Source organism: Stegostoma tigrinum, chromosome 6 (genome assembly GCF_030684315.1).
Source record: "Stegostoma tigrinum isolate sSteTig4 chromosome 6, sSteTig4.hap1, whole genome shotgun sequence".
Taxonomy (NCBI): domain Eukaryota; kingdom Metazoa; phylum Chordata; class Chondrichthyes; order Orectolobiformes; family Stegostomatidae; genus Stegostoma; species Stegostoma tigrinum.
In genome coordinates this window covers 47,933,996-48,078,174 of record NC_081359.1, presented here as the reverse complement: position 1 = coordinate 48,078,174, position 144,179 = coordinate 47,933,996, and the positions used below count along the sequence as shown (strand labels likewise).

The following is a 144,179-nucleotide window of genomic DNA, read 5'->3' as shown; positions in this document are numbered from 1 at the left end:
GGTCAGGAAAAGCAGGGTGTTGGATTAATAGATTTTCTGGAGAAGCTCAAGTTTATATGTGTGTAAAGTGAGGAACTTCTTGGAGTAGCCAAGTGTAATTGTAATGAGCATGAATCAGGATTTAAACAGCAAAATTAATTAAGACAAATTTGAGACAAACAATACAATACATACAGAATAAGGAAGTCTTGCTGATGAAGAGTATATAAAATTGGAAGTTTATTTCCATATCAAGTAGGACACTAAGGTTGCAAAATGATATGATTCAGACTCAGAAATCAGGGAGAGGATTCAGGTTGGCTGTTAAATCCGTGAGAGGAACAGAAGGTTCTGGCTTCAGTATTAGTAACCTTTAGTGGGAGGAAATTTCTACTCATTCAGGGCACATTGGCAGTATAACAATTCAGAAGGCATGCAGGTATCAAAAGAAATTGTAGTGAGGAATAGCTCGGTGAAATCAATAAGCACGTAGAGCCTGGTGGTTCAGATATTGCCACAAGCAAGGAACACACTTATGGGAAATGAAAAGTGATCAAGTATAGGTCTTACGGGAAACTCCAGAAGTATTGGTGCAAGAATGGGCAAATGAATCATCACAGGTGTTTTTGTGGCTACAACTGCACAGAAAGGAATGCCTAGGTAATGCAGTTCCATCCAACAGGAAATGAAGGAGGCACTTTGGAGGAAGATTTTGCGCTCAACCATTTCAAAAGCTGCAGATAGGTATCAAAAAAGCAGAAGAAAGATGATTTTATCAATCACGGTCATATAAGATGTCATTTCTACTTTCATAAGAACCATTTCACTGCTGAGCTGAGTCAAAGATTAAAGGTGGAATATTGGGAAAAATAAGCATGGAGTTAGGAATTGATGGTATCTTCAACAATTTTGGGGAGGAAAGGAAAGAAGGACTATCTTCAGGGTTTCAGTGGCTGGAGAATTGATATAATGTTGTAGACTAGTTTCTGACCTATACACCATTGGAGTTCCCTCCTAAGAAAATGAGATTTTATTCTCCAGTTTTCAAGGTCATATTTGAGTACTGGAGGCAGTTTCTTCTTTTGCTGTGCAATGGTGCCCTAGGTTCATTTGATGTAAATTATTGGGCAGATGTTTAAATGGATGAGTTGCTTTATATTCAGATATACTATGCATAAGACTATTATACATAATACAAAATATTGACATTTGTTCAAATAAAAGGGCTGCATTAGTGCACAAGAATGTAGACAAGCCAACTCTACCACTATTTTTCAACGATGCATCTGTGAAAATTGTTACTTGAGAAACTATCCATCATGGGTGGTGCACAAGTTGAAGGAACAATATATTTTGCTTCTTCACATGATGAAAGATAAGTATTATCTGTGTGTTCAGCAGAGATATAAGATATCCAGTTAATTTAGATCTTCGTGCAAAATCTTCCAGTTACCGTTTTCTAAAGAAATCAACTAATTTTGTGCATTAGGCATTTTTTCTTTGCCGTGGGTTTACTAAAACTCCTAAGAATTGTAGTCAGCCTCATCTGTATTCAGGAATTCATCAGCCTACAGGGTCATTTGCTGGAGGAATTTACTTATTTAAATGTGAAAGCTGATAGTTAACCAATCTCAAGGAAGGAAGAAGCAAAAGTGGCAGCGCATAAAGGACAAGTTGCTGCTTACTGGAAACCTAACAGCACCATCAACCTTGGTGAATCAGGAGAATTAATAACACATCAAATATCTGCTTGCAGAGTACAATGCAAACAATTCGATGTTGTTGCATAGTGTAGCCCAAGAAGAGTTCGGTGTCTACCCCTGTTTTTGAGCAGGATGCCATTTAGAACAACAAAGATACAGACACAAAGTTTTATCAGAGTACTTTATGGATCTCTTAATTGTTGGACATTTCAAAAATTCTCTCAGCTTCTTCTAATGATTTGATTTAATTTGATTTATTGAAGTCACATGCACCCAGGTACAGTGAAAAGCTTTGTTTTGTGAGCAGTACAGGCAGATCATAGCAAACAAGGGCATGCAGATCATAGGGTGCTTAGACAGAGCAAGGCATATAGTTCCACAGGAGGTGCAAAATGCAAGATCAACATTAGCAGGGTCAACATTATTTGAAGTTAAAGAGTCCATTCAGCAGTCTAATAATGGCAGGGAAGAAGCTGTTCTTGAGCATTTTAATATGTAAATTGAAACTTCCGTATGCATCCTGATGTTAATTTTAATATGCTTGCCAAAGTGCTAAAGTAAGACACCCGTGATCTGAATAATTAATGAACTATAAACTGACTAGTCTCTATAGTCATTGCTGCAAGGAGGCTACAGTAAAAAGATTAAACGGCTTCTCATCAATAGATTTGCTGTTACTGATAATGCTTTGGAATAAATTTATGACTTCCTGGGCGACAAATAATCTATCTATGCATTAAGTATGGTTGAGTCACCCTGCCCAGTGTCCTGCTCCTCCGTCCTTATTCTTGACCCTTCTTTCCTGTTCCTTCAGCTACATTCAATATAGTAAGATCCATGGAGCTGCTCTGTTTTTCAAAAAAAAAGTGACAATTTGCCATCTTTCTCTCTTTGCTCCATGCTAGAATTCTACCAAGTTGTATGTTGGTTATTGTCATGTCCATTGGCAACATTATTAACATAATCTTGGCTGAAAGGCAAGCATGAGCAATTTGGTTCATTTACTGTTAATTGATTATAAGCCATAACTGTTTTAAGCTGGTTCAGTCCCTGGAGTTATTTTAGGAACATGGTGAGAAATGCACAAGTGTGAGCATTGCAAATTAATTCAAATTTAGCAGATGTAGTATTTATAAACATTCAATTATTATTCCATGCAAACATTATGTGCTGCACAAAATTATAATTTCTGCGCTTCATTACCTAGAATTCTTACTCTATTTGGCTATTTTTACCACAATGTAATTACCTTTTACACTTTGTGCTCTCCTTTTCATTTTATACAGTTCCACACTTTGATTGCAAATCCATAGAAAGAACATTAGGAGAATAGATATTGCAAAAAGAACTGTGGTGACAACAACCACGAAATACAAGTCCTTATAAACTGGTTCTGCGGAAATACAAATATTAGAATAAACATATTTTCATCTAGAATAAATCTTTAAATGATGGACGTTGCATTGCCAGTGATGTATTTTTATAATTTTCTGATTTTGATCTGATTACTTGTTAGGAAATATAATACAATATTCATGTGATTGCAGTTATAAGTTTGAAGAAAACGTTCAATAAGCAATAAACCATTAGCAATCTCTACATGCATCACTGATGGCTGAGGCTACCTGCAAAAAGAAGGAAAATAAAGTAAATGAAGATAATACTTTATTCTACAATATCATTAACATATTTTACACGACACTAGCTTATATTCTCTTGACATTTCTCTACCCATTGTAATTTACAATGTTTGAAATTGTGAATTAATGATAATCAAATACAGTTCATTGATACACATCAGGAAGAACAGTGGTCTTCATACTTCCCCTTGTGGGATCTCAATCTATCCCTTCTTCCAGTTAAAAAAAATACACCCAAATAGTGGAATACTGCAGATTCTAGAAATGAGAAATAAAAATAGAAAATTCTTGCAAAGATTAGCAGGTTAGGCAGTGTCTGTGGGGCAGGAAGCAGTTAACATTTCAAATCAATAACCTTTCATCACAACACAAAAATTAGAGTGTAGCATTTGGGGTGGGATAAGAAAAAGGAAGATCTATGATAAGATGGAATTTAAGAGTGATTGTATGGCAGCTGAGCTTGGCTTGTAAGGCCAAAGGTGTTGGCGCAAGAAAAAAAGCGAATAAACAAAATGTGTCCACAGCGGGTATGCCTCATCTGAAAACAAAAACAAGAGAAAAACAGAAGCATGCAAAGAGAGTGAAACTATATGGAGAAACATAGTTTACCATTTGAAATTGTTGAATTTAACATTGATTCCAAAAAGCCATGTCATGCCTAATTGAAAACTGCGGTGCTGTTTACAAACCTGTATTGAGATTCATTAGAAGAGTACAACAGGCCAAGTGATGCCAGTGTGAGAGCAAGGTGGAGAATTGAAATGTTAGGTAACTAGAAGCTTGGGGCTATGTTTGTGGACTGTGCAGAGATGTTCCACAAAGTGGTTAGCCTGTGATAATATTGGCTTCATAACTTTAATGACTAATTATGGACTGAATAAATCAACAAATGTTAAGCTATTACACACAGGAATAACTGTCTGGAATAAGCTGTTAAGAAACAAAGACAAGCTGTTATACAGACTCAAGCAATTAGCCATGTCTTGCTGACATTATATAAACAAAACTGTTTTGACAACTGTTTGATAAACTACATGCTTTATGCTCTCAAGGACAACTGATTGTCCTGCAGAAGAATTTAAGGAGTTGACTACAGAAAAGCTGTGTCTTCAAACAGACAGTCGATGTCAACTATAACAAGAAACAAAAAAATACTTTTGATAAGGAAGCCAGCTGTAGTTTTGTAGTAACTCAGATGAAGGACTCAAAGGAGTTTATTCATGGATCATCTCAGAGACTAAAGGGCAAAAATCTGTATTAGAATTGAACACCAGAACTCTACCTAAGCAGAACTTGAAAGAACAACACTGCAGAAGTACTGAACCCTGGAAACGTTCATAGACAGATCACTGTTGAGTTGAAGTTCTGGCAAGATTTCACCAGTAATCATGTAATAGCTAAGTTGGATCACAGGCTTATATTTGCTTACATGAGGGATTTTATATTAGATGCTACATGCAATAAAGTTTAAACTATAGTTTCAGTACTTGATTGTCTGTGATCTTTCTTAATAAGTAGCTGAATTAAAGGTAATTTGTGGTACTTACAACAACCCAATCTATGTTTGGTCTCCCATGTGTGAAAGAGAGAAAAGTGAACAATGAATATAGTGTTCAAGACTGAAAGAAGTACATGCAAATTGCTGCTTCACCCGGATGATAAGGACATATTGAAAAGGCAGGAGTTAGCATGGAAATATGCTTTTGGAAGCAAATGCGGTGTTGGGACTGATTGAGGAATTGACCAAAATACGATGGCGGAAAGGTTTCCTATGTAAGATTGAAGTGGGGGGGATGGAAGAAGAAGTGTTGTTCTTGCACAACACCAGAAGTGATGGAAATGTCAGCAAATGATCCATTGAATACAAAGGCTAGTTGAGATAGAAGCTGAACAGAGATTATCTTCCACCCTATTGCAGACATTACCTTGTTCTGGTTGATATAACCCTATGTTTAAAACCTACTGCATCTTGACCTGAAACATTAACTTTGTTTCTCTTTTCACAGATGTTGTCTGACCTGTTGAGTATTTCCAGCATTTTCTATTTCTATTTAACATTAACAACTGCATTTTGTTTCACTTTTGGCACTTTCTCTTTAATTTTGGGGATTTCAACTTATCCTATTTTGTGGAATGTTTTTGGAAGTACAAATGCTCTGTATTATCTTCATTGATGATCTCATCAAAAAACTTATTCATGTTAATTAAAAACAGTTTGGGTTTAACATATTGTGCTGACCTTCCACAATTAATACACGCTTGTCCAATGATCTGTTGATTTTGTCCCTGATCAACCGCTAATGAATTTCCACCTACCCCAGAGCAGTGTCATAATACATGTGAGCAAGTGTGGCATGGTGGCTCAGTGGTTAGCACTGCTGCCGCACAGCACCAGGAACTTAGGTTCAATTCCACTCTCATACAACTATCTGTGAGGAGTTGCACATTCTCTCTGTGTCAGTGTGGGTTTCCTCCTACAGTCTAAAGATGTGTAGGTTAGGTGGATTGGCCATGTTAAATTGCCTGTAGCATCCAGGAGTGTGTGGATTAGATATGGGAAATGCTGGGTTACAGGAAATGGGTACATGTGGGATGGTCTTCAGAGGGGTGGTATAAATTTGTTGGGCCAAATGGCCCGTTTACACACTGTATGGATTCTAAATTCACTGGGTTTTTGCTTGTAGCATTAAGTTTTGGACGAGTGTAAGAATTCCCCACGTATCTTTGGAACATTGGAAGGATAAAGGTCAGTAATTGAGCAATTTCCAACCTTGCTTCCTGAAGCATCCACAGATGTATCCTATCCACTCATGGTGACCAAGCACCTTTAAGTGCATTCACTTTTTTTTAATATCTCATCTTAATTAATGTTTAGCCCATCCAGTTGTTTATGCACTGTTTCCTTTGCTGTGACATGGTCAGCAAATTCATCCCCTCTTTCCTGTACTATTTTCTTTTTCACTTCCTCTCTGAAAATTCTATTTTCATCCTGTATCACAGTTGCATTATTAACTTGAGATTTATTTTCTTATTTTCTGCTGCATTTTATATTCTATTTCTTTCATCCTTTGATTATTAATTGGAAGCAGAATTCTTCTAAAGCTACTCTGCTGTTCAACGAGATCACAGCTGATCTAATTGCTCCACATTCCTGTCAACACCATAGCCTTTACCTTCTTGCTTACGAATAACGCATCGACCTCTGCCTTAAAAATATTCAAATACTTTACTTCCACTGCTTTTTGAGGTAGTGGTTTCCAAAGATTTGCAAATTCTTGAGAGAAGAAAATTCCCTTGAACTCTGCCTTAAAACAGTGACCCCTTATTTTTAAACAGTGACCCTTAGTTCTAGATATTCCCACAAGAGGAGACAGGTTTTTCAAATTCACCCAGTGAATGCCCCTCAGGATTGTATGTTTCTATCTAGTAACCTCTTGCTCTTTTATAATACAAGTCAGGCCTGACCAAATTGTCCTCATCAACAATCTGCTTATTCCAGGGACTAGTTTAGTAGACTTTCTGAACAGATTCCCAAAGGACTTGTGTTCGTTCTAAAATGAGGAAACCAAACTGTATACAGTACACCACACCACCTGTGGTATCACCAGTGCCCTACATAATGTGGGGTGATGAAGGGTCTAGGCCCGAAACGTCAGCTTTTGTGCTCCTGAGATGCTGCCTGGCCTGCTGTGTTCATCCAGCTCCACACTTTTTTACCCTACATAATGTCCCTGTTTTTATATTCAGTAACATTGTATTAGCTTTTCTAACTGTTTGCTGTACTTGTGCATCAAATCTTTTATAATCACAGACAAAGGGACCTACAATCTTCTGCACGACAACAAAATGTGAGGCTGGATGAACACAGCAGGCCAAGCAGCATCTCAGGAGCACAAAAGCTGACGTTTCGGGCCTAGACCCTTCATCAGAGAGGGGGATGGGTGGAGGGAACTGGAATAAATAGGGAGAGAGGGGGAGGCGGACCGAAGATGGAGAGTAAAGAAGATAGGTGGAGAAGGTGTGGGTGGGGAGGTAGGGAGGGGATAGGTCAGTCCAGGGAAGACGGACAGGTCAAGGAGGTGGGATGAGGTTAGTAGGTAGCTGGGGGTGCGGCTTGGGGTGGGAGGAAGGGATGGGTGAGAGGAAGAACCGGTTAGGGAGGCAGAGACAGGTTGGACTGGTTTTGGGATGCAGTGGGTAGGGGGGAAGAGCTGGGCTGGTTGTGTAGTGCAGTGGGGGGAGGGGATGAACTGGGCTGGTTTAGGGATGCAGTGGGGGAAGGGGAGATTTTGAAGCTGGTGGAGTCCACATTGATACCATATGGCTGCAGGGTTCCCAGGCGGAATATGAGTTGCTGTTCCTGCAACCTTCGGGTGGCATCATTGTGGCAGTGCAGGAGGCCCATGATGGACATGTCATCAAGAGAATGGGAGGGGGAGTGGAAATGGTTTGCGACTGGGAGGTGCAGTTGTTTGTTGCGAACTGAGCGGAGGTGTTCTGCAAAGCGGTCCCCAAGCCTCCGCTTGGTTTCCCCAATGTAGAGAAAGCCACACCGGGTACAGTGGATGCAGTATACCACATTGGCAGATGTGCAGGTGAACCTCTGCTTAATGTGGAATGTCATCTTGGGGCCTGGGATGGGGGTGAGGGAGGAGGTGTGGGGACAAGTGTAGCATTTCCTGCGGTTGCAGGGGAAGGTGCCGGGTGTGGTGGGGTTGGAGGGCAGTGTGGAGCGAACAAGGGAGTCACGGAGAGAGTGGTCTCTCCGGAAAGCAGACAGGGGTGGGGATGGAAAAATGTCTTGGGTGGTGGGGTCGGATTGTAAATGGCGGAAGTGTCGGAGGATAATGCGTTGTATCCGGAGGTTGGTAGGGTGGTGTGTGAGAATGAGGGGGATCCTCTTGGGGCGGTTGTGGCGGGGGCGGGGTGTGAGGGATGTGTCGCGGGAAATGCGGGAAACGCGGTCAAGGGCGTTCTCAATCACCGTGGGGGGGAAGTTGCGGTCCTTAAAGAACTTGGACATCTGGGATGTGCGGGAGTGGAATGTCTTATCGTGGGAGCAGATGCGGCGGAGGCGGAGGAATTGTGAATAGGGGATGGAATTTTTGCAGGAGGGTGGGTGGGAGGAGGTGTATTCTAGGTAGCTGTGGGAGTCGGTGGGCTTGAAATGGACATCAGTTACAAGCTGGTTGCCTGAGATGGAGACTGAGAGGTCCAGGAAGGTGAGGGATGTGCTGGAGATGGCCCAGGTGAACTGAAGGTTGGGGTGGAAGGTGTTGGTGAAGTGGATGAACTGTTCGAGCTCCTCTGGGGAGCAAGAGGCGGCGCCGATACAGTCATCAATGTACTGGAGGAAGAGGTGGGGTTTGGGGCCTGTGTAGGTGCGGAAGATGGACTGTTCCGCGTAACCTACAAAGAGGCAGGCATAGCTGGGGCCCATGCGGGTGCCCATGGCCACCCCCTTGTCACGGACATAGGTGGGGAGTTCCTGGACCAAAGGGGAGAAAATGGAGTCCAGATAGGTGGAGATGAGTTCGGTGGGGCAGGAGCAGGCTGAGACGATGGGTCGACCAGGGCAGGCAGGTTTGTGGATTTTGGGAAGGAGATAGAAACGGGCCGTGCGGGGTTGGGGAACAATGAGGTTGGAGGCTGTGGGTGGGAGGTCCCCTGAGGTGATGAGGTCATGAATGGTGTTGGAGATGATGGTTTGGTGCTCGGGTGTGGGGTCATGATCGAGGAGGCGGTAGGAGGTGGTGTCGGAGAGTTGGCGTCTGGCCTCGGCGATGTAGAGGTCAGTACGCCATACTACCACTGCGCCACCCTTGTCTGCGGGTTTAAGGCCCTCCGCTTCTTCCTGTCCCGCAGGCCCGACCAGGCCCCCTCCACCGACACTCTCATCCGCCTAGCGGAACTCGTCCTCACACTCAACAACTTCTCTTTTGACTCCTCCCACTTCCTACAGACTAAGGGGGTGGCCATGGGCACCCGCATGGGCCCCAGCTATGCCTGCCTCTTTGTAGGTTACGCGGAACAGTCCATCTTCCGCACCTACACAGGCCCCAAACCCCACCTCTTCCTCCGGTACATTGATGACTGTATCGGCGCCGCCTCTTGCTCCCCAGAGGAGCTCGAACAGTTCATCCACTTCACCAACACCTTCCACCCCAACCTTCAGTTCACCTGGGCCATCTCCAGCACATCCCTCACCTTCCTGGACCTCTCAGTCTCCATCTCAGGCAACCAGCTTGTAACTGATGTCCATTTCAAGCCCACCGACTCCCACAGCTACCTAGAATACACCTCCTCCCACCCACCCTCCTGCAAAAATTCCATCCCCTATTCCCAATTCCTCCGCCTCCGCCGCATCTGCTCCCACGATAAGACATTCCACTCCCGCACATCCCAGATGTCCAAGTTCTTTAAGGACTGCAACTTCCCCCCCACGGTGATTGAGAACGCCCTTGACCGCGTTTCCCGCATTTCCCGCGACACATCCCTCACACCCCGCCCCCGCCACAACCGCCCCAAGAGGATCCCCCTCGTTCTCACACACCACCCTACCAACCTCCGGATACAACGCATTATCCTCCGACACTTCCGCCATTTACAATCCGACCCCACCACCCAAGACATTTTTCCATCCCCACCCCTGTCTGCTTTCCGGAGAGACCACTCTCTCCGTGACTCCCTTGTTCGCTCCACACTGCCCTCCAACCCCACCACACCCGGCACCTTCCCCTGCAACCGCAGGAAATGCTACACTTGTCCCCACACCTCCTCCCTCACCCCCATCCCAGGCCCCAAGATGACATTCCACATTAAGCAGAGGTTCACCTGCACATCTGCCAATGTGGTATACTGCATCCACTGTACCCGGTGCGGCTTTCTCTACATTGGGGAAACCAAGCGGAGGCTTGGGGACCGCTTTGCAGAACACCTCCGCTCAGTTCGCAACAAACAACTGCACCTCCCAGTCGCAAACCATTTCCACTCCCCCTCCCATTCTCTTGATAACATGTCCATCATGGGCCTCCTGCACTGCCACAATGATGCCACCCGAAGGTTGCAGGAACAGCAACTCATATTCCGCCTGGGAACCCTGCAGCCATATGGTATCAATGTGGACTTCACCAGCTTCAAAATCTCCCCTTCCCCCACTGCATCCCTAAACCAGCCCAGTTCATCCCCTCCCCCCACTGCACTACACAACCAGCCCAGCTCTTCCCCCCCACCCACTGCATCCCAAAACCAGTCCAACCTGTCTCTGCCTCCCTAACCGGTTCTTCCTCTCACCCATCCCTTCCTCCCACCCCAAGCCGCACCCCCAGCTACCTACTAACCTCATCCCACCTCCTTGACCTGTCCGTCTTCCCTGGACTGACCTATCCCCTCCCTACCTCCCCACCCACACCTTCTCCACCTATCTTCTTTACTCTCCATCTTCGGTCCGCCTCCCCCTCTCTCCCTATTTATTCCAGTTCCCTCCCCCCATCCCCCTCTCTGATGAAGGGTCTAGGCCCGAAACGTCAGCTTTTGTGCTCCTGAGATGCTGCTTGGCCTGCTGTGTTCATCCAGCCTCACATTTTGTTGTCTTGGAGTCTCCAGCATCTGCGGTTCCCATTATCTACAATCTTCTGCACCTGGTTCTCTGTAATGTCACCATTTATGCAATATACTTATTCATTATTCTCCTTGTCAAAAGGGGAACTTTCACACTTTTGCACATGTACTCTATTGCCAGACATTTTTACAAACACTTAACCCACCTATATCACTTTCTAGCCTCCTTATATTATCTTCATAACTTACTAACCTACAGAAATGAAAGAATAGCCAGGATGAATGCATGGCTTGAGAGATGGTGTAGGAGAGAGGGGTTCAGATTTTTGGGACATTGGAACCGGTTCTGGGGAAGGTGGGACTATTACAAATTGGACGGTCTACGCCTGAGCCGGACTGGAACCAATGTCCTTGAGGGTGCTTTTGCTAATGCTGTGGGGGAGGGTTTAAACTAATGTGGCAGGGGGTTGGGAACCAAATATTGGACAGAAAAGAGGTAGTAACAATAGCCTGTAGGGAACTAGATAATGGAGTCAGTGTGACTAAAGGGAATAGTAGTCGGGGAGCAGGTGTTGAACACAAAGGGACAGGTGGTCTGAGGTGCATTTGTTTTAATGCGAGAAGTGTAGTAGATAAGGCAGATGAGCTTAGGGCTTGAATCGGTACCTGGAAGAATGATGTTATTGCTATTACTGAGACTTGGTTGAGGGAAGGGCATGTTTGGCAACTAGTTGTCCCAGGATATCGATGCTTCAGGAGGGATAGAGAGGGAGGTAAAAGTACTGGTCAAAGACGATATCACAGCCGTACTGAAGGAGGGCCACATGGAGGACTCAAGCAGTGAGTCAATATGGGTAGAACTCAGAAATAGGAAGGATGCAGTATCAATGCTGGGGCTGTACTACAGGCCTCCCAACAGCGAGCGTGAGATAGAGGTACAAATATGTGAACAGATAATGGAAAGGTATAGGAGAAACAGGGTGGTGGTGATGGGAGATTTTAATTTTCCCAACATTGACTGGGATTCACTCAGTGTTAGGGGTCAAGATGGAGCAGAATATGTAAGATGTGTCCAGGAGGGTTTTCTAGAGCAGTATGTACGTAGTCCAACTCAGGAAGGGGCCATACTGGACCTGGTGTTGAGGAATGAACCCGACCAGGTGGTTGATATTACAGTAGGGGACTACTTTGGAAATAGCAACCATAATTCCGTAAGTTTTATTATACTCATGGACAAGGATGGGAGTGGTCCTAAAGGAAGAGTACTAAACTGGGCTAAGGCCGAATATACCAAGGTTCGGCAGGATCTGGGGAATGTAGATTGGGAGAAACTGTTTGAAGGTAAATCCACATTTGATATGTGGGAGGCTTTTAAGGAGAGGTTGATTAGTGTGCAGGAGAGACATGTTACTATGAAAATGAGGAATAGAAATGGCAAGATTAAGGAACCATTGATGACAGGTGAAATTGTGAGACTAGCCAAGAGGAAAAAGGAAGCATACATGAGGTCTAGGCGACTGAAGACAGATGAAGTTTTGCAAGAATATCAGGAATGTAGAGCGAATCTGAAATGAGGGATTAAGAGGGCTAAGAGAGGACATGAGATATTGCTGGCAAACATGGTTAAGGAAAATCCCAAAGCCTTTTTTTCATATATAAAGAGCAAGAGGGTAACTAGAGAAAGGATTGACCCACTTAAGGACAAAGAAGTAGCTAACATGGGTGACATTCTTAACGAGTACTTTGCATCGGTATTCACCAAGGAGAGGGACATGACAGATGTTGAGGTTAGGGATAGATGTTTGCTTACTCTAGGTCAAGTTGACATAAGGAAGGAGGAAGTGTTGGGTATCCTAAAAGACATTAAGGTGGACAAGTCCCCAGGTCCGGATGGGATCTATCCCAGTGTACTGAGGAAAGCAAGAGAGGAAATAGCGAGGGCCTTAACAGATATCTTTGCAGCATCCTTAGACACGGGTGAGGTCCCAGAGGACTGGAGACTAGCCAATGTTCTCCCCTTGTTTAAAAAGGGCAGCAAGGATAATCCAGGTAATTATCGACTGGTGAGCCTGACGTCGCTGGTAGGGAAGCTACTGGATAAGATATTGAGGGATAGGATCCATTCCCATTTGGAAGAAAATGGGCTTATCAGTGATAGGCAACATGGTTTTGTGCAGGGAAGGTCATGTCTTACCAACTTAATACAATTCTTTGAGGACGTGACAAAGTTGATTGATGAGGGAAAGGCTGTAGATGTCATATACATGGACTTCAGTAAGGCATTTGATAAGGTTCCCCATGGCAGGCTGATGGAGAAAGTGAAATCACATGGGGTCCAGGATGTGCTAGCTAGATGGATAAAAAACTGGCTAGGCAACAGGAGACAGAGAGTAGTAGTAGAAGGGAGTTTCTCAAATTGGAGACCTGTGACCAGTAGTGTTCCATAGGGATCTGTGCTGGGACCACTGTTGTTTGTGATATATGTAAATGATTTGGAGGAAGGTGTAGGTGGTCTGATCAGCAAGTTTGCAGATGACACTAAGATTGGTGGAGTAGCAGATAGGGAAGGGGACTGTCAGAGATTACAGCAGAATGTAGATAGACTGGAGAGTTGGGCAGATAAATGGCAGATGGAGTTCAATCTGGGCAAATGCGAGGTGATGCATTTTGGACGATCAAATTCAAGGACAAACTGTACAGTAAATGGAAAAGTCTCAGGGAAAATTGATGAACAGAGAGATCTGAGTGTTCAGGTCCATTGTTTCCTGAAGGTGACAACGCAGGTCAATAGAGTGGTCAAGAAGGCATATGGCATGCTTTCCTTCATTGGACGGGGTATTGAGTACAAGAGTTGGCAGGTCATGTTGCAGTTGTACAGGACTTTGGTTCGGCCACATTTGGAGTACTGCATACAGTTCTGGTTGCCACATTACCAAAAGGATGTGGATGCTTTGGAGAGGGTGCAGAGGAGGTTCACCAGGATGTTGCCTGGTATGGAGGGTGCTAGCTATGAAGAGAGGTTGAGTAGATTAGGATTATTTTCATTAGGAAGACGGAGATTGATTGGGGACCTCATTGAGGTCTACAAAATCACGAGGAGTATAGACAGGGTGGATAGCAAAAAGATTTTTCCCAGAGTGGGGGACTCAATTACTAGGGGTCATGAGTTCAAAGTGAGAGGAGGAAAGTTTAAGGGAGATATGCGTGAAAAGTTCTTTACACAGAGAGTGGTGGGTGCCTGGAATGCGTTGCCAGTGGAGGTGGTAGATGCAGACACGTTAACGTCTTTTAAGATATATTTGGACAGGTACTTGGATGGTTCTTTGTATATTTAAGCCATCAGCAAGTTTAGCTACCGTGCCTTCAGTCCCTTCATCCAAGTCATTTAATAAATAGTAAAAAGTTGTTGCTCTAGAACTGATCCCCATGGTACACGACTTCTTATATCTTGCCAACCAGAAAAAGACCCATTTACACCTATTCTCTACTTCCTGTCAGCTACTCAATCTTCTGTCCATGCCAATATATTATCCCCTACACCATATGCAATTGTTTCCCTCCCTTTACCCCTCATGGCAATGTAGCTTGGCCGCTCCCAAATGATCTATTCTTTAGACATATTCCAGGGTTCAATTACAGTTTTGCCTGCCACTGTTTAATTCCAATTTACCCAGGCCAGGTCCATCTCAGTCTATTGTTTCAGACTATCTCCATTTAGTTCTTTTAATCTAGAATTCTTCTTCATCTTTTGCCTGCTAATTTAAACTTTGAGCCCTGACCCCATTCCATACTGAAACTTGATCCATTTGATCTTCATCATTGTCAGCAATCTATCAAGCAATACCTCATTTCTCATTAAGTTAGAAATAAACCGAAGAAGAAAATTCTACCCAAAACATTTCAGAAACTATTTATTTCTGAGCTCCCTTCCCCATTTCTGAAGAAGGGTCCTGGCCAGTAGTGTCAACTTTCCTGCTCCTCTGATGCTGTCTGGCCTGCTGTGCTTCACCAGCTCCACACTGTGTTATCTCTGTCTCCAGCAACTGCAGTTCTTACTATCTCAGAAAATTTAACATCCTTTACGGTCTGCTCGTGGTCCATACAGAAACTTGAAAATGAAAATAAAACCAAATATTTAGCTCTCTTGTTGGCAGTATTGAGTTTTCAGCATATTGGGAGCAAGGTTAGTGCTCCCACTGCCTCCTCACACAGTTTAGTCCTTGTGGTTAAGGTAGCTAATTTGGTCCTGATTATATCATTAATTGATAGCATCAATATCAGTTCATATTAATTGATTTGTTTATTGAAGACAGAATACTATTTCCTCCCTTTGGGGTGTTGCTCATCTGGCCGAAAGAACAGGTTTGTATGGATTATGCGGAGGAAGGGAGCAAGATCTGTCTAGGACAACTCCAGGTATTTTCACTATCTCTCTGCCTGTTTTCCATTAGTTGGAGCAGTTAGGCTTGGGCTACTGTTTCTATTTGAGACAAGAGGAAATCTTGAATGTTGAAAGCCAGATGTGCAGAAACATAAACAAGAAGAAGTAAATTGTTAACCATAACTTACCATTTATATTCAATATAATAATACCATCCTTGCTGCTTCCTACTTTATCTGTCACTGTCACAACATAGCAGCCAGCATCATATAACTGAACATTGGAAAGCTGGATGGACCCATTTCTGTATTCCTGAATCCGGTCTTGATAGCTCTCTGAAATGTTTTGATAATTGCCTGGTTCCCAGGTGATGATACTTTTCATTCCCTGTGGCGATAGCTGGCTCCATCTAATTGTAGGCACTCCAGTGCATCTATATTCCACTGATAGAATAGCACTTCCATCCACCGAAGCACTGACAAAATGCTGAGGTATTAGTACCATTATTCCATTAGCTGCAAAATGACAGATTCAGATGTATTGATTATGATTATATGATTATATAATTTTACTTCTCAAGTAACAAATATTTTTAATCAACCTCTTTAGACAACCTTCAGCACATAGGATTTGAAACCAGATTTTCTGGCTAAAAAGTAGGAACACTTACTGCTGCACCATGAGTGCCTCTATTCCTTAGGTTACTTGATGAGGCAGAAAAAGTTGAGAATAGCCGTAGAAGTGTTTATTGGTGTCATACAATCAGCACTAAGGGAATACCTTAATTGTCCACATTGGTGGTCAGATATTGAGTACTAACTGTGACATCTCTTTATAGTAGGAGACAGAGAATTGAACAGGTAGGTTATGCCTGGATTAAATAATACAGTGTGGAGCTGGAGGAACACAGCAGCCCAGGCAGCATCAGAGGAGCAGAAAAGCTGACATTGCGAGTTGGGACCCTTCTTCAGAAAATTTTTAGCTCCACACTGTGTTATCTCGGACTCCAGCATCACCAGTTCTTACTATACCTGAATTAAAACTGCTTTTGAGATAAAAATACAAATCTGTCAATTGTAGTTTTAGGGATGAAGAATTCCTTTACATACATCTGGAAATTAGAGTCAAATTGTACCCAAGCACCTTTTTTTGCCAGACAACTTGAACTGAGCTGCGTTTATTAAAATACAATCAAATAAACAATGAAGATAAATGTAAGTATTTGACAATGAGGTTCAAATTAGAATTAGACAAAGCTGAATCAGAACTAATGGAGCTGTAGGATTCTAGGGTGGTATGTTGTGTCAACTGGTGCACCCAGAAAGCTCCCATTGTCTAAAGGTTATCCAGACTTGGTTAATTTGATAGCCACAGTCAGTGCTGTCCATGCCTGGTTTGGAACTTGAGTTGTGCCTGCAACTAGGAATTTTGTGTCCTGGCAGCATTCTTGCTGAAACAAAGACATGCCATAATTATATTTCTGAAAAGTTCCTCTCGAAAAAAATGAGAAGCTGAATTCACATTGAGTGTATGCTCTCTTGCCTAGTACCCACCTCCTTCAGTGCATCATTAGCAAAATCTACTCAGGGAACAGAATTCAAGTTCAAGTTAAATAAAAGGCCAAAAGAGAAAACACCCAATTATTAACTAGTAGCCTAAAATAACAAATGAGTAACTACCATGAATGTACTAAGCGCCTCTTCAAATGCAAGACAGCAAGGATGCTGGCTGGGTGATTTTAATACAGGACTCAGTGCTGAGATACAATAGTATCAAAATAGGTTCTTTCAACAAAACAGGACTTTAATTCAAATACATCTTTCAGCGTTATGTATTTCTACAGTGAACCATTGACATAGTTGAGTGCAAGTGAAGCCTCAATAAGTCATGGCAGGCAAGACATTGCCATCTTATAAAATAGCCCACACTTGTTTGATGCATGATATGCTGAGAGATTAAAAGAATGGATGTGTGCTGTCATATTTCTAAGCCACAGCCTCTTTACACTAAATCAAATTAAATTAATTGTCTCAAGAGTTGCAATGAACTTTATCTATGGTGCCTGTTTGTCTTAAGCAATCATATTTGCTACGTAAACTTGCATAACAATGCATTGACTTATTCTTTATTCTAGATAGGCTATTTAAATCTGTCCTTTCTATTAGCAGAGAATTACAATGTAAATAAAATTCTAAAGCATTTGGCTAAGGTCTTATGTTAAATATTGGATAAGTGTGAAAGGGTTTGTTACTCAATATTGGTACGTAATGTTAGAATAGTGAGTTAGCAAAGTTAGTCACAGATATCACAGATTTGGTGTAAAATCAACAGTTTGTACCCCAGCATTTGCAGAAAGGGTTTAATAACCAAAAAAATTGTGGATGAATGTCAAATGGTAGTATTACCTTTTCTCAAGCAAGTTTATGAAAATAATGAACATGAACATAATTTCTCCTTATGCTTTGCCCTATGTTAACTAGGTATTTATAAATTCAGCTTAAAGTTGATTTTTTAAATATGTTGACTTTATCCTACAATGGTGGTGCTTTCTAATGCACTAATAAGTAGTTGAGATGAGTCATTTATTTTTAAGGAAAAAAATACACTTGGAATCCCAATTATTTACTGAAAAAGTGAGGCCATAGATTCCATAGTATAAAACAAATTAATTTTTACTACATAAAAATCAACCAAAGCAAACATTACTGCTATCTTAGGTAACTCCCTATAGTTTAATATCAAGAATCAACATAAGTTAAACATGAATTACAGGCAAATTGTAGTTGATTATAAACTATTAATTACATGTTGAATGGCAAATACAATGAAAAGAAATTCTATGAATTAGCTCATTAGCTCAGTCAGCACATATGTCATCAGTCATACTGATTGTCAATGCTCAGACTTCTCCACGAAGAATTTCAGCTTCTCTTTTTCTAGAATTTAGCCTGACCCTCAGACGACAACAGATATAGTCAACCCAAGTTCCATAGTCACATTAACTATAGATGGTATGTTTCTGCTTTAACTTCTCAATTCCACATATGATGGTCCAGATTGTGTATCTTAGCTTGTTCTCAGCTTCTGATTCTATCCTTTATCTTCTTCAACCTGCTGTACTACACCATTGGGCTCCTCATCTACTGAGCTCTGATGACCTATTATATGCTTTCAACCAGTTCCATACTCCTCAGATGCTTATAATTTACAAATCATTTGCAGTCATTAGCAGTGATGTGTTCAGTGGTAGGACCTGAATTTAATGACTCTTAAGGCAGGATGGTCAAACAAATAGGCCTACATGTGAGGAGCAGGATGAATCATGTGGCTGAGTCTGGCAGGAAGTTGGCAGCCCTGCTGCTATCTCATGTAGTGTAATGCCTATCAATACACTGTATGCAAAGGGCACCCAGATTGGCACTAGTTTCCTGAAAGCCAGGAACATCACTTTGGCTCTCTGCTTGGGCACCAAGAACTAATATTCCAAGAATGTATAACATACTCGTGGATCTTAACCCCCACATCCTCACTTACCCTACCGCCCAACAGTATCTCATTGCAGGTTTATTTTGAGAATGTAGGGGAAAAGTGGAAGATCCAGTGTCACAGAAATGACAGTAGGAGGCCCGTATCAGAAGCCGTAGCCTGGATGGACGTCACTGTGCAGGTCAGCACCAGTGATGACAACAGAAAAACCTGGGTCAGTGCCAATAAAGGATAGATGACTTGCTGTGCTCTGCCAGAGTATTTGGGAAAAATTTTGGCATAGTATTATTCTCATGAGATGAGTGTCCAGAGTCCGAGATGTTTTAGGGAGATGAGTCTGGATTCCATCTTAGCGGATGGTGAAAGTTGAAATTCAATAAAAAAACTTTATTAAAAAATTCATCTCATGACAACTGTATAACCATGTTAATTGTCATAAAAACACTTCTGGTTCATGAATGTCCTTTAGGAAAGAAAGTCTGTGGCATGGTGGTTCAGTGGTTAGTACTGCTGCCTCACAGCACCAGTGAACTGGGTTCAATTCCACCCTTGGGCGACTGTCTGTGTGGAGTTTAAACATTCTCCCTGTGTCTGTCTGGGTTCTATGGTTTCCTCCTACAGTTCAAAAATGTGGAGGCTAGGTGAATTGGCCATGCTAAATGGCCCATAGTGTTCAGGCATGTGTAGATTAGGTGGGTTTATAGGGGAATGGGACTTGGTGGGACGCTGTGGGTTGGTGTGAACTTGTTGGGCCAAAGGGCCTGTTTCCACACTGTAGAGACCTACAATCTTTACCTGATTTGACATAAATGTGACTGCAGACCCAAAGCAATATGGTTGACTCTGAAATAGCCCAGCCAACAATTTAGATTAAGGTCAATAAGGGATGGGCAATTGGATGACCCCTCCCATGGACTTTTGTTTTAAAAATATTGAGACTGTGTTACCAAGGGCTGCCGGGTAGGTGAGTTAATCTTTTAAAAGCTTACCTTGTGGGAGGAGCGGCCTTCAGTTTCATGGCGGCAGTTGCGGAGCGAGGGCCAAGGACTGCCAGGTAGGTGAGTAAATCTTTTTTTTGGTTTGGGCAGCAGGAAGAACGGGAGCAGAGAATGGAAGAAGTGGAGCTTGCTGGGAAGGTAAGTGATTGTTTTTAAGTGGGTGTGTTCTCCCGGAAGGTATGTTGCCTCCCAGGTGCCAGGGTCCGGGATGTCGCTGATCGGGTCTACAAGATTCTGAAGGGGGAGGGTGAGCAGCCAGAAATCGTGGTACATATTGGCACCAATGACATAGCCAGGAAAGGGACTGAGGATCTGGAAAGGGACTACAGAGAGCTACTTTGGAAGCTGAAGAGCAGGACGAGTAGAGTAGTGTTCTCAGGTTTGCTACCGGTGCCACGAGATAGTGAGGTGAGGAACAGTCAGCAAGTGCAGCTTAACATGTGGCTGCACAGCTGGTGCAGAAGGGAGGACTTCAGATACTTAGACCATTGGGATGCCTTCTGGGGAAGGTGGGACTTGTACGTGAAGGATGGGTTGCATCTGAACTGGAGGGGCACAAATGCCCTGGGTGGGAGATTTGCTCGAGTAGTTCAGGAGGGTTTAAATTAGTTTGGCAGGGGTGTGGGAGCCAGAGCTACACATCTGAGGGGGGAGGGGGCATAGTAGTAGATGAGGCAGTGGCAGGATGCAGTGAATCTACCGGGAAGGTTTTCATGTCTTGGAATGAAGGGATCGGTTAAAATGTGTCTGCTTTAACGCAAGGAGTGTCAGAAATAACAGTGATTAACTTAGAGCATGGATCAGTACTCAGGACTATGATGTTGTGGCCATAACGGAGACGTGGGTTTCACAGGGGCAGGAATGGTTGCTAGATGTTCCAGGGTTTAGAACATTTAAAAAGAACAGGGAGGGGGGAGAAAGAGGAGGGTGTAGTGTTGCAAATCAGAGAGTGCATCACAGCAAGAGAAATGGTTGCCGAGGAAGGTTTGTCGACTGAGTCAGTATGGGTGGAAGTTAGGAACAACACGGGAGCAGTCACCTCACAGGGAATTTTCTACAGACCCCCAAATAGCAGTAGGGAGACCGAAGAACTCATAGGCCGGCAGATTGTTGAAAAGTGCAAACGTAGCAGAGTTGTTCTTATGGGTGACTTCAACTTTCCCAATGTTGATTGGAACCTCCATAGTGCAGATGGTTTGGATGCAGCCGTTTTTGTCAGGTGTGTTCAGGGGAGTTTCCTTACTCAGTATGGGGACAGGCCGACGAGGGGAGAGGCCATTTTGGATTTGGTGCTCAGCAATGAGCCAGGACAGGTGTCAGATCTCGTGGTGGGAGAACACTTTGGCGACAGTGACCCCAGCAGCCTCACATTTAACATAGCCATAGAGAGAGAAAGGAGCAGTTGCCAGGGGAAGATATTTAGCTGGGGAAAAGGAAACTATGACGCTATCAGGCAGGAGTTGGGAAGTACAGATTGAGAGCAATTGTTCCACAGAAAGGGCACAACAGACATGTGGAGGCTGTTTAAGGAGCAGTTGTTGCGAGTGATGCATAAATTTGTTCCACTGAGACAGGTAAGAAGGGGTAAGATTAAGGAGCCTTGGATGACGGGAACAGAGGCGCTTCTCGTCAAAAAGAAAAAGGCAGCTTACGTAAGGTGGAGGAAGCAAGGGTCTAGCACAGCTTTAGAGGATTACAGGCTTGCTCGGAAGGAGCTCAAAAGTGGACTGAGGAGGGCCAGGACGGGGCATGAAAAAGGCTTGGCAGGAAGGATTAGGGAGAACCTGAAGACATTTTACTCATACATGAGGAATAAGTGAACGATCGGGGAGAAGGTAGGGCCGATCAGGGATAGCGTAGGGAACTTGTGCGTGGAGTCTGAGCAGATAGGGGAAGCCCTAAGTGAGTTTTTTGCTTCGGTTTTCACTAAAGAAAGGGACCTTGTTGTGAATGAGAACTTTGAGGAGCAGGGATACAGGCTTAAACAGATCGAGATTGAGAAGTTGAGGAGCTGGAAATTTTGGCAGACATTAAGATTGATAAGTACCCAGGGCCAGACCAGATTTATCCTAGGTTGCTCCAGGAAGCGAGAAAGGAGGTTGCTAAGCTGCTGGCGAAGATCTTTGCTTCCTCACTCTCCCCGGAAGATTGGAGGGAGGCAATTGTTTTTCCTCTTTTCAAGAAAGGGAATAGGGAAATCCCTGGGAATTACAGACCAGTCAGTCTTAAGTCTGTGGTCAGCAAGGTTTTGGAAAGAATTCTGAGGGATAGGATTTATGACTATTTGGGAAAGCATAGCGTGATCAAAGGGAGTCAGCATGGCTTTATGAGGGGCAGGTCATGCCTCACAAATCTTATTGAGTTCTTTGAGGAGGTCATGGAGGAGGGTCGAGGAGTGGATGTGGTGTATATGGGCTTCAGCAAGGCATTTGATAAGGTTCCCCATGGCAGGCTCATTCATAAAGTCAGGAGGTATGGGATACAGGGAGATTTGGCTGTCTGGATTCAGAATTGGTTGGCTGACAGGAGGCAGAGAGTGGTTGTAGATGGTAAGTATTCTGCCTGGAGGTCACTGTTGAATGGTGTCCCACAGGACTCTATTCTTGGGCCTCTGCTCTTTGTAGTTTATATAAATGACTTGGATGAGGAGGTTGAGGGGTGGGTTAGTATGTTTACTGATGACACAAAGGTTGGAGGTGCCGTTGATAGTATCGAGGGCTATTGCAGGCTTCAGCGGGACATTGACAGTATGCAGAGCTGAGCTGAGAAATAGTAGATGGAGTTCAACCTGGATAAATGTGAAGTGATGCATTTTGGAAGGTCAAACTTAAATGCTGAATATAGGATTAAAGGCAGGATTCTCGGCAGTGTGGAGGAATGGTGGGATCTTGGGGTTCAAGTGCATAGCTCCCTCAAAGTTGCCACCCAAGTGGATAAGGTTGTTAAGAAAGCCAGTGGTGTTTTGGCTTTGATTAACAGGGGGATCGAGTTTAAGAGCCGCAAGGTTTTGCTGCAGCTCTACAAAACCCTGGTGAGACCACACTTGGAATATTGTGTCCAGTTCTGATCGCCCTATTATAGGAAAGATGAGGAGGCTTTGGAGAGGGTGCAAAGGAGGTTTAGCAGGATGCTGCCTGGACTGGAGGGCTTGTCTTACGAGGAGAGGTTGACTGAGCTTGGACTTTTCTCTCTGGAGAGAAGGACGAAGAGAGGTGACCTGATCGAGGTGTACAAGGTAATGAGGGGCATGGATAGAGTCGATAGCAGAGACTTTTCCCCAGGGCAGGATTGACTGCCACGAGGGGTCATAGTTTTAAGGTGTTAGGAGGAAGGTATAGAGGAGACGTCAGAGGGAGGTTCTTCACCTAGAGAGTTGTGAGCGCATGGAATAGTTTGCCAGTGGTAGTCATGGAAGCAGAGTCATTAGTGACATTTAAGCGACTGCTGGACATGCACGTGGACAGCAGTGAATTGAGGGGAATGTAGGTTAGATTATTTTATTTTTGGATTAGGATTATTCCATGGCACAACATCGTGGGCTGAAGGGCCTGTACTGTGCTGCACTTTTCTATTACAAAATAACACTCGTATGGACATCAAATCGTGTAAATTTGTGAGTGCAGCAAGCTATTGGACAGGGCAGTCGGTTGCAGACCTCAGCATCAGATGGAATATGCAGGCAATGTCCAGAGACTGATACTGGGGAGTTAATAGTAGCTAATGTGGAAATGGTAGATGGAAAGTACATATATTTTACTTCTATTTTTACAATGGAAGATTCAGAAACATTCTACTAATTGCTATAAACTAAGAGGTGGAAGAGAGGTGAATTTAGTGAATTTAAAATCAAGGCAAAATTACTGGTAAGAAAACTCTTGGGGCTATGGGAATAAGCCCCCAGCACTTATTAACTGCATCTGAGGGTTTTGGCAGAAGTGGCTAATGAGCTAATAGATGTGTTGGTGTATATTTTCTAAAATTTGCCTAGATTTGGAATATGTTTCATCAGGCTGGAGCGAAACAAATATAGTCCATTATTTAAGAAGGGATGAAAAAGGAAAACAGTAAACTGCAGGCGAATTAGCTTGTCATCTGTCATGGGGAAGATGTTAGAATTGATCATTAAAGGGATTATAGCTGATCCCTTTGCAAAACTGAAGGTAATTGGAAAGAGTAAGCATAGCTTTGTAAAAACGAAATCATATTTAATAAATTGATTAAAGTTCTTTGAGGGAGTTGTATATACTGTGAATAAGGAGGAACATGTAGACGTATGTACTTGGATTTCCAAAAGTCATTTGATAAGGTGCCACATCTAAAATTATTACAGAAACTAAAAGCTCAAAGAGTAAGTGGTAATATATTAGCATGTGTAGATGATTGGTTGGTGGCAGAAAACAGAGTTTGCATACAAGAGTTCTGTGCTGGGCCTCAACTTCTTCTACTATACAACAATGAAACAGATAGAGGAAGTGAACACTTGATGGCTAAATTCACAGACAGCACAAAGATAGGTAGGAAAGGAGTTGTGAAGAAGAGATATGGCGTTTCCAGATAGATAGAGATTGGTTGACTGAATGCAGAAAAATCTTTCAGATGGGGTATAACATTGGAAAATGTGAAATTGTTCACGTTGGCAGGAAGAATAGAAAAGCAGAGTATTACTGAAACAAGGAATGATTGCAGAATTTTGAGGTACATGGGTTCTACATATTCTGGTTCATCTGTCACAAAAAGTTAGTATACAGGCACAGCAAGTAATCATGAGGTTTAATGAAATACTATCCTTTCATAATGAGAGGAATTGAACAGAAAAGTAAGGATATTCTGTTTCAGTTATACAGGGTATTGGTGAGTCTACATCTCAAATACTGCGTACAGTTTTGGTTTCCTTGTTTAATGAAGGGTTCAAATGCATTGGAGTGATTTCAAGTTTTACTAGAGTGATAACTGGAATAAATCGGTTGCCTTATGAGGAAATGTTGGACAGGCTGAGTTGGTTTGAGTTTGGAAAAATGAGGACCACCTTGACTGTAATATATAAGATTCTATAATGCACAAGATGTATCATAGTCTTGGCAAGGTGAACACAGGAAGGATATTTCCTCTTTTGGGTGACTCCAGAAGGTGAGGCAGTGTTTCAAAATTAGAGGTTTTCCTAATTGGTCAGAGAGAAGGAAGATCTTTCTCTCAAGTTTATGTGGCTTTGAAAATTTGCCTCAGTAAATAGAGGAGGCAAAGTTGTTGAATATATGTAAAGCAGAGAGAGCGATAGATTTGTATTAGACAGGAGAAGCAATATTATTATGAAGAGACAGAGATGTGGAATTTGAAGCACTACACAGATCAGCTATGGTCTTTTTAAATGGCAGAAAAAGCTTGGAGGGCTGAATGTCCCACTTCTGCAATTACTTAAATGTTTGTAAGGTAGAGAGCATACCACATAAGAACGCTCCCCGCAAGGATCGCTCTGAACTCGCCAGGATGGACGAGGACTTTGCCTGTGCCATTGGAAAGACTGGGGTTTAGCAGAAGCCCAGTGAGGATGCCTCCAGCCTGCAATTCACAAATGGTCACACAGGTAGCTCTATTGGTTCTTCACTTCAGGTCCTTGTAGCAAGCTTCATAAAACAGGCAGATTTCACACTCATCTCCACTTCAAAAGCCACGATGATAACGCTGCCAAATTCTCAGAGATGAGCTATCTCAGCTTTCACACATACTCTCCACCAGCTGCAAAGACATTCATTTCAGTGGGAGCGTGTCCTGGGTTATGGTCAGTGCCAAAATCCAGAACTCGTCACAGACACGTGCCAGCAGCTGATTGAGTATGTGACATCCAAGGTGTCCAGATAAGAGAAATATGTATGATGATGAGCCTTTGGATTTAGCCATATGAGGCCCAAGTGAATTGCAAAGACAGTTAGAACATTTGGCAGAGGCCATGTTCTGCATTGAGCAAAATGTGGAAGAATCCAGCCAATTTTCAATTGCTGTTATGGCTCTAGAGTGTAAACGCTTGACAGCCTCGATGGAAAGGGTGATGACCACCTTGGAGAGTGAAGCACAGCAGAAAATGCAGATGTTGCTGGATATATGCTCAGACCTACACTCTGTCAGGGGTCAGGGGTTGCCATTGGATGCTGATGGGGAGGAGGTGTGGCAGAAGTTCACCCCAATAGCTTCATTCCAATGTGTTATAAAGTTGTCCCGTTACTCCACCTCCCCGTTTCCAGCAGATTGGAATGACAGAGTGCACCAGTTCTTGTACATGAGATCCCCAGCAGACCAGAAGACTCTAGGCCTCTGGCCCCTTGAAGATGCATTCCAAAGGCATTGCAGTCAACAGGGCATAACAGTCAGGAATTTGGCTTACTTTAGATGTGGATGCCGGGCATAGATGTGGTGATAGGAAAAGGAAGATTAAGAAGTTAAGCCAGAAACATAGCACAGATATTTAATCACTACAGAAGTAACATCTTTGTAAGTGTATGGTCTGAAGCATGTTTATTGTATTTGATTTTTGTTGTTGTTTGCTTCAGTTGTTACATGTATTCAAGGATGCGGCTCCTTATTTTCAATCAATTGTAGATGATGTGGTTCCATGTGGTACAACATTGATGGTGTCAGTATTGGCATCTGGCTATCCTGACATATATAGATGTAAACGTTGGGCAGCATTTGTATAGTAGAGATCATGTAACTTATCTGGCACCCCAGCAGGTGTTGTTCTCCTGACTATCATGCTACTGAGGCTGCTGCCTGAGCAAGATTCACAACTGGGTCATTGCATGTCTTGTCATAGTGTGCATGATGGAGTCCTTTGCAAGATTTTGCCCCTATTTGGAGAATGTATAAATTAGATAAGAGCATGTCGCTGTGTAATTACAAGTGCATGTGGTATCCAACAATCATTTCTATGGGCTTGATTGTGCTAAAAACCAGAAGACTACAAGACCATAAGATATTGGAACAGAATTAAGTCTTTTGGCCCACTGAGTCTGCTCTACCATTTGATCATGGCTGATATGTTTCTCAAACCCACTTTCCTGCCTTCTGCCTAATTCTTGATCCCCTTTCTAATCAAGAACTTTTCTATCTTTGTCTTAAATATATTCAATGACTTGCCTCCACAGACTTCTGCAGCAATGAGGTTCACAAATTCACCACCCTCTAGCTGAAGAAATTCTTATTCATCTCATTTTTAAAGGGCCTTCCCTTCACTCTGAGGCAGTACCCTCAGGTCCTAGTCCATCTTACTAGTAGAAACATCTTCTCCACATCTTCTCTATTCATTCCTTCCAATGAGATCCCCTTCATTCTTCTAAACTCCATTGAGTACAGACAAGAGTCTTCAACTGCTTCTCATATGACAAGTCACATAGCCACAGAGCTATACAGCATGGAGACATGGACTCAACTCTGATCCTTGAGGCAAACAGCTGAATTCAGGCCTCTGGTCTGAAAAGCAACCATCAACTACTTGACTTTGTCTCCTACCTTCAAATCAGTTCAGTATCCTAATCCCTTGTTCTCCCTGCATTTCAGTTCACCTTGCTAACCAGCCTACCATGAGGAACCTTGTTGAATGCTTTACTGAAGTCCATAAAGATCACATCCACCACTCTGCCTTCATCAATCCTCTTTGTTAATTCTTCAAAAGATTCAATTATGTTAGTGAGACATAATTTCCCCCACACAAAGCCATGCTGACTATCTCTAATCAGTCCTTGCCTTTCCAAAGACATGAAATCCTGTCCCTCAGGATTCCCGCCAACAACTTGCCCGCCACATATGTCAGGCTCACTTATCTATAGTTCCCTGGGTTTTCCTTACCACCTTTCTCAAATAGTGCCACCTCATTAGCCAACCTCCAGTCTTTTAACACCTAACCTAAGGCTGTTGATATTATAAACATCTCAGCAAGGGGCCCAGCAAACATTTCCCCAGCTTCCCACAAAATTCTAGCGTATACCTGATCAGGTCCTGGGGATTTATCCATCTTCATGTGTTTTAAGACGTTCAGCACCACCTCCTTTGTAATATAGATATTTTTCAAGAAGTCGCTGTTTAATTCCAAAGTTCTCTAGCTTCCATATCCTTCTTCACAATAAGCACTGATGCAAAATACTCTTGTAGTATCTTCCACATCTCCTACGGTTTCGTACATAGGAAGCCTTGCTAATGTTTAATTTTTTTCACTCCCTACTTACCCTTTTGTCCTTAAAGTATTTGTGAAATCCTTTTGCATTCTCCTTAATGCTATTTGCCAAAGCTATCGCATGTTCTCTTTATGCCCTTTTGAGTTCTCTCTTAAGCATACTTCTTTAGCCTTTTACTATTCTGGAGATTCACTTGATCGCTGCTGTTTATAACTGACATATGCTTCCTTCTTTTCCTTGACCAAAACCTCAATTAATAGATCATAGAATCTCTATAGTGTGGAAACAGGCCCTTCGGCCCAACAAGTCCACCGATCCTCAGAGCATCCCCCTAATGTACACATCCCTGTACACTACAGGCAATTTAGCATGGCCAATCCACCTAGCCTGCACATCTTTGAACTGTGGGAGGAAACTGGAGCACCAGGAGAAAACCCACACAGACACAGATAGGGTGGCATGGTAGCTCAGTGGTTAGCACTCTTGCCTCACAGTGCCAGGGACCCAGGTTCAGTTCCAGCCTTGGGCAACTGCCTGCGTGGAGTTTGCACATTGTCTCCGTGTATGAGTGGGTTTCCTTCAAGTGCTCCGGTTTCCTGCCACAGTACAAAGATGTACAGGGTAGGTGGATTGGCCATGCTAAATTGTCCATAGTGCCCAAGGATGTTTAGGGTTAGATTAGATTAGATTAAATTAGATTCCCTACAATGTGGAGACAGGCCCTTTGGCCCAACATGTCCACATCGCCCCTTGGAACATCCCACCCAGACCCACACCCCTCAACATTATGGGCAGGTTAGATGGATTAGACAAAATTCTAGCATATACCTGATCAGGTCCTGGGGATTTATCCACCTTCATGTGTTTTGAGATGTTCAGCACCACCTCCCCTGTAATATGGATATTTTTCACAGGGGTAGGAGAATGGGTCTGGGTGGGATGCTCTTCGGAGGGGCGATGTGGACTTGTTGGGCCGAATGGCCTATTTCCACACTGTAGGGATTCTATGAATGTGCAAATTCCACACAGATAGTTGCCTGAAGGTGGAATCAAACCCAGGGTCCCTGGTGCTGTGAAGCAGCAATGCTAACCACTGAGCAGCCCTATTCTCCAGGCATCCAGCATTCCCTGCACCTACCAGCCTTGCCCTTCACCCTAACAGGAACATATTGTCTCAGGACTCTCACTCCATTTTTGAAGGCCTCCCACTTCCCAGCACCCCCCTTTACCTGTGAATAACTGCCCCTATTTTACTTTTGAAAGTTCTTGCCCGATACCGTTAAATTGGCCCTCTTCCAATTTAGAACTTTAACTTTTAGATCTGGTCTATCCTTTTTCATCACTATTTTGAAACTGATAGAATTATGATTACTGGCCCCAAAGTGCTCCCCCACTGACACCTCAGTCACCTGCCCTGCCTTATTTTCCAAGAGTAGATCAAGTTTTCTCGAGTAGGTACATCCACATTATGAATCAGGAAATATTCTTGTACACGCATAACAAATTCCTCTCCATCCAAACCCTTAACACTATGGCAGTCCCAGACTGTTTTTGGAAAGTTAAAATCTCCTACTATTCAGAATTTTAGTACTTTTCTTGAGGACAAGTTTCTACTCTCTTAGGAGATGTGCTGTCACAGTTGGATCTTTTACCCATAAGGCAATGCTATTTTGGATCAGATATTCTTTCTGTTGTCCAATCTCATTGGATTTAGCTAGATTTCTCAGTGCTGTCTCATAGTGATCATTATTCTTCATTTCCCCAGAGATCAGATGTTCAACACACAGCATTCATTAGTAACATTAGTAGGGAAACAAAAGTGTGTCTTCGAGACTTTCAAAATTTCTCCAGTTTGTCTTTCCTGCTCTTTGGCGCAATCTACCCTCTTTGGGGCGGCATGGTGGTTTAGTGGTTAGCACTGCAGCCTCACAGCACCAGGGACCCGGGTTCGATTCCAGCCTCGGGTAACTGTCTGTGTGGAGTTTGCACATTATCCCCGCGTCTGTGTGGGTTTCCTCCGGGTGCTCTGGTTTCCTCCCACAGTCCAGAGATGTGCAGGCTAGGTGGATTGGCTATGCTAAATTGCCCTTAGTGATCAGGGGTGTGTGGGTTATAGGGGGATAGATCTGGGTGGGATGCTTCAAGGGGCGATGTGGACTTGTTGGGCCGAAGGGCCTGTTTCCACACTGTAGGGAATCTAATCTAATTACTACCCTATTATTTTTACAAATAATTGAGATCTCCTTTCAAATTTGTTTCTCAATTTCCTGCTAACTACCTGAGGGCAGTGGTGGGGGTGGGGGTGGGGTGCTGGTGGGGGGTGGTGTGAAGCTGTGTGGGATCTATGATGTAATCCCAATAAGGTGATCATCCCTTTCTTAATTCTCAGTTTCACCCAAATAATTACTCTGGGTGTTCCCCCAGGAATATCCTCCATAAGTACAGCCGTAATGTTATCACTCATCAAAAATAGTGCTCACCCTCCTCCCTTGCCCCACTTTCTATACTTCTTACAGAATCTATACCCTGGAACATTAAGAAACCAGTCCCGTCAATCCCTGAGCAACATTTCTGTAATCGCTATGATATTCCAGTCCCATGTTCCCAAGCATGCCCTGAATTCATCTACTTAATTTGTCAAGCCTCTCACTTTGAAATAATTGCAGTTTAATTTATCAGTCCTACCTTATTCTCTGCTTTGTTCCTCCCTGCCCTGACTGTTTGACTCACTCATGTTCCCAACTGCACCTCTTTTCTCACAATCTACCTGGTTATCCATTTACTAATTTAAATCCTCCTGAGCGGTTCTAGCAAATCTACCCACCAGCCCCCTTTCATTTCAGGTGCAATCCATCCTTCTCATACAGGCCACCTCTACCACAGAAGAGATTCCAATGATTCAAAAATATGAATCCTTCTTCCATACACCAACTCCTCAGTCTTTCGTCCGAGGGTCATTCTTGTAAACCTCCTCTGGACCCTCTCCAACGCTAGCACATCATTCCTTAGATATGGGCCCAAAACTGCTGACAATATTCTAAATGTGGTCTGACTAGTGCCTTACATAGCCACGGCAGTACATCTCTACTCTTATATTCCAGTTCCCTTGAAATGAATGCTCACATTGTCTTTGCCCAAATAATTTCTGAAGCCTTTGCCCATTTAGAAAATATTCTTTGCCTCTATTCTTCCTAGCAAGTCCCTAACCTCATACTTTCCCACATTGTATTCCATCTGCTACTTCTTTGCTCACTCTCTGAAATTGTCCTACTCCTTCTACGTCTACCCATTTCCTCATCACTACCTGTCTCTCCACCTATCTTTATGTCATCTGCAAACTTAGCAACAATGCCCGCAGTTCCTTCATCCAGACCATTAAAAAAGGGATGAATATTTGTGGACCCAACACTAATCCTTGCAAAACTCCAGTGGTCACAAGCTGCCATCTTGAAAAAGACCCCTTTATCCTTTGGTTAGGTGAAGGGGAGATGATAGCCTAGTGGTATTATCGCTAGAGTGTTAACCAGAGACCCAGGCAATGTTCTGGGGACTTGAGTACAAATCCCACCATGCAGATGTTGGAATTTGAATTCTATATAAAAAAATCTGGAATTAAGAGTCAAACAATGAGCATGAATCCATTGTTGATTGTCGGGAAAACCCATCCAGTTCATCCAGTCCTTTAGGGAAGGAAACTGCCACTCTTACCTGGTCTGGCCTACATGTGATTCCAGACCCACAGCAATGTGGGTGAGTCTGAACTGCCCTCTGGGCAATTAGGAATGGGCAGTAAATACTGCCCAGCCAGAGATGCCCTCATCTCGTGAATAAATAAAGGAAAAAAAGTTAGTTAATTCTCTACCCATTTAAAACCTTGACTCTAACACTATGGGAACTTATTTAATTTAGCAGTCTCCTGTGCAGCATCTTGTCAAAGGCCTTCCGGAAATCCAAATAGATCATGTCTATGGACTCTCCTTCGTCTAACTTGCTTGTTAATTCCTTGATGAATTCTAACATATTTGTAAAAATATAGCCTCCCCTTGATGAAGCCAAACTGACTCAATCCTATTTTACAATGTACTTCCAAGTAATCCACAATTTTATCCTTAATAATGGATTATAAAATCTTACTAAGAATCAAGGCCAGAATAATTGGCCTATAATTTCCTGTGTTGTCCTCTCTCCCTTCTTATAAATATTTACATTAGCAATTTTCCAGTTTTTTTGAACACTCCCTGACTCCAGTGATTCCTGAAAGGTATCTACAATCTCCTCAGCTATCTCCTTCAGAACTCTGGGATGTAGCCTGCAGCAATTTTCCTTCCAGGTGTTCAAGATGTGGGAAAATGAAGTGTTGTGTGGGTAGTTTCCCATCCTAGCTGGCACAGATATCACTATGTTTTCTGAGAAGGGCATTTAACTTCAGTAAGATATGTATTGTTTCAAATTGGCCCACACACAGGATCACTTATCTATGTTGTTAAGGTGGAATTGTAAAATATAATGCAGTCATGAGAAGAAGAGAACAATGCAATGAACCAAAAATCACAATGTTCATTAGGGAAGCCCAGGTCTCAGCCAAAATAGGTTGATAACTCTTAATAGCTTAGAGATATTGTGGTACTTCACTAATCCTCAAATCTGGTAGTGTTAATGTCATGGGTCTGTTTGTCATATTAAACTGAGCCCTGGCATTTTTGCTGCATCCAAAGGATTCATTCCTTTAGTAGCAGCATTTTCTTACCCTTCCAACTTCTCAGAGGAGCTATCTGGCTCCTCTATCTCCCTCCCTGCAAATTCCTCATCACAATGCTAAGCAAGGTTATGCTGTACACAATGGATCACAATGAACCTGGACATTAATTTTGGTGAGTACTGAAATACTCCATTTGAGATTTCCATGCAACAGAATCTCATCTTGAGCAGTTCCCTAGTATACTCTATTGTTGGTCTTGTTAAGGGATGGGCAGTGCTGTAGCTGTCTTTGTAGGGTCTAGGCCCGAAACGTCAGCTTTTGTGCTCCTGAGATGCTGCTTAGCCTGCTGTGTTCATCCAGCTCCACACTTTGTTATCTTGCACATTGAGTACTGTGTTGGATCTTTGTGCATATCACCTATCACCCAAGAAACCAACTTTGTAGCGGATGAGGTGGAGCAAACACTTGCAGCAGCTATGATTTGATAAGGATGCATGCATTGTGAAAGCTTCTGGCAGCCATGCCTGTCCACTGCCAGTTTGCTTCTGCCACCCTAGGTTGTATGTTAACTAGCCCTACTATAGGTATGATAGTGAAGGTTGTGTGATTATGCTTATGTGATGTGGTGGTCATGGTTCAAAAGCTGCCTGTGTGTGCAAGCTATAAAACATGGGTTTAAGGATTCTACCAGCTCTAAGTGCATGAAAGTGAGGTAAAGCTATGTTTGATAAGAATTGTGATTAATAGAGATTGTCAGTTGGCGAGTGATGGAACTGTGCTTTGAACAGTATGAGAGATTAGCAGTTTCAGGATGAGGATATATTAACTGGCCTTGACCATCATGCAAAATTGTTGAACATTTTGCAACATTGCATCTAGGTCCTCAGGTCTAGACTCCTAGCATTGACCATCATAACTGCCTAGTCAAATTGCTTTTGCAAAGCTTGGTTGGAGGGTCTGGTGACAATCTACGGATATGTTTACATCTTTCTTTCTCTGCATCCAGTGTAGTATTGGAAAATCTTGGCATCTGCTCATTGTCACAATGTGCCTTTCATTTGATATTCCCATTTCAAAATCAGTTCATGAACAACTTCCAGAACCTGCTCCAGAGATACATTGCACCTCCCCTTTAAAAGATTCGGATTGGCTTTAAGTAGTACAGGCTTGCTTTAATTTTTAACGTGTTATGATTTGCACAGGTTGAACGCTGGCTGCAAACTGCTATCATTTAAATTAGCAGGCAGTAAGAAGCCTGTGTGTTGTGTACATCAGAAGATCGGTCACATTATAATCTGGTCCTATATTCTAGCTTGTGCAATTTCATGATAATATGGAAGATTGTGGAAGATAAAAGCTACAGAGATGTGTTTTCTGTGACATGAGAATTAACACGACAGCTGAGAAAAGGTGAGGCGTACCAGAAGAACTTTACGTTTTCACTAAAAGACTACACCAATTCCTTGGATGTGTACTTAGGAGACAAAAAACTAGAACATGAGGCTGGCAAAACAATAGGGATGGAACAAAGAAGAAATATGCCAACAGTTTAAGAAACAGAACATATAAAGATTTTAGAACAATCCTAAGATATTGACTGTTATTAAAGACTGTGAAAGATGGAGATCTATGATCACTGATGTTCTACAATATTACACCTGGAGAAGGAGGAGGTGTGTGCAAAAGCTTTGTCCACCAATTTTATGGAATTGATATGTAATTCAAAGGATTATGGAGTTATCATATTTTAAACATAAGGAAGATGCTGCTTTTAAATGGGTTACTTTTGAATGCTATTTGGAAAGTGATCTGACATTACAGTCAACAATTTAAAAATGTTTTTGGGTAAAGTTATATCGGCAGAATAATTGCTGCTGAAAAATAAGTGTTTTTAGTAGTGGTTTAAATAACTACATTAGATGAAGTAATTTTAATTGGTGAACCATTATGACCTTTATATAGTGATTCAATGATCTAACATGTTGAAGTGAAGAGATCAGAGTTTTATTGTTTCAGTAATCTTTTGCCTTTGGTGGACAGGCTTTAGAGAGTGCAGTGACGAGCCACTCACTTCAGGATTACTAGAATTTAATCTGTACTTGTATCCACACTATTGGAAAAAGTTTTAAATTGTTTAATCTTTCATTGGTTTCTTTATGTTTATGATTTTTGCTCTAATTGGCTTAGCTGGAGCATTCAAAAGACCTTGCAATCACTGTCTAATGATACAATACCACTTCAAAAGAGAGTGCAAGCTATTTAAAATGAATATTCAAGGATTAAATTAATATGCATTTGCTAAGGCATATACCCAAGTATCCACTGTTGAAACAGATAGGTAACTTTGAAGAAAAGCCCTACCATTTGTTGCATGCTTTGGGAAATGGTGAATATTTCAGTTCTTTGGGAATTTATGCAGCAGATGGCTACCTTTCGTTTTATCATCAAGTGAAGTATGTGCAAATTTATGATGACATTTCGCTTTAGATTGATAGTTATTCTTTACTTCCGCAAGTGTAATGCAAGATCCCTGTCATAGTTTAAACTCTCATTTAATGAAGCTAAGGAACCAGCTATATTTTGGCTCTTTTGAAAAGATATTTCTGCACTGCTGTAGATATTAGTTGTATAAAGATGGAATATCATAGAGTACATATTGAGTCTGAGCATATCTGACATGCAATTAGACAAAAAGACTTCAACATGAAATTTTGGCTGAGATTATTTTCAGCTCTAGAGACTCTGGTGAAATGGCATTGGAAGCTGTAGGTGGGAAGATTGTTTCTGCAATTGCTATCCCATTACTAATGAACACTCCCAAGAAGGCAATGGCCATTTTCAAAGTGACAGAATGCACCATAATCCAAACATGGGGAAACTGCCTGGTAAAGTGAGGCAGCATCCTGGTGGCATCTCTCGAGTATGGCAGACTTCCAGAGGCTCCATGGTTCATAGAGGCTCCTCCACAGTGATACTCTCTCTTATGCTGCTAAGGCTGAACTGGAGAGTTGACGTCCCTGGCTGGCCCACTGCCTACCTAACCTGCTATATTTTAATAACCTCGTGGTCAGCATTCACAGGCTGCTAGACATGGAGGTGGCTTCTGTTTCTCTGTGCAGCCTCAGCAGCATCCTCCAATACCAGTGATAACTTTGAGACTGTTGAGCTACCTCTGTCTTTGTTTGGACTGGCAGCTCTGAGAGGAGGGCTGTTGTCCCCAGTTAGCTAGTGGTCCCTGCAGTTGCCTGTTAACTGCTTAGTAGAGGTAAAAAAAACCCGCCACAATCCCACGGTTCACATCTGTGGGCTCAAGACCCACATTTGGTCCCAGCTGTGGACCCATGGCATATCAGAAAAGTTACAACCATTAGGACTATTTCTTTTCTCACAGGTGGTACCCCACCTGCTGAGAATTTCCAACATTTTCTGTTGTTATTTCAGAATTCCAGCATCTATAATATTTTGCTTCAGCTTAGAGATCAATCATTTAATCTGGCTGCAGCACTTTAAATTCAACCTAGCTTTAATTTCCTCTGGTAAATCTGCTCTCTAAACAGGAATAAACAAGTTAAATTTGAACAAGAGTTAACACAGTTTGGAGATAATGGGAACTGCAGATGCTGGAGAATCCAAGATAATAAAGTGTGAAGCTGGATGAACACAGCAGGCCAAGCAGCATCTCAGGACCACAAAAGCTGACATTTCGGGCCTAGACCCTTCATCAGAGAGGGGGATGGGGTGAGGGTTCTGGAATAAATAGGGAGAGAGGGGGAGGCAGACCGAAGATGGAGAGAAAAGAAGATAGGTGGAGAGGAGAGTAGAGGTGGGGAGGTAGGGAGGAGATAGGTCAGTCCCGGGAAGACGGGCAGGTCAAGGAGGTGGGATGAGGTTAGTCGGTAGGAAATGGAGGTGCAGCTTGGGGTGGGAGGAAGGGATGGGTGAGAGGAAGTTTTCATCTTGGGGCCTGGGATAGGGGTGAGGGAGGAGGTGTGGGGGCAAGTGTAGCACTTTTTGTGTAGCACTTTCCATATTAAGCAGAGGTTCACCTGCACTTTCCATATTAAGCAGAGGCTCACCTGCACATCTGCCAATGTGGTATACTGTATCCATTGTACCCAGTGTGGCTTCCTCTACATTGGGGAAACCAAGCGGAGGCTTGGGGACCGCTTTACAGAACACCTCCGCTCGGTTCACAATAAACAACTGCACCTCCCAGTCGTGAACCATTTCAACTCCCCCTCCCATTCTTTAGATGACATATCCATCATGGGCCTCCTGCTGTGCCACAATGATGCCACCCAAAGGTTGCAGGAACAGCAACTCATATTCTGCTTGGGAACCCTGCAGCCCAATGGTATCAATGTGGACTTCACCTGCTTCAAAATCTCCCCTTCCCCCACCGCAACCCAAAACCAGCCCAGTTCGTCCCCTCCCCCACTGCATCACACAACCAGCCCAGCTCTTCCCCTGCCCCCACTGCATCCCAAGACCAGTCCAACCTGTCTCTGCCTCCCTAACCTGTTCTTCCTCTCACCCATCCCTTCCTCCCACCCCAAGCCGCACCTCCATTTCCTACCTACTAACCACTTCCCACCTCCTTGAACTGTCTGTCTTCCCTGGACTGACCTATCCCCTCCCTCCCTCCCCACCTATACTGTCCTCTCCACCTATCTTCTTTTCTCTCCATCTTTGGTCCGCATCCCCCTCTCTCCCTATTTATTCCAGTTCCCTCTCCCCATCCCCCTCTCGGATGAAGGGTCTAGGCCCGAAATGTCAGCTTTTGTGCTCCTGAGATGCTGCTTGGCCTGCTGTGTTCATCCAGCTTCACACTTTATTATCTTAACATAGTTTGGAGCTGGAGGAACACAGCAGATCAGGCAGCATCAGAGGAGCAGGAAAATTGATATTTCAGGTTGGGAACCTTCTTCAGAAATGGGCTTGATCATTATGCCTCTCCCATCCTCCAGTCTAGCAAACATGGGAAACTCAAATTTCTATGTTTCCAAAATAAAGAACTCCAATTCAGATATCACTTCTTCCCCTTGTTTCTTTTAAAAAAAGATTCACATCTTCCCAGCTCTCTCTCATCTCGCTTTGACTTTATTCTTTCTCAACTGGAAATCAGCACAATTACATGCCTCCTGTGTTAGCTAATATTATAAAAGATCTATTAAAATAAAATACTGAAAATGCTGGAGATCTGAGAATAAAATAATGCTGGATAAACTCAGAAGGTGTAGCATAACTGGAGAGAGACACAATGGAATTCCTCTTTGAAACTTTTTGTCCTGAAGAAGTCATATCAACTTGAATCATTAACACTGTCTCTGATTCCACAGATGTTGCGAGACCTGCTGAGTTTCTCAAACAGTCAGCTTTTCTCAAACAGTCAACTTTTATCGTACATAGTTGCCTGTCCTTAGGCTGTTTGACTGTCCTTTTAAATGATAAACCATCCTTGTTCAAAATGAAAAAAAAATTACTTACTGTGTAAATACAATCCTGTTAAACACAAGATTAAAAAACTGTGGTTATTCCAACTCTTAGTCCTCATTAGAAGCATTTAACCATCTTTTAAAAAATGGATTACTCCAGAGCGTGTATTCTTTCAGCCTCCGTTTAAGCCTGTTTTAATGAACTTTGTACTTCAAGTGCTCTGGACAAACTGGTTTGTTTTTCATTTACATACAAGTTGGCATCTAGCCTGTTACAAGAAATGTTATTATTATTAAGAAAGTGCTTTGTGGGTCATTCTCCAATGTGTACATATTGAGAAATGCAACGTCTATTGTTCGGTAGAAACCTATTTGTCTGTATGACTCTGCAGTTTGTAACTGGGACAATTTATTGAGTTTTAGTAGTTATGCCACAATTATTTTTCATTCCTTTATTATTCAAACTTTATTATCACTTTAATTTCACATTTTCATGTACGGTTAAGATTCAGTTCCCAAATAGAACTTGATATTAAATTCAATAAGTGACAGTAAATGCTAGCTTAGAATATACTTTAAAATAGAAAGTACGTGTGGCAGGGGGGTGGGTGAAGGGAAGGGTAAAACTTTCCCCAGAAGGGAACAAAGCAACAGGCTAACATCTGTAGGGTTAGATGCACTGGGTGGAAAAATATGAAAAAATGAAGGGAAAGGAGAATGTGGGAGAGGTTATTAAGGTCTCCAGCACAGAGACAAATAGGGCAAGGTGTTTTGAAAGGGTTAGGAATCAAACTTCAAGCACACCGGATCAACAAGTGACAATGAGAAGAGGGATGGTTAATGCAGGACTGAAGGTGCTATATCTGAATACACATAATATAAGAAAGAAGGTAAATGAGCTTGTGGCACAGATTGAAGTTGGCAGATATGACACGGAGGCATCATGGAGACATGGCTGCAAGAGAATCAGGATTCGGAGCTGAATGTCCAAGGATATACCTCCTATGAAAAAGATAGGCAGGTGGGCAGAGAGGTGTTGCCTTATTAGGATGAAATGAAATTTAAATAAATAGTAAGAAACGAAGTAGGCTCATATGGTGTAGAATCTGTGTGGGCAGAGTTGGGGAACAGTAGCGGTAAAAAAACCAAAGGTGGAATTAAGTACAGGTCTTCAAACAATGGTCAGGAGCTGGGCACAAGATACATTTAGGAGGTAGAAAAGGTATGTAAGAAAGGCAAAATTACAGTCATCATGAGGGATTTCAATATGCAGGTGGACTGGGAAAATTAGGTTGGTAGGGGATTGTAAGAAAAGGAATTTGTGGAATGTCTACAAGATGGCTTTTTGGAGCAGTTTGTGGTGCAGCCCACAAGAGAACAGGCAATACTGGATTTAGTGATAACAAAGTGTGAAGCTGAATGAACACAGCAAGCCAAGCAGCATCTCAGGAGCACAAAAGCTGAGGCTTCCGGCCTAGACCCTTCATCAGAGAGCTCTCTGATGAAGGGTCTAGGCCCAAAACGTCAGCTTTTGTGCTCCTGAGATGCTGCTTGGCCTGCTGTGTTCATCCAGCTTCACACTTTGTTATCTTGAATTCTCCAGCATCTGCAGTTCCCATTATCACTAATACTGGATTTAGTGTTGTGCAATGAGGTCGACTTGATAAGGGAGCTTATGGTGAAGGACTCCTTAGGAGGCAGTGATCATAATATGATTGAATTTACTCTGCAATTTAAGAGGGAGAAAGTAGAATCAGAAGTAAAGGTATTACAGCCCGATAAAGGCAACTACAGAGGCACAAGGGAGGAGCTGGGCAAAATTGGCTGGGAGAGGAGCCTAGCAGGCGAAACAATAGAACAGCAAAGGCAGGGGTTTCTAGGTGTAATTCAGGAGACACAGCAGAAATTCAACCCTAGGAAAAGGAAGCATGATACAGAGACAATTAGATGACCATGGCTGACTAGGGAAGTCAGAGATAGCATAGAAGCAAAAGAGAAAGCATATAATGTGGCAAAGGGCAGTGGGAAACCAGGGGATTGGCAAGCTTACAAAGGCCAACAGAGGGCAAAAGAAAAACAAATAAGGAGGGAGAAGTTTAAATATGAGGGTAAGGTAGCCAGTAATATAAAGGAGAACAATAAGAGTTTCTTTAGATATATAAAGGGCAAAATAGAGGCAAACGTGACCATTGGATTGCTGGAAAATGACCCTAGAGAGATAAGAGTGGGGAACAAGGAAATGGCTGAGGAACTCAGTAATTACTTTGTATCAGACTTCACAGTGGAAGACATGAGTAATATTCCAAAAATTTGAGAGAGTCGGGGGCAGAGCTGACTATGGTGGCCATCATGAAGGAGAAGATGCTAGAAAAACTGTATGGCCTGAAGGTAGAAAAGTCACTAGGACCAGAAGGACTACACGCCAGAGTCTTAAGGAGATGGCTGAGAGATAGTGGAGTCATTAGTGGTGATCTTTCAGGAATTGCTAGAGTCAGAGAGGGTCCCAGAGGACTGGAAAATTGCTAACATGACACCCCTGCTTAAAAACGGAGTAAGGCAAAAGACTGAAAATTACAGGCTGATTAGCTTAACCTTGATTGTGGGTAAGATTTTAGAGTCCATTGTAAAGGAAGAGATTTCTGAATACTTGGTAAGTGCATGGTTAAATAGGGCACCGTCAGCATGGCCTCATCAAGGGGAGGTGATGCCTGACAAATCTGTTAGAATTCTTTGAGGAAGTAACAAGCAGGTTAAACCAAGGAAAGCCGATAGATGTTGCCTACCTGGACTTCAAGAAGACTGACGACAAGGTGTCACACAGGAGGCTGCTGAGTATTATCTTACCCCATGGTGTTAGAGGCAAGGTGCTAGCATGGATAGTAGTTGGCTTTTCAACAGAAAGCAGAGAGTGGGGTTAAAAGGGTCCCTCTCAGGATGATAACCAGTGACTAGTGGTATTCCACAATGGTCAATGTTGGGACCATACCTTTCTACTTTATGCATTAATGATCTAGATGAAGGAATTGAGGGCATTCTGGGTAAGTTTGCAGATGATACAAAGGTAGATGGAGGGACAGGTAGTATTGAGAGGTAGGGAGGCTGCAGAACGATTTGGGCAGGGTAGGAGAGTGGGCAAAGAGGTGACAGATAGAATACAACATGGGAAAGTGTGAGGTCATGCACTTTGATAAGAAGAATAGAAGCATGGACTATTTTCTAAACGGGGAGAAAATGCTGAAGTTTGAAGTGCAAAGTGACTTGGGAGTTCTAGTCCAGGATTCTCTCAAGGTAATCTTGCAGTTTGAGTCAGTAAGTAGGAAGGAAAATACAATTTATTTTGAGAGGACTTGAATATAAAAGCAGGGATGTGTTTCTGAGGCTCTATGAAGCACTGGTCAGGCCATATTTGGAGTATTGTGTGCTGTTTTGGGACCCATATCTCAGGAAAGATGGATTGGCCCGGGAGCAGGGTTCAGAGAAGGTTCACGAGAATGGTCCCTGGAATGAAAACTTAACATATGAGGAACGTTTGAGGACTCTGGGTCCATACTTGATGGAATTTAGAAGGATTAGGGGTGGATCTAATTGAAATTTAGAGAATACTGAATGGCCTGGACAGAGTGGATGTTGGGAAGATGTTTCCATTGTTTGGAGTCACAGAGACCTGAGGCCACAGCCTTAGGGTAAAGGGAAGACCTTTCTGAACAGAGAAATGGAGAAACTTCTTCAGCCAGGGAGTGGTGGATCTATGGAATTCATTGTCACAGGAGGCTGTGGAGGCCAGGTCATTGAGTATATTTAAGGTAGAAATAGATAGATTCTTGATTGTCAAGGGATCAATGGTTACAGGGAGGAAGTGGGAGAATGGGGTTGAGAAACTTATCAGCCATGGGCTGAATGGCCTAATTTCTGCTCCTATGTCTTATGGACTACAACACAATGTACAGTTCATGAGGGTCGATTAGCTCAGTGACCCCAACATTGCAGATTCAATATTTGTACCATGATGATTCTGCTTTCTCAGCCTTCCTCTCGCCTAATATGTGGTGACCCATAGGTTAAGCTTCCACCAGACTTACCACTAATGAGAGAACAGTCCAGCCTTTGGACGATTGGAACTTTACCTTACATGGGAAGCCTAGGTAAATATGCCTACATTGATGAGAGCTATTATTAAAAGAATATTGCCTTCATAAAGAAAACTTCCCTAGAATATCTTAAAGTTTTAAAATTGAGGAAAAACTTTTCTAACTTTGTGCTCAACAATTTTTCAAAGCAGAATCACTTGCGCAAAACAGAATGCCAAAACATTTTCTGTAGAGACAAGATTCCTTTAAAAGTATCCAGTGTTGCAACATATTTCTACAAAAGTATGCTCTTAATTCTCATCATTTACCTTAAACATTCTAGTCAAAGCAAATTGTGCAGATGATTTGCATTTGCTGACTAGTGCTCTGACATTAAAATGTATTACAGTTAAATATTTTCTCTAGGTGGCTTGGTATTCTCTTCATTCCTTACTGTTCACTGAAATCTGTGCGCAGCCTAAATAATTCCTTTTGTTTTTGATAATATTTAAAACATAGCAGTTGCACTTGCATTACTCTAAGCCAATAATGGTTACATTAAAGATGGGCACATTTATTTGACTAGTTTTTTTTTGCATTAGAAAACAGTTCATTCTCTCATGAACTACACTGGGTAATCTTTCTGTTGTTACTACTCTGCATGTCTTCATATGTCGCACCAGTTCCAATTAATATTGGTCCTAGTGCGCAGGCCTTTGGGTGAGAAATAGGGGCGAATGTGGGGGAGGGTGTGGAAGATTTTGAAATCTTGTAAACATGGGTACGTTTAGATTCCAGTGTCATTTACTGTTCTGAATGCCTGTCTGTTGCTCACCAATCAAACATGACAGAAAATATGATGTGATAATGGGAACTGCAGATGCTGGAGAATCCAAGATAACAAAGTGTGGAGCTGGATGAACACAGCAGGCCAAGCAGCATCAGAGGAACAGGAAAGCTGATGTTTTGGATCTGGACCCTTCTTCAGAAATAGGGGCGGGGAAAGGGGTTCTGAAATAAATAGAGAGGGGGGAGATGATGATAGAAGATGGTTAGAGGAGCAGATAGGTGGAGAGAAGACGGACAGGTCAAGGAGGTGGGGATGAAAGTAGTACAGGTGAGTTTACGTAGGGAGTTGGGATGAGGGTTGGTCAGTGAGGAGGCAGGAGTGGGTAGTTGGGAGAAAAGATGGATAAATCAAGTATGCAGGGATGACTTGGGCTGGTCATGGGATGAGGTTGTTGGTGGGGACATTTTGAAGCTTGTAAAGTTCACATTGAGACCATTAGGCTGTAGGGTTCCCAGGTGGAATATGAAGTGCTGCTCCTCCAGCCCTTGGGTAGCATCGTTGTGGCAATGGAGGAGGCCAGGATGGGCATGTTGTCCAAGGAGTGGGAGGGGGAGTTGAAGTGGTTCGCAACTCGTTTGTCACGAATCGAGTGTAGGTGCTGCACAAAGCGGTCTCCAAGCCTTCGCTTGGCTCCAATGTAGAGGAGGCCACATCGGGAACAGCAGATACAATATACCACATTAGCAGATGTATAGGTGAACATCTGTTTAATTTGGAAGGTTTTCTTGGGGCCTGGGATGGGGGTGACGGTTAGGTGTAGGGGCAGGTGTAGCACTTCCTGAGGTTTCAGGGAAATGTGCCAGTGGTTGTGGGGCTAGTGGGGAGTGTGGAACGGATGAGGGAGTCATGGAGAGCGGTCTCTTCAGAAGGCAGATAAGGGTGGGGAAGGAAATATATCCTTGGTAGTGGGGTCAGATTGCAGGTGGCAGAAGTGGCAAAGAATGATGTGTTGAATCCAGAGGTTAATGGGGTGATATGCGAGGACAAGGGGAATTCTGTCTTTGCTGTTATTACGGGGAGGAGTGTGAGGGCTGAGGTGTGGGAAGCATGAGAGATGCAGTCAAGGGTGTTTTAGACCACTGTGGAGGGGAAATTGCGGCCCTTGAAAAACGTGGACATCTGGGATGTCCCGTAGTGGAATGCCTCATCTTGGGAGCAGATGTGGCGGAGTCGAAGGAATTGGGAATTGCGGATGGCATTCTTGCAGTAAGGTGAGTGAGAGGAGGTGTATTCTAGTTTTGGTGTAGCTGTGGGAGTCAGTGGGCTTGAAATAGATATCAGTTTCCAGGTGGTTACCAGAGATGGAGACAGAGAGGTCCAGGAAGGAGAAGGAGCTATCAGAGATGACCCAGGCAAATTTAAGGTGGGGGTGGAAGGTGTTGGCCTAAAAGCCCTTTGCTGTTTGGTCGGCTGTGTTCATCCAGCTCTACACCTTGTTATCTCAGACTCCAGCATCAGCATTTCCTATTATCTCTGAATAGGTACATTGACTTGCTTTAGCACAATATAATACGCAGTACTGCAGACATGCGTACCACCAAATGCATCAAGGTCAATAAATGTGGAGCTACAAAAGCACTGCTGGCCAGAAAGCATCTGAAGAGCAGGAAATTCAATGTTTAAGGCTGAAACACTTCATTCATACTCAGTCAATGTTTAAAGCTGAAACACTTCATCAGTACTCAGAGTCCCGACGAAGGGCTTTTGCCTGAAACATTGACTTTCCTGCTCTTTGGATGCTGTCTGACTGGCTGTGCTTTAGCAGTTCCACATTTATTGACTTGAGCTTCCAGCATCTGCTGTTCTTACAGTCTCCAAATGCGTCAAGGTTTCAGCACTCGTCTATTTCTGGCATCTGCCATGTGTCAGCAAGTTTAGAAGAAGGAAAAATAGGCCAGATGAATGCATGCTCAAGTGTTAGTACAAGAAGGAGGGTTTTAGATTCTTGGATCACTGGGACCTTCTTTAGAGTCATAGAGCCATACAGTATGGAAACAGACCTTTCAGTCCAACCAGTCAATGCCAACCATAATACCAAACTAAACTAGTCCCATCTGCCTGCACTTGGCTCATATCCCTCCAAACATTTCTTATTCTTATGTTTATCCAAATGTCTTTTAAAAGTGGAAAACTGTATCCACATCCATCACTTCCTCCAGTTGAAAAATAAATGCATCATGGAATTGTGGACTTGTTGGAGATTTAATGTTTCAGACTTAAAACTGCAAGGCAGGGAGCTATCTGTTTAATTTTAGTTCCAGACTTCTTTCTTTGAATAAGATACTCCCCAACTCGTTAGCTCTTATCAAGGAATTGTAACCACTGCTATATCCTTGTACAGATGTATTAAAAAAAGCACAGCAATCAATTAAATATAACCTCTAAATTAAAGTTAACTTGGTAACAATGTACAAGTTTGTAATTGTATAATCCTTACATTTTAATGTATCCTGAACAACATTTTGTAGAAATCAGTACACTTTCTGATCTGAGACAATGGAAACTGCAGATGCTGGAGAATCCAAGACAACAAAGTGTGAAGCTGGATGAACACAGCAGGCCAAGCAGCATCCCAGGAGCACAAAAGCAGATGTTTCTGGCCTAGATCTTCTGTACTAAGATAACAAAGCAACATAAACTGTTTCCAAACATTTAACTTGCAGAATCAGACCAGGGGAAACATATATTCATAAGTTAGTGTCTGATTTAATAGGAACTTCATCCAATTAAGCAAGGATTGAGACACAAACTCATAGATATCAAGCTTTGAGCCCATTATTGCACATGCCACCCGTTTCCTATTAGCAATGAAGCAAACCATAACTTTACCTTAGCAAAACGACACTAACAAACTTAATGATGAGGAAGGACCCATGGATTATTGATAATTTACAGAACTTCTCAGGAGATAGTGGTGGCATCAATCAATGTCCGTTGCCTTCGAGATTCAATGAGAACAACAAATTTCAACTGTCAAGGTGTGCAAATGAGAATGCTTGAATTTATCTGTCTGTGTGTGTGTGTGCGTGTGGTGGGTAACAGGTAGTTAAATGCTCAATCAGCCATGATTGTAATACGTTCAACAGGCTGAATGGCTAGCGCCTGTACTATATTCCCACGTAAATGGGAGATCCCTTAATAAAATACTGTGTGACTTTTTAAATGCTTATGCAATTTTGTTAAAATCTTCTCATCTCCCCTTTTAGTTCTTTTAGTTATTTATCTTGGATTCCTGTCCTACGGTTACTGGTTCTCTTGCCACTGGAGATAATTTCTCCGTCTGCTTCCTCAAAACCTCTGAGAATTATTAGCACATCTGTTCAATCCCCCATTAACCTTCTCTGCACAAATGGGCCAATCCAAGGCTCTCCAGTCTTTCTGCATAACTCAAGGCTCTTAACTGTAAACCATTCCAGTAAATCTCTTCTGCTTTTCTATTCAGGGAAAAGATTTCACTACAGCTAATTTTGCTTAGATTGTGCTATCAGAGCTGCTGACTTTTGGATGACAGATATTTCCCACCTCCTAACCTCATCCCGCTCCCTTGACCTGTCCGTCCTTCCTGGGCTGACCTATCCCCTTCCTACCTCCCCACCTATATTCACCTCTACAGGCTCCATCCTCACCCTTTAACTCATCTGTCTCCTCTCCACCTATCTTATCCTCTATCCACCTTCGATGCACCTCCCCCTCTCTCCCAATTTATTTCAGAACCGTCTCCCCAACCCCCTTTTCTGATGAAGGGTATAGGCCCGAAACGTCAGCTTTTGTGCTCCTAAGATACTGTTTGGCCCGCTGTGTTCATCCGGGTCCACAATTTCTTATCTCGAATGCTCCAGCATCTCAGTTCCCATTATCTCAGTTGGTAAGCAAGTACTGAATAAATGGAAAGTCAGCCTTGATCTTATTGAATGACAGTGAGCTCATGAGGATAAGCGGCCTATGAATAGGAATTTTCCTGCATTTTTGTAGACATATTTGGGAAAGTTCTTACATCCTTACTTCTGAACCAGGAGGCTAGGATTCAGGTCCCACCTCCAGAGGTGTGTTATAGCAAATGGTTAGTCTAGTTCATGGAAATAAAGGGCTCTTGTGTCCATAACTAAAAACCAGAAGACGAGACACAGGTACGTTATAGCTCATCTGAGCAGGTGCATAAAAAATTTCCATAAGATCCTGAGCGGTCTTGGCAGGTTGGGCATGCAGAGGATATTTCTTGTTAAGGGAGAATCACAACTTAGCAATAACCCATTTTAAAATATGAGGTGAATTTTTTTCCTAGAGGGATCCGAATCTTTGAAAACCTGTTCCTGTTAATTTGGTGGATGCAGAGTTCTTAAACATTTTTTTAAGCAGAGGTACATTCTTGTTAAGCAAATGGTTGAGAGGTCATCATGATTAGGCAGAATTGTGGATTTGAGGTTACAATCCGATCAGCCATGATTGTATTTTTGGCAATGCAGGCTGAAGATGTAAATGGCTCTCAAGCATTTCCTCCACTGACTTATTCAGGACAGAGGCAGGACGGTGGTGAGATTTTCACCCTGTACCCATCCAAAGAGATAGATAATTTTATTTAGATTTTAAAGGCATTTAAGGGTTTGAAGAGAAATTGGGTTTTTGGAATTGAGATGGAGGATCAATTGTGCACATATTAAATGAAGTACCAATCTTGAAGGGCTAAGTGACCGATTCCTGCTCCTACTTTCCATGTTTGCTCGATTTGAAATATTCCCTTTTCACCAACCCATGGATGGAAACATTAGATATTTTATTGATTTGTAAAATACCATTATTAGATTGCATCAATTGAACGAAGTGAATCTGATCTAAAGTCTACATGATGAGCAGCTATTAAATGAACTCACTCATTGAATGAATTAACTCAATGATTTTAATTTCAGCATGTACTTCCCTGACCCACCTTCAAGGAGATTAAAGCATGCATGAGAAAGACTTGAATTACCTACGCAGATCACAAGGGGGAGCTTTTATTATATCCCTCAGTTCACGATTGCAGAATTGATATTACGTAATTGGTCAACACCTAAGAAAAATGTTTCCAGCCACTCCCAGGAATGACAACTACTTTTGACCCTTGGAGGGTACCTTGAGTGAATCTGAATTTTTAACACCATCTTTGTCTGCTTCCTGCATTAAGACTCCTTCAAAATATGTATTTTTAGCATACTCCGTCATTATCTTCTTTAATTTTTCCCGGTAGTTGCATGCAATGATTTTCTGTTAGTAAAAGGTGGGGCATCACATAGCGATACATTAATAATAAACTTGCATTTGTGGGAAAGCAAATGGATATTAGTGAATCATTGAGTTGTTTTGGTGTAGATGGAGGTCTTTCAACCAATCATATCTGTACAGCTCTTCAAATAAGCAATATTACCTCAGCACCAATCTTATGCTTTTCCTCATATATTTGTGTGCTATATTTATATCAAATTAATCATACAACACCCTCTTCAAGCCATCAATTGCTTGAGCCTATTTCTTGGATGTTGACTCACCACATAATATTGATTCTACAATTGTGAACTGAAGGATATAACAAAAGCTACGCCTTGTGATCTGGTTGGGCTTTTCAAGTCTTTCTCATGCGTGCTTTAATCTCTGTGAAGGTTGGTCAGGAAAATACATGTTGAATTAGTTGTTCATTTTAGCCCAGGCCCTCATTTAGTTCCTGTTGATCTTGATGGATTGTCACATGTTTAGTGGGAAATTGGAGAAATGGCATGGACTATTGAAATCATTACTCCATCATTCTTTTAAGGTCTCTTGTTCTTTTGTCAGATAGGGAGGCAGGAAATGGAAAATCCCAGAGAATCTTTCCCCCTAAATCTACACAATGGTTTAAATTTTCCTCCACAATTGGTTGTTTTGATTGTAAAACAACATGTGAGATTGTCAGTAGCCCAACTCCTACCAGCACTGCTATTGATTCTTTTCCCCCCTTTCCCAGCAGTGAAGATGCCTAATTGACTCTCATGTAAATGACCACTGGACTATGAATTTGCTGATTTCTCTTGGCCTTGGAAACTGTTGTCAATGCCAGGGACTGCTGGGAGGGGATACTGTATTAAACTTGGGGAAGCTGTGGGCACACCTTGCCTGGGGAAGATAGTGTCCAATGATTGTCATCTTTCCTGCCATAATGATTTCCAACTTACAATACAGGGTATTTGGAAACCTTTCACTCTTCAGGATAGATCTTCTCTTAACTCTATCACTTTCAACTCTAGGTTACTGCAGTGGAACATGACTTAATTTCCTGAGGGACAATTTTGCGAAAGCTCTTTTATTCCATCTGCAGATGTCACGCTAAACTGTGTCTTGACTGAAGTCCTGATCCCTCTCTGACTCTGACCTCTCTCTGTCTTTAGCTTACCGCACTCCAACAAAGTTCATTGTCTGCTGAACACTCTACAGTGTTTCTTACTGATGGGCTAGGTTTTTTGTGAAGTGGCAATCACAAGTAGGTTGTCACTCTGCCCTTTTTTTAATCCAATGATTCTGATCAGCTGCTTCAGAAATGCAGAGCAGTATTTCATTCTCACAGGTTCCTTGTTGGGTTGGTCAATCAGGGAAATGCATACCATGCCCCCTTTTTCAGTTCTGTAATTGAAAGCACCAATATCACAGCCAGCCACTTTGACAACCCTGTGAAAGGTAACTACATAGGTTAAGTAGGAGTTTAGGTGCTATATAAGTGAATGGATTATTTCACTAGATTGGAACAGGCAATAGATTTGAAGATGAGGTGTGTCGGGTCCGGTGGTCGGATGGGGGATCAGTTCAGTGTCTGGGGGAGGTGAACTTGAGTGGTAGTTATTAGTTAACTTATCACTCAGCTGTTAAAGTAGGTATTTAATGAATGCTCTTACTGGGTTACTGTTTACTTACCTGCAGCAGGATTTTCCCTTTTTGCAATGGTTATTTTTTGAAGGGTTCCAGGCATTCAAGAATTGTCCAGCAGAGTCTTTGATTTCCTTGAAACTTCCTTTGGACATTGCTATACTGGGGATTCTGCAAGAGCCCTAACTGTAACTTCCGTTCATGCTGTAAGTAAGTCCTTTGGAAAATCCATGCATCTGTGTTGCTGTTTTCTCTCAGCTGACAGCTGAATCATTAGAGAGAACATATCTATTTTTCCTTTTTTTTTATTGTGAAATGTAATGGGAAAGTAATGATTCTAAAAACCAAGAGGAATTGTGTCTTCATTTACAGTTAAAGCTGAGAAAAAGAAATTAGTGGTCTGGATACCAATCATCATCAGAATACCAGGTTCCCAGGGTGGTTTGTATCCTGAGTGTTAATGTGTTTTTGTCTTCCAGCAGACTCCTAAAGTATTGGATCCTGCTTGACTTTAAATTATGCCAGCATTAACCAGCCTTGTATTCCTTATTGTTATGCTTGACTGGGGTAGAATGCTGGAAATCAAGCCTGGCTATTCCCAGAGTCCTCATAAAAGACAGTGTTTATTTTTAAATGTTTGCAGAATTTCCCAATTTATTTCTCTTTTGGCCCAGGTCTACAGAAAGAGTAGATGAGGTTTCTGTACTTATCATGGATTCCTACTTATTACGTATAAGTAGATTTTAGCTACAGACAAACAAACAGTTGTGAGCCATCGATTATATCACTTTACTAGTTAAAGCTCTAACCCACTAACAAAATTTCCTCTCTACACCGATGAAACGAACATGGATGCTGTGGATGAAGAGAAGAGGTTGGAAGGCATTTCAGTGATCCTATCTATAGGATTTGCTGAGGTGATCCTTGTGCTGATCAGAACATTTTTGATCCTCCTTCTGCGGGTGCTTTCACTTGTTTGCAGGCAGTACAGAGTGACTAGAGCAGATAGAATCCCTACAGTGGGGAAATAGGCTGTTTGGCCCAACATGTCCACACTGACCCTTGGAGCATCCCACCTAGACCCATGCCTTTATAACCCACCTAATCTACACATCCCTGAACATTATGGGCAAATTAGCATGGCCAATCCACCTGAGCTGCACATCTTTGTACTGTAGGAGGAATTCCATGCAGACACAGGGACAATGCGCCAAATCCATACAGACAATTGCCTGAGGATGGAATTGAACCCAGGTCCCTGGTGCTGTTATTATTGCAATAGTGCTGAAGATGTGTGCTCCAGAACATTCTGCACACTTGGCCAAGCTGTCTCTGTACAACCACAACATTGGCATCTATGGCATCCACCTGGCAATGTACATAAATGTCCAGGTATGTCCTGTATGCACAAATCTAACCTGGCCAATTATCATTGAGTTCTGAGGAAGAGTCACTCAACCCAAAACATTAACTTTGATTTCTTTCCACAGATGCTGCCAGACCTACTGAGCTTTTCCAGCAACTTCTGTTTTTGTTTCTGGCTAACTACCGTCCCATCATTAAACTACGCTTCATCAATAATGTGATGGAAAGTGTCATCAACAGTGGCATCAAGGTGCACTTACTCAACAATCATCGGTTCATCGAAATCCACTTTCGATTCTGTCAGGATCATCCACTTTGTGTTGTTGTTTTAAACATGGATGAAAGAGGTGACAGTGACTTCCCTCAACATCAAGGCCATATTTGATGGAGTATAGCATTAAAGAGCCCTGATAAAACTGAAATCAATGTAAATAGAAGAGCAATTCTCTGATGGTTAGACTCCTGCCTATCACCAAGGAGGGGAGTTTGTCCTCTCAATTCCAGAATATGTCTGCAGGAATTCCATAGTACAGGATCTGAGGCTCAACCTTAGCTGCTTCCTCAATGCCATTCCCAACATTATAAGATGAGAAGTAGAATATTCGCTGCTGATTGCATAATGTCCAATACCGTTTATGATTCCTTATACTGAAGCAGTCCATGTCCAAATGCAGCAAGATGTGGATAACATCCAGGCTTGGGCTAACATGTAACATTTGCACCAAACAAAAGCTAGGCAAAGGCCATTCCAAAAAGAGAATCTAACTTCTGTGTTGGATGGACAGATTGGAAGCCTTCTCTCGTGGATCTGCTCATGGGCCTGGCCAAGGTGGCCTACTGAGTGGGTTTTTTTTTCCCCCTTTGGTTACACCTGAGCTTGGTGCCTAGAGAGGGAACATATAAAGTCCACTGACACATAAGGGGCCTTTAGGGCCAATGTACCCTGCAAGTGGCTAGGGTGCTTTGTTACTCAGTAATGATATTTAGATGTAGCTTTACCACGGTTATCATTTAAGATATAAAAATAATATCAGAGTGGGGAAAACAACATATTTAATTTCAACTTTTTATCTTCTCTTCTTAACTGAATCATGCAAATTTCATAAGACGAATGAATTGATAACACAAATAGAATTAAATCGGTAAGGTATGAAAGTCATTGCAGAGCCATGATGACTAAGGCAGGGAGTTAATGTTGAAGGATATTTGACATTTTGAATGGATAGTAACAAAGGAACAGAAGGTTAGATAGCTCTCTCGGGATGTTCAGTATAGTAGTGAGAAATTGATTGTCAAGATCAAAATGTGGATTCAGTTTGTAAAGAGATAAGAAATGCTAAAGAAAGAAATTATGTGTAAGAATAATTTATAAGTCCCTAACAATAGCTAGATTGAGGGATTGAATGTAATTCAATAAATAATGGAGGCTTTAAAAATGTTGCAATTTTTCAGAATTATTTTAATCATTAGCCTTTTAGGCAGTAGTAGTTCAGCTTGTAGAGATTTGGGACTGTTTCTTAGAACAATCCATTCTGGAACCAACCAGTAAGACTTATTTTAGACCCAAATAACATGTAATGACACAAGATGAATTAATGACCTCCAAGTAAAGGATTCTCCAGATGTATGATTTATAGCATGCTAGACATCCTAGAACAATTCTGTTAAAGTTTAAGAGCAATTGAAAAGGAATAAAGACATGGATGGCTACAACAGAATGGGAACATGGGTTAAAAGGGAAGGGGATAGACATTTAAGGAAATACTTTATCATTCTTGACAAATACATATTCCATTGGGAAAATATGCACTAATTGTGCACACACAGGATAATTAAAGAAACAAAATGATGTTATCTGATTGAAAGGAAAGATGTACAATTCTGCAGAATGAGCAGGAGACCAGAAATTTGGGAAGGATTTAGAAACTTGTTAAGTATAACAGTAAACTAACAAGAAATACTAAAACAGACAGTAAGAACTTCTTTAAGTATAAAGAAAGTCAATGAAAAAGTTCAGACTGAGGAAAATTAATGGAAATCAAGGGAATGAGGGGAATTTTGGAGAAGTATTTATATCTGTCTTCACTGTAGAAGGCACAAACCATCCCAGAATAGTAAGAAATCAAGATGCGCAAGAGTGAGGGGAACTGAAACAATCATGATCACTCAAGAAGTACCAGGAAAACCTTTGGGAACAAAGACTGATAAGTGCCCTGGACTTGATGGCCAACAAATGTAACAACTCTATTCAAGAAAAAAGGGAGAGCATAAGTAAGAAACTATAATGCAGTTAGCCTAACATCTGTCAAAAGGAAAATCTAATTCATACTTCCCGCAACACATCCATCACACCCCACCCCCACCACAACCGCCCAAAGAGGATCCCCCTCGTTCTCAGACACCACCCCAACAACCTCCGGATACAACGCATCATCCTCCGACACTTCCGTCCAAGACATTTTTCCATCCCCACCCTTGTCTGCTTTCCAGAGAGACCACTCTCTCCGTGACTCCCTTGTTCGCTCCACACTGCCCTCCTACCCCACCACACCCGGCACCTTCCCCTGCAACCGCAGGAAAAGCTACACTTGCCCCGACACCACCTCCCTCACCCCTATCCCAGGCCCCAAGATGACTTTCCATATTAAGCAGAGGTTCACCTGCACATCTGCCCAATATGGTATACTGCATCCATTGTACCCGGTGTGGCTTCCTCTACATTGGGGAAACCAAGCGGCAGCTTGGGGACTGCTTTGCAGAACACCTCCGCTCGGTTCGCAATAAGCAACTGCACCTCCCATTTGCAAACCATTTGCACTCCCCCTCCCATTCTTTAGATGACATGTCCATCATGGGTCTCCTGCTGTGCCACAATGATGCCACCCGAAGGTTGCAGGAACAGCAACTCATATTCCGCTTGGGAACCCTGCAGCCCAATGGTATCAATGTGGACTTCACAAGCTTCAAAATCTCCCCTTCCCCCACCGCATCCCAAAACCAGCCCAGTTCGTCCCATCCCCCCACTGCACCACACAACACTGCATCCCAAAACCAGTCCAACCTGTCTCTGCCTCCCTAACCTGTTCTTCCTCTCACCCATCCCTTCCTCCCACCCCAAGCCGCACCTCCATCTTCTACCTACTAACCTCATCCCACCTCCTTGACCTGTCCGTCTTCGCTGGACTGACCTATCCCCTCCCCATCTCCCCACCTATACTCTCCTCTCCACCTGTCTTCTTTTCTCTCCATCTTCGGTCCGCCTCCCCCTCTCTCCCTATTTATTCCAGAACCCTCACCCCATCCCCCTCTCTGATGAAGGGTCTAGGCCCGAAATGTCAGCTTTTGTGCTCTTGAGATGCTGCTGGGCCTGCTGTGTTCATCCAGCCTCACATTTTGTTATCTTGGATTCTCCAACATCTGCAGTTCCCATTATCACTCATACTTGATGCAGTGCCAGGATGTCTAGAAAATCATAACAGAGTCAAGCAATATTAACAATGGTTTTATGAAAGGGAAATCTTGATTGGCAAATTGATTGAGTTCTAGAGTCATACAGTCAAACAGCATAGAAACACCATATCAATACTGATCAAGAAACAGTAAACTATTCTGCTCACATTTACCTACACGTAATCCTTTACTGAGGACTGCACACCTTTATCCCCCTCCACCCTAACATCAAAAAATATCACTCACGCTTGGATGTTGAACAGTTTTTGTGCCACCTCCACTTCCATGCTTACTTCTTTAATCGTGAACCTAACCCTTCCTCTACTAACGCCTTCTCCCACCTCTAACACACCCCTTCCTCCTAGACACCATCCCAAGGCCTCCTACCCGTTCTCGACCTCTTCATCTCCAACCACTGTCAAGACATCAATCACCTCAACCTCTCCAACCCTCTCACCCACTCCAACCTCTTCCCCCACAGAACGTGTAGTCCTCCGCTCCCTCCACTCCAACCCTAACCTCACTATAAAACCAATGGACGAGGATGATGCAGTTGTAATATGGCACACTGACCTCTACATCGCTGAGGCCAGGCGCCAGCTCTCTGACACCGCCTTGTACCGCCCCCTTGATCATGAGCCTTCATCAGTCTTCCTGCTCCTCTGATGCTGCTTGGCCTGCTGTGTTCATCCAGCTCTACACCTTGTTATCTTAGATTCTCCAGCATCTGCAGCTCATACTATCTCTATTTCAAGCCTACCGACTCCCACAGCTATCTAGAATACACCTCCTCTCACCCACCTTCCCACAAGAATGCGGTCCCCTATTCCCAATTCATTCACCTCCACTGCATCTGCTCCCGAAATGAGGCAGTCCACTTGTGGACATCCCAGATGTGCTCGTTTTTCAAGGACCACAACTTCCCCTCCACAGTGGTTGAAAACACCCTCAAATGCATTTCTCGCATTTCCCGCAACTCATCCTTCACACGCCCTCCCCACAATAACAACAAAAACGGAATCCCCCTCATCCTCACGTACCACTCCACCAACCTCCAGATTCAATGCATCATCCTCAGCCACTTCCGCCATCTGCACTCGACCCCACTCCCAAAGGCATTTTTCCCTCCCCAGCCTTATCTGCCTTCTGGACGGATGGTTCTCTCCATGACTCCCTTGTCTGCTCCACACTCCCCATTAGCCCCGCTGCCCTGGCACTTTTCCCTGCAGCTGCAGGAAGTGCCACACCTGCCCCTACACCACCTTCTCACCCCCATCCCAGGCCCCAAGAAAACCTTCCACATTAAACGGATGCTCACCTGCACATCTGCTAATGTGGTATATTGTATCCGCTGTTCCCGGTGTGGCCTTCTCTACATTGGGGAAACCAAGTGGAGGCCTGGAGACTGCTATGTGGAACACCTGTGCTCGGTTTGCAACAAACAACTGCACCTCCCAGTCATGAACCACTTCAACTCCCCCTCCCACTCCTTGGACAGCATGTCCATCCTGGGCCTCCTCCAGTGCCACAACAATGCCACCTGAAGATTGCAGGAACAGCACCTCATATTTTGCTTGGGAACCCTGCAGCCCAATGGTATCAATGTGGACTTCACAAGCTTCAAAATCTCCCCACCCCCAACCTCATTCCAAGACCAACCCAGCTCACCCCCTCCATGACTTGTCCGTCTTTTCTCCCACCTATCTGCTCCTCTCACCTCAACCTCATCCCCACCTCCTTCCTACCAGCCTCATCCTTGCCTCCTTGTCTTGTCCCTCTTCACTTGACTGATCAACCCTCACGTTAACTCCCTAGCTACACTCACCTTTACTGGCTCCACCCTGGCCTCTTTGACCTGTCTGTCTCCTCTCCACCATCCATCTTCTATCCTCCTCCCCCTCTCTCCCTATTTATTTCAGAATCCCCTTCCCCTCCCCCATTTCTGAAGAAGGGTCCAGACTCAAAACATCAGCTTTTCTGCTTCTCTGATGCTGCTTGGCCTGCTGTGTTCATCCAGCTCTATCTCAGATTCTCCATCATCGGCAGTTCCTACAATCTCTTTCAGCCAATAAGTGTCTCTTCATAATTGAGATTGTCCATCCCAGGCAACATGCTGGTGAGTCTCCTCTGCACCTTTTCCAGTGCAATCATGTCCTTCCGAAATTGTGCCAACCACAGCTACGTAAAATATTCCATCTGTAGTCAAACCAATGTTTCATAAAGTTGTAACAAGATTTTGTTGCTCCTATATTCTATGCCCTGGTTAATGAAGGCAACCATCCGGTATGCTTTCTTCACCACCCTAATTGTGCTGACTTGTACACTCTTGACTCTTTGTTCCTCAGTAGCCCCCAAGGACCTACTATTCATTGTATATATCCTTACATCATCAGAGCTCCCAAAATGCATCAGTGTGTACTTATTGGTATTCAATTCCATCTGTCATTGTTCCACAAATTTTACCAGCTGATCAAATTAAGACTGTAGCCTGAGACCATCCTCCTCACTATCAACAATACCCCTAATTTTTATGTCATCTGCAAACTTACTAATTAAATCTTCTGCATTGACATCAGAGTTGTTTAACATACAAAACAAATAACTAGGGTCTTAGCACTGAACGCTTTAGTACATCACTGGTCATAGGCTTCCAATTATAAAAAACAATTATCCACTGTCACCCTTTGTCTCTTATTTGTAAGGCAATTTTGGAACTAGTTTGCCAACTTGCCTTGGATCCCATGGCTCTTACCTTTTGGAACTGTCTTCAATGTGGGGCCTTGACAAAGACCTAACTGTAGTTCATATAAACCGCTTCAACTGCATTACCTTCATCAATATATTCAGTCATCTTTTAAAAAATACCCTATTAAATTAGTCAGGCAGGGTCTGTCTCTAACAAATGTGTGCTCACTATTCTTGACCAATCTCTACCTTTCCAAGTATTGATTAATCCTGTCCTTCAGAATTTTTTCCAATAATTTCCCTATTTCTGACATTGACTAACTGGTCTGAAATTAGCTTGCCTATCCCTGCTACTCTCCTTAAACAAAGAAACCACATCCCATCATCTGGCACTTCCCTTGTAGCCAGTGAAGCATTAAATATATCTTTGAGTGTCCCAGTAATCTCTTCCCTTGCTTCCCAAAGCATTATTGGATACATCTGACCCTGGATTCAAGATAGCACTGACACCGGGCGACTCTTCGTGAGCTCCCTGCAGCAGATCTTATTCTAACATTTCTTATAACTGTTTTGCACTTTTAAACTTAAATTCCAAGCCTGTAAAAATTATTAATAATGTTTCTTTTAAACCTACTCACAAGTCTGAGGATCCTATGAATGCCCAGACCTGAGTATTATGGATGCTGGATTCACAGGCACAGGGCAAACCTACCGGCTTCCTGCAGGGCCCACAAGGACACTCGGAACGAAGATCTGAACTCTGACCCCACAGTGACCTGATTCCAATCTGGAATGAAGCTGTCCCCAACAGTGACTTGACCCCTTAGAAGGCCCGACCAGCCCACGACCTAACCCTGGAATCTCAGCGACTCGATTCCAAGAAGGCCTGACAAGCCCAGGACCTAACCCTGGACCTGCAGTGATGCAACCCCAAGGAAGCCTGACCAGCCCAGGTCTGATTCTCAGTCCCAGGGCTCCTCAACTATAGGGAAGCCCAGCCTGACCCAAATAAACTCATGTACCCTCTAGAGCAGCAGACTCACATCATGGACGCCGTGGAACATCCAGGAACAAAAGTATTACCGCCACCATCTATCCCCGAGAAGACCAGACCAGACCATCCCAGGCCTGAAAGCTGACTTCACAGCATCCCATCCCAGGGGAGGCCCAGCCCAACCGGAACTGTCTCACTTACCTTCTGGAGCAGCTGAATTGCACCATCAACTCCTTAGTCAGTCCAGAAGCAGGACACCCTCAAAAAAATGGCAAAAACAAACTGGCCTGCAGGTGAGACTGAGACAATGTGGTTTTAAGTGCCCTTTCTGCAGCACACTCTTAGCAAATGTCCAAGCTATTGAAAACAAAATTGATGAACTCATATAAAGATTTACCTTCAAGAGGGAAATGAGGGACTGCTGTATACTCCATTTTATGGAGACATGGCTCACTCCTGCCATACCTGACTGTGTCTTACAAGCCAAGGGGTTCTCCATTCATTGCATGGACTACACAGTGTCCTTGGGTAAGACAAAGTGCGGAATGGTATACTTCCTAATCAACACCTCCTGGAGCTGAGATGTGGCAACCCAGCAAGCCACTGCTCCCTGGATCTAGAAGCTTACATTAAAATATCATCCCTACTATCTGCCATAAGTTTACCTCTGCCATCCTGACAGTAGTCCCGCTATAAATGCTCCGGAGATGATATTCCCTGAGACTTATTCATCGTGGTTCGCAACTTCAACCAGGCCAAACTCAAAAGGCTGCTGCCAAAATACCACCAACACTTCTACCCACCAGAGGATAAAACATCCTGGACCACTGCTACACAACCATCAAAGACCTCCCACTTCCTATTCCCCGTCCACATTTCAGAAAATCAGTTCACAATACTTTGTTCCTCCTTCTACAGTACTAGCAGAAGCTGAAATGTAAGGATCGTTCACAATGCACAATACTGGTCTGAGGCAGCAGAACAGATTCTCTGGGACTGCGTGGAATTGGTGAACTGGACTTTATTCAAAAACTTAGTGAATAATCTAGACAAGTACTCCACCATCGTCATGGTCTTCATTAGCAAGAGCGTGGAAGACTGGGAATTGCAAAATCCACTGCCTACTGAAGACCATGCATGCAGCTTTCAAGTTGGATGACCAAAACCTATACAGAAAACCCAGATATAACCTCTGAAAAGCCATCAGAGATGCCTAAAGGCAGTACCACACCAAGTTAGAGGCCCAAACCATCCATACAGACACCTGCTGATGTGGCAAGGCCTACACAAAATAACAGGAAACAAAATGAAGCACAGCAAGATAACAAACAAAAATACATCCCTCCCTGATGAGCTCAATACTTTCTATGCTTGGTTTGAGCAGAATGCCCAATGACACCTGCCCTGACATACCTGGATACACCCATTCTCTCCGTCACCACTGCAAATGTCAGATCGGTCTTCCTAAGAATCAAACCAAGTAAAGTGACAGTCCTGGATGGAGACCCGGTTCTGTTCTTTGAATCTATGTGGACCAGCTGATGGAGGTATTCATTGACATCTTCAACCTCTCCCTCCTGCAAGCAAACAACCTCACGTGCTTCAAGAAGACCGCCATCTTCCCAGTACCAAAGAAAGCACATGCAATGTGCTTTAATGACTACTCAGGTGCTCTGACCTCCACAATCATGAAGTGCTTTGACAGGCTGGTCATGGCCAACATCGAAGCTAGACTCCCAGCCTGCTTTGATCTCCTGCCATTTGCCCACTGATAAAAGAGCGGACGCCATTTCACCGGCCCTATACTTATCGCTGGAACATATGGATAGCATGGACACCTACGTCAGACTCTTAACCATTGACTATAACTCCACCTTCAACACCAAATCCCCTGCAGATTAATTTGAAAACTCTGAAATTTAGGTCTCTGCTCTGCTCTGCTGTTTATAGCTGGATCCTCAGCTTCCAGATCCACAGATTGCAATCAGTGAAAATAGACAGCTGCACCTCTTCCACGATAACCCTCAATGCTGGAATTCCCCCAGGAATGTGTTCTCAAACTTCTACTGTATTCCCTGTACACTTAAGGTGGTGTATCCAAATTCTGAATGAATGCCATCTACAAGTTTGCTGATGATATCATGGTGGTAGGACGGTTATCAACAAAAATTAGTCAGAATACAAAGGAAAAAGAGAGCTTGGTGTCATGGTATAGTAATAACAACCTCTCTCAATGTCAGCAAAACAAAGAACTGATCATTGACTTCAGGAAGAAAGGTGGAGGACACGGCCTCATCTACATCAATAGTGCTGAGATAGAGAGTGTCGAGAGTGTAAAGTTCCTTGAATGGCGATAACTGACAACCTGTCCTAGAATTCTCAAGTAGATGCGATGGTCAAGAAAGCACAAAAATGCCGCCTCTTCCTCGGCAGGCTTTAGAAATTCAGCATGTCCATAAAGACTCTCACAAACTTTTACTGACTCACCGTAGAAAGCATCCTATCTGGGTGCATAACAGTCTGGTATGGCAAATACTCTGCCCAGGACTGTAAGAAACTACAGAAGTTTGTGTGCACTGCCCAGACCACCATGGAAGCCAACATCCCATCCGTGGACTCCATTTATACTTCTCACTGCTGCAGAAAGGCTGCCAACATAATCAAAGACCCCTCTCACCCTGGTAATACTCTCTTACAACCTCTCCTGTCAGGCAGGAGATACAGAAGCTTGAACACACATATCAAAATGTTCAAGAACAGTTTCTGCCATGTCATTATTAGACTGACCAATGGAGTCTTTAACTTCAAATAATGTTTATCTTGTGAATAGAACATAGAAAATAGAGCAATGCAGCATTGTATAGGCCCTTCGGCTCAGGATATTTTGCCAAACTTTTACCCTAAACCTAAGGTCTATCTAAACTCCACCCCTATCCTGTGCTATCATCCATATGCCTATTTAATAGCCACTTAAATGCCCCTAATGAGGCCAACTTCACTACCCTCTCCAGCAATGCATTCCACACACCTACCACTCTCTGAGTAAAGAACCTACCTCTGACATCTCCCTTATATCTACCTCCACTCACTTTAAAACTACGCGCCCTCGTAATAGCTACCTCCACCCTAGGAAAAGCCTCTGGCTGTCCACTTTATCTACACCTCTGGTCATTTTGTACACCTCTATCAAGCCTCGTCTCATCCTTTGTGGTTCTAAAGAGAAAAGCCTTAGCTCTCTCAACCTTTCCTCGCAAGATCCTCCCTCTATTCCAGGCAACATACTGGTAAATCTCCTTTGCATCTTTTCCAACACTTCCACATCTTTCCTGTTAATGCTGATCTTGTTTTGTGCACCTTCTGTACAGTTGCAATCTATATGCCTCGCTCTGTCTAAGCACCCTATGATCTCTATGCCCTTGCTTTCTAATGATCTGCCAGTAATGCTCGCAAAACACAACTTTCAACTGTACTTAGGTATATGTAACTATGACAAACGAAATGAAATCAAATCAATCTCTTCAGGCCCTGAGGATTTATGCAACTACATGTGTCCTAATAGCTAATGCCTCCTCCTTATTAACCTTCATTTGTTATAGAACCTCACCAGCTCAACTGAAATCTCCAGCTGCAGTGGAATAATGTGATTAATGATGAGAAGCATTCATTTAAGGCTCCACACATGTTCATTGGCTCCTTGGACTGGTTGCCCTTTTGTCTCTAATAGATCCCACTCTTTCCTTGGTAATCCTCTAACCCTTAATATACTTCTATAAAAACCTTGGGGTTTTCCTTGATCTGATCTGCCAAAGATATGTGTCCCCTCTTTGCCCTCCTAACAGACTTCTTTAAGAATATTCCTAGACGCTGTATATTTTTGAAGGGCCTCCTGCATTTGTAATCTGTTATAACTGACATATATTTCATTTTTTTCCTTCTTAGCATTCCTACAGTGTGGAAACAGGCCCTTTGCCCCAACAAGTCCACACTGACCCTCAAAGCATCCCACTTAGACCCATCACCCTAAACCCACCTAACTACACATCCCTGGACACTACAGGCAATCTAACATGGCCAATCTACCTAGCCTGCACATCATTGGACTGTGGGAGGAAACCAGAACACCCGGAGGAAACCCATGCAGACACGAGGAGAATGTGCAAACTCCACACAGGCAGTCACCAGCAGGTCGAATTGAACACAGGCTCCTGGTGCAGTGAGGCAGCAGTGCTAACCACTGAGCCACCATGCCGTAAGTTTTATCAAACTCCTTCACTATCCTTTCACATCCAGGGTTCCCTGGACTTTCAGCCCTTGCTCTTCACTCATAGAGGAATATGCTGGTGCTGAAATCTCACTATATTACTTTTAAAAGACTCCCATTTTCCACATGTAGGTGCACCTCCAGATAGCTGCTCTTAGTCTATGTTTGTTAGGTCTTATCTAATGATTTTGAAATTGGCCTTCCCCCAAATTAGACAAAACTTTTGCCATTCCGTAATGCTTTGAAACTTAGAGTTATGGCCTGTATCCTCAAAATGCTCACTGGCTGAAACTTCAACTACTTGACTGGCCTCATTTCCTCGGATTAGATGTAGAACTATCTACGTTCTGGCATGAAAAGCTCTCCTGGATGCACTTTGAAAATTCCACCCGGTTTAATCCTTTTACAGTAAGGCAATTCCAATTAAAATGAGCAAATTTGAAATCCCCTAGAAATATAACTCTGTTTCTCCCACACCTTCCTGTGATTTGCCTATATATCTACTCCTCTATGTAACTCTTGACTGTTGGGAAGCCTGTAATGTAATTGCAGCAAGGCAATCAGCACTTTTCTTAAAAATTTATAACCTCTTACCAGCTGGCCGCATTTGAAGACCATTCTAGGATATCCTCCCTCCTCACGGCAGTGGTGGTTTGCTTTATCAATAACGCAATCCCGCTCCTCCCCCTACCCCACAAAATTGTCATACCTGAAACTTGCATATCCTGGAATGTTGAACTGCTAGTGCTGGCCTTCAATCACCTGTGCTTAATCCTGTCCTACTGCCTACTGGATTGTCCTAGCAATCCTTCTAAATATGATTGGATCTTGTTCATAAAATCATAGAATCCTTACAGTGCAAGAGAGACCATTCAGCCCATTGAGTCTGTACTGATCCTCTGAAGGCCATCTTCTAGATCTAGAACTCTATCCTATCCTCAGTTGAGCAAACCGCCCAGCATGGATTTTGGACGCATTTAGTTCAGGTGCAACCTGTCCTGTTTTTCTTTTAGAATCCCTTCAGTGTGGAAACAGGCCCTTAGGCCCAACAAGTCCACACTGAACTCCAGAGATTCCCACCCAGACCCACCTCCTATAACCCACCTAATCAACACATTCCTGAATATTACAGGCAATTTAGCATGGCCAATCCACCTAGCCTGCACATCTTTGGACTATGGGAGGAAACCAGAGCATCTAGGTGAACCCACACAGATGCAGGGAGAACGTGCAAACTCCACACAGACAGTCGCCTGAGGGTGGAATCAAACCCAGGTCCCTGGAGCTTTGAGGCAGCAGTGCTAACCACTGTGCCACTGCTTGTACAGGTCCCGCTTACCCCAGAAGCTATCCCAATGATCCAAAAATCTAAAGTCCTCCCTTTCACACCATTCCTTTAGCTACATGTCCGTTTGACCTATATTTCTATTCCTATACTCATGAATGCATGGCCTTGGAAGTAATCCAGAGATTATAACTTTAGTAGTCTTCCTCTTTAATCTGCTACCTAAATCTCTAAATTCCTGTTGCCACATTGTTGGTAACACAACTGCCGGTTGCTCACCTTTTCCGTTTCAGAATGTCTTGCAGCTGTTCTGCAATTCTTTAAGGATATAACACCCAAAATGGGTAAAAGGGTACATGAAGATGAATGTCTTCAGAAAATACAATAAAGTGTAAACATTACTACACTTGGTAAGAACTCATTCTGTTTGGTAGTAGATGATTGATTAGATCAAGTGTGGATAAATGGGTAATTTTCAAGTTGGCAAACTCTAACTGGTGGAGCCCAACAATAATCCTGGAGCCCCAGCTATGTATCAATTGTTAATAGCTTGGATGAAGGGCCCAACTGTGCTCAGGCCAAATTTGCTAATGATACAAAGATAGGCAGGAAAAAAAATTATGTGGACAAAGTTTGCAAAGAGATATAATCAAGTTAACTATATAGGTTATAAAATGGCAGAAGTAATGTAATATGGGGAAAGTGTGGAGGTTGCCCATTTTGGAAGGAAGAACAGAATGTCACTTAAATGGAGAAATGCTGTAGAATACAGTGTTGCAAGAGGGATCTGGATATTCTCATACATGGTCATTATCAGTTTGTACAGCAAGTAATTCAATAGGCAAATGGAAAGTTGACTTTTATTGCAATGGGATTGTAGTATAAAAATAGGTAAGTCTTACAGCAGCTATTTAGGCACTGGGCACATAGGGTACCGGGTACATCTTTGAAACCCTTGCTTGAGGAGGGATATACTTGCACTGGCAACAATTCAGAGAATGCTCACTAGGCTGCTTTCTGGGAGGAAGGTGTTGCCTTATGCGGAAAGGTTGAGCAGGTTAGGCCTGTTTGTAGGGGAAGTCTAGAAGCTGGGGCAGTTTAAAATTAACAAAATCACTAACTCTCACAAGTTACCTAGTCCTCACTTTCTACCTCACCAGCATCTGCACCCAAAGGGTCATATGTTGCCATTTCTGGAACTTCTAGAGGGATGTCACCACCAGCCGTACAGTCCCTTCCCTTCCATTGTCAGTATTCTGCAGAGACTATTCCCTCCAGAAATTCTGGTCCACTTCTCCTACACTCCCAACATGCCCCCACACCTTGATGGCACGGTCCCATTCAATTGCTGAAGGTGTAACACCTGCCCACTTACTTCCTCCCTCATCATTATCCAAGGCTCCAGGTACACCAACCAGGTGAAGCAGTGACTTTCCTGAGCTTCACTCAATCTAGTTCACTGTATTCATTGCTCACATGTGGTCTCCTCTACACTGGGGAGACAAAACACAGGCTGGGTGGCTGCTTTGTGGAATGCCTATATCTGTCCACAAAAATGATCCTAAGCTTCTAGTTGTCTGCCACTTCAACACTGTGTTAACAACGTGTGGAGCTGGAGGAACACAGCAGTCCAGGCAGCATCAGAGGAGCAGGAAAGCTGACCTTTCGGGTCTGGACCCTTCTTCAGAAATTCAGAAATGGGAGCGGTCTCTGAAATATATAGAGGGGGGGTGCCTGGCCTACATTTCAGTCTTGGGCTTGCTGCAGTATTCCAGCGAGACTTAGCGCAAGCTGTATAAACAGCATCTCATTTTCCATTTGGGGACCTTGCAGACTTCAGTATTCAATATCGAGTTCAATAATTTTAGGACCTGAACACCCCCTTCCATGCCCTTTACTCACTTCACATTCCAGCCTTGTCATTCACATGGGTTCCTTTCAGCACCTTCAACCCATTTTCACCAACATTCATCCTCATTTTCAGTTTTTCTCCTTCCCTGACAAACCATTATATATCCCTTTGCCTGCCTAAACGTGTTTCTCTCTTTCTGGGCCCATTTCCACCATTTCTGTCACCACCCCCCCCCCCCCTCCCCCACACATAAATGCCTATCCCTCCCATCTCCAGTAAAAATATCACCTTTTCCTAGCTACTACTAGTTCTCATGAAGGGCCACTAGACCTGAAATGTTGACTTTGCTTTTTCTGCTCAGATATTGCCAGGCCCGTTAAGCTTCTCACCACTTAAGCAAGTGCTGCTTTTGTTTAAAATTAAGGGGTGTCCATTTTAATGCAGAGATAAGGAATTTTCCCTAGAGAGTTGTTAAACTTTGGAATATAGGTGAGGTTTATGGGATATGTAAGAAAGTGGAGTTAAGACTGCAATCAAGCCAGCCAAGATTATCTTGAATCTGCTCCACTATTCAATGAGCTGAGAAACATTTTCCTGCTCCTACTGCCTGCAAGATAATAATCTTATAGATTCATAGAATCCCTACAGTGAAGAAGCAGGCCATTCGACTCATCTAGTCCACATTGACCCACTAAAGAACATCCCACCCAGACGCAACTCTATCTCTGCAACCCTGCATTTACCATGGCTAATTCACTTAGCCTGCATAGCCTTGGACGCTATGGCACAATTTAGCATGTCCAATCCACCTAACCTGAATATCTTTGGACTGTGGGAGGAAACAGGAATCTCTGGAGGAAACCCACATAGACTCGGGGAGAATTTGCAAACTCCACATAGACAATCACCTGAGGGCGGAATCGAATCCAGATTACTGGCACTGTGAGCCACCGTACAAAGTACTTTAAGACCCTTTAAAGCTGCTTGAGGCACAATTTGTATGTTGATTACAGCTATAGGTGAGACCTGTTAATTTTGCAGGCGTGAATGATTGCACCCCGTCCCTCCTCACTTTATGATGTTACCTTTGCCCTTAACAGGCTTTGCTTGTAAATATTCAATTGGCCAGAAGGATGTTTTCCTGGTGGTGGAGGGAAATATAAATTAATGTTTGTACCCAGCTTTTGTGACACATGTGCTAAGAATCCCAACCTCTGCACTAGGACTGTAGCCAGGATGCACATGATTCCACATTTCTGATCAGCCCAAAGATCATGCTTTGTTTAACACATAGCACCAAATTACGGAACTTTGATATGTAATGAAATTGAAAGGTTGACTCATGGTTGTGGGTAGTACTAACATGTACATAAAACTGAACATTGAACTTTGGCAATGTGTAATACTTAATTGGAGAGTTTTGCTTAACTGGAAGCTTAATCAAGCCTCTAGCAGCAAAAAGCCATTTAATGGTTGTAGTCCAAAGCTTTATCACTAGGTTACTTAATGTGTAAGATACTTGTACACATTTCATACTTTAGAGTTTGTGTCCCAGGATACAAGAGCAAGAGGTCACATGTATGCTGTACAGAGGAATCATACAACATACACTTTCAACATTCATTCTGTAAATAGTTTCACAAACTTTCAGTACTCAGGACTTCTATCTAAGGTGTAATTTTCTCTGATGTACGTTTTGCTAAATTAACTCTTTACTAACAGAGCTTTTTTCATTTGTTCTATGAATGGTGATACATCCCAACCTTCAGTGTATGTTCTTTCCCTCAATGGAAAGACGGCCAACAAATCATTTGTTATTAAAATAAGGAGGTCCACAGCTGGTATAACTGAGAGAGCTTATTTTCCATCACATTGTGTTTGTGACTTTATCAGATAATGCTCATGCTATTTAATAGGCACTACTTCACTGGATTTAGAACAGAAATGTTCTTAAGCCTGTAAATCGAGCATCAGACTGTAGCAGTTCCTTGGTAAATTTCACAAATTGGTAAGGATGAGGCCACTTTTAAGTGCTTTAAGATTGCATACTGTCACTGATCATGCTCGTCAAATATTTTCCCATGTACAAATATATCATCTGTGCGACACAATGAAGAGCTTGTAAAATATCAAAAGTAGTTAGTTGATCTCAAATCGCAATCTGATACAAAATATCCTAAATGGGGCTATGAATACAGGAAGCAATCTTTATTGCTCTCCAAATGGCACCTTCCAGAACACTCTATTTGCATTGAATTTTTTGTAAACTTTATGCTTTGATAAGTTAGCTGAGCTCCAAACCACAGACATATGTTTGATTTCTCTCACCATGGCCTTGTTGAGTTTCGTAAAATCAACAAAAAATTAGATGGTCCCATTTAGGTTGGTAACAGTCACTGTGCCTGTACACCACTCAGTTCATTTTGAAGCATGGAAAACAATGTCCACGCTAGTCATCTCTGCAAATTTTTTCTTCAGTTGAGGATTAATAAATGCAGAATTTTTCTGGGTATATAGTGACGTAATAGTATGACATCTTTCTTTAGTGTTGTGCTGTATTCAATTCTTATCTTCCCTAATCCTCTAAATAACTCCAGTTCAATTGAGTTCTCTAACATTTGGTATTTCACTTCTTCGACCTTTCAAAGAAGATTGAGAACAAGGCATCCGTTTCTGCTCCAGTGTAAATAGCTTTATTCCCCTATATCTGGCATCCCTACTATTGGAGAATTGCTTGTAGCATAACTTTATTCTGAGTGCTATTCTTCTTGGACTACATAGCTGCACTATTGTTGGCTGTAGATGGTGTTTTTTTTTAACCATGACTCATTATCAGATAATAACAGCACTTGTTCCAATGTCTAACTTACAATTCATGACATGAACATTGGCATAAAATTTAAGCCTGAATCAACAATTTATCCTTGGAAAATGTTAAGGCTTTCTTCTATTGCAGACTTCTATCTCTTTTATCTCTTTATGCAGGAAATGATTTGATTTCTTATTTTACTAAAATTTGTATTCTATTTTGCCATATTTTCTGAAAGGGACCTATTGTGCGACATACAAAGCTCTTTAATGTTAACTGCTTAAGGTTTCTTTGCTCTGTATTACAAACAAGAGCTTTATTTGGTGTTTGTCCTGGTCACTATATCAGTTTCTCCTGAATCTTCTGTAGTATTTTTGACCTTTAAGAATTGAATGGACTCTGATGATCTCCTCTGATAAGGATGAGCTTCTCCTCATTTAGAGTGATCTAGACATCTGTTTCACTCGCAATCTGAAATCAAATTATATGAGGTTGAAGACTGGCTCGCCGTGCTGGTGTGTTCGATTGTAGACATTTCCTCATCCTGCTAGGTAAAGGTGTCAGTGCACTTCTGGTGAAGTGTAGGTGATTTAGGGCAGCATGGTGGCTCAGTGGTTAGGACTGCAGCCTCACAGCACCAGGGACCCAAGTTTGATTCCAGCCTCAGGTAACTGTCTGTGTGGAGTTTGCACATTCTCCCTATGTCTGCATGGGTTTCCTCTGGGTGCTCCGGTTTCCTGTCACAGTCCAAAGATGTGCAGGCTAGGTGAATCGGCCATGCTAAACTGCCGATAGTGTTCAGGGGTGTGTGGGTTACAGGGGAATGGGTCTGGGTGGGATGATTCAAGGGGCAGTGTGGACTTGTTGGGCCGAAGGGCCTGTTTCCACACTCTAGGGAATCTAATCTGTCCCACTTGTTATTTATATGCCTTGGTTTTGCTGGGCTGATTGACATCATTTCCAGTTCTGTCTGCAGTGGTTTGTTTATTGGGTCCAGTTCAATGTGTTTATTGATAGAGTTCCATTTGGAATGCCAGGCCTCCAGGAATTCCCTGGCATACTTCTGTTTGGCTTGTACTATTATGGATTTGTTGCCCCAGTCAAATCTGTGTCCTGCTTTGTCTGTGTGTATTGAGACCAGTGAGAATTTGTCATGTCTCTTGGTGGCTAGTTGGTGTTCATGTATCCGTTTTTTCCAGTTTTCTTCCAGCTTAACCCTATGTAATGTTTCTCACAGTCCTTGCATGGTACGTTGTATATTACATTAGTTTTATTGGTTGTGGGTCTGGGATCCTTCACGTTCATTCGTAGCTGTCACAGTGTGGTTGCTGGTTTGTGGGTTATCCTGGTACCTAGAGGTCTGAGTAGTCTTGTGGTCATCTCCAAGATATGGTAGAGTGACTAGTGTATCTGGCCATGGAGGGAATGTTTTTTGTGTCTCCATCCCTTTTAAAAACTCTGTACAAGCGCTTCTGTTGTGCTTTGCTCAATTCCAGGTTGCTGCAGTGTGTCGTGGCTCATTTGATTAATGTCCTGATACAGCTCCGTTTATGCGTGTTGGGATGGTTGCTTGTGTAATTAAGTATCTGGTCTTTATGCATGGTCTTTCTGTATAAGGTAGTCTGGAGTTCCATGTTATTCTTACATTCCACCATTATGTCTAGGAAGGTTATTGTTATCTTCTTCGTTTATGAATTTTATTTTGGTGAGGATGTTGTATATGTGTCGGTGGGTTTCTTCTAGTCTTGTGCATTTGATAAAGATCTACATAGTGGACCCAGAGTTTTAAGTCATATAGTGGGGAATACTCTGTTCTAAATTTTGCATTACCACTTCTGCAATCAGTCCTGACATTGGGAATCCTATTGGTGTTCTGTTGATTTGTCTGAATTTACATGTCATTGAAGGTGAAGTGGGTGAACCTAAGACTACTGTACTCCTTCTGGTGCTAGTTCTTCATTTTCTTGGCCTGGGAGGAGGAGATCAAGAGAAGCTGCAATGTGCTCCATGAGGATGTGGCCTACTGCAACTTCTGGATGGCAAACGGTATGAGATGGCGCCTGTGCCAAGAAATGGGGCATGTGAGGAGGAATTGACTCACCCTGAAGGCTGCACAACCTTCACTGGCGGCTGCAGGTGGTACTGCCACATCAGTTCTCCTTCCCCCAAAAGCAACAGCTGGAGTACTGCAAGTGGTGCATGAGCTAGAGGTTGCCATTCCTGTGGGGTTGAGTCCCCAGTGCCTCCTACCCCCTCCGTGCCCTGGCCTGGCCTGTCCGGAACCTTGAGGTTTGCGGCAAGTCCTCCAAATTCTACAGCTCCACCAGCCTCCAGGGACAAGTGGAACCCTATGCAGGCCATGGTGCGACAATGTTAATCTCACTGGGTGATTGGGCAGAAGACAGAAGGAAGGTGTTTTCTTCATTCCTCCTCCACAGACTGTTTTCCTGGGCACCCTAGCCCTGGGGTGGATCTTTACTCCAAGCAGCTGGGCATCCCAGTGTCGGGAGAGGACCCTGAGCTTCACTGCCTGATGACTCAGACCCAGAACAGGCCTGAAGGAGTGCATCAAGGAGGTTCCTGCCAATGACCCTGGGGTGGTGTCGCTGGGGAACAATAGCCTGCTGGCAGTGCCAGACCCACCCCACTGTCACAGAGCGGGAGGGGTTGAGGCCAAGGATGACTGCCTGGAAGAGGGTGTGGTTTCTGTGGAGGTCATGAAGTCTGTTTCCAGCAAGGTTTTGGATTCCCTAATGCCCCCCACTGAGTTTCCTCTCTGCCCCATCGAGAAACTGAATTCTGGGACTTTATAGAAGCCGCTCTCAGTCATCGTGATATGGTGCAGCTGGCTCTTGACCACTGGAAATATGTTGGGCTGGTTTTTTGGTCCATCCAAGCAACTGGCAGCACACACCTGGTTGGTCTGGAATGACTAGAGGCAGTTTAAGGCACCCCGAGATGTGTTTGTGGTGAGGGGAGGAAAATGTTTTTAGTGTTTTCCTTGGTGATGGCGCAAAATGCTGCTGACAAGAAGACAACTATAGGCAGCCTCGACATCAACAGCAGCAAGGAGTCACATCACAGATCCAGAACTTCTCAGTCCTCCAGGTCAGGACATACATGGTGTGCTTCCTGCAAGAAACCCATACCGCCCCAGGAGACAAATCCATCTGGCTCCTGGAGTGGGAAGGAGGGGTTTGATAGAGTCATCTCACCTGCAAATTCGGTGGGGTGGCTAACTTGTTGGTCCCACAATTTCAGCTAGAGGTCTTGGGGGGCAAGGAGCCAGTGCTGGGCCATTTGCTTCACCTAGTGGTGCATCTGAGGAGTGCAGTGCTTCACTTGTTGAACGTATACACTCCTCTGGTTGGGCCAGGGTAACATGCTTCTACGGAGAAGTGTCTATCATCTCGCTTCCATCAATGAAGGCCAATGTAGCGAGGAAGAATTTTGTGGAAGGACTAGCCACAGATCAGCCCAGAGGATGCTTTAAAGGATCACTTCAGAGGAGCTGACTGGAGCCTTTCCCCAGCTCTCAAGGGGCAAGTCCCAGGGACTGGATGGGATGACTGTGTTGTTGTTCAGATCATTCTGGGACGTCCTGGGGAGCGACTAACCACGGGTCCTGGGGGAGTGTATCATGGCCTCTTCTGTTTTCTTTTGTTCTCTTAATAACTGACAGCTGATCTTCTTCCTCAGCATGGATTACAAAATCTTCACCAGAGCGTTGGCTTCTTGCCTAGCATCTGTGCTGGACCAGATGATCCACCCTGACCAGAATACATGGTGCTGGGCCGGAGGATCCTCGACAAAGTCTATCTCGTCCGGTAGCTGATCCATTTTTGCTAGGGGACAGGTCTGCCTAGTGCCCTCCTGTCCCTTGACTAAGAGAAAACATTCAAAAGGGTCGATCACGAATTTCTGCTCGGGCCTCTGAGTGAATTTGGATTTAGGATGAAGCTTGTCATCTCGATCTGACTTATGTACACTGCTCCAACAGTTCATTGTCATCTAAGGAATTTGCAATGAGCTGTAGAGAGATTGTATGAATACACAAAAACTTAGCAGATGGAATTTAAAGTCAGTAAATGAGAGGGCAAGCACTCTGCTAGAAAGAATCAAAAGCCAGACTGTTATTTAAATGGTGAAAGCCCTTTACAGCAACACAGAGGGATCTGGGTTTTCCTGTGCATGAAACTCAAAATGTTAGCATGCAGGTGCTGCAAGTAAGTAAGAAGGCAATTGAAAATCTGGCCTTTATTGATGGGAGGTTCGAAAGAAGCTTTGTTTTAACTTTCGCAGTATTGGTACAGTTGCTGTTTTGGTCTCTGTATTTATAAAAATGCTATATTGGCATTGGTGGCAATTGAAAAGACACTCACCAGGCTGATTTCTGGGATGTTTTATCAAGAATGGCTAAACAGGCTAGCTCTAAATTCTTCAAAATGCTAATGAATAATCTTATTGAAGTATAAAAGATTCTGATGGGACTTGATGGGATAGGTTTTTTCACTAATGGGGTAACATGAACTATTAGACATTGTTACAGAGTAAAGGATCACACATTTTAAAATGAGATGCAAAGAAATTTCTTCTCCCAAAGTGAATGTCTGAAATTCTATACTTGGGAAAGACATGGAAGCTAGTTCATCAAAAGTATTTAAAATGGAACTAAGTAGATTTCTGAAATATCAGGGAGTTGATGACTATTTTGACCTGGCATGAAAAAGGACTTGAAACCTGGGGTGGATCAGCCAAGATTTTGTTAAATCATTGAAACCCTATGGTGCCGAAGCAGGCCATTGAGTCCATCAAGTTCACATTGACTCACTGAAGACCATCGCATCCAGAACCTCCTGACCCCTATCTCTGTAACCCTGCATTTCTCAAGGTTATCTCACCTAGCCTGCACATCTCTGGACACTATGGGTAATTTAACATAGCTAATCCACCTAAATTGCACATCTTTGGAATATGGGAGGAAACCAGAGCTCCCAGAGGAAACTGACGCAGACACAGGCAGAATGTACAAACTCCACACAGGCTGAGGCTGGAATTGAACCCAGAACCCTGGCACTGTGAGGCAGCAGTGCTAACCACTGAGCCAGCATGGTAAGGGAGGCTTGAGGGATTGAATGGCCTATTCCTACCAATTTTTTTAAAAGAAGTGTTCTTGTGTTTCTTATGCTCCTACAGCTCATTGTCATCCAATGCAGTCTGCAATTGTCTTGGTATGATTGGTACTCCAGCTCCATGGAGTACCTAGCTCAAGTTAATCTCTTACAGGTCTGCAGTACTTTATATCATCAAGTCTGAATTCTGCATAATGAATTTTGTCATGAGGATCTTTTCTGTAGTATTGTTGAAGTTCAACTCTTCCAGCTGCGAAGTCTGGAGATTTCTTCAGATACGTCTTTAATAAGTCTGCTTCCGCTGGAAGAGTTGAACGTTAATAAAACTACAGAACAGCACCTCGAAACAAGATTTGCTATGCAGAATTCACACCGCTTGACTTGAGGTTGTCAGATGAATTCTCACATAAAGCTCATGCAACATGTGCCATTTGGTAGCAATTTTGCTACCATCCTCTTTTCTGATACAAGGGCTGACTGATTTACAGTGGTACATCTGGTAGCCTAATGTAAAGAGCCTCTCATCTTAAATTAGACATAATTTATTGCAAGTTAGATTGTATAAATTATATTATTGTAACTTTTTTTTAAGAAAAACAGAGAACAAATAAAAAAGCACAGGAAAGGGCCTTTCAGCCCTCCAAGCCTACCCTGACACATTTTGCCCTTCTATAATAAAACTGTCTTTATTTAGAGGATCCATATCCCTCTATCATTTTCCTATTCAAGTATTTATCCAGTTGCTTCTTGAATGCTGCTATTGCGTCTACTTCCACCACTTCTTCTGGCAGTGTGTTCCAGGCGCTCACCAATCTTTGCATGAAAAGCTTGCCTTGCACATGTTTTTTAAACATCCCTCATCCCACCCTGGACCTTGAACCTGTGTCCCCTAATGACTGATCCCTCCATCCTAGGAAAGAACGTCATACTTATCCATGCCATTCACAAAATTATAAACTTCTATCAGGTCACCTCTCAACCTCCTGAGTTCCAGTGCAAACAAACCTAATCTATCCAACTTTTCTTCATAGCTAAAATCCCCCAGGCAATGTCCTGCTAAACCATTTCTGTACAGCCTCTTAAGCATTCAACATCCTTGTGGTAGTGTGGCGACTAAAACTATACGCAATATTCCAAGTATGACCTAACTAAAGGGTTCTATAAAGCTGGAGCATCACTTACCTATCCTTATACTCAATGCCCTTCTAATGAACGCAAGCATGCCACAGGCCTTTTTTATTACCTTACCTACCTGTGCTAGAACCTTCAGTGATCACTGGACCTGCACACCCAGATCCCTCTGCATATCAATACACCTAAGGGTTTTGCCATTCATTGTATAATTTCCACTTGTACTTGACCTTCCAAAATACATCACCTCCTGGATTGGGCTGGATTAACCTCCTTCTGTCATTTTTCTGCCCATACCTCTAACTGATCCATATCTTGCTGCATCCTCTGACAATCCTCCTCATTATCAGCAATTCTACCAATCCTTGTATTGTCTGCAAACTTACTAATTAGGCCAGCCACGTTTTCCTCCAAAGCATTCATGTACACCAATAACCTTGTTTCAAGGAGGGGAGTCAGAGGGAGGAGCATCTGGCGTCCAGTAATATGTATCTAACTTACCTCGGGGATTTGCGGCCTTGTTTCCAAGGGTGGAGTTGGAGGGAAGAGCTGCTGGAATAAAAAAAACCTACCTGGAAAGGTAACGTCACAGGAGAGCAGTGGTCTGGTTAGTTGATAAGAAATCTGCCCTAAACTTAGAAAGAGAACTCCAGAACTAATAAATAATTTAACTAACTGACATTAACTAACTAATAACTTAATTAACCAAGTAGAGATGGCTGGACAGGTGAAGTGCTGTAGCACTTGTGATGTGGGAGTTAACTCATCCCATTGTGAGTTGCAGTCACTACACCTGTGCAAGTGTAGGTAGCTCGAGGAACTTTGGCTCAGAGTTGATGAGCTGGAATATGAGCTTCAAACACTGCAGTACATCTGGGCGGGGGATAAGTATCTGCATGCTTTGTTTCGGGGCAGTCACATCTGATAGATTTAAGTACTTCAAATTCAGTCAGTGATCAGGAATGGCAGAGTGTGATTGCAAAGTGAGGCAGGGAGGGGGATCCTGATTTCAAGAATGAAGGACCCTCAGCTCTTGATCTTACCCAACACGTATGAGGTACTTGCTCCCTGAGGGGATGTGGAAAAGGGCTGTATGGAGGATGAGCCAGCTGACTATTGCACCATGGTACAGGATGCCATTCAAGAGGGGGGGAAGTGAAAAGACAAGAGGTAGTTGCAGGGGATTCTGTAATTAGGGGAATTGACAGCATCCTTTGCAAGCCGTATCGAGAGTCCTGAATGGCGTATTGCCTGCTCACTGCCAGGGTGAGGGACATCTCTGGCTGATTTGAAAGGATGTTGGAGTGGGAGGGTGAAGATCCAGTTGTTGTGATCCATGTTGGGACAACAACATAGGCAAGGCTAGGAAGGAGGACTTGTTTGAAGATTATCAAGCATTAGGAATGAAATTAAGGAACAAGTCCTCAAGGATTATAATCTCTGGCAAATTGGCATAGGGATAACAAAATTAAGGAAGTAAACAAGTGGCTAAAGGAGTGGTGTGGGAAAGAGGGGTTCCATTTCATGGGACATTGGCATCAGTTTTGAAACAGGAGGGATCTATATTGTTGGAACAGTCTCCACTCCAACTGTTCTGGAACTAGCATTCTAGAGAAAAAGATATATCGGGTGTTCGCTAAGAGTTTAACCTATTGAAATAGGTAGAAGGGAAGGGGAAAATGACAGGTAGTATAATGGTAGGTAGAAAAGGAAACAGCAGATTAACTTTTATGTAGGAGGGTTTAACTATATTGAGGATTTTGAAGGAAGTTAAGAGGAAGGAAAACTTAGGAGATATTATTAATGGAAACGTTACAATTCAAGAAGAAGGTATAAAAACTAGCCTAAAGACACTTTATCTAAACGCTTGTAGCATTCAAAACAAGGTGGATGAGTTAATGGCACAAAGTATTGCGAATGAGTATGATATAGTAGCCATTACGGAGTCATAGTTGCAGGATAGTCATGACTGGGAATTAAATGGGAGGGACAGACAGGAAGGTAAGGGAGGTGGTGTGGCTCTGATATTTAAGGACAACATCAGGGCGGTATAAGAGATGATATATGTTCTACAGAGAATAAGGTTGAATCCATTCGGGAGGAAATCAGAAATTCTAAGACGAAAACGTCACTGATAGATGTAGTCTATAGGCCACAAAATAATGACATCACACTGGAATGGGCAATTGGCAAAGAAATAACTAATGCCTTTAAAAATGGTGCAGCAATTATTGTGGAGGATTTTAATCTACATTTTGATTGGTCAAACCAGGTCAGTCAAGGCAACCTTGAGGAGGAGTGCGTTGAATGTATCCATGCTTTCTTGAACAGCATGTAATGGAACAGATGAGGGAGGAAACTATCCTAGATCTGGTCCTGAGTAATGAGATAGGGATAATTAATGATCTCATTGTTAGGGATCCTCTTGGAAGGAATGATCACAGTATGGTTGGACTTAGAATATGAATGGAAAATGATTAGATAAAATCCAATACGAGGGTCCTGTGCTTAAGCAAAGGAGATTACATTATGATGAGGGAGGAGTTGGCTAAAGCAGACTGGAAAAAAAGACTGTATGGTGGGATAGTTGAGGAACGGTGGAGGACTTTAAAAGCAAAGTGCTCACCGAAGTATACATCAGTGAAGAGGAAAGACTGTAGGACAAGGGCTAACCAGCCATGGATATCTCAGGAAATGAGGATGGCTATCAAATTAAAAGATAAGGCATACAAAGTGGCAAAGACCAGTGGAAAACTATAAGATTGGGAAAACTTTAAATGTCAACAAAAAGCCACGTAAAAGGGTATAAAGAGAAGTAAGGATAGACAATGAGACTAAACTAGCTCAGAATATAAAGACAGATAACAAAAGCTTTTATAAATATATAAAACAAGAAAGAGTAGTTAAGGTAAACTTTGGTCCTTTGGATGATGAGAAAGGGGGAATTAATGACAGGAAATGAGGAAATTGATGAAGCATTGAACAGGTGTTTAGTGTCGGTCTTCACAGTGGAAGACACAAATTACTTACCTGTAGTTGATGACAAAGCGACTAAAGTTGGTGAGGGCCTAGACACAATCATTATTGTGAAAGAGGTAGTGTTGGGCAAGCTATTGGAAGTATAGGTAGACAAGTCTTCTGGCCCTGATGAAATGAATCCCAGGGTACTAAAAGAGATGGCGGGAGTAATAGCAAATGCACTCATGGTAACTTTCCAAAATTCAAGAGACTGTGGGGCAGTTCCAGCAGATTGGAAAACAATGTAACGCCACTGATTAAAAAAGGAGGTAGACAAAAGATAGTGAATTATAGGCCGATTTGCTTAATATCTGTAATAGGGAAAATGTTTGAATCTGTCCTCAAGGAAGAAATAGCCAAAATATCTAGATAGCAATTATCCCATTGGGCAGACGCAGCTTAGGTTCATGAAGGCAGGTCATTCTTGACTACTTTGCTGAAACTTTATGAAGACATTACGAGCACAATGGACAATGGGGGCCCAGCATTTGTGGTGCATCTGGATTTTCAAAAGGCATTTGACAAGGTGCCACACAAAAGGCTGCTGCATGTGTTAAAGGTGCGCAGCATTACAGGATATGTATTAACATGAATTGAGGACTGGTTAACTATCAGGAAGCAAAGAATGGGGATAAGTGAGTGTTTTTCTGATTGGCAAACAGTGACTATTGACACATTTCAGGTATCAGGGTTGGGACTGCAATTGTTCACAATTTACATAGATGATTTGGGCTTGGAGACCACATGTAGTCTATCAAAATTTGCGAATAACACTAAGATGAGTGGTACACCAAAGTGTGCAGAGGGCTCTGAAAGTTTGCAGAGGGATATAGATAGTTTAAGTGAGTGGAAAAAGGTCTGGCAGTTGGAATTCAATGCTGATAAATCTGAAGTCATTCATTTTGGCAGGATTAACAGCAAAAGGCACGATTGCTTGAATGGTAAAAAATTGTAATATGCTGCTGTGCAGAGGGACCCGGATGTCCTTGCGCATGAATCGCAGAAGGTTGGTTTGCAGATCAATGGGCAATTAAGAAAGCAATTGGAACCTTGTCCTTCATTGCTAGAGGGATTGAGTTTAAGAATGGGGAGGTTATGTTGCAGTTATGCAGGGTGCTGGTGAGGCCACATCTGGAGTAGTATGTGCAGTTTTGGTCTCCTTACTTGAGAAAGGATGTACTGGCCCTGTAGGGAGTGCAGAGGAGATTCACTACATTGATTCCAGAGTCGAGATGGTTGGCTTATGATGAAAAGCTAAATAGACTGGGATTATATTAATTGGAATTTAGAAGAATGAGGGATGATCCTATTGAAACATATAAAATTATGAAGGGAATAGACAAGATAGAAGCAGGGAGGTTGTTTCCACTGGTAGGTGAAACTAGAAAGAGAGGGCATAGCCACAAAGTTAGAAGGACCAGATTTAGGACTGAATTGAGGAGGAACATCTTCACCAAAAGAGTTGTGAATCTGTGTAATTACCTGCCCAGTGAAGTAGTTTAGGCTTCTTCATTAAATATTTTTAAAGCTAAGGTAGATAATTTTTTGAATAGTAAAGGAATTAAGGGTTATGGTGAGAGGTGGGTAAGTGGAACTGAGGCCATGAAAAGATCAGCCATGATCTTATTGAATGGCAGAACAGGCTCAAAGTGCCAGGTGGCCTATTCCTGCTCCTGATTTTGATGAACAGCAGAGGTCCTGGCACTAATCTCTGTGGAAAACCACTAGGCACAACACTCTATTCTGAAAATATTCGTCCCTCTATTTCCAATAACTAAGCCAGTTCTGTATCCATCTTGCCAGCTCACCCCTTCTATCACGTGACTTCACCTTTTGTACTGGTCTGCCATGACAGACCCTGTCAAAGGCTTTTTGAAGTCCATATAAACAACATCAACCATTTTTTGCTCATCACTCATATTCATCACATCCTCAAAAAACCTGATCAAGTTAGTGAGGCATGACCTCCACTGCACAAAACCACACTGCCTATCACTAATAAGTCCATTTTGCTTCTAAATGCGTACAGATCTTGTCCCTGAGAATCTTTTCCAATAATTTCCCTATTACTGATCTGAGGCTCGCAGGCCTTTAATTTCTTTGGTTATCCCTGCTATCCTTCTTAAACAATGGGACAACACTGGCTATTCTCCAGTCCTCTGCGACCTAACTTGTGGCCAAACAGGATACAAAAATGTCTGTCAATGCTTCAGCAATTTGTTCTCTTATCTCCCTCAATATTCTGGGATAGATCCCATCAGGACCATGGACTTTTTTTTAAGATTAGATTCTCTACAGTGTGGAAACAGGCTCTTCGGCCCAACAAGTCCACACCACCCTTTGAAGCATCCCACCCAGACCCATGCCCCCATAACCCACACACCCCTGAACACTGCGGGCAATTTAGCATGGCCAATCCACCTAACCTGCACATCTTTGGACTTATCTATCTTAATAGTTTTTAAGACGCACAACACTTCTTCTTTTTCATTAGCAATTTGGCTTAGAAATTCAACATTCCCTTCCCTGAGATAATCCTCTACCAATTCCTTCTATCTGTTGAATACTGACTCAAAGTATTCATTCAGGACCTCACCAGCTCTTCTGGCTCCACATATAAATTCCCTCCTTTGTCTTTGAGTTGACCAACCCTTTTTCTGGCTACCTTCTTGTGTTTTATATATATGCAAAAAGCCTTGGGATACTTCTTAATCCTGTATGCTGAAGACTTTTCATGATCCTTTCAGCCCTTTTAATTACTTGTTTACGTTTTTTTTACTTTCCTTATATACTTCAAGGGCTTCATCATTTCCATTCCTGAGACCTTATATATGCTTCTATTCTCTTTTTGACCAAGGTCATTACATCCCTGGTCATCCAAAAACCACGTAACTTGCCATACCTAACCTTCATTTTTTTAAGAATCTGCCACTCCTGAACTCATATCAACTGCCTTTTGAAATAATCCCATACATCTGATATGGATTCAACCTCAAATAGTTGCCTCCTATTCAAATTTTCCAGTTCCTGCCTAACAGTGTTGTATTCTGCCTTGCCACAATTTAACACCCTCACCCGAGGGCTGTTATCCCCATCCATAAGTGTCTTAAAACTGACGTTATTATGGTCATTATTCACCCACTGAAACTTCACTCATCTGGCTGGTCTCATTTTCCAAAGCTGGGTCCAGTAAAACCCCTTCCCTGATTGGACTGTTTACATGCTGTGTCAGAAACATTCCTGAATGGTCTGTACAAAACCTGTCACATCCAAGCCTTTAGCACGAAGTGAGTCCCAGTCAATATAGTGGAAGCTAAAATCACCCACCAAAACAACTCTGCTATTTTTACATATTTCCAAAATCTGTCTACATGTTCTATCCTCTTTGTCCTGCTGGCTATTGGGAAGCCTGTAGTACATTCCCAGCATCCTTCCTACTCCTAAGTTCAACACATATTGCCTTGCTGCATGAGTCCTCTGATGTATCATCCCTCAGTACAGCTATGAAATAGTCCTCTAGCAATAATGCGACGCCTCTACCCATTTTACATCCTCTTCTATCACACCTGAAACATTCTAATCCTGAGGCAGTCAGCAGGCAGTCCTGTTCCTCTTTCAGCCATATCCATAATTGCAATAACATCATAGTTCCAAGCACCAACCAAAGCTCTAAGTTCATCTGCCCTGCGTATTATATTCCTTGCATTGAAACACATGCATTTCAGACCCCCACCCCCGCTCCTTTCAGCAGCATTTCCCTGCTTGTTCTTGTTCTTAGTCATGTTTGCCTTGGGTCTTTCTACCTCTCCTTCAATTTCTTCATTTTTTACCCCATTCTTCTAGTTCCCAGCCCCCTGCCACACTAGTTTAAACCCTTCCCAATCATGCTGCCAAGTACTCCCCAAAGTACACCTAGTCGTTCCCAGGTGTAACTCATCCAGTCTGATTTAATTGGGAAACTGTAAAGGAATAAATAGATTGCATAAAACAAAACTTAGAACACTCAATAGAAGAGCAGTGGTAATAACTTACTAATTTGCTCACTAATTGTCGGGGGTAAATCTTAATTGAAATGGCAATCAGTCCCACATCATTAAATGAAATCAAAATACATCCCTGAGCTATAAACTCAGGGTAATCAGCTTTGATTGCTTTAATTAAGTACGTATCCAAACAGTAAAGGACTCAGTATCTCAATATAATACACTCATAGACAAGAATAGGGTGGCACATATTCATAAATAATCAATAGATTACAACCTGACATCGTCTTCCTCTTTTCCTTTAGAATGCTTGGATTTACATAGCTACGTAGGGGTGAATTTTAATTCCCTAGATGGAAATGTTTGGTCAGTTACAAAATTACCACCTCCTAGATTACACGTCAACTGGGTAGACAATTTTGAATATTAGAATGGTTTGTAGCCAAGTCTGTCTATCAGGTTGATTTCTGAGTGGAGAATTAGCCATGAAAGTAAAATATACATGCGCCAAAGTCAAACCTCTACATCATGGATGAAAATGGGCCTTATGGCTTTCACAATCAAATTTCTAGATGAAATAGCTATTTTCTGTTCAAACTTAATGGATAAGTAACAAGAACAGAAATTACTTTAGAGATTCAACAGGTCTGGATACACTCGTGGAAAGAAAGCCAAGTTAGCTTTTCAGGTTTAGTGATCTATCTTCAGAGCTTTCTTCTGAAAAAGGATCACCGGATTGCAGCATTGACTCTGCTTACTCTCTATGCATGCTGCCAGATGAGCTGAGTTTCTCTAGTATTTTCAGTTTTTGTTTCAGGTTTCTGAGATTCACAGTCTTTGTTTATAGTGTAAAAGACAAGCGCATCTTCACAGTTCTGATATCGCTCCTGTAAATCTTGTTTGCATTTTCTTCTCTTTCTCTGAAAGACTGCGTGGTGCACAGTGCCCTTATTTCAGATAATAAAGATTATATATAACTTAACATAATTTCTTACTTTGTAAATTGGCCTCTGTAGTCTTTCTTTCTCATTCTATGAATTGCTTACTTAAATACTCTGAGGAATTTTTTTTAATGGGTAGGGATGCAGTGATTTAGAGTAAACAAAGAGTCTATTGTGAAACCCATTCAAGAGTCCCAGTTCCTTTCTTAGTTTGCTTTCCAGAACAGCTATGATTATCTCTCCCATTGGTGGTCTTGGCTTCAACTCCCCACTATGCAATGGATGAGTGTTAAATTGTATTTCTCTTTTATTTTGCCAGCTGTTCCTTTCCAAAACTCTCACCTTTTGCCCTGAAACCCCATTCCTACAATTTTGAAAGAGTTTCTTTCTACAATTTCGTTTGAAAGAAATTCTACCCTCTGGGATTTCCCACGGATGCTGCCAGACTTAGAACATAGAACATAGAACATAGAACAGTACAGGCCCTTCAGCCCACGATGTTGTGCCAAACTTTTACCCTAATCCTAAGGTCAATCAAACCTCCAACCCTACCTTATACTTACTTGTGAATTTCTACAGCAATTTTTGCTCTTGTTACTTATCCATTAATGTTGAACAGAAAATTGCTAATTTGTCTAGAAATTTGATCATGGAAGCCATAATGCTGGTGGGCTGAGAGGCGAGGTCTGGTAGAAGTGCAGGGGGAGACATGCTAGCCAATACATTCTTGTTCGAATTTTTTCCATGGCAGAATTGAATGAACATATCAAAGGGCAAGTTAAACAATTCAAGAGTTATAGGTATTAGCAATTCTACTTAAAACTCGTAGGGGAAATTAAAAGAATTAAATATCCATAGAAAATGGTTAAAGATGGAAGCTCAAGTTGGTGGTGAAAAGTCAATTTAAATAATCAGGTCACTTAATATTGACTGAACATTTTTCTGGTGGTAAAGTAATCATTGCCAGGCGCGAAGGCAATCTCGCTGTCACCACCTGGGTCAGGGCGTTTTGAATATGAGGGTCCTTGACCCAAGGATGGCTCCTTAGGTAGAGAAAGCACCTATGGTATCCCAGTAAACTATCCTGTTGGACCTGGTTCCTTGGAAAATCGGATTTTTAATTTTTCACTTAACTCTCTACTTTGAGGCCCCCTCTGATTCTTTGGACTGCCTCAGGGTGATCCACCTCTCACAGAGATTATAAAACTGCTGATTCTGAGATTGTCTTGGAAACATTAAGAGCCCACTATTCATTGGCTGGTGAGTCTTGAGGTGACTGAGTAGAAGGCTGCCTCAATTAAAATTGCTAACCTGGTCCCACTTCAGGTTTAATCTGAGAGCTGGTGGTGGAATTCTGTCCATTAACTAGAAATTCAGAGCAGAGTACTCCTGTTCTTGTACACAGACTCATCTTAAGTTACCCAGCTTTAATGCTCCTGCTGTTTAAGCTCTACAAAGCATTTATCTAAGCAGTTCTTTAACTCTGCTATCATTCTTTCCATCATGAATTACTTTTGTACTGATTTCTCATTCTTTTACTGCCCTTTATGAGCTTCAACCAAAACTGCTAATGCTTGTTGTTTCTTGAAACCATTAAATTGTTCATTTCTCCTCGGGCATGTGAATGATAGCTTCTATCTTGGGAGCAGAGGTTCAAGGTGAGAAAACAAAAATTTAAGGGAGATGTGCAAGGAAAGTTTTTTTCACGCAGAGAGTGGTAGGAGCCTGGAATGCACAGTCAGAGGAGGTGGAAGCAGGCACACTGGCGACATTTAAGAGGTGTCTGATGGTTACATGAATAGGGAGGGAATAGAGGAATATGGACCAAATAAGGGCAGAAGGTTTGCTTTTTCAGTTTAGCCAGGGCATGATGATCAGCGCAGGCTTGTTGAGCCAAAGGGCCTATTCCGTTGCCTTACTTCTCTTTTGTTTTGTTCTGTTTAAACCAAGACTGCAACTCAATCTCTAAGGTGCATAAACCAGCTGTTCAATTGTTGTGTATTGCAACTAAATTGAAAGCTTTGGCTAACCACCAAGATCAGATATATTAGACTGCAATTCCCAAGCTACCGATGCCTGAAACTTGGCCTATTCACATATCCAGTGCCCTGGGCCAGACCAGACCACCTCCCCAAAGTATTATAAGGAGATAGCCTAGACATAAATTTTTAAATTTATTTAAAGGCAGATGCCATTTGATTGGTCCACAATTAGGCTTTAATTAAAACACACTTTATTCTTACAATATAGTTACAGTAAAAAGAAGAGGAATGGCACTAAGATCTATTGGCACTCAAATGAATCACTGTGTCAGGCTGAAACTGGAATCCCATTAGGGCTCTCATATACAGATTTAGAACCCAAGTTTCTTTATCTTTCAAACAGTATCTTGGTGGTGCTCTGTTGAGCTATGCAAAGTCATAATGTCACATTGTGGAACACCCAGCAGACTTGAATCATTTTTCAAGACAGTGGGTTGACTATTCACCAAAAAAATCCATGAAGTCACATTATTATCTTTAGAAAGTATCAGTACAATTCTTTCAGAAATGCCTAGACTATACTCTCCACACGTACATAGGCATACACATACAACCATCTAACACATCATTGTAAACACAGGAAGGATAGGTGAGAGGATCATCCTCAATCCATTTTTTAAGAAATAAAATTAGCTTGTAAAAGTTAGTTAGCACCTGATTAAAAGAAGGGAATGAAAGTCAGGACTGATGCTGTAAATCCAAAGAGGTCAGTCTAAGGATTTCTCGGTATTGGTCCCTAACAGTTCCATAGCTCACATGGATATTTTCACTTGTGCTGGCTGTCTTGAAGTAGATCCTGGGGATTGCTGGATGGGAGATGTGGCGTGGTGAAATGATAAGGAGCCATTGCAGCCTAGCAGGAATGTGGCGGTATCAGGGAGGATACTCCTGTAAGAAGCTAAGATTAGAAATAATATTTGTTGGTAGCTGTTTTTAGCCGAAGTATTTTCTGTAAGTTCTGAGATGAGGCCTAGAAAAATCTTAAACTGGTGTTAGATTTTTTTTCACAAATTGTTGCTCTTTATTTTCCCAAATTAGGTCTCCCAAGGATCTAGGTTTGCCCCCCTCCTCCTAATTCCAGCCACTTACTACCTCTTGGTGTCATTAATCTGCAAACACAGCACAATTTTCCTCATGTATGCAGTAACATCCAACTCTATTTCCCCATCACCTTTCTTGACCACTCCAGAATCTAAAATTGTCAGTTTGTTTGGCCAGCCTCCAGCACTGAATGAGCACTATTCTTTTCTCAATTAAATATCAATAACACTAAAGGATTGTGCTTCATTCTGTCTCAAACTTTGTTCCCTCACTACCCACTCTACCATTCTCACTGGTAATTGTCTGGGGCTGAATCAACTTTGTTGTCACATTTGACCCCAATCTGAACTTTCAACCAATCTTCTGTGAGATCACCTAGACTGCTCCATAACTAACTGCAAAATATCCTCTAATTTTGTCCTTGTTTCAGCCGACTTGCTATTGAACTTTATTTCATGCCTTGCTTACCTTCAAATTTGATGACAATGCTCTCCCACATTACTTAAACTTAAGGTCATCCAAATTTCTGTTTTCCATGTCTTAACTTGCATAAAGTCCTACTGGGCCACTTCATTTTTTGTTTGCTGACCTACACTGAGGGTTTAATTAAACGGAACTTAACATTACAAAGCTCATACTCCCTCCACGGTATTACCCATTCCTATTTCTAAGTTGCCACACCCTCCAATATGCTTGGCCTCTTAAATGTCCTGATTTTGAATTGCTCCACCAGTGTTGGCCATGTCATTAGCTACTTAGCATCCTCTTCTTAAACTTCTCTTTCCTCCTTCATGATATTCCTTAACGCCTATGTCTTTGAAGTCTTTGGTCATCTGCCCAAATACCTCTTGCAGCAGCATTGTATCAATTTTTTTTGTCATAACATTCCTTTGAAGGGAATTTTCATCAACTTACATAAATACAAGGATTTTTTGACAACTTTGCCTGGAATGCTTGAGCATGATCAAAAGCCTATCTGAGCATGGGACATAGCCCTTGAAATAGGCCGTTTTTGTCTCCAGTTTTCTATTTTGAAAGCAGATGCAACAAGGTCTAACAAATGTATTGAATATCCTGAAAATATTTACATGAATCTTGGAATTGAAATAAAGACACCAGCTATAATTCCAAGGTTTGGACTTTGAGTCCCATAGATTCCAAATTTTTCAAACAGGCTTTCTGAGGTCCCAGTTCATTGGACAGTGGGTTGGCAATCAATGTCCAGCACAGTGATCAGCTTTTGGCCCAGATGATCACTTTTGGGTTTGGTGTTCACAGATCGGGCATTTCTCAGCTTTGTAACCCTGACCTAGGAAGAGCTGTCCAGGAAGGTCATATTTTCTTTCTGGGTGGAAGGATTCATGAGGAGTGGTACCAGGTGATTCCAGAATGAGACCAGAGGTTACTTGATGCAGGCTGAGTACAAAGACTGCTTCTGTACATTGCTAAAAATTTCATGAATCTAAAGGAAACCCTCCTAGTCCTCACTCCTTACGCCCTTTTGGCACTTTCGAAGCTCCATCTATGTCAACTGCATCCCACCTCATACTCTCATGCCCTCCCCATTGCAACAGCCTGCTATACCATTATGCAAACCTATGTTCCTGTGTCCATATCTATGACCCCCTCATGCAGCCAATGCACTTTATGCCTTTTACTCCCCTTCAATAGCTGTTCACATCCCGTATACCCCTCATTTCTGGCCTATCATAAACTCTACCACTCTATGCAAATCTACATATCCCACCATACCTTGTATGCAACTCTACTAACCCCTCATGTTCCAACAAATGTATCCAATGTCTCTTTATGCCAAATTACATTAACACATGGTTGTCATCATCCTTTTCCTTTCCATGCCAATTCACCTCCATCAAAGGGCAGCTTACTTCTTCCAAATGTTCCCCAGGACAAGATCCACAGTGGTACATTACTTCTCCAAAAGAGCGCCTTAGCTATTTAAATGAATCCAGAACATTCAGAACTTTTGTTAACTGATACATTCAGACATTTGCCTCACCTTATCAAAATGATGCAGGAGTGGAGGCAGCTGATGATTTAAATGACTCGTTGTCTTTTGAAACCACAAAAGCAGGAATCAAGCACCAGCTCTATTCCACAGGCCTTCCTACCCAGAACAATTCCAGTAGAACCAAAAAAGCAACAGAGTTTGCGTAAGACTCAAACTAATTAAGTGCCCTTCCAGTCTCCAAGATTGCCACCTCCAGTAGCCCTGCGGATCGGATGCTGAAATCCAAAAATACAATACTCAGACCTTCACATATTATTTATCTCTTATTCAGATCTAATGTCATGGGGCCCCTTGAGAAATAAATGTCATCTATTTATAGATGTATATGAGTGGGTTGATATGAGTGGGAGAATATAGAACATACCAGATGCTGTCTGCGTTAACTGACATTCCTCCTTGTAAAAAGCTCAAATAGAGTGATTCCTGCTGAGAAATCTGTCGAATAGACAAGAGAGGAAACACTCTGAAGTGACAGTTTAAAACAGACAAGGGGTGGGATCAGTGCCATCCAATGAACATTTTTTAAGTAAATTTGAGGGTCATTTTGATTTTTGTGTCCATGAATCCAGTCTAACCCTGTTCCAATTGTTACTTAATGAAGTCAGAATTAGTTCCACGTTTATAACTGATACTTCAATGTCTTGAATTTTTATGTGTTAGAAAATTACTGCTCAGCTTAATTCATGAATGTCCTGAAATAGTATGCGAGACAAACAGAAGTTAACACCTTCTAATTCCCAAAGTAGTACCGATCTCCATTCAAATTTCTTATCAGAAGATCAATGAGCCAGTATTTGTACATGTCTAGAGATTTTTGGTGACAAAATCCTCTGTTTCTCTGAAATAACAATTTAAAAAAATCATATCTCAGCATAACGTAGCTGTGATTATTGTGAGTATATGAAAAGAATGGCGAATTTCTTCAGCTTCTATCTTTTCATCATAACTTCAGTGTAAGATCATCTGAAATCCTGTTTCCGCACAATGGGAGATTCCATCACACTTTCGCAGAAGTGGCAGAGAGAAGCACAATATAAATTCTCAACAGTTTTATTAAAAATAGTAATTTGAGGAACTTATGAACATTAAAATACTAATTGTGACATGTGGTTCTTGTCAGATTCCAGTTCATGATTGTTGCAATCTTATAACATAATCTGCTCCTCCACTGTTGCAGGCAATTCCTGAATTTTATCAACAATTTTGAAAACATCATATTTTGCAGGTAGAAGCTTTCTCTTAAATACAAATAAGGCCAGATATGAGAACATGACAGTTGAAATTAAGGATAGCAACATTGTGAGAGTTTTAAATGGAAAGAGTTGCTGATAAGTGCCATTCTCAAAGGAAATGCCTGGATATTGAATTAGAGGCGGGATTTGAAGGAATGGTTCTCCAGCTAATAGTCTCAAGGTTAATCCAACAAAATACCCTGCAGCTGATCCATATGTATTTGTGTTTGGAATGAAGAGGACACAGACAAACTGTGGAAACAATATGGCATACACTAATTCTGAACTCAGGAACCACAGACCATAAATTGAGTTTGTCAGAAGTGCCAGTGCTGTAGCTGCAGCTCCAGATAGAACTACTGTTGCTCGCATAACCCATATCACCTCCTTCTCAGCAGCCTGTGGATAAAATTATATGCTTGATCAATAAGCTATGACAACATTTTGCTCTAATCATTTAACTCTAGTATGCTGAGTACGATTCATGGCAGTTAGTCTCTATTTCTCAGATGCCAATAGGCAATAATCAGAATGCTTCCCTGCAGGGAGGATAAATCAGAAGGGGCCATTAATCTATATCTCCCCATGGCCAATACAAACATTGTTACAACAGCTTCCCGTTTTTTCAGTTGAAGAACATTTGTGATGTGCATGATCACCAACTGGGACTAAAAGAAGAGGAGCCCACATAGATGTAACGCAATTAGAATAATCATACAATGTGTTATGTGGTTTTGAGTAAGATCTTTCTACTACATGATGTTATATATACTCTTAGAATATAGACTGCACCAGGAAAGCAATGTTTATTACTGCACATTCTAAATTCACTTTGAAAAAGGGGAGCCAATAGCCTAATGGTATTATCACTATACTATCAATCTAGACATCCCATTAATGTTCTGGAGACCTGGGGTCAATTCCCACCGTGGCAGATAGTGGAATTTCAATTCAAGAAAAATCTGGAATTAAAACTCTAACGATGATCAGGAACAGAGGGTACTGCTAACGAGCAACTGAGGATGATCCTAGGAGAAGTTGGCTCAGTCTCCAGTGACTGCCCAGGAACAAATAAAAGGAGACGAGCTACAGTGGAGCGAGCATTTTGAGAAGGGCTACTTTGTGGTTGTAGTGCTGCTAGAGGTTTAAGTGTGGCTATTGGTGAAAATTGGGCTTCTGTGAGCTGGGCGATCATCAAGGAGGTAAGGTAATATTATGTTCTTTGTCTTGGTGTAAAGTGGTAGAGATGGCAGTTGGGATAGTGGTGTGCTTCTTCTGCTGGATGTGGGAAATCATGGAGCAGAGTAGTGTCCCTGATGATTATGTCTGCAGGAAGTGTGACTGGCTGCAGCTCCTCACAGACCACATTGTTTGGTTAGAGAGGCAGTTGTGGAGCATACAGGGGTCAGAAAGTGTGATAGATTCTAGTTACAGTTATGTGGTCACATCGCAGGCTTAGTCAGGTAGATGGGCAACCACCAGGAGTGGTAGGCAGGTAGTACAGGAGTCTCCTGTGGCTTTTCCTCTCTCTGACAGGTATATTGTTTTGGATACTGTTGGTGGGGATTGCCTCTCAGGGTAGTACAACAGCAGCAGCCAGGCCTGTAGCACGGTTGTGGCTCTGATGAAGACCAAAGTCAGGCAAAGTCAAGACAAGTGTTAGTAGTAGAGGAATTGTTAATCAGGAGCACAGACAGGCATTTTTCTGGCCACATTTGAGACTCCAGGCTGATCTGCTGCCTCGTTGGTGCCAGGGTCAAAGACGTCTCTGTGTGGTTGCATGAAATTCTGAAGGGGGAGATTGAGCAGTCAGAGGTCATTGTATTGAGGTCAATGTCATTGTACAATGACATTGGAAAGAAAAGGGATGAGGTCCTGAAGAGTGATTATAGGGAATTAGGCAGAAGGTTAAAATGCATGAAGTCAAGTGTGTTAATTTCTAGACTACCTCCATGTGTTAACAAAAGTAGGAATAGGAGCATTTGGCGGATAAATGCACAGTTTAAGAGCTTGTGCAGGGAGCAGGGATTCAGATTCTTAGATCATTGGGATCTCTTCTGGGGCAAAGGTGACCTGTACAAGAGGGACAGGCCACTCCTGAGCTAGAGGCCGACCGATATCCCGGTGGGGAGATTTGCTAGAGCCCCTTGGGGGCTGTTAAACTAGTCTGGCGAGGGTGGGGGTGAGGTGGGATCCAAAGCAATAGGAGACAAAAGAGAAATTGGAGGACAGTACAGAGATTAATGAGAGCAAGTTAAATAGTAAAGACTGTGTTGGTAATTCTGGTACCAGACAAGGCAGGCAAGAGCACGACAGGAGTCAAGGGAGGTCTGGGTTAAACTGCATTTATTTCAGTGTCAGGTAAGGCAAATGAACTCGGAACATGCATGGATACATGGGACTGGGTATTATAGCTATGACAGAAACATGGTTGAGGGAGGTACAGGTCTGTCTGTTCAATGTTCCAAGGATACACATGCTAATGGAAGGATCAAAGGGGAGGCAAGAGAGGACGATGAGTTGTGTTTTTGATTAGGGAGAAGTTCACAACAGTACTGAAAGGAGATATTCTTGATGGTTCATTTACTGAGTCTCCATGGGTAGAACTGAGAAATAAAAAGGGGGAGATTACTCTGATAGAATTGTGCTTTAAGCCCCCCAGTAGTCAACAGGAGATTGAGGAGTGAATATGCAAGGAGATCACAGGCAGCTACAGGGTTGTATTAATAGGGGATTTTAAAATGCCTAACATCGTTTGGGACTGTCATAGTGTTAATGGTTTGGATGGAAAGTAAGTTATCAAATGTATTCAGAAAGAATTTCTCATGCAGTATGTAGATGGTCCTACTAGAGAAGGAGTGAACCTTGATCTCCTCTAGGGAAATAAGGCAGGGCAAGTGATGGGAGTGTTAGTAGGGTGTTCACTTTGGAACCAGTAACCATAATTCCATTTTTAAAGTAGCTGTTGAAACAGATATATCTGGTCCACAACTTAAAGTTTTAAATTGGAGCATGGCCAGTTTTGATGGCCTTCGACAGGAGCTTTCAAAAGTTGATTGGGGGAGGCTGTTCGCAGGCAAACGGATTTCTGGTAAGTGGGAGGGCTTCACAAGTGAGTTAATGAGGGTTCAGGGTCAGCATGTTCCTTTTAGGGTGAAGGGTAAGGCTGGGCAGGAGTAGGGAACCCTGGATAAATAGTGTTATTAAGGCCTTGGTCTTGGAAATGAAGGAGGCATATGATATGTATAGCCAGGTGGAACCAAGAGAACTCCTTGAGGAGCAGAGATAATGGGAACTGCAGATGCTGGAGAATCCAAGATAATAAAATGTGAGGCTGGATGAACACAGCAGGCCAAGCAGCATCTCAGGAGCACAAAAGCTGACGTTTCGGGCCTAGATGGTCTAGGCCCGAAACGTCAGATTTTGTGCTCCTGAGATACTGCTTGGCCTGCTGTGTTCATCCAGCCTCACATTTTATTATCCTTGAGGAGCAGAGATTGTATTGAAGTAAACTTAAGAGAGAAATCAAAAGGGATAAAAGTGGACACGAGGTGGCATTAGCAGACAAGGTAAAGGATTCCAAAGACATTCTACAAGTCCATGGAAGGCAAAAGAGTAACGTGAGAGAGAATAGGACTTCTTAAAGATCAACAAGGTCATCTACTTGTGGAGCCACAAAAGATGGGTGAGATCCTAAATGAATATTTCTCATCAGTATTTACCATCAAGAAAAGTAAGGATGTTAGGGAACTTGGGGAAATAAATAGTGATGTCCTGAAGTGTCCACAGAAGAGGAGGTCTTAAAACGCATTAAGATGGATAAGACCCCAGGGCCTGACGTGAAGTGTATCCCAGAATTTTGTGACGGTCTGGAGAGGAAATTGTGGGGCTCCTAGCAGAGATATTTGTATTATCGAGAACCACAGGAGAAGCGCCCAAAGATTGGAGAGTGACTAATGTTGTGCCAATATTTACGAAAGGCTGGAGGGAAATGTCTGGGAACTACACACCAGTGAGCATTAAGTCCAAGGTGTATAAGTTATGAGAAGGTATTTTGAGGGACAGGACCTACAGGCATTTGGAGAGGCAAGAACTCATTTGGGATAGTTAGCATAGCTTTGTGTTTGGCAAATTGTGCCTCACGAATTTGATTAAGAATTTTCAAGGGGTGACCATGAAAGTATGGTAGATATTGTTTATGTGGATTTTAACATGGTAGATTGTTGAGTGACATTAAATCTCACCTAGGGATCCAGGGAGAGCTAACCAATTGGATGCAAAATTGGCTTGATGGTAGGAAACAACAGGTGGTGGTACAGCGTTCTTTCTCAGACTGGAGGCTCATGACCAGTGGTGTGCCACAGTGATTGGAGCTGGGTCCACTGTTATTCATCATTCATATAAATGATTTGGATGAGAATTTAGGAAGAATGATTAGTAAGTTTGCAGATTGATGGTATAGTGGACAGTGAAAGAAGGTTACTTGGGATTGTAGTGAGATCTTGAACAACTGGCCCAGTGGGCTGAGGAATGCAAGATGGAGTTTAATTTAGATAAATGCAAGCTTTTGTATTCTGGTGGGCCAAACCAGGGCAGGACTTACACAGTCGGGCCTTAGACAGATCTAGGGGTACAGATTCATAACTCCTTGAAAATGGAGTCACAGATAGACAGGTCGGCGAAGAAGATTTTTAGCATGCTAATTTCCATCAGTCAGGGCATTGAGTATAGGAAATGGGATGTCTTGTTGCAGCTGTACAAGACGTTTGTAAAGCCACATTTGGAATACTGAGATAAAAGTTGTAGAGCTGGATGAACACAGCGGGCCAAGAAGCATCAGAGCAGCAGGAAGGCTGATTTTTTAGAAGGGTCTAGGCCTGAAACGTCAGCCTTCTTGATGCTGCTGTGTTCATCCAGCTCTATACCTTGTTATCTCAGATTCTCCAGCATCTGCAGTTCCTACTATCTCTCAGCACCCTAGTAAATATTTCTCTGTACTCTTTCTAGTTTACTGACATCATTTCTATAGTAGAGTGGAAAATCTGAAATAACAAGGTGTAGAGCTGGATGAACACACTGTAGTGATTCTATAATTCTAAGGAAACTTTGGTTCATATTATAGAGCAAATGGTTTTATTGATATTGAACCAATTGATAAATTGGTTTTATTAAATTGATACTCAGTATATTATGCACAATATTTCTGCAGATTTTCATTGAACAAACGAAGACTTAGATTTATATTGTTCAGGGCTCTCCAAAATGTTTCCAGTCAATGAAGACTTTCAGATAAGGATAGAGACAGAAAAACTGCAGATGCTGGAATTTAAGGTAGACAAACAGGAGGTTTCAGAACATAGCAAGCCTGGCAGTTTCAACTTTTTTACAGCCCATCTCTAATTCTTCTTGAATTGAATCGGTTGCTTGGCTATTTATGCAGACAGTTAAGAATCAACCACATTGTTGCTGGTCAGAAGTCTCATGTTGACAGGTAAGGACAGTAGTTTCCTTCCCTCAGGACATTAGTGAATCAGATGAACTTTTATAACAATCGATAATGGTTGCATGGGGAAAATATAATCACTGTGTCTAAGGTTTTGGACTAGATTTGTAGCTCGGGTTGTGGGTGTTGAGGTTGGTTGGCTCGTCGAGCTGGTTTGTTGTTCTACTGACGTTTCATTACCATGCTGGGTCACATCCTCAGTGCAGCCTCTGAAGCGTCGGTGTGTTTTCCTGCCTGGTTTTTAAACTCCGGAGTCCATTGAGATGGATTGCCTCTCTTCCGGTTTTCCTTCAGAGTGGAGACCCCATATACAGTACACTATGAAGGAAAACCGGAAGTGAGGCAATCTAGCTCAACAGACTCTAGAGTTTAAAAACCAGATGGGAAAACACACTGACACTTCATCGGAGGCTGCACTGATGATGTTACCAAGCACGAAACATCTGCAGAACTTCAAACCAGATTGGCGAGCCAACCAACCTCAATCACAGTGTATTGTAAAGAATGCCTTGGCTAACATGTACACACAGAGTCCCCAGTTATTGAAGCAACTGATTACACTGCAGCATTTCATCATCCAATCTTTATTTACTGAAGAAGCAACTAAAAGGAAACTTGAAGTTTGATTATATTGAATAAAAAAGTAACAATTTATTATGTACTGCAATTTCTGCGTACAAACAAAATTCCTGTTGTAAAAATGTTGAAAAGAGCAGGAACTACACTGTATACAATACAAAAACAGATTCAAAACAGATGAAGAGTCACCGGACCCAAAACATTAATGCTGATTTCTCTTCACAGATGCCGCCAGGCCTGCTGAGCTTTTCGAGCAACTTCTGTTTTTGTTATTGTATGCAATATAGTTGAGTTTGATGCTAGAACTTCCTTTGAGTGAACTAAGCAGCACATCTTGTTAGTCTGGTGCTACCAGTTGGTTTACTTGTGAGGCCATAAACAGCTTATCTTAGATGTCAGTTTCAGAGCTCTTTGTGACCATGTAGGACAATTACAAGTATCAATGTCACAAAACACTTTGCCCTGCATCGCCTTTTGATGCTTGTAAAGAATTTTCCAATTTTAAACAAATAATATGTAGCTGCATAAAGCAGCAAATTCCAAACAAATACAGGGCAATGGGTGCAGCTCAAACATTTCAACTGTATGATGGGTTTGCAACTGCACGTACACTTATGTGTTCATAGATTCATACAATGCAGGAAAAGGACCTTCAGCCTATTGAGTCTGCACTGATATAGCTACCACAAATGGTAATCAAATCCTAATTTCCTTGCATTATCCATATCTTTAAACGCTCAAGATATTTGAAGGTGGATATGGGTACAATTACAGTGTTTGAAAGATATTTAGATAAGTACATGACTAAGGAAGGTTGGGAGGGATATGGGCCAGGAAAGGCAGGTGGGACTAATTTAGAATGAGATTATGTTCAGTATGAACTGGTTGGACTGAAGGGTCTGTTTCAGTGCTGTATAACTCTGTGACTCTATGACTCTATAAGTGCTCATCCAAATATTTTTTAAAGCTTCTAAGGTTTCCACTACTTTTTCATTCCAGATTCCCACCACGTGCTAAGTGCAAAAGTTATTTTTCCAAATCTAGTCTGAATCCCCTGCCCCTTACTCTAAAATTATGCCCTCTTGTGATTGAACCCCTGACCAAAGGGAACTTTGCTCATTATTCACCCTGTCCATATCACTCATAATCGCAATCATGTCCTCCCCTAGTTGTCTCTGCTCCAAAGAAAACAGCCCAAGCCTGTCTAGTCTGTCCTTATATCTCAATTTCTCTATCCCAGGCAACATCCTTTTTAGCTTCTGCCATACCCTGCCAGAGTACTATCACATCCTTCCTGCGATGTGACCAGACTGCATACAGTACTCCAGATGTGGCCTAACCAATGCTCTGTACAACTCCAACATTACCTCCTTGCTCTTATACTGTATACCCTGACTGACGAAAACAAGTGTCCAATGTGCCTTCTTAACTATCTTATTCATGTGCTCTGCTAACTTTAGTGATCTCTGAATCTCTGAATTCTAAGTCCCTCTGTTCCTCTAAGCTACCCAGCGGCCTGCCATTCATTAAATATCCCTCCATTTTTTTTCTTCCATAGTGTATCACCTTTCACTTATTGGGGTTAAGAACCATCTGCCACTGGCTTGCCCATCTGACCAACCTATGTACATCTTTCTGTAACCTACACCCATCTTCTTCACTACTAATCACTCGATCAATCACTGGACACTGGGCTTGAATCACTCAAACAGCCTTCTACTGCTCTCCTTTGTGTCCTTTTAGTAGTCAGTTTCTGATCCATTTTGCCAAATTTCCCTCATTTCCATGTACTTTAACCTTCTCAACCAGTATCTCCTGTGGGATCTTGTCAAAAGCTTTGTTAAAGTTCATATAAATGACTTCATCTGAACTTCCCTCATCCACACACTTAATTACATGTTCAAAAAATTCTAACAAATTTGTTAGGTATGACCTCCCCTGACAAAGTCATGCTGACAATCCCTAATTGACTCATGCCTTTCCATGGGGGAAATTAATTTGCTCCTTCAGAATTTTCTTCAATACTTTCCCTAACACTGACATCAAGCTCACCAGTCTGAAATTTCCTGGTTCATCTTTAACACCTTCCTTTAAAAGTAGAACCACTATAGCTGTCCTCCAATCCTCTACATAGCCAGAGAAGAAATAAGACATTTGTGTCAGAACCCTTACAATCTCTTGCCTTGCCACCCACAGCAGACTGCAATACAATTCATTCAGGCTGTGGAATTAGTCTTTTAAGCCTGACAGACTCTCCAATTCCTTCCTATTTCCTATGTCAAACTCTGCAAGTTCATCACAGTCCTTTTACCTGAATTCCATATCTACATTCTCCTTTTCCAGAGTGAAGGCTAAAGAGAAGTATTCATTCAACACTCTTCCAATATCTTGTGGCTTCACACACAAGCATTCAGTCTCTCCACCACTGATGCTCTGTAACAGCAGTGTGTACTATCTACAAGATACACTTCAGAAATTCACCTCAGACACCGCCTTTCAAACTTATGACCACTTCCATCCAGAAGGACAATGGCAGCCGATACATTGGAACACTTTTACCTTCAAGTTCCCCTCGAAGCTACTCACTATCCTGGCTTGGAAATAAATCACTGTCCTTCACTGTCGCTGGATCAAAATTCTTGGAACTCCCTCTGCAGTGGATATTTTGGGTCCACCCATAGAAAGTGGACTGCGGCAGTTCAAGAAGGCATCTCACCACCACATTCTCAAGGGCAATAAGGGATGAGCAATATATGCTGGACAGCCAGCAACAGCCACTTCCCACAAATGAAGAACTAAAAGGCTCCTACGCCTTTTTAAGTATCATAGGATTCTCTCTAATCCTGTTCTCGAGTGCTTTTTCATGCCCACTTTTTGCCCTTCTAATTGCTTTCTTAAGTTCTCTCCTGCACTTTCTGTTTTCTTCTAGGGCAGCTGAACTGCTCTCTTTGGACTTGCTAAAAGCCTTACTCTTCTTCCTCATCCAATCCTGAATTGTACTAAGTATTCAGTGTTCTATGAACTTATTGCTCCTACCTTTCCCTCTAAAGGGTATATTTTGGACCTGTATTCTCCCCAGTTCCTTCATGAATTCCCTCCCTCCATTTCTCCAGTGTAGCTGTACCCACAAGAGCTGTTCCCGGTCTACAGTAGACATAGTCTGCTTTATTTTAATAAAATCTGCCTCCTTCAATTCAAAGCATCTTTTGCAGACCGTCTTTTCCGTTGTCCAAAACAATTTTGAACTGTACCGTGTTGCGGTCGCTATCGCTAATTAAAATGCTTGAATATTTAAGTGCTTCAGTTAAAGTATTTGAATCCAGATGAAAATTTGTAAAGTTCTCCAGACCCTTTGTATGCAATGCTACATTGGAGCACAGTTAGTACCTGATGATGTTCTGGGATCCAGGTTAGATATAGCAAACACTCAGCATCATATTTTTAATCAGACTGAGTAATTAGTACTTAGTTTCCAGAAAAACTATGTTGAGGGGTTCTATGACAATTACTCTTAGTTTCGTTTGATTTCATTTAATATTTACACTTGAGTCAGGAAGATTGTAAATTCAAGTTGCACTCCAAAGAAATTAAATTCTTGGCAGGAAGACTAATATTACTCATGCAACACTCCCTCAGAACAAATGATGTCCTTCCTTTTTAGATTGGATATTAAAATCTGCTCTGTCAGGTGAATTTGAATAATCCAATGACACTCCCTCAAAGAGGAGTTGGGGAAAGGGATTATCTATTTAGCTTGGCTGGTATATGGTCTACACATAGAAATGATTCTTTGGTCATCATTGTTTTGCTATTTATGCAGTGTGTTGCACACAAATTGGCTGCCACATAACAACAGTGACTACACTCAAGATTTTCATTGGCAATAAAATGTTGGGACAGCCTGTGGTTGTGAAAAGCACAATATAAATGCAAATCTTTCCTTTTTCTCTCATTGCATGTATCACACCAACCCCAAAAAGAGCAAAAAAAGTCTTCAGATTTTGCTAGGATTCACTTCAATGACTCACAATATGATAGGTTAATCGGGGGGTGGGGGGCAAAGGGTGTACATAATAGGTGTCATGGAACAATTACCCTTCTTTTCTACAACTTATACTGAAGTATAACTTTATGATTATGTAAGTTATGCGCAACTCTTCTTAATAATTGTCCAATTGCTTGTTATGAAGATTCAGAACTCTTAAAATGTACACTTGCCGCCCCTTCCAGACAAATTCCTTTATGCATGAAGTAGTTAGCAAAAGTAGTTTGCTGGTGCAAGACAAAACTGAAATTTCCTTAGAACTGTATACATGAGGTGGTGATAACAAACTCAGAATGTAGGGTCAGCCGCTTGAATTCAAAGTTGTCCTGCTATTTCTGGTGCTGACATTAATATACTTTATTTTTCTACTTGTGTAAATTATGCATATTTTCGGGTGAGTGAAGCAGGAATTGTACCTTTTGATTTTCATAACAATGATTAGTTATGTAATGGAATGCAAAAGTAGCACTTGTGTGGAACCTGGGCCTGCTGTATCAGATTTTCTGTTCATTATATTGCCAGCCCATGATGTTCCAACCAATGCTCCTTATGTGTATTGCTGTAATAAGAAGTCTCTATTGTCAACTCAGATTCTAAGTAGTTCAAACTGATGCTCACCTTTTTCCTAATAATAGTCTTGTAGATATTGCGTGCAAACATTGAACTTGCTGATAAAAGTGATGAATCTGCTGATGACATAACTGCTGCTGAAATGGCACCAATTCCCAATATAGAAATGTAAACAGGGCACAGATATTGAAGGACAATTGGTAATATCATGCTGGCTTCTTGCCTTTCAAGTGGAGTTGGCAAGCTGTAGCTTGTATGATTCCAATCTGGAAGAAATGACATATTTTACATTTAGAACAGTTTTTATCAGTAACTTCATGTGTTAACATGAGACCTGAAAACAATGAATTTTACTTCACCTGTAAAAAAGACACCAATGCACTATGTCGTAAAGGTTGAAGCAAGCTTTTGTTCAGAATGTCACACATTATAGAACAGTAAATAATAAAGGCCTGCCAAATTCAAGGTCCACTATTTAACTGGGCAGCTATAGGCCTTGCCCAGGAATATGGACTTTGGGTATTTAGGCTCTATCTGTTCAGGTGCTGGCCAATCTGAGAGCAACAGTTTTAATTGCTTGGTGGCTTCACTGGAGGAGACATTGTCTACTGCCAGTGCCATTTGGAACAAGACCCACGTGAATGATAATGGGAAGGGGTTCCTAAGTGTGGCCACCAAGGAAGAGAATGAACAAAGAACAAAGAAAATTACAGCACAGGAACAGGCCCTTCGGCCCTCCAAGCCTGGGCCGATCAAGATCCTCTGTCTAAACCTGTCATCTATTTTCTAAGGGTCTGTATCCCTTTGCTCCCTGCCCATCCATGTACCTGTCCAGATGCATCTTAAAAGACGCTATCGTGCCTGCGTCTACCACCTCCGCTGGCAATGTGTTCTAGGCACCCACCACCCTCTGCATAAAGAACTTTCCACGCATATCTCCCATAAATTTTCCTCCTCTCACTTTGATCTTATGACCCCTAGTAATTGAGTCCCCCATTCTGGGAAAAAAAGCTTCTTGCTATCCACCTTGTCTATACCCCTTATGATTTTGTAGACCTCAAACAGGTCCTCCCTCAATCTCCGTCTTTCTAATGAAAATAATCCTAATCTACTCCACCTTTCTTCATAGCTAGCGCTCTCCATACCAGGCAACATCCTAGTGAACCTCCTCTGCACCATCTCCAAAACATCCACATCCTTTTGGTAATGTGGCGACCAGAACTGTACACAGTACTGTACATGTGGCTGCACCGAAGTCTTATTCAACTGTAACATGACCTGCCAACTCTTGTACTCAATGCCCCATCCGATGAAGGAAAGCATGCCATATGCCTTCTTGACCACTCTATTGACCTGCTTTGCCACCTTCAGGGATCAATGGACCTGAACATGCAGATCTCCCTGTACATCAATTTTCCCCAGGACTTTTCCATTTATTGTATAGTTTGCTCTTGAGCTAGATCTTCCAAAATGCATCACCTCGCATTTGCCGGGATTGAACTCCATCTGCCATTTATCCACCCAACTCTCCAATTTATCTATATTTTGCCGTAATCTCTGACAGTCCCCTTCACTATCTGCTACTCAAGGTCAGAAAGGTGGCTTTCACCAGGGCCCAACTCCTTCACAATTCCTGTTTTTTTGATAAGACGCAAGTGATCGCTTCTGGAAGCCAGCAAGCAAACCTGACAGAGTTTATTTCTCTAGCATTCTATCTGGTGAGCCCCCTGCAACCATTGGATGAATGCCAAAAACATCAAGATCATGCACTTAAGTGGGCATCAGTTGTCAGCAGGCAAGTTGCTGCCATAGGCCTTTCTACTTTGTCTGTAACTGGGCAATAAGAGAAATGGGCCAGGGTCTCCACCTGCCATTGTCCCATATCATCAAATGTCCTCTTTCTGTTCAAATTACCAAAAATAGTTTCCAGCCTTAAATCATGGGTCTGGATCAGAGATAACACAGTAATGGTTGGTGCTAGTGAGAGAGTGTGGAGAGCTGTACATTGGTATGTTCTTTGTCAAAATGGCCATTTACAAACTCGATTGTTCTCTTGGAGTTCACGATATATTCAAACAGATTTTGAAAAATTACAAGATTTGAAGCAGCCGTGTATATGTACATATATATTTAAAAATTAAAGCTTTAAAAGCTAAAACATTAAAACTTTGAAATGAATCATCTGGCAGTTTTTGATGCACAGGGACATTAAGATCAGCTGTAAGCTTTTCAGCTGGTTGAGCCTGCTGATGGCAAGCCATTGCTAATTATCTGACTCGATCTATCTGTTTATATCCATATCTGTTATCATTATGAGTCTTTAGATTGCTATTGATTTCTATCTTGCACATACTTAATGGTAAGGCAATGGAGGCTCAGAGGCATAGAGAATTCCGAAGATTCACTGCCTTGAGCGAAGAAACCCCTTCTCATCTCAGTCTTAAATCACCTACACGTATCCCCTATCTTGACTCAACAACCAGAGAAATCTTCTATTCTATGTCCAACGCATCATGCCCTGTAAACATTTTGAAAGATTCAAATGGGACTATTTCTTAATCTTCAAAATTCTAAGAGAATATAGATCCAGATTTCTCAGTGCCTCCTCTTAAGACAAATGCTCCATCCAGTAAATTAGCCTGGTAAACATTTGTGATGAACACCATTCCATCACTTGTCTACCTTATTGATTGTTGCTACTATCTGCTACCTTAAATTGACTCATGAATAAGGACACCCAAATCTCTTCAGATTTAAAAATAAATGCAACTTTTGAATGGACATTTACATGTTTCTTACAAATGTTGTGAAACATTGTAAATTCCCTAAAGATGGATTGGCAAGCTTTTAGTGATAATGGGAACTGCAGATGCTGGAGAATCCAAGATAATAAAATGTGAGGCTGGATGAACACAGCAGGCCCAGCAGCATCTCAGGAGCTCAAAAGCTGACGTTTCGGGCCTAGACCCTTCATCAGGGAGGGGGATGGAGTGAGGGTTCTGGAATAAATAGGGAGAGAGGGGGAGGCGGACCGAAGATGGAGAGAAAAGAAGATAGGTGGAGAGGAAAGTATGGGTGGGGAGGTAGGGAGGAGATAGGTCAGTCCAGGGAAGACGGACAGGTCAAGGAGGTGGGATGAGGTTAGTAGGTAGGAGATGGAGGTGCGGCTTGGGGTGGGAGGAAGGGATGGGCGAGAGGAAGAACAGGTTAGGGAGGCAGAGACAGGTTGGACTGGTTTTGGGATGCAGTGGGTGGAGGGGAAGAGCTGGGCTGGTTGTGTGGTGCAGTGGGGGGAGGGGACGAACTGGGCTGGTTTTGGGATGCGGTGGGGGAAGGGGAGATTTTGAAGCTGGTGAAGTCCACATTGACACCATTGGGCTGCGGGGTTCCCAAGCGGAATATGAGTTGCTGTTCCTGCAACCTTCGGGTGGCATCATTGTGGCACTGCAGGAGGCCCATGATGGACATGTCATCTAAAGAATGGGGGGGGGAGTGGAAATGGTTTGCGATTGCGATTGCGATTGCGTTGTATCCGGAGGTTGTTGAGGTGGTGTGTGAGAACGAGGGGGATCCTCTTTGGGTGGTTGTGGCGGGGGCGGGGTGTGAGGGATGTGTTGCGGGAAATGCGGGAGACGCAGTCAAGGACATTCTCGACCACTGTGGGGGGATAGTTGCGGTCCTTGAAGAACTTGGACATCAACCTCCGGATACAACGGATCATCCTCCGACACTTCCGCCATCTACAATCCGACCCCACCACCCAAGACATTTTTCCATCCCCACCCCTGTCTGCTTTCCGGAGAGACCACTCTCTCCGTGACTCCCTTCTTCGCTCCACACTGCCCTCCAACCCCACCACACCCGGCACCTTCCCCTGCAACCGCAGGAAATGCTACACTTGCCCCCACACCTCCTCCCTCACCCCTATCCCAGGCCCCAAGATGACTTTCCACATTAAGCAGATGTTAAGCAGCACCTGCACATCTGCCAATGTGGTATACTGCATCCACTGTACCCGGTGTGTCTTCCTCTACATTGGGGAAACCAAGCGGAGGCTTGGGGACCGCTTTGCAGAACGCCTCCGCTCGGTTCGCAATAAACAACTGCACCTCCAGTCGCAAACCATTTCCACTCCCCCCCCCCCCCCATTCTTTAGATGACATGTCCATCATGGGCCTCCTGCAGTGCCACAATGATGCCACCCGAAGGTTGCAGGAACAGCAACTCATATTCCGCTTGGGAACCCTGCAGTCCAATGGTATCAATGTGGACTTCACCAGTTTCAAAATCTCCCCTTCCCCCACCGCATCCCAAAACTAGCCCAGTTCGTCCCCTCCCCCCACTGCACCACACAACCAGCCCAGCTCTTCCCCTCCACCCACTGCATCCCAAAACCAGTCCAACCTGTCTCTGCCTCCCTAACCTGTTCCTCCTCTCACCCATCCCTTCCTCCCACCCCAAGCCGCACCTCCATCTCCTACCTACTAACCTCATCCCACCTCCTTGACTTGTCCGTCTTCCCTGGACTGACCTATCCCCTCCCTACCTCCCCACCTATACTGTCCTCTCCACCTATCTTCTTTTCTCTCCATCTTCAGTCCGCCTCCCCCTCTCTCCCTATTTATTCCAGAACCCTCACCCCATCCCCCTCTCTGATGAAGGGTCTAGGCCCGAAACGTCAGCTTTTGTGCTCCTGAGAAGCTGCTGGGCCTGCTGTGTTCATCCAGCCTCACATTTTATTATCTTGGCAAGCTTTTAGCCCATTTCAATTACAATTTGGGTGGTGGCCAAACATCTATAGTTTCAGCAACAAAGCTTTTAAACTGGCTGGGAATAAGGAGACGAAATTACACATTTGAATTCCTGTGATTTCCTTGCCCGTTGCACTTGGCTTAAACTGAGGCATTGTGACTTGATCTTGACACAACTGCAATATTTAAGGGAGAACACTGCTACTTTTGGCTAAATCACAGATTTGGCTACATATTTTGGTCATGTCAATTCATTTCTGTGATATGGGAAGGAAAATTTAAACAGTGACAGTTTGAAGGGTTTTATGGTCACCTGCAAATTTATGAACCTTAACCATAGCAAAGTTGTTATTGGTAGCATCGGCTTTGGTACAAGGATTTCACTTCCGGTACTGATGATGGAAGATGAAGTGAACAGAGGGGAATAAATGAAGACCATGTAAAAAGTAAAGGTTGAGAACAATTCACAACCATCTCCTGCCCCAGGCAATTCTTATTTGGTATGAGTGAAGGTTTCAGGATTACTTTCATACTACACAAAGAGAACTACAATTACCACATACCAGCCTTTATACACAGATGTATAGCTTAGATCAATTGGCCAAATAACTCTATTAAAGCTACTTTATGAAATTGGACAAAACTTAATTTTGGTGTTACAAAGACTCTTCATTCGCTCCTCCAAATCCAGTAGGCCAGAAGGGAGGAAGAAGAGCAAATGACGATGATTATCTATAATGATGGTCTTCAAGGAACTTGCCTTTGACTCATCAGCCATTATGGAAAAAAAAAGACATTTATTTATTCTGATAGTCTCAGGTATGCACCATCATAAATAGTAACTTGTATTTATATAGCCTTATAATATAATGGGTCATATTCCATACCTGTAGAAACTGCAACTGCACCAATAATGATGGAAGGGAAAGATAAGGTGAAGCAGAGAACACCAGCAACATAAGACGTTTTTTGTGCTTGAGAAACTGATGATGCAGCAAGAACCCGCTGAAAATACACTTGCCAAGGAATGCCTCCCAGACTCTGAAAGAAATTGATGACAAGCTCAAATTTTGGAATAAATTAAAGGCAATGAGGAAATCAATTATTTTGCAATTGTTATGTCTCAAACATAAGACAAGACAATTACAGATGGGCAAATTTAACTTCCGGATGAGCCTGGCAAATTTAACTACGCCATCTATTCTCTGTCAAAGTCTCTTCAAAATGCTTTATACCTCTGAATGTTTCACACAGATGTATAAATTAGGAGCAGGAATAGGTCATTTGGCACCTTGAGTCTGCTCTATAATTCAGTGAGATCATGAATAGCCTGAATAAGGCCCCAACACTTTGTTTACCATTGCAACACATTTTAGCACAAAAGTTTGAATATATTCAATTATGGAATATTTGATTTCTAAGGAGTTCTTACCATATAAAGTAGATCATCAATCCATCGGCCGATCTGGTTCACTTCTATTTTACCAATCCATGGGCTTTGGTAAACTTTATTTACCATGGTATATTTGATGTCTACAACTGCTGGATTTTTTATGGCAAATGGCACACAAAGCCACTAGTTAAAGGAAAACAAGATAAAAAATTAAGTTAATCCTTTTTACAGGCTACACATGATCAAAAGTTGCCATTAAAACTTGTTTTAGTATATTATTCTACAACCAAATAGCCATACGATTTTTCACTACAGCATAGCAGGTTGTGGGGTGAACCTACAGAGGTTTATAAAATCATGAGGATGTGGATAAGGTGGATAGCAAAGGTCTTCTTCCTAGGCTGGGGAAGTTCAAAATTAAAGAGCATGTTTTTAAGGTGAGAGGAGAAAGATTTAAAAGGGACCTAGTGGGCAACATTTACACACAGGGTGGTTCATTTACGGATTGAATTGTCAGAAGAAATGGTAGATGCAGGTACAGTTACAACATTTAAAATAAAATTGCATATGTACATGAATAGGAAAGGTTTAGAGAGATATGAGCTAAACATAGGCAAGTGTTAGTGTGGAAGTGTCAGTGTTGGACTGGGGTGGACAAAGTCAGAAGTCACACACCATCAGGTTATAGACCAACAGGTGTTTTTGAAATCACAAGTTTTCATAGCACTGCTCCCTTGTCAGGTGAAGTCAGTGAAGGAATGGCAATATATTTCCAAGTCAGAATGATGAGTGGCTTGGAGGGGAACTTGGAGTTGGTGGTGTTCCCATATGTCCGCTGTCCTTGTTCTTCTAGATAGAAGAGATCGTGGGCTTGGAAGGTGCTGTTTGAGGATTTTTGGTGAATTTCTGAAGTACATTTTGTAGATAATACACACAGAGCGTCAGTGGTGGAGGGGAGTGGATGCTTGTGGATGTAGTGCCAATCAAGCAGGCTGCTTTGTCCTGGATGGAGTCAAGCTTTTTAAATGTTGTTGGGGCCGCACTCACCAGGCAAGTGGGAAGTATTCCATCACATTCATGACTTGTACCTTGTAGATGGTGGGCAGGATTTGAAGAATCAGGAGAGTTTGAGAGAATCAGGAATCACTGCAGTATTCCTAGCTTCTGGCCTGCTCTTGTAGCGACTGTGTTTACACGGTGAGTCCAGCTGAGTTTCTGGTCAATGATAACTGCAAGGATGTTGATAGTGGGGGATTCAGTGATGGTAACACCATTGAACGTCAAGGGGTAGTGGTTAGATTGTCTCTTATTGATGACGGTCATAACTCGGCATTTGTGTGACATGACTGTCAGCCCAAAACTGGATATTGTCCAGATCTTGTTGCTTTTGAAAACAGTCTGCTTCAATGTCTGAGGAGTCATGAATGGTGTTGAACATTGTGCAATAATCAGCAAACAATCCCACTTCTGGCCTTATGACGGAGGGAATGTCATTGATGAAGCAGTTGAAGATGGTTGGGACGAGGACACTACCCTGAGGAAATCCTGCAGAGATGTCCTGGAGCTGAGTTGATTGGCCTCCAACAACCATGACCATCTTCCTATGTGTCAGGTATGAATCCAACCACTGTGAGTTTTCCCCTGAAATCCATTGATTCCAGTTTTGCTGAGGATGAGGTCAGTTGAGATTCTGGTCCACGGTAACCCCGAGGATGTTGATAGTACAGGTTTCAGTGATGGTAACAGCAATGATTGTCAAGGGGCAGTGGTTAGTTTGTCTCTTATTGGAGATGGTCATTACTTGTGGTTGTTTGTATGGTGTAAATGTTTCTTGCCACTTGTTAGCCCAAGCCTGGATACTGTCCAGAACTTGTTGCATTTGAATATGGACTGCTTCAATATCTGAGGAGTCGAGAATGGCGCTGAACATTGTTCACCAATAATTGCACATCGCTGATCCTGAACTTATGATGGAGGGAAGATCACTGATAAAGCAGCTGAAGATGGTTAGGCCTAGCATACTGACAAACTTCTGTAGCGATGACCTACAAAAATCATAGCGATCTTCCAACGTACCAAGCATGACTCCAACCAGCAGAGAGTTTGCCTCCTAATTCTCATTGATTCCAGTTTTTCTAGGGCTCTTTGATGCCACATTTAGTTGAATACAGCCTTGACATCAAGGGGTGGCATTCTCATCCCACCACTGGAATTTAGATCTTTTGTCTGTATTGAGCCAAGGCTATAATGAAGTCAAGTACTGGATGGCCTCGACAAAACACAAACCTGAACTAGGCATCACTGAGCTGGTTATTGCTGAGAAGGTGCTGCTTGATAGCATTGTTGATGACATCTTCCATCACTTTACTGATGATTGAGAGTAGACTGAAAGGGTGGTAATTGGCCAGTTTGGATTTGTCCTGCATTTTGTGTACAGGAAATACCTTGGCAATTTTCCATATTGTTCGGTTGATGGTAGTGCTGTAATTGAACTGGAAGAGCTTGTGTAGGGGAGTAGCAAATTCTGGAGCACAAGTCTTTAGCATTATTCCTAGAATGTTGTCAGAGGCCATAGCTTTTTAACTATCCAGTGCTTCCAACTGTACCTTGATGTCTTGTGAGATGAATTGAATTGACTGAAGACTGGTATCTGTAATGTTCCACTACAGGAAGCTGAATTGGATCATAAACTCAACGTTTCTGGCTGAGATTGCTTCAAATGCTTCAGCCTTAACTTTTGCACTGATGTGTTGGGCTCATCCATAATGGAGGATGGGAATAATTGTGCAGTGTTTAATTGTCTGCCACCATTTATGACAGGGTGTGGCAGGACTGCAGGGCTTAGAGCTGATTTGTAGGTAGTTGTATGCTTAGCTAGGCCTCTCACTTGCTGCTTATGCTGTTTGGAATGCAAGTAGTTCTGTTTGGTAGCTTCACCATGTTGACACCTCATTTTTGGTATGCTTGGTTCTGCTCCTGGCATGCCCTCCTGAATTCTTCATTGAACAAGGGTGAACCCCCTAACATGATGGTTACTGTTGAGTTGGAGATCTGTGAACCCATGAGGTTCCCAATTGTACTATTCTGCCACTGTTGAATGTCTGCAGCATTTCATGAATGCCCAGTCTTGAGTTGCTAGATCTGTTTGAAGTCTGTCCGATTTAGCACAATGACAATATCACACAACATGATGGAGGGTATTCTCAATGTGAAGGCAAGACTTTGTCCCTACAAGGATTGTGTTATGGTCACCCTTACCAATACCTTGATGGGCAGATGCTTCTGCAGCTGGCTGATTGGTAAGGATGAGACTAAATATGTTTTTCCCACTGGTTGGTTTCCTCACCAGCTGCCAGAGATCCAGTTTAGCAGCTATGTCCTTTAGGGCCCAACCAGCTCGATGAGTAGTACTGCTGCTGAGCCGCTCTGTGTAATGGACACTGAAATTTCCCACTCAGAGTACATTTTGTACCCTTGCCACTCTTAGTGTTTCCTCCAAGTGTTGTTCAATACGGAGGAGTACTGATTAATCAGTCAAGGGAAGACAGTAACCACCAGGAGGTTTCCTTGCCCATGTTTAACCTGAAGGCATGAGACCTCATGGGGTCCAGAGCCAATGTTGAGGACAACCAGAGTAACACCCTCTCAAATGTATACAACTGTGCTGCCATGTTTGCTGGGTCCATCCTGCCAGTGGGACAGGACATATCCAGAAATGGCTGGTGATGTCTAGCATATTTTCCGTAAGGTATGATTCTGTGAGTAGGACTATGTCAGGCTATGCTTGACTAGTCTGTGAGACAACTCTCGTAATTTTGGCAATAGCCCCAAGATGTTCGTGAGGAGAATTTGCAGGTTCTCAGGGCTGTTTCTGCCATTTATTTTTCTAGTGCCTAGGTCAATGCAAGTTGGTCCACCCAGTTCCATTTCTTTGTTGAGACCTTTCAGTGACTGAAACAACTATGTGGCTTGCTAGGTTATTTACAGAGGACAATTGAGAGTCAACAGTCTGGAGATGCATATAGGCCAGACCAAGTGAGGGTTTCCTTCCCTGAACGACATTAGTATACCAACTACAGTAATGAACCTATGTAACTGTAAAGCTTGTTTCAGAGGTAGTAGGATTTTCATTTTCTGAAGAAGGGTCTAGTACCGAAACGTCAGCTTTCCTGATCCTCTGATGCTGCTTGGCCTGCTGTGTTCATCCAGCTCTACAATCCGACCCCACCACCCAAGCTATTTTTCCATCCCCACCCTTGTCTGCTTTCCGGAGAGACCACTCTCTCTGCGACTCCCTTGTCCGCTCCACACTCCCCTCCAACCCCACCACACCCGGCACCTTCCCCTGCAACCGCAGGAAGTGCTACACTTGTCCCCACAGCTCCTCCCTCATCCCCATCCCAGGCCCCAAGATGACTTACCACATTAAGCAGAGGTTCACCTGCACATCTGCCAATGTGGTATATTGTATCCATTGCACCCGGTGTGGCTTCCTCTAAATTGGGGAAACCAAGTGGAGGCTTGGGGACTGCTTTACAGAACACCTCCGCTCGGTTCGCAACAAACAACTGCACCTCCCAGTCGCGAACCATTTGAACTCCCCCTCCCATTCCTCAGATGACATGTCCATCATGGGCCTCCTGCAGTGCCACAATGATGCCACTCGAAGGTTGCAGGAACAGCAACTCATATTCCGCTTGGGAACCCTGCAGCCCAATGGTATCAATGTGGACTTCACCAGCTTCAAAATCTCCCCTCCCCCCACTGCATCCCAAAACCAGCCCAGCCTGTCTCCGCTTCCCTAGCCTGTTCTTCCTGTCACCCATCCCTTCCTCCCACCCCAAGCCGCACCTCCATTTCCTACCTACCACCTCATCCTGCCTCCTTGAGCTGTCCATCTTCCCTGGACTGACCCAACACCTCCCTACCTCCTCACCTATACTCTCCTCTCTACCTATCTTGTTTTCGCTCCATCTTCGGTCCGCCTCCCCTTCTCTCCCTATTTATTCCAGTTCCCTCTCCCCATCCGCCTCTCTGATGAAGGGCCTAGGCCCGAAACATCAGCTTTTGTGCTCCTGAGATGCTGCTTGGCCTGCTGTGTTCATCCAGCCTCACATTTTATTATCTTAGACAAGTACTTCATCGGTCTCATAGATGCAGGAGAGAATGAAGGAAAAAGATGCCTTTAATCCCTATATCTAAATCATTGATATTCATAAGTGGACATCAACAGTCTCAGATAACAAAGTGTGGAGCAGCATCTGCAGTTCCCATTATCTCAAGTACTTGTCTATGTCTGTTTCCCTGGTTAGTTTCTCCTCAAAGAGGTTGCTAGCTTGCTGCCAGAGGCTATGGTTTGTGTTGATGTCACTCCACAACCAACATGTTTGCCAGGAGACTTTCTTATTTTCACTGTTTGTCGCGGGCATTTTGGGAGGATTTACAGGTTGATAATCACCTTTCTTAGTCACATTATGGATGACCTTCTGTGGCCAACAAATCACGAAGTTGGATTGAACCCAGATCATTTGGATGCTATCCACTTCATCACACAAACTCTTGTGAGAGGAAGTAGATGATGCTCAAATAGTTGTTGATTAAAAATTATGAGAAACAAAGGAAGTTGCCAGGGCATTATGATAAAATGAAGGAATGGCAAAAAAGTAAATGTTAAAACTTTTAAACTTTGAAATGGTGCATTTTGATTTACAAAACAAAATTATTCAATTGTACTTTGTGGAAAAGATTAGTTATTTAGAAGAGCTAAGCATTATGGTGGTGGGGGTTGGGGTGGTGCTCATATTCACAGAATGTTAAAGCAAAACCTTTAATTTCACAATAGAAAACCTGTGAAACTGGCCTTTGCTGAAGGAATATAGGATATAAGATTCAAGATTTAATGGTATGTATGAAAGCTTAGCAAGAGGATATTTAGAGTATTATATGTAGTTTTGGGCTCTGCATGAAAGGAAGAATATTGAGAAGACAGTAAAAGTAATAATGAAGGGCAACTAGAATATTCCCTTGTCTGATCAAATACAAATAAAAAGCCTTAAACATGATTGCTTGAATAAAGCAGCGAAGGTTATAAAATGACTTATAAAGCTGTTTAAAATTATGGAAAGATGATAAAGTACACAGGCAAATAGTTTTACAGGTACTAGAATGGTTGAACAATTTATAATAAAAAGTTAAAGAAGTAAAATTAAATGTAAAACATTAAGGATTGAGAGTAGGAGAAGTTTGAAGTTGTGAAATGCATGATCAGAATTGATGATTGATGCAGGCACCATGTTAACATTTAAGAATTGTTATCTGGATCAATGAAGGAATGAGGAGTATAGGAAATTGGGAAAACAACAGGCAGATCTGGAGGGTAAATATGGAACATAAGCTTACTCAAGAAAATATAAATCTTTGGTAACTAACTATAGTGCACAAAGGACATAAGCAACTGTACATTCAAGAAAAAAATGCTTTGTTATGAAGAACAGACGAGCACCATCCCAAAGGTATGGGGCAAGGTAAGATATCAGATCTTCATGAATTGCCATATTTGATACAGAAATTGAAATGGCACCATTTCTATAATGGTACATTACACTTTAACCGTCTATCCAAATTGGGAAAGTTGATTTTTTTTTAATATTGAATTTTTTATTTAACTGTGAATAAGATTAGTAATAAATAATGGGTCTTGGTGAAATAACAATCCATTTATTCATCTGAAGTACTAGGGCAAAATGAAAAAGGTACAATTAAAGATCATAGCAACAAATTGTTTGAAGGAAAATTTATGCTATAGCCTCAGATGAATTTCTCTTCTTTTACGTGGAGAAAGGATAAGCCTGCTCCTTCAATTTTATGCAAGTAAAAGTATGTTAACACTGGACTTCCACCTGTAATAAGGCTGGCTGACCAAATTTATGATCATTACAAATTCCTTGCCAAAAAGTATTACGCCAATTCACTCATGAGTGGTCTGTCCCAGGCCTTGGCTAATTGCCTGTTGATACTTATTGTTGGCAGCTTTTGCCTGCGGCAGCTTGACTTTGTGTTTTACTATCTGGAACAGGACTCCAAGACAGGCCCCAAATCTACGTCAGCCAGAATTGAAACTGAATCTATGCCTTTGGCATTGTTTTAAACCACATGCTAGTAATCATCAGGAAACATCCCCACTTCTGTTCTTATAATGAAGGGGAAGTCATTGATGAGGCAATTAGGACACTATCCTGAGTAACACCTATTTTGATGTCCTATGCCTGAGATGACTGATTTCCATCAAGTAATCATCTTTCTTTTGAGTTAGGTATGACTCCAAACTAGCAGCAAATTTGCGTCTGATCCCCGTTAACTCCAGTTCTGCCACGGCTCCTTGATGCCAGACTTAGTCAAATGCTACCTTGATGTCAAGGACTGTTACTCTCCCATCAACTTCACTGTTCAGTTCTTTTGTCCATATTTTGACCAAAGCTGTCATGACGTTGGGAGCTGACTGGCACAGGCAGAGCCCAAACTGAGCACCTATAAATAAATTAATGTGGCATAAGTGCTACTTAATAACACTATTAATGATGCTTTCAACTACTTTGCCTGGGATGATGATTGGGACTGTCCTCCTAATTGAGGAGTTAAAAATATTAACAATGCTTAGTATCTCAGCATTCTTGTTGGCATAAACCATCATAGGAATTTTGTTGAATGATTGGTTTCCCAACCTATTATTTTCACAAAGGGTGCCCCTCAGGTGAGTATTTGAAAGATAGTTCAAACTGCTTGTAGAATAGATTGTTTGGATGTGCGTTTGGGCACTTAATTAAAATTTATGTTTTTGCATGGCAATACTTAAAGGAATTTGCAACAACATAAAACAGCCAGATAACAATTTTCTGTCAGTATCCATTCTGAGGAATGCCTAAGCTGCATGATTAATGAGTTGACATGGAGAGAAAGGGCAAAGACCAAGGAGGAGGGGTTTGATTTGGCACAAGTTGGCATGACAGCTGTAAAAAGCTATGGGGATCACTGAGGGGCATGAGGATGGTACAAGGGGCTATGGGAGATGGGTAGATAGACACAGTTTGGTACAAGAGGAATGAGAGACCATGAGGATTGGGCACATGTGAATTGGCAGGCAGAGGAGGTACAAGAATCATGACAGATGGCTAGATGAATGTATGCTGGCAACAGAGGATATGGCTGGCTATGGAAGTGGGCATAGGGGCATAGGTTGTTATGGAGGTTGAGGGGGACCTTTGAGTGGGAACAGGGTATTAGGTGGAATGACGCCTGAAAAGTGAGAGAGTCATGAGATGAAAACATTAGGGATGTTTATGCTTTAATCTGTATTTTTAAACTTTGAACACTGTTTTGAAGACCCCTGCACGTAGGCTTCAACTCAGTCCATCTTAAGAACCAACAATCTTTTCCTAGGTTTCTTGACATGACTCTCAATCTAGCAAAACTCGCTAGTCTGAAAATACGAAGGATTGGCATTAATTTTTAAAGATGCAAGAAAGAGGAAAAAAAATTCCTGTCTTTGCACACTAGAGCTAAGAATGAAAATTGGGCCCTAATCTTTCTGTTGTGCAAATATTTACAGTAATTGACTAAGACTGTAATTTTATCTCCTTGCAAAGGAATAGCCTGAAAGGTAGTCATCGTTCAAGTTTAGTATTAAAAGAGGAATGATTTTTGTAGCATCAGGACCAGCAGATGATTTTAACTCACATTTTGTCAGTGTATTTGAATTGAATTCATGTGATCATATTTAAGATGCCCATGCATCTGCAAACCTGCAAGCAATTTAATGTCATCTCCACGTATGAGTGAAACTGCTAGGAACTTGTGTTTCAGCGTTAGAGGTATGGTGTTTCTTTATTAATTCATTCCAAACAATATTTGGCCATAAGTTCAAATGAAAATAATTTTTATGTTCATGTTATTGTAATCCTTCATATTGTTTGACTTGCTTTTTCCCACAATAAAACTCTAGGGTAACCTTATTTAAAAATGTAATACAGTTTCAAAATTTCTAAAATCGGATAATACACGGAAAATACTTACCAGACTGATGATGATAAAAATCATTTGCATCACATCTGTGTATGCCACGGAGTAGAGACCACCCAATAATGTGTATATTATAACTACACAAGCTGATATAAGGATTGACAAATAAGTTTCAATATCCAAAATTACGGTCATTGTAGCACCTATAATAGATGTCAATCCTCGTTAGTAAATCATGGTATAATAATTCTGTACAATAATATGTATAATTTCAGGGAAATTTTAATATTTACCTAATGCTGCAAGAATAGCAGCTGACCAGAATATGTCTCCTAATATAGCTGGGATCAAGAGGAGGCTACCCATAACTCTACCAAATTTAATCTGCAGTGGGTCCATCATGGTGACATATCGATTGGCTCTCATTGGTTTTGCAAAGAGAAGGCCACCTGCATTAAAAATAAAAACAGCTGTTATGTTTATAAGGGCAAAGAGTCTATGCCATTGTGTTAGTTTTGTCATGATCTATCTTTCCAATGCCGTCCAAAGGTGACCCTCCCAGAAGTTGACTGGACCATTGATTGTGCATCCTATGTGTATGGCACTAATGGTGCCAAACATTATGTATGAAGCACAAACCATCATCGTTCGTCTGCAAAGCACCAACCACTCCCCCAACTACCTATCTAATCCCAGCTATTGACTCTTACATTTCTTATTGCGCAAAAAGGTTAATCCAATTAAACATTTTTAAGAAGGTGAATTACTCTCTTCAGGTGCCCATACTGTTGGGGTCCATTTTTCTTCTTTTGAACCTGGTGCGGTTCAAATTATTCAACACTAATGCACCCAGCTGAGAATAAGCAGGCGTAACATATGGTTGTGAGTGATAATGGGAACTGGTCTCTGCTCCTAGCTGCAACGTTTCCTTCTTACTGGTCTTAAAGTGAAAGGAAGTGCCAATTCTTTCAAGTCATACATGGCAGAATCCCAATCCCATGACTCTCAATGACTCAGTGGAAAAATGCAAACTGTAACTCTGTACTCTTTGAATGAGCAAAGACTCTCACAAACTTATTTGAATTCTGATTGTGAAACTTTAGAATGCCTGCAGGTTACTGATTCCAAGAAGGTAAACTGTGACTTTAAAGTCACTGATATATGACCAGCCATAAATTATCCAGCATGAAGATTCATCTAAAGCTCCACTTAGTCAGAATGTCACCGAAGAGCACGGTGGCTCAGTGATTAGCACTGCTGCCTCACAACAGCAGGGACCTGGCCTCAGATGACTGTATTCATGGGGTTTGCACATTCTCCCTGTGTCGGTGTGGGTTTCATCTGAAGGCTCTGGGCTCATCCCACAGTCCAAAGATGTGCAGGTTAGGCGGATTAGCCTAGGGTAGTATAGGGGGTGTTGGTCTGGGTGGGATGCTCTTCGGAGAACTGGTGTGGATTTGATGGGCCAATTGCCTGCTTCCACACAGTAGGGATTCTATGACTTACTTGTCTCAAATGTAATTGAGTAAAATTTCCGTAATAACAACCAACCTATTTGCTTGTGCAATGTTCAACTGAGAAGTTCTCTTTCAGTGACATTCTTAAGGTGTTAACAGAAGTAGAGTTTTAAGTGTATCTTCACGTTGGATAATTTATGGCTGGTCATGTATCAGTAAAATTAAACTTTTATCAAAACCATATTCTTTCTGTAAAAGTGTTCTCCCTCTTGATGTTTGCCTCAAAACACTCATCATCTTTAGATCTCCAGTTATGAAACAGGCATGAGGCTTACTGTTAGAGCTTTGCTAATAGTGTGTCTCTTTAGACAACATTTAAGAACTATGAAGCTTTATTCCATTCTCCCATTTTTCCTGAGGAAAGTGCCTGGTCTTCACCAATACATTCACAATTATACAGCTGAGGTCATTAAACTACTAATGAGAAGATTATAGATGAAAGTCTGTGTCCTATTGGTCTGTGATGGGACATTTTAAAGTTTCAGTGTATGGTGTGACCGCACTAACTTTGTAAATTACTTGAATAATGATACACTATTCATTGTGCTTTTGGTATCCAATGAGTGTTGAAAATTTTGTTTTATTTAAACCAATTCATTGTATAAACATGGTAAATGACACAATTATTTTTATTCAAGAGGGTTGCATCTTTGCTTATATTTAAATTGGCTGGCTGAACTAATCATTCATTGAATCATTTTGATTATTAGCTCTTACCTAAAATAAGATTCAAACAATAAGTTATGGGTGCCTGTGTCCAGCTTAGCCCACGATGTGGCAGATAAACTACTTCAGCAATTCCATTGATGAAGCCTCCTCCAACCCATGTTGCTGTAATAAATAAAGACAGAAAGTAAAATTGTTTACATGAGCTCATTGTAAAATGATGCAACAGGTAAAATAGCTAAACCTACGTTTGCATGTTTCTCAAATTAACATATTTTGATTTTTATATGGCTTAAAATTGAGTTCACTTTGACTTTCAATGCCTTGTTTAATATGCTTGTGAAAAATTCTTATGATCGTAATTATAAGTTGCTAACCCATTCCAAATCATTATGGAATCATTTTCCTCCAATATAACGATAAATACAATTGAGAAGTATGTCTTACTTGAAAATCTTCCTGTTTCAAAGTTATTGGATGGATGAGGAAGATGTGTTGAAACAATCAAGTTGACTGTTGTTTCTTTTGTTTCAAAAGAACTGACATCTGACAATGTAAAGTGCTATCTAGGTTTGCGTTGGCCACAAAAAAATGGGCAAATTCTGCTTTGATCAAATCCCAAATTTCAAAATATTTTTCATCTTCAACTAAGTGATGGAAGGAGGCATTGACAGTGCTATCAAAGGGCAATTACCCAAAAACAGCCTACTCACCAATAGCATCAGAGATAATGGGAACTGCAGATGCTGAAGAATTCCAAGATAATAAAATGTGAGGCTGGATGAACACAGCAGGCCAAGCAGCATCTCAGGAGCACAAAAGCTGACGTTTCGGGCCTAGACCCTTCATCAGAGAGGGGGATGGGGAGAGGGAACTGGAATAAATAGGGAGAGAGGGGGATGCGGACCGAAGATGGAGAGTAAAGAAGATAGGTGGAGAGAGTATAGGTGGGGAGGTAGGGAGGGGATAGGTCAGTCCAGGGAAGACGGACAGGTCAAGGAGGTGGGATGAGGTTAGTAGGTAGATGGGGGTGCGGCTCACCAATACTTGATTTGGACTCTGTCAGGCCCACTTGGTTCCAGTCCCTATTATGGAGACCTATTATGCTATGGATGAAGTACTGAATTCTAGAGCTGAATTGTGAGAGAGAAAATAATTTTTTAAAAATTGTAACAGAAGATACAATCACTTAGCTCGACATATATTTCAAACATTCTTCACCCATATATTTAGTGTGGAAACATTTTTACTTGCCGCACAAATGTATACAACATGAGAATTCCTGCAAGGAGATATGTTCTAATTTACAATAGTTTGAGGATGTTACGAGGTTACTTATAGTCTTTACTTTTTATGAACATGTTTCCAGAAAGGTTGAATGTTGGGTTTTGACATAAAAAGACGAAATGTGTCATTACTGTTACTCCCTTTCAATATAAAGTAGAGAATGAAGATGGTATTGCAGGAATTTCCTAGGCTGTGGGGCATGAAAGCACAGAATAATTCACAAAAATGGGCACAGTTGAGCTCATTTAACATGACTATTTCATTTCTTATGGAAAGTCCCTTAATGCACCCTGTAATATTACTCTTCTTGCATCTAATCCCACCTCAACCCCAACTTATTGAAATTCTTTATGCATCTATTTGTAACTCAAAACCTGACCACTGCAGTGCATTTTAGCTGCTGTACAAGAGGCTGATACATATGAAGGTGTGATATTATCGTGGACTTGTCACAGTCTTTGCAGATTCCTAAAGATTGAACACGAGATCAGCTATTCTGTTCTACTGCCAGTTGCATGAGAGTATATTGTTCTTCAGGATTGTGTCTCCTTTTTTAAACAGAAAGGGAAATGCACAATTTGCATGACTATTAGAATTTAGAGAAGACTTTGGTCCTGCCATTAAACTCTGGACAAAAAGGGATATATGGAACACACCAAATTGCAAAATAAAATGTCAGGTGATGCGGGTACACTATATTTTAACCTAGTTTCCTACATTGTGACATTTTTGGACATTGTATGTTTCTGTGACTGAATCACTAGGTCACTCCATCTCCGGTCAGATATTTCTGGGAGTCCCACCCCTGCCACCTTTATGTGGCTTCTGGAGAATTCTTACCAGGTGAAAATTTGCATGATTCCTACTGCTATCCCATAGGAAAAGGCCCTTTTCTGTTGTTTAAGTAGGAAATCGATCCAGGTGGGATCTGTTTACAATTGATTAGAGGTCCCCTCTCTCCACCACTAAGAATTTAAAGTTTTTAATTGGCTCTTACTTAACATTTACTATACCAGTGAAGTAGCGCCATCTCTGTCAAAACTTTCCAGTGAACCGTAATGTGCTAGCACCACAGATGTAAATTATGATGTTTCCAAAATTTGGGATGCGGTATGAATATTTCCACTTGGCAGGACTATTATCCTGCTATCTCATTAGAGGGATGTTCCTACATGAATTTTAGGTTCCCTTATCAATCCCTGACTACCGACAGTTTGTCACACACTAAATTCAGTCAGACTTCCTCAACTGTTCTGGATTCATTATTTGTTTCAGACCTTTTGACGTATGATGTTTCTGCTACAATTTTTTTTCTCAGCTCATGGATGCCAATATAATCACTAAATGACTTTTGGCTTTAGGGAGGTTCAGAATTGAAGTACCATTAGACAAGTTTCTATTTGTTCTATAAACAATGGGCACATGAAGTGGTAAGAGGAGTCTTGAATGGCGTTGTAAAATAAAATGAAATTTCTGGACCATATTAAAGCAAAATACTGTGGATGGGAAATCTGAAACAAACACAGTTCTGTTATGAGCTTAAGTTCTGAAAATTCAAACCAGGCTTGAAACAGGCTATTTCTCTCTCCACTTATGCTGCTAAACTTGTTGAGTTTCTCCCGCATTCTCTGTGTTTGTTTCAGATTTCTGGATCATACTCTCCACACTGTGTTCAGTTATTCATGTCAGAGGGCTACTGTAGAAAGAATGAAATGGGTAAAGCAGGAGAGAAGTGTTCATGGAACAAAGAGACCTTGGAGTGCAGGTTCATGGTTTCTTGAAAATGGAGTCGCAAATACATAGGATAGTGAAAAAGGCATTTGGTATTCTTGCCTTTATTTGTCAATGCATTGAGTATAGGAGTTGGGAGGTCACGTTGCAGCTGAACAGGACATTGGTTAGGCCACTTTTGGAATACTGCATTCAGTTCTGGTCTCCCTGCTATAGGAAGGATGTTGTGAAACTTGAAAGGAATTAGAAAAGATTTACAAGGATATTGTCAAGGATGGAAGAGGGAGAGGCTGAATAGGCTGGGGCTATTTTCCCTGGAGTGTTGGATAAAATAATGAGTGGCAATGGATACAGTAAATAGACAAGGTCTTTTCCTTGGGGTGGGGGAGTCCAACAATGGAAGGCTTAGGTTTAAGGTGGGAGGGGAAAGATTTGGAAGGGACCTAAGTGGTAACTTTTTCATGTAGAGTGTGAGGCATGTATGAAATGAGCTACCAGAGCTAGTGTTGGAGGCTGTTAGAATTACAACATCCAAAAGGCATCTGGATGGGTATCCAAATAGGAAGAGTTTAGAGGGACAAATGTTGGCAATTGGGACTAGATTTATTTAAGATATCTGGTCAGCATGAATGGATTAGACCACAGAATCTGATTCTGTGCTGTATATCTCTATGACTGTATGATTCTTTCACCGTTGAGCTCTTGGACCTGTCCAACAGGTAAATCATGTTAGACAAATGTAATGTGGACAGTTTCAGTTACCAAGAGAAAGGAGACTGAGTTGACATTAAATGAGGAGGAATGGAAGTAGAAAATGGAAGCTGTAGTGAAATTTACAGTCATAGTATTGACCAAGAGTGTCAAATGATATATTTTCCCTCTGGTATTACATTGTAAAGAATCATAGTTTCGATGGAAACTCTTCTTCATAAAGAAAAGTGAGCAGCCAAATGTCATGTTCCAAAGAATTGAATAGAATTTCATTTAATGAAATGCAGAATGCTTTTCAGAAGTTAGAAACATACATGATAAAAAGAGCTCAATGATGATAGTCTGTAGTTTTGGGATGAGACTGCTTCAGAATATTGTCTGAAAAAGTGTCTCGACCCGAAACAACAAACTTTCCTGCTCCTCTGATGCTGCTTGGCCTGCTGTGTCATCTAGCTTCACACCGTGTTATCTCAGATTCTCCAGCTTTGGCAGTTCCTACTATCTCAAGGATAATAGTCTTCTGTTTGTTTCCCATGCCTGATGCTGGAAATCAGAAAATGCTGAAAATATCCAGCTGGAGTAGCTTAATCTAATCTCCGCAATGGTGACCACAAAACATGATCATCCATTTTTGTAGAAATCCAACTGGTTCACAAATGTTCTTTAGACAAGGGAGATCAGCTTTCCTTGCCTAGTCTGGTCCACATGTAATTGCAGACCCAGACTAATGTGGTTGCCTTTAAAATGCCCTCTGAAATGGCCTAGCAAGGCATTCAGTTCAAGGGAAACTTAGGATGGATAACTAATGGTGCCCAGCATCCTGTAATCTAATAATAAAAAAAGGTCATTCAGCATCTCAGAAATTGGCTTCCAGTTGCAACGTTGATTAAAATTCAAAATTTTAAGGCAGAGAAACTCTTAAATGGTAAAGAAAAGAGTTCCGTTACAGTTTAGAGGCAGTGACAGAGGGCCAGGTGAATTGGGAGATACATTTAGAATACATGACAGACATCTTTGAGGTAGCTCGTTGTCCTGAGGTAGAGATCTGTAGCTTGCATCAAACCCTTTCACTGTAGTAGAGGGAATTGAGATGTCACTGAAAACTAGAAGCCTGGCACCTGTAGCAGGGATATCCTTCATTTAATCTATATCTACCTCAGAGAGGGAAACACTAAAATGGGTTTAATTTTTGGGCTCCAAATATCAGGATTAAAATTTTAAAAAATTGGAGCTGGGTGCATGTCAATTTAAATTTTAAACAATCACAAAGGCTTTGGAATGATGGAATAGAAATCCCCATACTTTTCCAATTAAAACTGCTTAAAATTTAGAAAGTTGTCAATGTTTGAAGTTTAAACTTTTAAAGGTATTGACAGATCTTTCATGTCTTCAGAGAAAGAACAGCTCAGGGGATACAGTTGAAAAGTGGGAGACTTTCAGGACTGCCCTAAGGCATCACTATCAGCATAAGAGAGACAGTAGAGAAAAGGGGAATTTGAGTACTTGGTAATGGGGTGCCTCTGGTTCTGTCCAAGTGGCAGGAACAGTGACCATGTTAACTTCGATCAGAGCTTTGATCAGGAGCAACACCCCTTTGCATTCCAGGGGCTGAAAAGCCATTGGCAAGCCAAGCACACATCACGACACAATCAATGTCATCCTCCCAGTAGAACAGTCATTAAAATGAACAATAGGTCTCTGAGGATGTGGCTCCAGTGTTTTGTCCCAAATGCCTCAATATGCTATACGCTTGCAAGAGTCTCCATTTTTATGGTGATCTTTGAGTTCTTCATAACATGGCCATCCAGAGAGGTGTGCACCTTGAATTGTGAAGCCCTGGAATGTGACAGTTCATTGTTGGGGCTGAACAAAGAGATGCCTCCTCCTCTCACTTCTTCTCTCTTACAATCCCAGCATTAGAACATAGAACATAGAACATAGAACAGTACAGCACAGAACAGGCCCTTCAGCCCACAATGTTGTGCCGACCATTGATCCTCATGTATGCACCCTCAAATTTCTGTGACCATATGCATGTCCAGCAGTCTCTTAAATGACCCCAATGACCTTGCTTCCACAACTGCTGCTGGCAACGCATTCCATGCTCTCACAACTCTCTGCGTAAAGAACCTGCCTCTGACATCCCCTCTATACTTTCCACCAACCAGCTTAAAACTATGACCCCTCGTGCTAGCCATTTCTGCCCTGGGAAATAGTCTCTGGCTATCAACTCTATCCATGCCTCTCATTATCTTGTATACCTCAATTAGGTCACCTCTCCTCCTCCTTTTCTCCAATGAAAAGAGACCGAGCTCAGTCAACCTCTCTTCATAAGATAAGCCCTCCAGTCCAGGCAGCATCCTGGTAAACCTCCTCTGAACCCTCTCCAAAGCATCCACATCTTTCCTATAATAGGGCGCCCAGAACTGGACGCAGTAATATTGATGAATTGAGAAGCAGCCTTGCTGTAGATGTCAGGCTCCCAGATTCCCCTGGCATCTCATTTCCTTCTGGTCTAGTGGAAACCTTCGATACAAACCACAAAACTCTCCCTTATATGGGCTGTCCAAATGTATTTCCCACTTCATCTGACCCACCCCCAATGACCATAAATGGACGGGAAATCAACCTTCACATTTACTAAGCATTTCTCTACCTAAAAAATAGTAACATAAATCCATTGCCTGCCCAAAACCAAACCTGTCTTCTGTTTCTTGTCTCTATAGCAAAATGTCTAACGTTGATACCCATTCTCTAGAACACTTCTGATAAAAGTGCATCAATCTGAAGCATTAAATCTGTTTCTTTCTTCACAGCTGTTACTTGTGAGTAGGTTGTGGGCAAATAAGCATTGTTTGCTAACATGATTGGTGTTTCCTCCTATCTGTCTATTGATGATTGAGTGTAAACTGTTGGAGCATTATTTCACCAGATTAGATTTGTTCTGCCTGTATTTTGAACAAGACATACCAAGACATGCCACTTTGCTGGTTAGACATCAATATTTATTGTCAGTATTGTAGCTGTACTGAAACTGCACGGCTTGGGGCTTGGCCAGTTGGATAACAAGTCTTCAGCACTACACCCAGGATGTTGTTGGGGCACATGGCTTTTGTCTTCAACTACTTATGGGCATCACATGGAGTGAATTCAATTGCTGAAGGCTGGCATCTATGATGGTGAAGTGAATCATCCACTCGGCACTTCTGAGTGAAGACGATGCAAATGCTTCAGTTCCATCTCTTACCGCTGGCCTTTTGAATTTAAAAATAATTTTTTATTAACTTATTTTTCTAATCAACCTGTTTAGAGATGTTATTACATATCTCTGGAGCAGGTGGGATTTGAACAAGGACTCCTGGTTCAGAGTTAGGGACACTACCGCTGTGCCAGAAATAGGACCCCTTGCTGGTCTTTTATGTGTTGGCCTTTGACATTGTTGACAATTGGGATATTCAAGATGCCTCCATTAAACATCTATTGTTTGAAATGTATCAATGAAAGGGAAATCATTGTACAGAAGTATTGTCATTAGCAGTAAAAAAAGAGATCCAGGTTAATACACTGGGGTCAAGACATCAAATCTTATCACAGCAGCAGGTGGAATTGAAATTAAAGCTCAACCACTAAACCACTAGAAATTATCTTAAAAAGCAATTTGGTTCACTAACATCCTTTACAGCAAGAATTCTTTCACCTTTCTCTGGACTAAGCTATCTTTGATCCTAGACATACGGGAATGTGTTTTACTTTTAACTCCTCACAAAGGTAAAAAAGAATGTGCAACAAGTTCTGGCCTTGCTAGTGACACCTGCATCCCATGAGACAATTTAAAATAAAAACTATCCACAATTGAATGTTGCAGGATACAGATCTTTGGTGTAATTTATTGGTTGTGGGATTGTTTAGCTCTTTTGCTGAGCGCTGTTTCTGCTGTAGAGAATGCAGGTGGTCCTGTGATGTAGCTTCACCAGTTTGATATTTCATCATTAGGCACACTTCATGCAGCTCTTGGAGTACTTGTCTACCTTGTTATCGAGCACTATCCAGCAGAGCAGGGGGCTGAGCATCTATAAATCAACTGGAGTTTTTTTTTACACATGTTGGTTGATGTTTCTATTCTGCTTGACAAGAGGTCCAAACCATAATTATGACCACAACCACACACAGGTCAAGGACAAAGGTCTCAAAACCACCTCAACCAGAATGGGGGTTGGTCCCTGTACAAATGGCATTAAACTGATGCAAACCAACTGCCCACACAACTGAGCTACTCACAAGGAGTAAAAGGTGTTATGATAATACACCTTTTTACATGCATGTTGTAGCCTGGGACATGGGTGGTGGTGTTAGTGACTCCAAATTCTTTCTACATGTAGTTGAGCAGGATCTCTTCTATTCTTACAGCTTGCCATTTACAAGTTGATTCTCAACCTGTTTGATTAAGCTGTGGATGCATTAAGGTAGCATGGTGACTCAAGGGTTAGCATAGCTGCCTCATGGAGCCAGGGACCTGGGCTTGATTCCACATTTCAACTTTGTGGAGTATGCACATTCTCCCTTTGTCTGTGTGGGTTTCCTTCCACAGTCCAAAGATGTGCAGCTTAGGTGGATTGGCCATGCTAAATTGCCCCATTGTATGAAGGGATGTGCAGGCTAGGTGAATCAGCTATGGAAAATGCAGTGTTATTGGGTAGGGGTGCAATGCTGTTCAGAGGGTAAATGTGGACTCAATTGGTGAAATGGCCTGCTTCTTCCACGTTGTAGGAATTTAATGATCTCTTTGGCCATCAGTCCTGAGCCCGGTACTTCTGACATAGAGGTGTTACTTTTATGTCATAAGATTTCAACCAGTATTATAGATTAATTACTTTAAAAATAGATGCATAAGATTTACTATGGTGGCTTTCCAGACTCTGCCCAATGCTGCTATATTTGAGGGGAAGTTTGTGTATACAACTTCTCCACTCTATCAATGTTTGAAATTTGAATTTTACAACTTCTGATGACTAAATTATTATTATTCAACAACTAAGATGGCATTCAGCAGACATATTTTTAGGATTTTACCTGTCATTGTAAAAATCCCAACGAAGGACCCAATGTTCCTTCCTCCAATCATGGCCACCTCACTTTTGTCTCCAGAGCATTTTTTCTCTTCCCGCTTTGATTTTCGAGATGCCCAAATTCCAGTTGCAAGAATTAATACATAGAAGGCAATAACTGCCACAAGTCCAGGCATGTTCACTGCCATCTTCCTCAGTAACCTTTCAAGTTAAAAAAAATGTTGTTGTTAAAGTCTTTCACAAAGTGTCCCTGATCTTTTCATCATATGTCTATCTGCATTGGTTATTGAAATCTACATATCATTGTTTATGTTTTTTTAATGGAAGGTAATTCTGATCATTTCACAGTCCAGATTAAAATGTGCTACTTAAAGTTTTCACCAGAGTTATAATCCACTCTTTCGATTATCAGGATTTTTCTTAAAAATATGATTGCAAATAAAGAGCATAAAGAGTACAGCGCAGGAACAAACCCTCTGACCCAAAAAAAATGTTGATTAGTAGCAGCTTTAAGCACACTAACATGAGCTCTAAATCATCAGAAGAAGTAACCATCTTATTCAAAATGAGCAAGATACATAAGGGAAAGGCTTGATGTCAATTAATGTGTCTTTAATGTGTTATTCCTGGCAAAGCTAACACATCAAGTTGAAACTTAAAGAATCTTAATGTGGTTGAAAGACTCAATCGTTTAACATTAATCTGTGACGATAATCTATCTTCATGATAATTCAAACCTGGGAGTTATAGGCATCCAGAGTTCACAATTAGATCTATGACCTCAAACTGAACTATTCCATATAATGTCTTGCAATTGTAAAGTCCAGTGTTTTAAGACATGCATATATGCAAATGGACCTAACAGATATTAATAACACGGATCCCAGAAAGTGAACTAAATTACATCAGTTTGAGGCAAGTGTATATTTATAGAAATGATGGGCAAAGAAGTACACTCAAAGCGGATTTGTATAATCATGCAGTGAATAATGCGCTTTTTCAGGCTTTAATAGCAGTGGGCATGCAGTGGATCTACATGATAACGGTAAACTTCACAAAGCAGTGGAGTAGTATTAGCTCCATCTCATTAGTAAGCTTGATAGACATGAGAGTTGGCCATGTAATCATAACTCTGGTTTTTAAAGGTGCCAAAACATGCAAAACTAAACGAGTTAGCCATCAGGGAACTGGCAGAAAAGTGTTGCAAAGGAATCAGGATGGGAAACGCTATACCTGCTCATGGTTGCTTCTCTGGATAATAGACAATAGACAGTAAGTGCTGGAGTAGGCCATTCGGCCCTTCCAGCCAGCACCACCATTCATTGTGATCATGGCTGATCATCCACAATCAGTATCCTGTTCCTGCCTTATCCCCATAACCCTTGATTCCTCTATCTTTAAGAGCTCTATCTGTCTCTTTCTTAAAAGTATTCAGAGAGTTGGCCTCCACTGCCTTCTGGGGCAGACCATTCCATATGTCCACCAATCTCTGGGTGAAGAAATTTTTCCTCAACTCTGTTCTAAATGGCCTACCCCTTATGTACCGCCAAGCCTGCAAGGACCCTAACAGGGATTGTTTCATTCCTTCAGATGAAGACCCTTGTATTGTGAGTAGGAATGTGTAGTTGGAGTTTCTGCGATAATCAGCAGAGGAGTGTGGTTCCATACTTTTAGATGCATTGCAGGAAGCAATTTTATGACCAAACATGACAGGAAAGATCAGAATAATGTCAAATTCATCTAGTCCTCTGTGCACATCACACACGTCACCTAATCTGCCTTTGCAAATTCACTTCACACCATTACACCTCACAACCACTTATCTACGATACTCCCATCCTTCCTTTGCACCCTTTTCTAGAACAACACCCAAACTTCACATACCAAGCCTGTCCTTTATAGAAGCCATCACTAATAGCGCTGAACACATGTCACTTTTTATACATTTCCTTATAGGACAATGAGACATTGTACCCCAGGAATACAACTGGAGGAGGCCTTTCATAGATCATGCAGCTGACAATTGCTGAGGAGAACAAATTGGAGATCAATGGTGTTGTGATATCCCTGGTTGTTAAACATGGTAAATCAACAATTCAACAAAAATTGCTCACACATCAGGCATATTGGGCATTTAGTCATACTGACGTGGTTTCAACAGTGAGTGAAATGCGATCATCATCATTTCCAATGTTCTTTATTAGCTATCATTAATCCTAATTCTTGTAACGGCCAAGGATGTCAATGTGTTCAACGGGACATGTAAGCAATCAGTTCTCAGATGAGTTGTGTTATTCTGTGGGCACGCTATCAAAAAACACACATTGATGGGACCAATATGACAGAGAATTGCATTTTCACATGGTGATTTCATGAGTGAGGGAGAGTAACTGGTGGCTACTGGGATAAAGATTCCATATCAGAAGATGCACTGCTCTAAGCTGAACACAGCTGCTGTCATTTGGCAGGTGGGTGCATCATGGAAGAGAAGAATGAATGAGCAGCTTCATACAATATTGGATGCATTGACAGGCCTTCAATGTACATCCACCTCAACTGCAGAGAGATTGGAGGAGTTCATTTCAAGTAAGAGGGGTGATGTATGCAGGTCAATAAAATGATGTATTTTTCCATTAATTGTGTCACATGTGTCTGTAAGTGTCTGTGCATGTCTGGAACCACACTGTAGGCTTTAGAGATCAACATGTCTGGCACCATAGGTAGTCTTTAGTCTCAGCCTGCACTGACTTGCACCAAAGGACACCGTCATACAGTGGAAGTAGTGAAGCATATCTGGGCCATTAGGGAGAGATGGCAAAAGGGTTCATGAAGTTGGAATTTCTGGTCAAAGCACATCACTTTTCCCTCATTGTTACGAATTAGTCAGTAACATATTTCCTCATCTCTTGATATCAGAGTCTGTCCAAGCATAGATGCAGGTGGAGCAGTCTTTAGGCAGGCTCCCACAAGCTCCAAAATATTGAGGATGTTGGCCAAGAGCAACACAAGAGACAGAGCAGGGATCTGAGGATCCTGTCTTTACCTCTGCTACATCTGTATTTTTGTGCCACATGGAAGCCACAGAAACATAGTATTTGTGCTGAAGTCTCTCTAAGTAAATATTGGTTTGACAATTCTTTTGTTTTTTTTATTTAGCTCATGTAAATTCTTTGGTGCTACTTTTCCAGCCTGTCTGTTCTTGACAATTGGTTGGCAAATGGATATCAAGCTTGTTCAATTACGGATGGTTGGTTTTGTTTGTCAGTGACATTGCTTGGTGAAGAGAGGATTTCCAAAGAGTGACATTGTTCGGCTGGTCAGGGCTAAGTGAAACATGCAATAATGAGGGCATTCATGACATCCTGAGCAGAAATGCGGTGCTTTATCATCATTATCCTTTTCTTTCCCTTACTTCCCATTTCTCTCCAAATCATCTCAGGTTTCATCTGAGCTTTAGAGTTTCTTCTTACAGAGCCAAAATCCCCATTCTGGAGACCCTAGCTTCTGCATGCTGAAGGGTGATTCAGCATTCTAGGAGATGGAATCTTGGAGATGAAGCCAATTAGGAATCTTGTGAAGGCATTTGGGGTCATGCATGTTAACTGAAAAGCTAGTGAGAACTCATTGAACCATGAGCACTCGGATAGTGCAGAAGTTATTGTAGGGCTTCTCTACAGAATCAGGGCCAGAGGCTGGAGGAGCAATAAGCATCTGGGTGTAGCCTAAGCCACAGATACTAATATGTGAAGGTTGAGATCATAGGGTCATAGGGTACAGGGCAGGGACGTGGTTATGTATTTTGATCAGATATCGAGCACCTTTTGAATGTGGGAACCTCCCCCACTCCACACAACCCCCAAGTAAACAACAAACTGTTTGCCTTATCATAACACCACAAGGAGACAAGCTGAACTGCAGCTGCATTTATTTCAGTAGTGATGGGATGAAGCCTTTAAGTAGTCATTAATTATCCACTTTTGGATTTCAACTAATAGCAGGGCAGGAATGCCATTCACAACACTCCTATCCAGACTTAATCAAAACAGAGTTATGAAGGAGATGGAGCTCATTCACTGCCCTCCTATATAATTAGATGTCCTCCCCTGCTCTAGCATGCCGCTAGGAAGGGCAGAAAGTTCTGCCCTAGGTTTTTGACTGGTGTTATGAATCCCTATACAGCAGAAATCTCTGGTTGTCTAGCAATGTCCCTTCAAAGTTTGAAGAGATCAGGAAGGATGGGATGATGTATAGAAACATCAAGGTAGCTCCCTGGGGATCTTGGTGCACTGTTGCACAAATGGATCAGTGAACAGCAGCTGGCTACAGGTGCTGTTGTTGGTTATCTTAGTCCTTATCAGGCGTCCAATGGCAGTGCAGCCCCTATTCTCACGTGAAAGAGTACAGAGTGCAGAACTTCAGAGTGCCGGGAGTAACCTTCAAAAATGTGGAAAAGTGACTGAAACAACAGCATACATGGTGGAGCTGCTGAGAATTCTGCAGCAAGTATTCACATCTCAACTCCCAAAGCCTGTACATCACCTACAAAGTACAAACAAGGTGTCTGGTGGAACGCTGTCTACTCATCTGAATGAACACAGCTCCAACAGCACTCAAGCCTCTATCAAGGGGAAAGCAGCCCAATTGATGCACACCCCTTCCTCCATCTCAAATAGTGAATCACCAGCAGTACACAGTGACTGCATTGTCATCTACAAATCGCACAGTGGTAACTTACGGAGACTTCTTTGACAGCAACTTGCAACTGACAATCTCTACCATTTAAAAGGGCAAGGGTAGTAGGCATATGGAAACACAACCACTTCCAAGTGCCCTTTCCAATTAAAGTTAATCTTGGCTTGGAACAATATCATTGTTCTTTCATCATCATTGGATCAATGCCCTGGTACTGCTTTCTGAACTGCAGTCTGGATGATTTTCCCAGTGGCAGGAAAGAAAATGGGACTGCTGAGTATTCTACTGGCATTTTTTCCTCCAAGATTTGTTCAGTCCCTTTTAATAGCTGCTATGTTTTCTCAGTTCTTTCACTGACCACTTTCAAAAAGCTGACGGAACCCTTTGTCTTGGCCTATGGTTAAAAATCTGTCAGTATTGGTCTCATTGAGTGATGCTATATTTAACTGTTGATATATCTTTCCTGACCGGTTGTGCACATGAAGCCTAACTGGCACCCACACATTTTTCCTGACTTAAGACCTGAAACACACCAAAACCCGTGTACACTTCCAGGTTAAAATTTAGCTTTTATTTTCAACTGAAGCCTTAGAAATGATTAGTAATATCTTTGCTTTGAATTATTTGCTTCAATTTAATAAAGTTTAGGATTCTGTATGCTTTTAACAAACTTATCAACTTGTTGTTCCACTTTACTGTTCCTGTAATCTCCATAAAGTTGAGAGTTAACTTTTTTTTAAATCACAAGTGCTGCTTGACCTGCTGAATATTTTCAACATTTCCTCTTTTTATTAGGATCCCACTTCTGTTCATTGAATTTTTTTATAAAGACACATTAAGCTGTCCCACAAGAAATATTTAGGAAACTGAATAATGTTGGAAGTGGATTAGAACAAATGCTTTTAAATGTCTTCTATGATTCATTGGAAATCAAATGACAGATCTTACTGGGTAAAGCTTAAGAAGCTCAATGCGGTTACACAGTTCTTACAACATAGTTACACCCTTGCATGAAGAAGGAAGCAGCAGAAAGGCAAATTAGGTAAAATAAAACACAACCAAACTTATCCAAAATAGGCTGACCTACTCCATGTCAGACTAATTAGATCCTGTTTTAATGAGTTGGAACTCTGCAAATCACACAATTACTCAAGATCCCAGGCAGAAGATGTCAATTTTCAAAACCCATTACACTATAACAAAAGTACGTACCTTAATTTTATTTATCTTCTCAAGGATAAACTAAATTCATTTCGACGCTAGTGTTGCTTTTGTTTTGAATTACTGCCATAAAGCAAGAAGGCAGCTTACTTTTATATTCTGTATTGGTACCTTATCTGTTCTGTTCAAAGGTGTTTGCAATTCAGGTGAAAAGTCAAAAACTTGACTTGATTATTTGTAAACTTTACGACTTGAAGATAATACAATGTGATAAGGAATCATAAAATGTGAGAATGTATTAATGATTAATATTATTCTTGGATGGCTTGTCTCGACTGCTTGCACACGCAAATACTTGTTTTTACTTTCACTACGTATGATGGGTTTACGGGGCTTATGCTGTTGGCCAACAAGTTAGTGCCACTTACCAACAACAGTTTTAATTTGCACACGCCTTTTGATATGGGAAGATGTCCAAAATTCATAGTGATTTTTAAAAAAAAATTATTCTATTTTTCTAATCAACCTGTTCAGAGACTTTATTACACACCTGTGGATCAGGTTGGACTTGAACCTTGTCCAGGGCAGGAACACTACCACTGTACCACAAGAGGGCCCCAAAATGCATAGCAAAGGATCAGGTAGTTACTTGGAGTGATCACGAACTAATCCACCAACAGGAAACTTGTGGGACTGGATTAGATACTGTTTTAAACTGCTTCTGCAGTGATTACATGTCAATTGGTACCGATAACTTAAAGCAAAAAAAAGGTTGAGTGCTTAAGGAGGAAAAAAGCATCAAGAAGAAAATTGGCATTTCAGAACTGCCTTGGGCTTCAGTGTGACTTCTTATCCATCTTATTAAAATGTATCACAGTCTAAATGGCATAGTTGTGTAATGATCTAATGGTGTTGCCAATGTAGCAATAAAGGATGAGGCATATTAAATACGATAAAAATAAATGAAGAGGAGATACTTGTCAGGTTGGCAACCCTCAAAGTAGAAAAGTCATCTCGGACATATGGCATGAACTCTGAGTTTATTTTTATTGAAAATATATACTTAGTTCATAAAATATCTTTATGTATGTACACAGTTACTAAAGCAGTTCCATACTGTCTTTGCATATGAAAAACAAGCAGACATGGGAATTTGGCTCTTGACAAAAGCGTTCTTTCCTATGTAAGACAATAACCACATAATATGAGGCACCGAGAGGGTCTGATAACTAAACAGGCCCCCATTGTATTTTGGCAGAAAGACGTCAGATGGTGGTCTTTCCCCACTGCACCTTGGCAGCATCTGCTCAACCTTTAGTAATTTCCTAGATCTCCGAATGTGCCAGTCTGCAACACTCAGTTAAGGTCAATTCTTTGCACTGAAAGACAACAGGTTTTGGGCATATCAAAGTATGTCTTTCACCAAGCTGATGGTATTCCAGTCACAGTCGTTGTTTGTCTTGTTTTGCATCACGGCTAACAGACCATAGAGTGAAGAGTCCTGCATCACAGAATCTTCACATGAACCTTCAGGGTAGGGTGGAACAGTGGCTTAGTGGTTAGCACTGCAGCCTCCCAGCGCCAGGGACCCAGGTTCGATTCCAGCCTCGGGCAACTGTCTGTGTGGAGTTTGCACATTCTCCCCATGTCTGCGTGGGTTTCCTCTGGTTGCTCCGGTCTCCTCCCACAGGCCAAAGATGTACAGGCTAGGTGGATTGGCCATGCTAAATTGCCAGCAGTGTTCAGGGGTGTGTGGGTTATAGGCGGATGGGTCTGGGTGAGATGATCCAAGGGGTGGTGTGGACTTGTTGGGCCAAAGGGCCTGTTCTCGCACTGTAGGAAATTTAATCTAACACCTTGCCAAAATCCACTGTATCTCTCTCTTCTTTGCAAAGGTGCATTCCAGAAGGAGATGTGTGACAGTATCTCTCCACAGCGCTGCAATGAGGACTGTGTGCCGTGGTGGAGAGTGTCCAGGCATGCATGAAGGATCTCCCAGGTAGTTCCCATTTCACCACCAGCCGAGCAACATTTTAATGCCTGTTGGATTATTCTGAGGCAATGCAGAATTCTGTCAAATGTCTTTGACAGCCTGTTCAGAGAACCACCCGACGGGATCAACCTCTTCCTTTTCCTACAGGATCTCGAGAATGCTAGGTGCTGATCACAGCCTGGTGGACTGATGGTCAAAGGTGTTTTTTTTACATATTTTTCCATGGGGGTCATGTGGTTTGGAACAGTTCAACTACTTGGAGCATTCTGCAGCAACGAGGCCAGAGCCATCCTTTGTAACACAGGAAACAAAGTAGAACCTCTATACACAGTGGCACTTGGTGTTTGTGTTTTCACATAGCTTAATGCAGCTACACAGAAAGGTGGCCATCAGGACAAAGGAGGCATTGGGTATGTTCTTCTCCCACTTATCCAGATCTTATTTACATGTTGTCTCTTTGGACTGGGTCCACCTTTGACCTCCAGACAAATTGGAAGATGGCTCGGTTGACTATAATGGCATAGGCTGAGGGCATTAGTCAGGCCAGCAACAACAAGAATTCCTCAAATTTAATGAACAAGGTTTTACCCACGGTGGAGACTGAATTGGCATTAAACCGAAGCCGACATAAAGATCCACCAATAGCAGCTCAGCTCAATGGATGATTCTCCAACATTCAGCGATGATCTCAAAATCCTTTCATCTCAGAGCTCATACTTGATCTTAGCCCAAAGGCCATCCTAAATTACTGCAGGAAGTGACAGCACAAATTGAAAAGGCATGTACCACAATCTTCCAATCCTCCTCAGATATGAGATAACAAAGTGTGGAGCTGGAGGAATAACAGCTGGCTAGGCAGCATCAGAGGAGGAGGAAAGCTGATGTTTCGGGTCTGGACCCTTCTTAAGAAATGTGGGAGGGGAAGGGGACTCTGCAATAAAGAGAGAGAGATGGCGGCGGTGACCTGAGTCGCAGACCTGAAATGTTAACTCTCCTCTCCCTATTCACGGATGCTGCCACACTTGCTGGCTGTTACAGTATTTTTCTTTTATTTTAGGGATGAAACTCTTTAAAGTTTGTTCAGTTTCCATGGTCTGAATGCACTGCCTGAAAGGATTGCTGATGCTTAGTCAAAGAGAATCGCAAAGTACTTGAAGGAAGGAGGGCCTAGGCCCGAAACATCAGCCTTCCTGCTCCTCTGATGCTGCTTGGCCTGCTGTGTTCATCCAGCTCTATACCTTGTTATCTCAGATTTTCCAGCATCTGCAGTTCCTACTATCTCTGATCCCTAAACCTGCCAGCTTTTCGCTTCATCCTGACAGGTAAGAGCCAGTGAAGGTGAAACATTTGACAGCAACCAAGTGAAAAGATAGCAACAAGTTGCCAATGGTTATTAGGAAGGAATGGTCAGCCATAGGGCGAATTTTCGCTGATTGACGGTGGATTGAACAGATCAGTGCCAGTTATATTGCAGACACAGCTTGGGATATCCTAGGATAAGGCATATCAGCCTCTAATAGAGTTGGTTAAACATAACATTTTCTACAGAAAAAGAAAGGGATTGTTAATTCCCAGCTTGGGAGATCTCAGGATAAAGAAGCAACAGTACCATCTTCCCAAGTTGGGAGGGCTCAATTAGAAATAAGTTAGAATTAAAAGATAAGCTTAAGTATACAAATTGAGGGGTGATAGATTTAAGACAGATGTCAGAAGCAGGTTCTTTACTCAGAGAGTGGTAAGGGCCTGGAACGCCCTGCCTGCCAATGTAGTGAACTGAGCCACATTAGGGGCATTTAAACTGTCCTTGGATAAGCATATGGATAATGATAGGATAGTGTAGGGGAGGGGCTTAGATTAGTTCACAGGCCGGCGCAACATCAAGGGCCGAAGGGCCTGTTCTGCGTTGTATTATTCCATATTCTATAACAGAAATCAAACAAAACAATTAGTTTGGCAGAGAAAATAGATTATAGGAAAATACAAACTTTAGAGCTAACATGTACAAATCTAATGTTTTATCAAAATATTGGTGTTTATGTCATTTAAGGAAGACATAAAAATGACTGTATAAGCCAAAGTTCACTTTATTGTAATTCCTTGTGAAATTTGTTCTTGGTGCTATGGAGAGTCAAGCTTGTGTGAGGTTCTTGGGTAAAACACCACTGCCAGTATAGTACAGTCTAAGATAGTAAAAACTGCAGATGCTAGAGTCAGAGGTAACAGCGTGGAGCTGGAGGAACACAGTAGGCCAGGCAGCATCAAGGGAGCAGGAAAGTTGATGTTTTGGGCCTGGACTCTTTTCAGAAACCATCTTCAGTACAGTCTGAGTGCTGCCTGATTTGTTAGCACATACAAAAATCTGGATTTTTGCGCAGACAAAGTCTTCAAAGAATTTTATCAACTTAAATTGCTATGTTCCCATAGATCTGTACCAGCTTTGGCTTCTGTGGTTACTGATGTTGCTTGATATTACAGACATATAACTGTCTGAGCACACTTCACATTGTACTAAGAGCATGGCTGAAGATGAGACGAGTATCTTTATACAGAACATCAAATGTCTTGATGTGATGCAGTGTGATTGTCTTAAAAGTATGTTGTCTTAAAATCAGCATATGAATAGTTAAAAATTATATCTTATAAATGCATGTAATTCTTTATCCATCCAGAAATGGATAATTCCTTGCTATTTTTAAAGCTATGAATGTACAGAAAAAAAATTATGAATTGCATTGGAAGGTAGATATTTATACAAATCCAGCTTTTTCAGGATATGAATAAAAGGGTGGTCATGACAGTGGTTGTAGTGAGTCAGAACACAATATTTTGATAAAATATTGGTGTTTATGTCATCTAAGGAAGAAATATAAAAATGAGAGAATGAGAATTTTCTGGACAGGACCTGCAGCGAGGTCATTACACCGAGGATACCCGAAGAGAGAAGGGGAATGTCGATGAAGAAGGAAGACATGAATGAAGTACAAGAGACCCCAGGGAAGCACCTATTGTAAACAGGCTGACTGTCTTGGAAACTGTCGAGACAGATGACACGGCCCGTGCAAGAGGTGGACAGGCCTGCGAGCCAAAAACTAGTGTAGAGGCAGAGCCAAGAAGTCAGGCATCATGAAGAGCTGTGGTAATAGGGGACTCCATAGTGAGAGGGACTGACAGGGGTTTCTACGGCAACAGGCGAGATTTGGGATGGTGTGTTGCCTTCCTGGTGCCAGGATCCAGGACGTCACTGATAGAGTGTAGAGAATCCTCGAGGGTGAAGGTGAAGAGCCAGAGATGGTTGTGCATGTCAGCACTAATGATGTTGGGAAGAAAAAGCGGGGCATTCTACAGCGAGACTTCAGAGAACTCGGAAGAAGGCTGAAAAGCAGGACTACCAGGGTGGTTATCTCTGGTTTGCTTCCAGTTCCTCGGGCTGGAGAGGGCAGGAACAGAGAGATAATGGACTTGAACGTGTGGCTAAGGGACTGGTGCCGGAAGCAAGGATTTAAATTCTAAGATCACTGGGGTATGTTTTGGGGTAAGGATAAATTGTACAAGAGGGACAGTTTGCATCTTAATAGGTGGGGGACCAGCATTCTGGCAGGCAGGTTTGCCACTGCAACACAGGTGTGTTTAAACTAAGTAATGGGGGGGAGGGGCCAGACTGGAAATTGAAGAATCAAGTTAAAGGGAAAATGAGAATAAGAGAAGTTAAGAAAGACAACAGAATCAACAGAGCAGAAAACTCGTACAGTATGGCCAAGTGAAATAGGGATTGATAGGAAGGGTGAGGGGAGAAACAAATTAAAAATATTATATATGAATGTACGAAGCATAAGAAATAAGGTGGATGAGCTTGAGGCTCAGTTGGAAATTGGCAAGTGTGATGTTGTTTGGATAATTGAGACGTGGCTTCAAGTGGACAAGGGCCTGGGAAATGAATATTCAAGGCTATACGTGCTATCAAAAGGACAGACTGGTGGGCAGAGGAGGTGGGGTGGCCCTGTTGGTGAGGAATGATATTCAGTCCCTTGCGAGGGGGGACATAGAGTCAGGAGATGTAGAGTCAGTTTGGATAGAGCTGAGAAATTCCAAGGGTAGAAAGACCCTAATGGGAGTTATCTACAGTCCCCCCAAACAGTAGTCAGGAGGTAGGGTGCAAGTTGAATCAAGAGTTGAAATTGGCCTTTCGCAAAGGTGCCTACCAGAGAGGAGGCAATTCTGGATCTGATGTTGTGCAATGAACCCGATTTGATCAGGGACCTCAAAGTAAAGGAGCCATTAGGAGGTAGTGACCATAATATCAGAGATAATGGGAACTGCAGATGCTGGAGATTCCAAGATAATAAAATGTGAGGCTGGATGAACACAGCAGGCCAAGCAGCATCTCAGGAGCACAAAAGCTGACGTTTCGGGCCTAGACCCTTCATCAGAGAGGGGGATGGGGGGAGGGAACTGGAATAAATAGGGAGAGAGGGGGAGGCGGACCGAAGATGGAGAGTAAAGAAGATAGGTGGAGAGGGTGTAGGTGGGGAGGTAGGGAGGGGATAGGTCAGTCCAGGGAAGACGGACAGGTCAAGGAGGTGGGATGAGGTTAGTAGGTAGCTGGGGGTGCGGCTTGGGGTGGGAGGAAGGGATGGGTGAGAGGAAGAACCGGTTAGGGAGGCAGAGACAGGTTGGACTGGTTTTGGGATGCAGTGGGTGGGGGGGAAGAGCTGGGCTGGTTGTGTGGTGCAGTGGGGGGAGGGGATGAACTGGGCTGGTTTAGGGATGCAGTAGGGGAAGGGGAGATTTTGAAACTGGTGAAGTCCACATTGATACCATATGGCTGCAGGGTTCCCAGGCGGAATATGAGTTGCTGTTCCTGCAACCTTCGGGTGGCATCATTGTGGCAGTGCAGGAGGCCCATGATGGACATGTCATCAAGAGAATGGGAGGGGGAGTGGAAATGGTTTGCGACTGGGAGGTGCAGTTGTTTGTTGCGAACTGAGCGGAGGTGTTCTGCAAAGCGGTCCCCAAGCCTCCGCTTGGTTTCCCCAATGTAGAGAAAGCCGCACCGGGTACAGTGGATGCAGTATACCACATTGGCAGATGTGCAGGTGAACCTCTGCTTAATGTGGAATGTCATCTTGGGGCCTGGGATGGGGGTGAGGGAGGAGGTGTGGGGACAAGTGTAGCATTTCCTGCGGTTGCAGGGGAAGGTGCCGGGTGTGGTGGGGTTGGAGGGCAGTGTGGAGCGAACAAGGGAGTCACGGAGAGAGTGGTCTCTCCGGAAAGCAGACAGGGGTGGGGATGGAAAAATGTCTTGGGTGGTGGGGTCGGATTGTAAATGGCGGAAGTGTCGGAGGATAATGCGTTGTATCCGGAGGTTGGTAGGGTGGTGTGTGAGAACGAGGGGGATCCTCTTGGGGCGGTTGTGGCGGGGGCGGGGTGTGAGGGATGTGTCGCGGGAAATGCGGGAGACGCGGTCAAGGGCGTTCTCAATCACCGTGGGGGGGAAGTTGCGGTCCTTAAAGAACTTGGACATCTGGGATGTGCGGGAGTGGAATGTCTTATCGTGGGAGCAGATGCGGCGGAGGCGGAGGAATTGGGAATAGGGGATGGAATTTTTGCAGGAGGGTGGGTGGGAGGAGGTGTATTCTAGGTAGCTGTGGGAGTCGGTGGGCTTGAAATGGACATCAGTTACAAGCTGGTTGCCCGAGATGGAGACTGAGAGGTCCAGGAAGGTGAGGGATGTGCTGGAGATGGCCCAGGTGAACTGAAGGTTGGGGTGGAAGGTGTTGGTGAAGTGGATGAACTGTTCGAGCTCCTCTGGGGAGCAAGAGGCGGCGCCGATACAGTCATCAATGTACCGGAGGAAGAGGTGGGGTTTGGGGCCTGTGTAGGTGCGGAAGATGGACTGTTCCACGTAACCTACAAAGAGGCAGGCATAGCTGGGGCCCATGCGGGTGCCCATGGCCACCCCCTTAGTCTGTAGGAAGTGGGAGGAGTCAAAAGAGAAGTTGTTGAGTGTGAGGGCGAGTTCCGCTAGGCGGATGAGAGTGTCGGTGGAGGGGGCCTGGTCGGGCCTGCGGGACAGGAAGAAGCGGAGGGCCTTGAGGCCATCTCCATGCGGAATGCAGGTGTACAGGGACTGGACGTCCATGGTGAATATGAGGTGTTGGGGGCCAGGGAATTGGAAGTCCTGGAGGAGGTGGAGGGTGTGGGTGGTGTCACGGACATAGGTGGGGAGTTCCTGGACCAAAGGGGAGAAAATGGAGTCCAGATAGGTGGAGATGAGTTCGGTGGGGCAGGAGCAGGCTGAGACGATGGGTCGACCAGGGCAGGCAGGTTTGTGGATTTTGGGAAGGAGATAGAAACGGGCCGTGCGGGGTTGGGGAACAATGAGGTTGGAGGCTGTGGGTGGGAGGTCCCCTGAGGTGATGAGGTCATGAATGGTGTTGGAGATGATGGTTTGGTGCTCGGGTGTGGGGTCATGATCGAGGAGGCGGTAGGAGGTGGTGTCGGAGAGTTGGCGTCTGGCCTCGGCGATGTAGAGGTCAGTACGCCATACTACCACTGCGCCACCCTTGTCTGCGGGTTTGATGGTGAGGTTGGGGTTGGAGCGGAGGGAGCGGAGGGCTGCCCGTTCTGCGGGGGAGAGGTTGGAGTGGGTGAGAGGGGTGGAGACCACACAACCAGCCCAGCTCTTCCCCCCCACCCACTGCATCCCAAAACCAGTCCAACCTGTCTCTGCCTCCCTAACCGGTTCTTCCTCTCACCCATCCCTTCCTCCCACCCCAAGCCGCACCCCCAGCTACCTACTAACCTCATCCCACCTCCTTGACCTGTCCGTCTTCCCTGGACTGACCTATCCCCTCCCTACCTCCCCACCTACACCCTCTCCACCTATCTTCTTTACTCTCCATCTTCGGTCCGCCTCCCCCTCTCTCCCTATTTATTCCAGTTCCCTCCCCCCATCCCCCTCTCTGATGAAGGGTCTAGGCCCGAAACGTCAGCTTTTGTGCTCCTGAGATGCTGCTTGGCCTGCTGTGTTCATCCAGCCTCACATTTTATTATCAGTGACCATAATATGATAAGTTTTAATCTGCAGTTTGAGAGGGAGAAGGGAGAATCGGAAGTGTCGGTATTGCAGTTGAATAAAGGGAACTATGGAGCTATGAGGGAGGAGCTGGCCAAAGTTCAATGGTACAATACCCTAGCAGGGATGGAAGTGGAACAACAATGGCAGGTATTTCTGGATACAATGCAGAGGTGCAGGATTAGTTCATACCAAAGAGGAAGAAAGATCCTAAGGGGAGGCAGGGGCAGCCGTGGCTAACGAGGGAAGTTAAGGACTGTATAAAGATAAAAGAGAAGAAGTATAATGTAGCAAAGATGAGTGGGAAGCCGGAGGACTGGGAAGCTTTTAAGGAGCAACAATGGATAACTAAAAAGGCAATACACAGAGAAAAAATGAGCTATGAAGGAAAACTGGCAAAGAATATAAAGGAGGATAGTAAAAGCTTTTTTAGGTATGTGAAAAGAAAAACAATGGTTAAGACTAAAATTGGACCCTTGAAGTCGGCAACGGGTGAATTTATTATGGGGAACAAGGAAATGGCAGAAGAGTTGAATACGTACTTTGGATCTGTCTTCACTCGGGGAGATACAAGCAATTTCCCAGATGCAATAGTGGCTGAAGGACCGAGGGTAATGGACGAACTGAAGGGTATTTATATTAGGCAGGAAATGGTGTTGGATAGACTGTTAGGTCTGAAGGCCGATTAGTCCCCGGGACCTGATGGTCTGCATCCCAGAGTACTTAAGGAGGTGGCTTTTGAAATTGTGGGCGCATTGGTAATTATTTTCCAAGGTTCTATAGATTCAGGATCAGTTCCTGCGGATTGGAGGGTGGCAAATGTTGTCCCACTTTTCAAGAAAGGAGGGAGAGAGAAAACGGGAAATAATAGACCGGTTAGTCTGACATCAGTGGTGGGAAAGATGCAGGAGTCAATTATAAAAGATGAAATTACGACTCATTTGGATAGCAGTAACAGAATAGATCAGAGTCAGCATGGATTTACGAGGGGGAAATCGTGCTTGACTAATCTTCTGGAATTTTTTGAGAATGTATCTGTGAAGATGGATAAGGGAGAACCAGTGGATGTGGTGTACCTGGACTTTCAGAAAGCCTTTAATAAAGTCCCGCATAGGAGATTGGTGTGCAAAATTAGGGCACATGGTATTGTGGGCAAAATACTGAGTTGGATTGAAAATTGGCTGGCTGACAGGAAGCAAAGAGTAGTGATAAGCGGGTCCCTTTCGGAATGGCAGGCAGTGACCAGTGGGGTACCACAAGGTTCAGTGCTGGGACTGCAGCTGTTTACGATATATATTAATGATATAGACGAAGGCATTAAAAGTAATATTAGCAAATTTGCTGATGACACAAAGTTGGGTGGTAGTGTGAAATGTGAGGAGGATGTTATTAGAATACAGGGTGACTTGGACAGGCTAGGTGAGTTGACGGATGCATGGCAGATGCAGTTTAATGTGGATAAATGTGCGGTTATACATTTTGGTGGTAAGAACAGGAAGGCAGATTACTATCTCAATGGAGTCAAGTTAGGTAAAGGGGAAGCACAACAAAATCTAGGTGTTCTTGTACATCAGTCAATGAAAGCAAGCATGCAGGTACAGCAGGCAGTGAAGAAAGCTAATAGCGTGCTGGCCTTCATAACAAAAGGAATTGAGTATAGGAGCAAAGAGGTCCTTCTGCAGCTGTACAGGGCCCTGGTGAGACCGCACCTGGAATATTGTGTGCAGTTTTGGTCTCCAAATTTGAGGAAGGACATTCTTGCTATTGAGAGAGTGTGGCGTAGGTTCATGAGGTCAATTCCCGGAATGGCAGGACTATCATATGTTGAAAGATTGGAGCGACTGGGCTTGTATACACTTGAGTTTAGAAGGATGAGAGGGGATCTGATTGAGGCATATAAGACTATTAAGGGATTGGACACTCTGGAGGCAGGAAGCATGTTTCCGCTGATGGGTGAATCCAGAACCAGAGGACACAGTTTAAAAATAAGGGGTAGGCCATTTAGAACAGAGTTGAGGAAAAACTTCTTCACCCAGGTAGTGGTGGATATATGGAATGCTCTGCCCCAGAAGGCAGTGGAGGCCACCTCTCTGGATACTTTCAAGAAAGAGATAGGTAGAGCTTTTAAAGATAGTGGAATCAAGGGTTATGGGGATAAGGCAGGAACAGGATATTGATTGTGGATGATCAACCATGATCATAACGAATGGTGGTGCTGGCTCGAAGGGCTGAATGGCCTACTCCAGCACCTATTGTCTATTGTCTATTGACTCAAAGCCAAATATCAATATTTATTATTTTTTCTTGTGAGATTGCACGGATCTTACTGTTCAATTAATTGCACAGATCTTACTGTTCAATTAGTTGTACAGGATTACATATTTGATGCTTCCGCTACTGGCCATGTTGTACTACATGTCAGAAGGAAGGCACTTCATTTTTGTCAGGATTAGCAGATATCCATATCATTGTGACTGCATTTTGGTCGCCTACAAGCTCTGGTGAGCAGAAATTTGGCATCACAAGGAACTTGGGAGTTCTGTGGCCTTCCTCCATTAGCTATACCAGTCTCTGTTGATATTTGAACATATCAATATCCAAAGATAAAGGTATTTTCTTTTTCAGGGATTGAAGTAATTTGTCAAGACTGAAAATGCACCTCTTAAACTGTATATTCATTTCCTTCCAAAGACTATTGAGCCACTTCTCATGAGTGTGCTGGTATCAAGGTATATGTTAGGATCTATCAGAACTGGAGAAGTGCGAAATTGTAACACAAGAAGTCTCTGCCTCCACCTTCGCTCCCCACCTCTCCTGCAGTGGCTTTGTCAGGAAAACCATTGTTTAGGTTGAAACCTAGTATATTGCCAGAATCGAATTACACGTTTTATGGAAAACTGATAATGCAGCACCATCTGGTGACCAGAGGCTGCAGAGTCTACTTGGCAACTGGATGTGGGTAGGCTTAGGGTACAGAACTATATTAACATGCAAAAGGTTTTAGGTGGGGCAGTACAGTGGATCAGTGGTTAGCACTGCTGCCTCAAAGCACCAGGGACCCAGATTCAATTCTGTCCTCGGACAACTGTCTGCATTGATTTCCTCTGGGTGCTCTGGTTTCCTCACACAGCCCAAAGATGTGCAGCATAGGTGGATTGGTTTCTTTTATTCATTCCTGGGACGAAGGCATTGCTGGCTAGGCAGCATTTATTGCCCATCTCTAATTGCCCGGAGGGCATTTCAGAGTCAACCACATTGCTGTGGGTCTGGAGTCACATGTAGGCCAGACCAAGTAAGGATGGCAGTTTGTTTCTCTATTCATGCTAATTGCCTGTAGTGTCCAG

The 144,179-nt window shown here is 42.5% G+C and overlaps 2 protein-coding genes across 3 annotated transcripts in view; both read right to left on the bottom strand.

The window, feature by feature from the left end:
- Positions 1-38,281, bottom strand: part of LOC125453524 (V-set and transmembrane domain-containing protein 5-like) — a 42,918-nt gene extending 4,637 nt beyond the window's left edge. For both annotated transcript variants that reach the window (XM_048533240.2, XM_048533241.2), the window contains exons 1-3: positions 38,096-38,281; positions 15,452-15,778; positions 2,932-3,075 (exon numbers count right to left, since the gene is read on the bottom strand). In XM_048533240.2, coding sequence (XP_048389197.1) covers positions 2,932-3,075; positions 15,452-15,778; positions 38,096-38,171 — 547 coding nt within the window. In that variant the 5' untranslated portion in view covers positions 38,172-38,281. The remainder of the gene's footprint in view (positions 1-2,931; positions 3,076-15,451; positions 15,779-38,095) is intronic.
- A 46,662-nt stretch (positions 38,282-84,943) lies between these two features.
- On the bottom strand, positions 84,944-131,905 carry LOC125453086 (high affinity choline transporter 1-like). Its single transcript, XM_048532181.1, has 9 exons — positions 131,819-131,905; positions 125,919-126,115; positions 117,171-117,284; positions 115,230-115,385; positions 114,991-115,139; positions 105,961-106,104; positions 105,416-105,569; positions 99,826-100,043; positions 84,944-89,479 (listed from the first exon to the last, which is right to left on the bottom strand). Exons 2-9 carry the CDS (start codon positions 126,100-126,102, stop codon positions 88,994-88,996), a joined length of 1,605 nt encoding a protein of 534 aa, XP_048388138.1. The 5' UTR covers positions 126,103-126,115; positions 131,819-131,905; the 3' UTR covers positions 84,944-88,993.
- Between the last annotated feature and the right edge of the window lie 12,274 nt (positions 131,906-144,179).

Bases quoted from the DNA above. Each gene is read 5' to 3' on its own strand.
- LOC125453086 (XM_048532181.1), bottom strand. From the start codon at position 126,102: ATGGCAGTGAACATGCCTGGACTTGTGGCAGTTATTGCCTTCTATGTA. The intron at 115,140-115,229 runs GTAAATATTAAA...CATCTATTATAG, and splicing joins TGCTATTCTTGCAGCATTAG to GTGCTACAATGACCGTAATT. The intron at 89,480-99,825 runs GTGAGCATCAGT...TTTTATCCACAG, and splicing joins AGACTATTATTAGGAAAAAG to GCTGCTGAGAAGGAGGTGAT.